The sequence below is a fragment of the Eulemur rufifrons genome, chromosome 7 (assembly GCF_041146395.1).
Source record: "Eulemur rufifrons isolate Redbay chromosome 7, OSU_ERuf_1, whole genome shotgun sequence".
In the NCBI taxonomy this organism is placed as follows: Eukaryota; Metazoa; Chordata; class Mammalia; order Primates; family Lemuridae; genus Eulemur; species Eulemur rufifrons.
The window spans coordinates 140,230,611-140,341,377 of NC_090989.1; the positions used below are offsets into that span (position 1 = coordinate 140,230,611).

General features: G+C 44.3%; 2 protein-coding genes across 2 annotated transcripts; both read left to right on the top strand.

Annotated features, from left to right (window-relative positions):
- Positions 1–894: 894 nt before the first annotated feature.
- TRIM71 (tripartite motif containing 71) lies at positions 895–69,055 on the top strand. Its single transcript, XM_069473369.1, has 4 exons — positions 895–1,746; positions 48,109–48,276; positions 62,537–62,671; positions 67,604–69,055. Exons 1-4 carry the CDS (start codon positions 895–897, stop codon positions 69,053–69,055), a joined length of 2,607 nt encoding a protein of 868 aa, XP_069329470.1.
- A 33,464-nt stretch (positions 69,056–102,519) lies between these two features.
- On the top strand, positions 102,520–104,207 carry CCR4 (C-C motif chemokine receptor 4). Its single transcript, XM_069473370.1, has one exon. It carries the CDS (start codon positions 102,573–102,575, stop codon positions 103,650–103,652), a length of 1,080 nt encoding a protein of 359 aa, XP_069329471.1. The 5' UTR covers positions 102,520–102,572; the 3' UTR covers positions 103,653–104,207.
- Positions 104,208–110,767: the final 6,560 nt, after the last annotated feature.

Consider the following 110,767-nt stretch of genomic DNA (forward strand, 5'->3'; position numbering starts at 1 on the left):
CAGCGCGGCTAAGCCGGACGGGAAGGAGCGTGCGGGAGGCGCCCAGGCCCAGCGAGGCGGGGGCACGAGGGCCCCGGGCCGCGTGGGGCGCGCGTGCGTGTTAAGCGCGGGCAGCCGCGGCCCGGCTGGGCGGGCGCGCGGGAGACTCGAGGCGCGTGAGACGCGCGTGCGTACTGCACGCGTGCGGCCGCGGCTGGGCCACCACGAGCTGCAGCTGCTGCAGGGCCGACCGCCCTGCAGGGGAGGCCGCGCCTGGCCGTGCGCAAGCCCCCAAGCACAGCACGCCGGGCCACCCAGGAGCCCCTGGCCGCCGCGTCATGCGGCGGGGCGGCAGGCGTCGCGCGGGGGGACACTGGCTTGGCGACGCGCCGCTCCCGCCTTTACTACTTTGGGGCACCTTCCCCTCCCAAAAAGAGACTAAATCCATTTAAAGAAAAGCAACGCACCAAATACTCGTCGAACCAAATTTTGCTCTCTCCTGGACTGGGATTGCACAGCGGACTCTCCTTTTGGGGACTCCTTGGCTATCGCGAAGCGAAGCCCCAGCTGCTCCAGGGAGTCTTCTGACCTCCCTGCCCTCGTTCGCCCCTCGCGAGTCTGGACTTGTTCCGGCGTTCCCTCTTCGGAAGGCACGCGGGCCCCAAGTCCTCCGGGAGGAATCTGTGTAGCCGCTGGATAGTGGCATTTAATGCCTGCAGTGTCAGGGGTGGCAGTGCTCGAGCCGGACGTGGCGAGGCCAAGCGGGCAGCGTTGCTCTGGTGCCGGCTCCCGGATTGCAGGCCTAATCGATGCATTTTTCTGAGTGAGTCGGCTCCCCCACCCACCTCGTCCGCTCTCTCCTCCTCCTCCTCCTCTTCCTCTCTGGTCTCCTCCCTCCCCCGGGCTGGGTTGCAAATGGCTTCGTTCCCCGAGACCGACTTCCAGATCTGCCTGTTGTGCAAGGAGATGTGCGGCTCGCCGGCGCCGCTTTCCTCCAACTCGTCCGCGTCGTCCTCCTCCTCGCAGACGTCCACGTCGTCGGGGGGCGGCGGCGGGGCCCCTGGGGCGGCGGCGCGCCGCCTGCACGTCCTGCCCTGCCTGCACGCCTTCTGCCGCCCCTGTCTGGAAGCGCACCGGCTGCCGGCCGCCGGTGGCGGCGCGCCGGGAGAGCCGCTCAAGCTGCGCTGCCCGGTGTGCGACCAGAAAGTAGTACTAGCCGAGGCGGCGGGCATGGACGCGCTGCCTTCGTCCGCCTTCCTGCTCAGCAACCTGCTTGACGCCGTGGTGGCCACCGCCGACGAGCCGCCGCCCAAGAACGGGCGCGCCGGCGCTCCGGCAGGCGCGGGCGGCCACAGCAACCACCGGCACCACGCTCACCACGCACACCCGCGCGCGTCCGCCTCCGCGCCGCCGCTGCCTCAGGCGCCGCAGCCGCCCGCGCCTTCCCGCTCGGCACCCGGTGGCCCCGCGGCCTCCCCGTCTGCGCTGCTGCTGCGCCGGCCTCACGGCTGCAGTTCGTGCGATGAGGGCAACGCGGCCTCTTCGCGCTGCCTCGACTGCCAGGAGCACCTGTGCGACAACTGCGTCCGCGCGCACCAGCGCGTGCGCCTCACCAAGGACCACTACATCGAGCGCGGCCCGCCGGGTCCCGCCGCCGCGGCAGCGGCGCAGCAGCTCGGGCTCGGGCCGCCTTTCCCCGGCCCGCCCTTCTCCATCCTCTCTGTGTTTCCCGAGCGCCTCGGCTTCTGCCAGCACCACGACGACGAGGTGAGTGCGTGGTGTTGGGGGCGTGTGTTCGTGTTCGCCGGATAACCGCATGTGTGTGTTCGAGAATGGCCTCTTGGCCGGTCCCAACCAAAGTAAGGAGACGGGCCCTCTCCTTTCCGGACTTTCTTTGTATTTCCTTTGGCTACGTGGCAGTCGTTGCTACCAAGTAGATCATGACCCGGGAAGTGTGTGCAACTAGAAGTCGTAGCTTCTGTGTGCGTGCCGCGAGGGCCCCCCAAAATTCCCACTGCGTGGGGTCCGCCCTTTTCTATATATTTCACTTTTCAGTGTGGCAAGCCGCGGCAATCGTTGTCTCCAATTAGGCATGAGCTGGGAAGAAATAGGTGTGTGTGTAGACGTGGCCTCCTTGTGCGGGCACGCCAGAGGCCTCCCAGCACGCTGAGAGGGCGCTCCTTTATTTTCTCATTTTTATTTGTAAATTTCGTAGATTGTTGCTTTTAAATGGGGCATGAGCCCGGAAAGAGATGGTTGTGTTGGTTGGTGGGCGTTTGGACTGTGTGCTCCTGTGTAGACCTGGTTTCCACGTGTGCAGTTGTGAGGAAAAGACTGATTTTTTTGTTGTTGTTTGGACAGCGTGGCAGTCGTTGCCTCCTTGTGTTGGGCAAGAGAGTGGGCGTCTGTGGGTCTGTGAGGGCCAAGTGGCCCCCGGTCTTAAGCCTTTGTCTGCTCCGCGGCAGTTTCCCGTACTGTGTAAAAAGCGTGTTCTGGTCCCTGAGCTCTCTTGTGTAGAATCTCCGCTCGGATTTGTGGGCCCATGGTTGTAGCCGAGATAGGGGCGGAATTAGGGGGCGACCTTGCCTTCACCCGGCTGGAAGTCTCCGGGGCCGCTCCCGCCGGCTCCGGCTTCAATCCCTCTAGGAACCGGTTTCCCTGGTTAGGAGGTATCCCCACCCAGCTCTACCTGGGGCGCCACTGCCCTTGGACAAAACCGGAGCAGCCACACGCGGCTTTTTCGTGGGGGTGCGCAGGGTCTTAGGGCTGCACCGCAGCGTTTGGGCTTGGTTTCGCTCTTTGGGCTGTCGATAAAACCTTGCTTACTTTTCACACCTTACCTGTTCCTCCTTTCTACTTTGGTGTTAGACGAGTACTTTCTACCTGCCCGAACCCATTGGAGATCCGGGCCAAAGGTTTTGAGGAGCGGGGTTCTGCCGAGGGGGCCGGTAATTTCAGCGACCTACCTGTAGATCTGTGAGAATTGGTGTGTGTGGTCGCTACAGTCTTGCCTTGGAGGGAGAGCTGGGGACAGCAAGGGCTTTAAAAATTCTAGTGGGAATTGCTGCCTGCCTGAGTAGGAGCGGGCGAGAAAGGCTAAGGTGAGCACAGCGCCGCAGCTTTTTCCACTCCTAACCTGTTATTTGGGGAGGAGGGCGGAGCTATTGCCTGATGGCCTGAAACAGGCTTCTCCTATTGGAAAAAAGTTGAAATCCTAATCTACTTGTGGGCACCTCCTTTTTAAAGGTTCCTTCTAGGTATTAAGCTAGGGGAAGTTATCCTTTTCCTTCGTTTTTAAGGTTTGAATCGACTTAGCTTATAGTTTTAACACATTCATAAATGTTTCTAGTATGTTCTTTCATCACTTTTAAAAAAATGATCGAGGTAAATACTGACCCAAATCCCAGGAATGGAAAAATGGAGCCAATTCACTTGCAGATTGGGATCACTTGGAGGGTGAGCTGAGGGAGTTGAAGGGGAGATGGCTTCTGGAAACATCCAGTGGCGTTGAGTTTAAATGTCAGTTTTTATCTATATTTCCAGTTAAAGATCACCTACATTTTATTTGGGCTAAAACAGTGGATGTTCAGTTGCCAGATGTGCAAAAGGTTTATTCACTTTTTAAACTGCATGGGCGAGCCTGAGGTGAGAAGTGAAGCTCCCCTGCACCTGGGAGGTACCCAGATGTCCTTAAAGTTCACCTTTTAGCACGTGCAGTGCTAGGGCAAGCGTTAAGATAGTACGTTATTAAAATAAATATCCCTTTAAAAAAACCATTTGCTTAGTTTTGAGCAAGATTCTGCTTCCTCCATTTAGGTTTTCCTTTAAAAAAAGAAAACTTGGAAACTAAGAGTTTGACTGCTTTATTGGTTCCTGGATTTAGAATGCTAGAAAATTTGAGTTTAAACCAATGCTCCGAGTAGAAGACTAAAGTGGTGGAGTTTATATAAGAGGTCCCCTCCACAGCCTAAATTCTTCCCTTCCTTTGAAGGAAGTGATCATTATTAACAGTTTCAGAATATACTGTTTCTTTAAAAAGGGCTGGGAAGGAGCCACGACTTGAGGGCGCTTTGGAGGATGATAGGCTGACCCCTGTCTTGATTGTGACACATAGAATGTCTAAATCCATTTATCTTACTGTATGTGCAGTCTACCTCAATTTTTAAGATGTGCTCCTTAACTGAGTTGCTTCTTGTGTGAACAGACTTCATTAAATAATTTGGGGTGCCTTTTCCTTACAGTAACTGATGCCACCTGACCTTGGGAAAGGAGGCTGGGGACGTCTGTCTTTTTCCTTGTCATTTTAGGGGGCGGGGGACAGTGGTAGGGTCTTGCCCGCTGATACTGCTTTCCTCAAACATCCCCCCAGAAATGACTCCTGGGAATTAGCAAGTGAGGTGTCTTGTCTGGGCAGTTGGTTTAAAACATCATGATAACTTGGAGACCTGAAAGGAGGGAGTTGAGTTTTCCAACAAAATGGTGAGATTTGTTCGCCGCCATTCTTATTTCGTATTTGGCCCATTTAAACATAGTTTGGGGGTTTTACCAGTTGTGTTACCTTGATAGTTAAAAAGGCCTGCAGGCGAGGTGGTGCCGGGGCTGCGTATCCGGGGACTGCGCTCACTATGCCTGCGGCGGTCCCGGGAGAGTGGGCGGAGGCAGAGCCCCTTAGGCCCTGCGCTGCAGCCCGGCCAGCCCCGGCCAGCCCCGAGCCCGCCGCGGCCCTGGGAACGCAGCCCGGTACGCGGCTGCTCTTCTCCCCGCCGGCACTGGCGGCGGGTGCTCTTGGCCGCTCAGGTCAGGGAGGGAAGGGTCTTCGCGTTTCGGAGGAAGAGCTTAGGGACTTGTGTGTGAGTTGCTCACGAGTTGCCTTTTAATGTTTTTTGGTTTGTTTTTGGCACGTAGGATGTGAGCCTTTGCTGCCTTGGAGGCGACACTGGGAGCAGAAATTCAGAGTTGTGTGTGCCCTGTCTAAGAGCTGGGTGTCAAGATGCTGTGAAACGTGTCGAGGTACCCAGGAAAGGCTCACATCACGAGCAGTGAGGGGCTAGCGGTGAGGGGCTGAGGGGCTAGCGGGGGTGACACTGTTGGCCATCTTGAGCCAAGGAAACGTAGTTGTAGCCCACCCCCCGACCCAGGATGGCAATATTGTTCCCAGTTAGACATGCCAAGGGGCAGGATTTTTCTGAGTCTCTTGGATGGAAAAAGGGGTGCAGGTGCTGATATAATTTATACAGTTGCTGCGTTGGGCTTTAAAATGCTTCCTGGAAAAATAAGTTCTAGAATTCCAGCCTGATTTGACCCTGAATATTGAGCACTCCTGGGACTGTCTCCTTGCAGGAAACCTAAAGTGGCCTCAGACATTGAGTAAGGCAGTTTGCTGCCTAAAATAATTAGTTGTGTGAATTTCTGTCTTGTATCTCATAATGACTAAGTCACAGAATGGGCATCAAACCTGTATTCAGCATCAGTATATTTTATTCTACGTTATAAGTCTAAACTTTTCCAGCCATGTGTATACTTTGTGTATGTTCAAGATTATATGCATGTTCTTTTGAAAATTATAAAAATCCATCCCTAAATGCTTTTTAAAAACATAATACAAATTTATTTGTCACTTGTGCTACATTATCCAAAATAGTTTTTTCCTTTTAAAGGAATGAAATATTACAGATGTAGCTGAAGATCCACTTTCCTACCCTTTTCTTCATCCATCTTGTAGAAGTGGCCAGATGTAACTTACGTTGGTTAAATTTTTGATAAACTTTGAATTTTCACCAAAAAATGAGATTTTAATTGGAATGCCATTGATTCGTAGGTTAATTTCAAAAGGCTTTGGGGCGGGGAGGAAAAGGGGAGAAAATGAATAAGAAATGGTATTTTAGTATTTGTTACGCACCTTTCATCATTCTATATATATTACTAGGTGCATGTGTCCTCTCAGTGCGTAAATCTCACCTGTTGGCCAGAATACCAAACTTTACATACTTGGAAGTAATTACAGAGATTGCTGCCTTGAATCCAGTTCAGCAGGTAGATGTTTATAGATTGAGGTCTGTTGAATTAAGAAAATGCTTGATAAAAATATATGAGAAAGAAATGTTCATTACTGATATCTGAATTTCTTAGTCTTTGAATATAATCTGTGATCTTTTAAAAAGTCATGCTGGAGCTATTTCCATTAAAGTGCATGGGAATGGACTTTATCAACACGGGCCCTGGGAAGTGGACCCTGGCTAGTTGGGCAAGCCTGTGCTGATGAGGTTGCCTTGAAGGCATAACCTGTCATAAACTGTACTAGTTAGTAGGCTAGTACAGTTGTAGTATCAGCACTGTCTGGGGAAACTTCTGTGACCATCTGAAGTTTAAAGAAGAAAAGGTAAGCCACACTGGCTTTAGGATTGCATAGACTTGATATTGTCCTTGAGATTTTTATTTCCAATTCTAGGAATATATATTTTAGAAAACAGTGACGATATTTTGGGGAAAAAATGGGCACTTTCTTGCAGACTTACAGTTCTTCATTTGACATTACTATACATTCTTTATCTTGACACATTTTCAAAGTTAAATGGTTGTACTTGGAATAGAGAAATCTTGAAAGTTTGATGAGTGAGTAAAATTGCCTTTTTCCACCCCAGTTCTCCCTTCCATTGTAGCTACTTTACGAATACTACTTTTAGAGAGTCCTTTTCAGATTTCAGTAGGCTAAAATGTCTAGTTTCCTAAAGTACTACTTAAAATGGATGCAACTTTCTCTTCACGTGTAAAATTTTGAGTTCATGTTTGTTTAGCTTTTTGTCTTTCCATTTAAAACCCCCCTCATAACTGTGCATATATAGTAAGGGAGTTGGCTCTTACGGAAGCTATACATGAAGAGGTGAAATGGCTAAAATATGTTTGTTATTAAAGTTGTTTGCCAGGGTAAAAAGTGTTCATAAATTTTCCTGGTTCAAGAGAAATTTTCATTTATTTATAGTACCATGGTATTATCAGGTAATTCTGTAGATCTAAAATTTAACCCTTTTGAATTATTTCTGGTGCTAAAAGTCACATGGTTTGCTTAATCTTGCCACTTCTCCATCCAATTCTTCACACTGGGCAAGGTTTATTTTAGCTGTATTCATTCTTAGCAAATAAAGGACCATTTTGTTGTCAGTTCTTCATGACACTTAAGCAAAGGGTTGAGATGAAGTCTACCATGCAGCAGTTTCAAAGTAGTGCTCTCTCCCCTCCCCCACCCATAACACTGACAAAGAGGTAAAGGCCTGCTGGCTCACTGAGGCTGTTTTTGCCATCTCCGTTTATTTGGAAGAGAGCAACAGAAAGGTATTGGTAAAGAATTACAGTTGCCTAAATGAAGCAAGATGCCACCCATTGAAGCCCACTCCATTCTCGCTTTTTTTTTTTTAACCTTTCAAGCATTGTGACTTGCAAGGGGAAGCTTGATCCATCTTTCCTCTTAGCTGATGTGACCTCCTGCTTGTTTGATACTAAATTATTCCTCTCCCTTTGAGGTTTTGTCTGTACTCACAAACCGTGTTGACTGAAACCGGATTGACTTTTGATTGACAAGATTCTGACTTAACAGAAAAATTGGGAGGTATGGGGAGCCCTAGTGCTGGCTGTTTACATTTGAAACTGTTTGACTTAAACCATATACCAAAGTAATTCTTTACCTCTCAGTGCCATCTCTTGCTTTCCTCATGCTGTAGTTAAATAGTTTGCTGAGGATTGGCTTCGAAGGCAGGGTGGAATGAAATGGGATGATTCCAGCCAACTCATGGGTTTCATCTGCCCCCTAAACCTAGCTGAATTTTTGAGAGCTCCCTATTAGATTTTGACTAATAACAGTTATTTTTTTTTTTTTTTTTTTTTCTCCCTTCCAGACAGGGTATCGCTCTGTTGCCCAGGCTGGAGTGCCATGGCATCATCATAGCTTACTGCAACCTCCAACTCCCGGCCTCAAGCAGTCCTACCACCTTGGCCTCCAAAAGTGATAGGATTACAGGTGTGAGCCTACATACCTGGCCAACAGTTATCCTTTTTTTTTTTTTTTTTTAATATATTTTTTAGATGGGGGGGGGTCTCGCTCTTGGTCAGGCTAGTCTCGAACTCCTGACCTCGAGTGATGCTCTGCAACAGTTATCCTTAATGTAGATTTCCTACTAACCCAAAACAGGTCCTAACCTGAGCATCAATTCCTATCAAATCAGTTTCTTTCCACAAACAAATCTATGGAATGATCTAAGTTTAATCATCAATTGTCACAAAAATTTGGCAGACAGTAGTCTTTAGCAATAAGGTTATTGCTTTCAGTGATTATGTTAGCAAATTGAAATTGTGATTATTGGGAAAGGGGGGCTTTGTCATGAGGAAGGGCACAGTTCTTGATTGTGATCATTTATCTGTAATGGCTTCTGCAGAATGGCATATTTTGTCAACATTAATGGAGTTTGAATGAAGCAGAGTAGTGCACACAAAAGAGAATGAAATGGGTGAAGGTCAGTTGTGTAGACTGAGGAGATGCCCTTTGGCTCTGACACTCTGAGTTCTGGGGGCCCTTGAGTGGACTTTGGAACCCGAGCCCCTGAGAATGAGGGCTTTGTGCCTTTGTAAACATCTGTCGTTGTTACTTCTGGAATGTATGCTAGCCATTGCTTTTTAGCTTTAATCTTTTGCAGCTAAAATTTTGTTTTTCTTGAAATGCCAATGGATTTTGGGAAATTATTTCATACTCTTTTAGGACTAATTGGGATAATTATAAAAATAATTGTATTGAAATAATTGTGTTGGGATAATTGTAAAAATAGTTGTACCTATTGATAAATTTTTAGCAATAGTTCGAAAAATGTAAGACTTCAGTTACCAGGTCTTATGATAAAGGTGTTTGCTTTTAATTAATTGGCTTTATTTGAGCACTGTGGTGTTCTAGGTTTAGATTCTGCTCCACCATAGTTTTCTTGTCTGTAAAATGAAGTTAACTCTTTGCAATGTTGTAAGAATTAGAGCTAACGTATTAGAGTGTCATAGCACAGTACCCCCCAAAGTGAAGGCAATTGTAAGCGTTCAGCATAACTTTTTTTTTTTTTTTTTTTGAGACAGAGTCTCACTCTGTTGCCCGGGCTAGAGTGCCGTGGCATCAGCCTAGCTCACAGCAACCTCAAACTCCTGGGCTCAAGCAATCCTTCTGCCTCAGCCTCCCGAGTAGCTGGGACTGCAGGCATGCGCCACCATGCCCGGCTGATTTTTCTGTATATGTTTTTAGCTGTCCATGTAATTTCTTTCTATTTTTAGTAGAGACAGGGTCTCACTCTTGCTCAGGCTGGTCTCAAACTCCTGACCTTGAGCGATCCTCCTGCCTCTGCCTCCCAGAGTGCTAGGATTACAGGCGTGAGCCACCGGCCTGAACTATCCTTCCCCCTCCCAAAATGTGTATTTGGGGGGCGGGGGTGGAAGAAAGCTAATTTTCAGCATGAGAAATTGGGGCTGAGCTGATACTTAAATGGAAAGCTATGTAGTGATTCTTTCAGGTGATATAAAGTGAACAGGAGAAAAATGCATAAACCTTGTTTCATTTTAGAAAAACTGGAACTCAGCTTTAACTTTGGTTGTAGGGCTTCCCATGCCTTGGAGAAGATGGAGTGCAAGTGTATTTAGTGGTTATAGCAATACCTTCAGCTTTTTTATTTTTAGACTTAATGCCAGTTTTCCTGTTTACAGTTTATATGATGTTTTTGAAAACCGCTAATCTTTAAAGCTAAGATTGGTGGGGGAAGGGGAGAGGGGAGGGACGGCGGCATTTCAAGGAAGCAGATCAACTTGCTCAGTGGAACAATCTAATTCCTGCAACTGGAAGAATGTAGGTAGTAAGCATTAGTTTCATGGTATTATCGGGTATATGTGTGTATGCCTTGGAGGAGGCATCTGAAGAAGAATCTTAAATTATCACAAGAAGGGCCTTAAATCATCATAGAAAAAGTTGCTATGTTACAGATGGGCAGACTGAGGCCTGGGATAATGAAATGACTTGACTGAAAACTGTTCTGACTCTTCTAGTCAGAACCACTCTTTCACACTGCTGTTTATGGATGAATATTATTTGCCAAGTTTATTTTTTTGAGGTTAATCCTTTAAAATCTGATGTTTAATATTAAATGTTTCTAAGTTATTAGGGAGAAAATTAAATAACTAAATGGGGCATGATCTCTTGGCCAAAAAAATGAGGGTGACCATCATTGCTGCAGCTGCTTCTCATTCCAAAATTAATTTAATGGGAAGTATTACCAGAACAATAATTTAGCAAGGGTGAAAGCCTTGTGTTGTTTAATTTCGTGAAATGATACCTAAGTCTCATAGGAGATCTCTACACTATGAGGAAGAGATGCTTCCTCTGCCAGCCAGCTTACAACATGTGCATGTGCCACTCCAGGTGGCAGGGAATGGAGACCGCCTCCTAGCCCCAACACCTCAGAGCAGTTACTTTGACATTAGTGGAGTGGGGGCTTTTATACTAAGTCTGGCCTCTGCTGGTATCAGTGGATTTAAGGCCAATTCTAGCCTCTGCCTGCTTGTCCACTCAGCAAGTTAATGCAAGTTGGGTTTGACCCTCAGAAGATGCCCATGCTCTACTTTCATTCCTTCCTCAGAAACAAAGGAGCCCTCTTAGTTTTCAAGCTAAAGAATGTCCCCCCTCCCCATGTTGACTTTTGATGGACTTTTCTCCTACCCAATATAGACAGGAGGAAATTTTGGAGATGAAAAGGGAATAGTAGCTTGAAAAATGTTTGCAGCTTTTCAGTGTGGACAAGAGCATGAGCTGTAGGGTAAGAACTGAATTGGTTTTAAGTCTTAGTGTTTCCCTACAGCCTGTGATTTTGGACAAGTTACTTAACTGACTTGATTTTTGACCCTTAAGATGGGAATGATAGGGGTGGCTACATCTTCAAGATTTATTTATGGGGAGCTCTAATTTACATAAAATTGCTTTGAAAGAGCTAGAAAAATTTGTTTTAATGCACACATGTATAATTGCATGTAAATATCCTGAAAAATATTTGGCTTCACCTGTTCCTGCAAGTCACAGCCAAACAGTTGAAATTCCTTTTCATGAAATAAAATATGTTGCTTATCTTCCTTAAAATATTTCCTGGTTGATGGATAAGTGATAGTTGATATGGGCAGTTCCTCATTGCTGACAGGACTTGATGTATTAAGATTTGTCATCAAAATGTTTGGATGCCTATTTTCTGTTCCATATGAATTGTGCTCCATGCTAACCATGCCTAAGAGCACTGTGCATCCTGTTCCCTACTTGAGCCTGGTGGTTTGTCGGGGAATATAAAACTGAGAAGGAAAAGGTGACGGGGAAGGGAGGATTCTCAACTTCCTATATAGGTGTTTTATGTGCACTCTTATTTAAATTACTGGATGAAATTTAAATGCTAAAGTTCATGGCATCTGTTTAGGTTCAGATGGAATGAATTTGGGGCTGAATGAAGAATTGAAGATGAACCTTGGAGAATGGTAGAATTTAGATAAATGTTAATAAATAGAGGGTTTCTACAGAACCCTCTGGAGGAGGTGTGTAATAATATAGAGTTTTTACGTAATTTTTTTCTAATCCTTTCAACATCCCTAAGGAAGGTGTTAGGGTTCCCTCCTTTTTTCCCCTTTGTAGAGGGTGGATTATTGATACATAGAGGAAATAGCTGGTGTATCAGTGAGGAGCCAGAGCCACATCGATTACTTTAACAGAGAATTGAATAATGTAAAGAATTGTCGACTGGTATTAAGTTGTTAACTAGGTAGCAGAATGGCAAGAGGAGAAATCCAGGAAGTAGCAGCTACCACCTTACATCAGAGAGAACAAAAAGGAAGAGATTTGAGTTACTGATACTTGGAAGGGTTCGTATGGGCCTGACACCTGACGAGTAGGCTGTTCAGCTTGTGCTTGTACATTTGTACCTGGGATGTGTATGGGGGTGTTGGGAGGAGGATGAAGCTGGTTCTGCTAGCATTAGAAAACTGCAAACTGGTTCTGTTACTGGAATAAACCAGTGGTGTTGGGGTAAAGAAGTTTGTTGATAACATGACCCAGGAAGCAGACGAGAGAGAAAATCCTTTCTCCCTCTAGTATATACCCTAGGAGCCTAACAGGGACCTAGCTAGCAAAGCAGAGATGTGGTGTGCTTAGTCCCAGCTGCCCCCATCACACAGGAGAGGACAGGAGAGGCTGGGTTTGGGGCTGAGAGACAGTAATAAACCAGTAAGCATCATAGCTGTGACGATGGCATTCCAGTTAGGGCATTTGCTCTGGCAGTACCACCTGACTTGATTCCACTTGAAACTTCTCAGGAAAACATAGAGGGTACCTCAGAATAATGAGAAGCAGAACATGTCCAAGGTTAGCGTGTCCCAGAAGTGTGGTAAGACTCTACTTAAACCAGCTTGCTCCAACCCTGTACCTTGCTGCTGACTCCTGCAAGCAGCCTGCGCCGGCCACTCCTGTGTCCTCCAGCTCTTACCAAGAGAGACTGCTATTTTTGTTCCCAAACTTGTCTATGTCGTTGTATTTGTTGATTATAATTACACAGTTTAAGTCAAGATGAACTATGAGTGCAGAAAATTATAATTTCTATAAAGCTGACCTGACTTTCTGTGAAAACTGATTTGAGAAGTAGGAGGCCCTGGGGAGACAGAGAGCAGAATAGCCCCAGACCCAGGACCTTACCGAGTTCACACAACCAATTTGGGATGAGGCGATTCCCAGCCTTCCCCATGGCCTTGGTCTGGCCCAGGTGGAGGTTGCCCTTATTGCACAGGGGGGCACCTGTGGGTGGCTGCTTGGGGACACTGTGGGAGCTCCCTGGTGTAACCAGTGCATCATGGGTATAATCTTGAGAGTGAGATGGGGAGGCTCCGTGCAGGCTGCAGGAAGGAGCTCCCTTTCCCTGCCTCCCCTCCCTCTGCTCACTCTTACAGGGTGGGCAGCAACATCGTCCCCTCAATGCTTTGTGCTGCATGACCTTAGGTCCAGAGGGGAGGCCCTGCCTCTACTAGCCTGGTGATTTCCTATTTTGAGTTTTCTTGGTTTTTGTTTATTAGGTATAATTCGCATATAGTAAAATTTACCTTTTTTTTGAGACAGGGTCTCACTCTGTTGTCGAGGCTGTTGCAATCATAGCTCACTGCAACCTCCAACTCATGGGCTCACGTGATTCTCCTGCCTCAGTCTCCCCAGTAGCTGAAAGTGCAGGTGTGCACACCCAGCTAATTTTTGTATTTTTTTTTTTTTTTTTGTAGAGATGGGGTCTTGCTCTTGCTCAGGCTGGTCTCCTTCCACCCCGGCCTCCCAGAGTGCTAGGATTATAAGCACGAGCCACCTCACCGGGCTGTGAATATTTATTTCAATGCCTGGAATGTGTGGAGTGTGGGTCAGTCTCCTGCTGGAGTCCCCATTTTATCCAGCATGTATGTCAGTAAGCTTGTGTGACACTGAGCCTCAGTTTCCTCATCACTCCATAGGGAATGGTAACATTTGCATTAGACTGCCTAGGACTGAGTTTTTTGTTTGAGAATCAAATGAAATATTTTATGAGGAAAACTGCAGTGTGGTGCCCTGTATAAAATAAAAGTAAAGAAATTTATGTAGAAATTTAGTGTGAAGAGACAGAATTGGGGGCAGTGCTGCGTGGGGCCAATGGGAGCACCTACTAGCCCACCCCCACCCCTGCCCTTTATTTTTAATAATTTTCAGAAAAAAAATACATTTTTACTTCCTTTGTTTTTTGTTCTTAGCTTGATAGGAGCCTTCAAAGATTTAGGGGGAACAGTCTAAGAGGAAATTTTACTTTTCCAATTTAATTTGGTTTCCAAAACTCATGCATGCAAATAAAAAGAAAAACCAAAGCTCTGTGTTTAGCTATGGACTGACCCAAATATTTGGAGCTGTAGGGGACTCTAAGTGCTACCACTTTTTTTTTTTTTTTTGAGACAGAATCTCACTCCGTTGCCCAGGCTAGAGTGAGTGGCCTGGCGTCAGCCTAGCTCACAGCAACCTCAAACTCCTGAGCTCAAGGGATCCTTCTGTCTCAGCCTCCTGAGTAGCTGGGACTACAGGCATGCACCACCATGCCCGGCTAATTTTTTCTATATATATATTTTTAGCTGTCCATATAATTTTTTTCTATTTTTAGTAGAGATGGGGTCTCGCTCTTGCTCAGGCTGGTCTCGAACTCTTGAGCTCAAACGATCCGCCCACCTCGGCCTCCCAGAGTGCTAGGATTACAGGCGTGAGCCACCGCGCCCGGCCAGTGCTACCACTTTTAAACTGAAGTTTGGTAGGTGAGAAGGGATGATTGTGTTTGTTTATGATGATAAGTGGAAACCAATTTATGAAGGGACAACAAAATTCTCTCATAGCAGGAGATAGTAAATTCTATTTTTTAAATTTTATTTATTTATTTAATTAAAGGATTCCGTTCCATTGTAAGTAGTTAATTCTAGATGATGTTTGGGACTTGCCACAACAGCTACAAATTTCATAATCTTATTATTTATCCTTAAGTCTGTTGTGCAATTGCCTTGATATCTTAAAGCTGAAGTTGTTAGCTGTCTTCATCTGCAGCATCTTTGCTTTAATATTGGTTTATTTGCTAAGTAACTTGTCTGTTAATTGTTATGTAACAAATGTTAATAGCATACAAAGACATGGTAGTAAAAGGCATTAATTATATCTGAGCTTCTCAGACTGTAGAAATTTTACGTATAGTACAGCCAGTTTTAAAGTTGGAAAGCAAACATTTCCTTCTCTCGAAGGGAGGGATGGTGTTCACATTTGATGTTTTGAACATTCATATGGTCTGGGGTTTTACTGCATTATCTGAGCACAGAATTTGTCTGAGTTTAATGATCCTCTTGCCTTTTTTTTTGAGACAGAATCTTGCTCTATTGCCTGGGCTAGAGTGCCATGGCGTCAGCCTGGCTCACAGGAACCTCAGACTCCTGGGCTTAAACAATCCTCCTGCCTCAGCCTCATGAGTAGCTGGGACTATAGCCCCATAGGCACACCCAGCTAATTTCTTCTATTTGTAATAGAGATGGGGTCTTGCTCTTATTGCTTAGGCTGGTGCTCTTGCCTTTTTAATGATACTCAGTGCCTTTTTGTCCTGGTCCCATAGAATTTATTTTTCAAGATTTTTTGTTTGCTTGCTTGTTGGGATGTAAAATCACTTCTCTTTCCCATTTAAAAAAAGGCATGAAAGGCAACAAATAAATGGGAATTTAAGTCATGTGCAAGATCAAATAAAGAAGATGAGAAGGAGGTGACGTTGGACTGTTGACACTCTGTGGTGTGAAATTTATTTTGCCTTTCGCTCCTTTGGGCTGTGTCTAATTTGGCCATTGCCAGCAGTGCACATCCTTGTGCCCCCTATAGAGGGTAGGTCCTCTCCCCCAACTCCCCAGTGCAGGGATTGCCAGGACACTGCAGAGGCACATTTGAAATGTTAGCAGATCCCAGCACTTTGCTCCTGGGAGCTGCCTCCCACCACCCACATTTCCTCCCTCTCCTGCCTTCCCTATTGCCATCAATCTAATGGGAGAGAAAATGGCTTGTTCTGATTACTATGAGGCCAGTGTGAGCTTTTTTCTTTCGGTTTCCTCCCTGAATCACCTGCTCAGGTTCCTTGGCCAGTTTCTTGGGTTTTAGAAAAATCATTTTGGATAAATACCGATTACGAGCTGTGTGTTGTAAAGGATTTCTCTGAGGCGTGGCTTGCCTCAATTTTGTTTAACGTGGTGTATGTTTTAAATTTTAGTGTGATAGTTTTCTACTTTCCCTACATTGTGTATCTCTAGTCCCACCTTAGACTATATTCTTGGTATATCCCATGAAGTGGGAACTAGTTTTATTTAGAAAAGATGATGAGCCTAATGTTCTGACTCTGTTAGTGAACGGCCCCTTTTCCTCCTTCGTACCTCAGATTTCAGGGACACAGTTCTGAATATAGCTGTTGGCTGTGGGTGCAGAGCAGATATACCAAGGCTCTTCACCTGCGAGTGCCAGCTGGCTTCAAGTTTAATGTATCAGTTGAGTGTTCATGCTTTGGTGGCCATATACCAGTATTATAATTGGTAGCTATTAAGGAAATAGTCTCTGCAGATGTTCAGATATTCACAGCAGATGAGTGTCTAGGCCTTGTTAAAAACCACTCATTGCTTCAGCATGTATGGCGCCATTGCCTACGATGTACCTATTCCTGGCCTGGGCTCCATCTATACAATCTGTCATCATACAGGTGCCTTTTTCCCTCTCAATTTATATCTTTATTGATATATAGTAAAGATAATTCTTTACTTACAGAAGAATTAAGCAGTCATTGTAACACAGCCAAACTCTAAGTAGCTAAAAAAAAATAACTCGCCAATTCCACTTCCTAGACGGAACCACTGTCAACAATTTGGATTATTTCCTATGCAACACCACCTTTATGACTGTTTTCTATATTTTAATGATGCACACACTGACGTAAAGTTGTTTTGAAATATATATTACATTGTGTACTGTATAGTTCTGCAATTTGCTTTGCATTTTAAAATCTGATAATGGGTCTGGCACATCCTTGCATGACAGAGTGTACAGCTCCTTTTACTCATTCTGTATCTTTATTGAGGTATAGTTTAGACTCCATGAAATGCATTCATTTACGTAAAACGTCAAGTAAAATACATTTTGATGTACTTTGACAAACTGTTACATCTGTGTTACCACCACCTCAATCAAGAGAGAACATTTCTGCCACCCCAGAAATTTCCTTTGCTGTCTTACCTTTAAGTACAAATCTCTGGAGAATTTGGCCTGCTGTGCTGGTCTTGGGTCTCTGAAGGGTTTATGGGAATTAGAGCCATACGGAAGATTCTCTAATGATGGAAAGGTACAATACCTGATGTCCATCCTGGCTTATTGTCGATGTGAGGATAGCTGTAAAATGACCTAAAATCTTTACCTCTAAGGCATTTAGCCTCTGAGGAGGCCCAGATTCTATCTCTTTTTCTCTCTTATAACTTTTGCCAGTGCAGGGCCACTATGCAAATGGCCAGGGCACATTGTTTTCCAGTTAGGCCTGCTGGGAGATAGATGTCAGTGAGCATCTGCCTCTGCCTGGCTCTCTCTCCAGGTCTTTGTGGACACAAAGAAATAGAACAGAGCTTGCCTTCTGGGGTCCCTTATATCACTGTAAAGGGAAATAGAATTACTGGGCAGTTGGGGTACCCTGGCCGATGATGTATATACTACAGTACTTGATTGTTTTTGATTAGGTACTATATGTTATGTTTTTTAGAAAAATCAAGCACTTGGGGAACATGCAGTGTAGCAGTGAAATCCTAATGGCAAATGTCAATTTCTGTGTATTCTTCCAGAGTTGTTAGGTATAAGGGGCTGAAGCTCTCTTGTCCTTGGAGGAAGGCTACTTATTTTCTGTAGGGACTAGTGAGCACTTCTGAGAAAATTCATAGCTTTTCAGGTCTGCCTAGTCAATTGAAAGTGACACATTGGTTTCCATTCCTGAAGGGTCCTCTTTTCAGAAAAATGTTAGGTTTTGAGCTGCTTAATGGGAAATTTAAATTTACAAAAAACACTTCATTTGGGGGGGGGTGAGAATGGAGTTTTCTTGCCATGGAGGAGTTACTGTAAATGCATTCAGCACTGCTTTTCACTAGATGATGAGGTCCTAGGACATGATCTTACCAAGGGAGGGACAGCTGACCCCCAAGCTCTAGAACTTTACAGTAGACTTTAGGCCATTTCCTTCGTGTAGAATTGTTAAGTCTTCAGTATAGAAAGTCTAGTTGATTATATAGCTTTGTTGTGTATGGGGGTGGGGGGTCCCCTTACCACCTGACACTATCAGGATTCAGAGTTGGTTTCTCCACTTTCTCTCGTGTCTCATTCTTTTCTCATATGTGATCTCTGGACCCCAGTAAGACCTCAGTCTATTGGGAAATAGAGGGTTGCTGGGCTGGAGCAGGGTTAAGGGTTGGACACCCTGGAGGGCATGAATGTGGGGGTGGCACCCAGGCAGAGGGAAGAGAAGCTGCTAGTGGCGGTCCCAGAAGAAAGACCTTGGGAGCTTTAGAGGACCTGTGCATTTGAAAAACTGGGAAGCACTTTGCTGAGAACTCCACTGGTGATTAGAAGTATATCTACAAAGCAAATGTTCAACCAGTGTTTACAGAGTTAATTCAAACTGGCTCCAGGGATCTGTTGGGCCCCATTTAAAACCGGCCACCTCTGCCCTCAGAGCAAGAGAGAACCTTGCAGTTGTGTAAGTCTGCCCCAAACTTCTTTCCCAGGCTTCTGAAAGCCCAAGTGGCTCATCTCCCTTTCAAGCTGTCTGAAGATCTCCCCATTCTATTGTCAATAAGGGTGCATGAGCCAGAGGGAGGGAGAAAAGTTTGCATTTACTAGTTCCCATTCCCCGCCTCTCCCCTTCCAAAGGTCCTTTTTGCTGGGGATCCCAGATTGGAATCTCCCTGGAATCATCTATGTTGATGCAGGAACTATTTTGAACAAGCCAACAAACACCACATTCTGTGCTTTGAAGGACAGTAAAATGTTTGCATTGGTTACAGTAAAAGCCAGTACGTAGCATGAATACAAAGAAGACCCTCCAGATAAAGTTAATGATTAAATTCACCGGTTTTGACCGGTTTCCTATAGCGATTGCTCGCTCTCAAACTTCACTCCACATTTTGAGACAAAGCCCCCAAATTGCCTTCCACGTTCCAGTTTTAGGCTCTGCACTAGAGTCTTTCCTTGGGTCTTCTCCATTCCTAGGATGTGGAGAGAAGTGGGCTTTCTTAGGGCCCCTTGCTGGGGGTGCTTTTTTCTGTTCAGTCTTATTTGGATATCACCCCCAACCCACATGCTTGGGGCAGCAGGAATTCCTCCCTGGGCTCTTTGTTCAGGGGGAATGGCTGCCTCCTGGAATGTTGATCGCCTTGGCCAGAGTGGCTAGCACCGTTAAAGCCCTGTTTCTCTGCAGCTTAGGGAGCTCCCTGGGCTCAGATGGGGGTGGTAAAAGACGTGTGCCTGGCCATGACTGGGCTGAACTAAGTGAGCCAGCTTTTATCTTACCCACAGACTAAAGACCCCTTCCCTCACTTTAAAAAAAGGGGGGGGGGATGTTGGTAATGAGTTTAGTGCTACCCACCCCCCTTTTGGGCTTAACATGGCTCCTCTGCCCATGAAAATTTAAAAGTTCAGGTTATCCTTTCTCAAGAGGTTCGTGGGGTTTCACCTAACTTGGACCTCAGAACTTAAATCAGAAAGGTTCCTAATCAGTGCTGTCAGATTTAGCCTCCTCCCCACAAAAGATAATTTGAGTTTCATATGAACAGTAAATAATGTTTTTAGTGTAAGTATGTCCCATGCAATATCTAGGACTTACTTATAGTAAAAAGTTACTGCCTGAAATTTATTGTTGTTGTTATTTATTTACTTTTAAGCGACAGCTCTGTCACCCAGGCTGGAATGCAGTGGTGTCATCTTAGCTCACTGCAGCCTTGAACTCCTGGGCTCAAGTGATCCTCCTGCCTCATCCTCCCCAGTAGCTAGGACTACAAGTACATGCCACCACACCTGACTAATTTAAAAAATTTTTTTTGTATCGATGGGTCTTGCTGTGTTGCCCAGGCTGGTCTAAAACTCCTGGCCTCAAGGGCTCCTCCCAAAGTGCTAGGATTACTGTGAGCCACTGCTCCCAGGCTTGAAATTTAAATTTAATTGGGTGTCCTGCATTTTATATGGTAACCCTACTTTATATGGTAACAGCTTTTGGGAAGGGCTGCAATTCCCAACCTGAAAGGCTTGTGAGGAGAGAAGCCTTTTCAAGATCCACCTGCCCCCTATTCTGCATTTAGGTCCCCCAAGTACCTGTAGCAGTTGCTTCATAGGAGACAAAAGTTTGTCAAAAGTTTGTTAATAATACCTGAAACAGGGTCCTTCTGAACCCCATTACTACAGGTTCTGGCAAAGAAGGGAACCTTAGCTAAGGATGGTGGTGGTGGTTGCTATGGCTGCTTGGGAACTGAATGCCAGCCCAAGAGAGGGAGATCCAATGCTGCCACCCCCCCCCCACCATGGTAGTCCTAGTTGCCGTCCCTTGGGCCTCTGTTTATGAGGATGGCATCACAATAATGAGGCACCTCCTGCCACCACCATTCCTGTCTCTAAGGTTTTGGGCAGTAGGATCGAGAGAGTAGTTACAGGGTTTCTTCTGGAAGAGGATTTTTTAGGGTGCAGTTCTTGAACTCTATGCATCTGGGAGCAAGTCTCCACCTGCTTTTCTCTAGCACTAGCGTGAGAAAGAAAGAGTGCACCTGTGTGATTTCAGCAGGGATTTCTGTAGCCCAGAAGGGAGCAGAGTAGGGAAGCTCCCAGTACAGGTCACAATTTTCTGCCTGTTCTGGTTGAAAATTTGGGACTGCTTAGGAGGGGAATTTTTGCAGGTGTCACGACTGTGTCTGTGAATTTGCTGCCAGGAAAAATGTTGGCTCTCTTGAAAACTGTTTTATAAAATATGACAATTGCTCATTTTCCTTTGACTGCCAGGAAGCTCAGAGCCAAACTGCAGAAAGTCCCATTGTCATATGCTTCTTTACTCCTTGCTTGCCTCAAGCTTCTGCTTGTTACTGTTTTTCTTTGTAAGCTGTTTTTCTTAGATTTAGGAAAGAGTTGCTGAAATAAATTTCAGTAAAGATTGAGGATGAGGGGGTTGTAAGTTGCCCAGAATGGACAGTTTTTGATACAGCAGATCTAACTTAGTATGTAAAAGAATTAAGCCATTGTACCAGTGGAGCACTTGTCAAACACTTCACGTAATCCCCATGTATTCTGTCCCTTCCTGGACAGAGTCCAAACCCGTGCCAAGGGGTGGGTGCAGAGACTTGCTAGAATGTGCCTCACGGAGAAGCTGGGGAGGTGAGGACTGCAAAGCCCTCATCTGTAAAAATCAAAGTGATTTGAGAAACCCCAGGGTTATTCATGTCCCCCTGTACAGGCCTTAGCCAGGTGTAGGCTCTTCTGATCCACATCTCCCCACCCCCTCCCAGGAACCCTCTATTTTGCAATTTGGTACAACTTGAAACCCCTTCTTGAGAGGTGGGAGGAAGTGGTTAATCCCTACTTCCTTCCCTGGGAGTTTTATGGGCCTCTGGGAGCCTGCCTTCCTCTGGCCTTAATGGCCATAAATGACCCTCTCTCAGGGCAGGGCCAGGCCCCTATGAGTCTTTGCCTGGACTCTAGGCAGTTAGATGCTTAATAAATGCTTTTTGATGGTGATGCCCTTGGTCTTCTGTAACTAGGGGCAGGGGTGGGAAGGTTTGTAGGATTATCGGGGTGTTGGCTAGAGCCTCTCCAGCTGGCCAGGCAAGGAGCTGGGTTTGACTGAATTTGTCAAGTCCGGTCTTTGTTGAGGAATGCGGGAGGGGCATGGCCTCACCCTCCAAGGGAGCCCTCTACTTCCTGCTGCTTTCAGGCCCGCAGATCTGCCCTGTGCGGTAGCAGGGGGTGGAAGGAATGTGAAGGTAATCGTAATTGAGGGCTGAGTGGTTTTTGCACCTCCGAGGACACCTCCCTGCTCTGTTTCCTTTGTTTCATTCACCAGGATTTTAAGGCAGCAGTAATTCCTCAGTAAGCTTAATTTTTGGTGAAAAAAAGCATTTGAGATTGCCCAGCTCTTGGGACAGGCTTACCCAGTGGCCTTCAAGTAAGGGATACTGGGATCTGTCACAGTGGAATGGATGGCCTGGTTGTACTCAACACATTTAATCTTGATTAGTGGGCAGGGAGCTCTGGGAAGGAAATCTTCTGTGCAGGCATCACCTCTCCTTCTAGCTAGTCCCCCTCCCTTTCCCTGCCATCTAATCCCTGTGCCTCCCATTCTGCAGGGTTTTAATTAACTGTGTTTAATCTTCCCCGGGAAGCAGGCTTAATGCCCGCCTGCGTGCTTATCCCGTTACCCGCTGGGTTTTCTGTTCCAGCCCAGCCAAGGACAAGTAACATTCTGGAGGAGTCTTCGCCCAAGGGCCATTAGCTGAGGGAACCTCCCTGAACTCCTTTCCTGTCTTGCTGCTTTCTGGGAAGGTGCTGAGCAGACCCAGAGAGCAGCCAGGGTGTGGGCAAGGGTTAATCTGGCCCCTGCCCACCCGCCCTGCCTTTGTGGAGGAGCTGCCTAAATCCCTCTGGAGTTAATGTTATGCAAATATCTGCAGATAATGCACCTTTTCTGATTACTTACGGACTCAAGATGCCTTAATGTGATATAAAGACTTTTAAGATTTGTTTAAGTCCTAAAAACTATTAGAGGAGAAGTATTGAAGTATTTTACAAGAAAAGCATTTTTAGTGACTACCCACTATGTGCTTTACTCAGGTTTTCTCATTTCATTCTGGGTTATTTTGTGAGGTGGTTTAAATCAGGCCTTCCCTGTTTAACCTGATGTGGGAGTTGGTCAGCCCTGGGGCTCCCTGATTCTCTAAAACTGGGGTGGGGCCCAAAATTTGTATTTTTACCAAGCACCTCAAGGGATTCTAATGCCGGTGGTTTGAGAGTGAGATTTAAATGTTGCCCTAGGAGAAACGGTACACTGTTTTTGTTTTTTGAATTGGCACTTTACCCAATTGTCAGTCTTAAAGTCGCTATAGTTTTAAGTGATTTCACCTGAGTTGTTAGACCTGTTTATTATCAGGTTTATTATCAGATGCCCAGGTTTAAGCAGCCCTGGATAACAATGACGGTTTAACTTGTTACTGGTGTTTCTTCAAGCCATAATAACATTTCTGGAATATTGAATCTACCTGTGTCCCGCTTCCCCCACTCCACCCAGCCACCTTTGAAAAGAGGGTCAGTGGGGACATATTTCTAAGAAGTCACTCCCCACACCTGAAGTTCCCCAATCTTAATGACATTGGGATGAAAATCCAATTTAGACAGGTTAAGGAAGACATTGAGTTTTTGGCCTGAATTTGAATGGAACTCCCTAAAGCTGTTTTCATGCAGGACTCTCAGCCTTCACACAAAGGCAGCTAGAACTAGGTTAGCTGCTCTGGGCGTGAGGCTGCGCACCTGAGGGGCTTGCCAGGTCTTCACGTCTGGCTTCGCCCACAGTTGGCATCTCTCTCCTCTCTCTAAATAGAGCTGAATGGGAGCCACCTGGAGTCCTTCCAGGTACCTGTCTTTAGGGCACGGGGCCCACGGCACCTGCTCATGCACCAGGGGGCTCTGGGAGGTTGCAGGAGGCCCCCAGGCAGCCAAGCAGCTCCTGAGAGAGAGGAAAGGTGTCCATCCTTCTGCTGAGCCAGGGGAGATGAAGCCCTGACACCTTCTCCCCAAGTCTTCCTTTTATTTGAAGATTGTATTAAAATAGCTGGTGTTGTGCTATGGAGTAATTTCAAGACAAAGATGAAAGGTTGAGCTTGTGGCTATGTCTCCCGGAGACAAGCCAGGACTTGCCATTCACTCCCAGGATCAATTGGGTAGAAATGGGGGGATTGCATGACTCAGACCCTGATACAGGACTGGACCCACAAAAACCTTGCAAAGATCAAAGATGTAGGAGCCAAGGCAAAAAGGATGCAAGCTGCTTACAACTTTTGGGATGTCCCTCATCTGTCTGAGCAGCTCCTGCACCATGCCAGGGACAGCCGTGTGGCCACCCTGCTTGGCAGTCCTTTCTCCCCTCCTTCCACACTCTAGCCAGTTTGCAGGAAGCCTGGAGTTTGAAGTTACTCATCTGTACAAACCTTTCTTTAAGGAAGTGCAGTGGGCACTAGGTAACTGAACATTATATGAAATTATAAGCCAGTTGTGTGCATTCTGGATTAATAACAATAACATGCCCAACCCTGTGAGAGAATAAAGGACCTTGGGATCTTTTGTGAGGTTTCTGGGTCAAATTTCATACCAGCCACGTGACCTCGGTGAAACTTCAGTTTGGACCATTTCTAAAAAGGAGGCAGAGACTGTGACTTATTAGAGTTTGCATCTATTTATTTATTTACTTATGTTTTTAGGTGGGAAAGTAAATTGGTAAACCATGTCCTTGGTTGCGGGGACAGGGTCTCACTTTGTTGCCCAGGCTGGAGTGCAGTGACAATTCATAGATGTGATCATAGCTCACTACAGCCTCCCAACTCCTGGGCTCAAGTGATCCTCCTGCCTTAGCCTCCCAGTGCTAGGATTATATGCGTGAGCCACCATGCCTGGCTGTCAAAAAATTTTTAAATTTTTATCTTTAATGGACAAATAATAGTTGCACAAGTAATAATTCTGGGATGATTATATCAAGTTAATTAACATCTATCACCTCAGATAGGTTTATAGTGTGAGCATTTAAAATGTATTCTTTTACAACACATTATTATTAACTGTGGTCACCATGATGTATAGCAAATCTTGAAATCTTAGTCCCAGTGTCTAACTGAAACTTTGTGCTCTTTAATCAATATCTTCCCTTGTACCACCCCACCACTCTGCTTCTATGAGTTCAACTTTTTAAAAATTTCACGTATAAGTGAGATCATGTATTTGTCTCTCTGTACCTGGCTTATTTCACTTAGCATAATGTCTTCCAGGTTCATCCAAGTTGCAAATGATGAGATGTCCTTCTTTTTAAAGGCTGGATAGTATTCTACTGTGTATATGTACCCCACGTTTTCTATATCTGTTTGTCCACTGGTGGACACTTACTTGGGTTGAATCCCTATATTGCCTCTTTTGAATAATGCTGCAGTGAACATGGGAGGACAGATATCTCTTCGACATACTGATTTCAGTTCTCTTGGATATATGCTCAGAAGTGGTATTACTGGATCATATGGTAATTCTACTTTTAGTCTTTGAGGAACCTCCATACTGTTCTCCATGGGGGCTGTACTAATTTAAGGTTATGTGTTTTTGTTTTTTTTTATTTTACACAGCTAATTGGACTGAAGGGGTTATGGGTTTTAAATGTATTGACATAGGGATGTATCCAGCCCAGTGCCTGCCTGACTTACTGTGTCTGTACATTTGGCAAGTATACACTGAGTATCTCTTGTGAGCTCAGCTCTGTGCTCAGTTAAATACAGCCCCTTCCTCATGTGACATATAAACATGCTGACAACCAACCGGAGATTCCCGGGGTCTGCCCCCTCCCACGTTTGCCTCTGAGCCTTGGCTCTGCTGGCTCTCAATATAGGGCTCTGGTTGTTTTTTTTTTTTTTTTTATAGTTGTGATAGAACATGTTTTAGAAGTAATGTGTTTGGGAGTCAAGTTGGCCCTCCCTATCTGTGAGCTGTACCAACTGCAGATGGAAAATATTTAGGGAAAAATCAATAAAAATAATACAAATAAAAATTATAACTACTTTGTATTACTTATTAATATAAGTAATTTAGAAATGATTTAAAGTATATATGGGCGCATATGTGTAGGTTATATGCAAGTGCTATGCCATTTTATATAAGCAATCCTCAGATTTTGTTATCCGAGGGGGGTCCTGGAGCCAATCCTCCGCAAATACCGAGTGTCAACTCTACTTCATACAAGAGTGGCAAAGAGCCACATAATACCCTGACCTCGTGAGTTAATCTCTCTTTGCCTTAGATTCCTTATTTGTTAAACAGGGGTAATGATAGGCACATACCTGTCTGATGTACTTACACCCACAATGAAATGCACAGATCTGAATATGCGGTGAGTTTCGACAGTTGTATACCCCAGGGTAGGGTGCATTTCTTTCTGCCCTCTTGGTTCTACAGGTCAGAGGAATCCTGCCGAGGGAGTTCTGCAAGGTCTGGCTCATAAACTCTTTCTTATCTTGTCTGCAGAAGTCAGCTGGTCTTCTCCCTTTTGTCCCTGATAACCACTCCTTCTCTTCTGTGGAGGGCTGGGGGCCTGACTCATCAGGGCCGGCAGCTGTTGTGGAATGGCCCCTCCAAAGAAGGGTAGTTTGCCTAATTCTTTTACTGCCTGTTTATTTCATTTATAAATATTGCTGCTTTTTCTTTCTTTTGGGAAATGAGGCTTAAAAATATACCTAGTTTTATCCATGAGCAGGGGCCTGAGGTTACTTTCCCCTTGCTCCAGCCAGTTTTTTTGTTTTTGTTTCTTACTTTGAGACAGGGTCTCATTCTGTTGCCTGGGCTGGAGTGCAGTGGTGTCATCAGGGCTCACTGCAACCTCGGACTGCTGGGATTACAGGTGTGAGCCACTGCTCTGTGCCTCTTCATTTTTGCCCTTCAGACTCCAGTCCTGGCCAGCTGGACGGGCCTGGGAGCAAAAGTGAGGTTGACTCAGTGGAGTCTGGGACTAGCGGGATCTCCTTGGTCAGCTAGGACCAGCTGGGACTCAGTCACAGGAAAACCCAGAAAGCTGAGCTTCATGTGTCGGCATCACAGAGCAATGGAGACTCCTGGGCTTCTGGGCCCTATCTAACACCTCACTCAACTCCCAACCCCCAGTCAGCTCCCTGTGGCCTTGAGGTTGGGAAGGGGTTGCTATTTAAATTTTTTTTCAAGCACTCTCTTATTTTAGTAAATGGGAAAATATGATCCTGGCCCTGGGCAATCAGGGGGACTTAAGCTGGTGGGAATACGTGGACAGGGGACTTAAGGGCATGATAACTGCAACTTAAATTCAGTAAACCACGCTGGGACATGGGCCTCAGTGTGGATTAATAAAGTCAGAAGGAAAGGGCTTCTGTTGGGCTGCCTCTTTTTTTTGAGACAGAGTCTCACTCTGTTGCCCCGGCTAAAGTGAGTGCCGTGGCGTCAGCCTAGCTCACAGCAACCTCAAACTCCTGGGCTCAAGCGATCCTCCTGCCTCAGCCTCCCGAGTAGCTGGGACTACAGGCGTGCACCACCATGCCCGGCTAATTTTTTCTATATATATATATTTTTTAGCTGTCCATATAATTTCTTTCTATTTTTAGTAGAGATGGGGTCTCGCTCTTGCTCAGGCTGGTCTCGAACTCCTGAGCTCAAACAATCCGCCCACCTCGGCCTCCCAGAGTGCTAGGATTACAGGCGTGAGCCACCGCGCCCGGCCTCAGGCAGCCTCTTAACAGTTAGATATCCTTTCATGGTGAAGGAGGGGGGGCGTCTGGTCCATTTTCCTGCCTCAGATTATAAACCCTGGCATTGCAGTTTCCCCCAGAACTACTTTTTAAACAGTATGGTTAGAGGAAGGAGCCTCGATAGGGCCTGGAGTTCTAATCCTTATTTCTAAATTAACCTGTGGCTGGCTGTTTTACCTGGTACATGGGCCTCCTTCCTTTCTACTTTTCTGTCTGGTGGGGGTGGAGTTGGGCACACTGGCTGTGGGTTCTTGGCTTTTTTGTTTTTCAAATAGAGACCCCTTTGAGAATCTGACACCTGTGCGCTTTGTCTCCAGAAAGAAGTGCACACTCACAGTTTTGCACACAAACTGAGGGGCTGTCAGGCCCTAAGGTCACTGTAACAAATTGTGCACACAACTTGAATGTGGCTCAGTGTTCTAGGGTCTGTCTTCAGTGTCTTTCAAAGCAAGATAGTCATCTGTTATCATGTATTTCCCAAAATGGAACAAAACCCCACCCAGTCTGGATGGTTTCGGAAATTTAGCCCCTGTGGCCCCGAGGCCCCTGGTGGTGAAACCTTCCAGCCTCACTGTTTTTCCTGTGCTTCCTTTGGGGGTGAGGAGGTAATGGGGTAGAAGGGTGTTGAGGCAGTTCAGAGCTGGTTTAAAATGTCAACCCTGTGGCAGATCTGGGGTTTTGTATAAGAGAATGTGGTACTTAGAGGGGCAAATTTGCATCATCAGTTGGGAAATACAGATTTGTGTGTGTGATTCTCTAAAAGCAAGCATTAGAGAGGGTGAAAAGCTAAGAGGAAATGTTTCCCAGGGCATTTTTGCAAGGCATTTCCCTTCCCCCTCCTCTTATGTTTGACCTATTTATGTACTTTCAGAGTGTTGATGTCATAGCATTTCAAAGGGATATTGTATGTCTTGACTGGTAACTTCTTTTAAATAGGCCCCAAATATTCCCTCCTCCATTCTGATCGGCCTGGTTCCCGCCAGGAATGGAAATTGTCATAGGATGTCTTAGTCATCCTGATGACTAGAGTCATTCTCTCTCCTACTTAATTCTGGACCCTCTTTTGCAACAACTGGAATGTAATCGGCAAAGTAAAAATAACCTCTAAGGAAAACTAGCTTGTGTAGACCAGCATTTTTTTTCTTAAAACACAAGTTTTAAGAAGAAATACTGGGTCTACGTTGGGGAGAAAACCCTGCTAAGCAGAGTATCTTTTGACCTACTTGTTAGTGAGGGTTTTGTAGGGGAACCATTCCCTGCCCCATCCGCCTGTTTCTCTTGTGGGATTAATCATTTCCTTTTGACCTTGTGCTCTGCCCCTAACATGTTGCATTGATCAGATCCGAAATCTCAAGTCATTCTCCACCCCCACCACCCACCCCCTTCTAATTAGAAATCCTGAGGTGAGGGCGGGGGAGGGGTTTAAATAGAGCAGCTATTCTTTATCAAAATACACAAAATGAAAAACAAATTATCATTATTTTTAACAGCAACCCTCTCTACGTTACGGTGGGTTTTTTTGATGATTTTTGGTCAATTGGGCCTTTTTAGAAAGCTCCCTTTCTCAAAATGTGACTATGGAAGTGTCACTAGTTCAACTTGTGTATTTTATTTTAGTTTTTGATTTTGATTTTTTAGCCAGTCAAATTTAGCAGTGGAGGGCTGTATACCAACTTCAATGACACTAATGTTAGTAAGTTCTGATAACCCACTACCATCGGACCAGCCAGCGTGTGCATTTTAAAGCCTTGTGTTTCTTCAGAGGAATGGGGAAAAGTTTATTCTTTTTGATAAGCTTAAGTCCTCAGTTCTCTCCCCACTCTCACTTTTTAGAAAATTTCTAAGGAGATAGTGAAATTTGAATTTTTGAGCTACAGTTAGCAAAAGAACTGAATATAGTTCGGAATAGAGCTAAATACAGTTAACAAATGGCTGAGCCAATAAGGAGAATATGCTCAATCAACTTAGATTGACTTTGGTATACCGTCCTGCTCCTCAGCTGAATCCACTCAGGTAAACAGCAAGTTGCGTGTGATGTCTCACTGCTGTCCACACCTTTTCTTTTTGTTAGTAATGGTGACAGGAGAGCCTACAACTGTGAGAGGGGTGGAGCAGTTCTCTGTGTGACATTAATCTTAGAAAACTTTAATTATATGGAACTGAACAGTTTCAGGGTGGCAAAATAGGTGTCTGAAGAGTGCATCAAAATTGCAAAAAAGGGAGAGAAAGAAAGGAAAGCCGATTTTATCATCCAGGCACAAGAACAGCTCTCTCTTTTGGTTGGAGGGCGGGGAAGGAATTTTCTGTTCGCTTCCCGCTAGCAAGCAGTTACTCAGTGGGAGAGAGTGTGCCTGGAACCCTCTTGCTGGAGCAGCCCGAGGGATCCTGTGGGAACAAAGGCTCTGTATTGGCCCTGCCGCCATCTTGGAGCTGGCTATTGAATGATGGGCCCTCAGCCTTGGACTACATTGATCAGATTCCCTGGGGGTTGCCTTTTGGATGGTGGGGCCATGAGTGAAATTGGGGACAGGGACAGTGTCATGGCCTAAGCAGGAGGCTCTGGGGGGCACATCCTGGAGAAAGACTTTGAGGGCTGTGTTCCCTCTTTCTGACCAGAGGGAGAGTCGGGGTTGGGAGGCAGATAAATAAATGGGTTATTCCAGTTTCTGTCCAAATCTGCCACTGGGTTTATGCCTGAGGAGGTTGGCAGTGATTTGTGGTCTTAGGAGCGTAGATGAGTGGTTTCAATAAATGCAGTGTGATAGGAGAGTGGGCCCTCAGAGATGAGAGAAGGGCCCAAAGCCAGATGAATGTTTGGCCAGAGAGGTTTCATCATAATGGGCTTAGTTTAGGGAGCTATGAGAATGTGCTATTAAAGTCAGGCATGTTCAACCATGAGGAATTTATTCTTAACCTGTAGGCAATAGGGAGCCATTGAGGGTTGTGAGTTTGGAAGTTATGAAAAATGAAACAACTGGATTTAGCAGTGGTTGATGGCACACAGCTAGAAATGCCACAGGATCACACAACCCCAACTAGGTAAATGAAGTTTTTAAAAAAGGCATCAGGGAAGGGAATGTTAATTTAGTAGAGGCAGCAAAGCCTATTAGCTTCTACATTCACCCTGGAGCCATTTTCTAGTTGTGTCCTTGGGCAAATTATTTACACTGTCCATGCTCTAGTTTCTTCTTCTGTAAAATGAGGGTGATAATAGTATAGTAGCCACCTCATAGGGTTGTGGTTAGGATTAAATGAGTTAATATGTTATAAAGCACCTGGCATAGGGCTTGACCCTAGTAAGTACTTCTCAGAGTGCTTGCCTTATTGAATTCCTTCTGGGTTTGACAGAGCTTGGGTAATGAACCTCGGAGAGCCCTGTGCTTTCTTTAAGCCCCCTGTATATACTCTATGAGGAAACATAGAAAATATAAAAAAATAAGCTGCTAGTTATCCTAACCCAGCGATAACTAATAACAATTTGGTATATATCATTCTAGCTTTTATGGCTTAAAAAACAAAAGACATCCCTCAGTCCCCCAATTGAAATCATACTGAAAATACTTGTATTCTGTGCTTTTATATTATGTTAATATCTGGTATTACTTATTATAAACAGTAATTAAATGTGTAGCTTTGTCTTGGCAAATATCTAGGAATATGAAGAGAATGGCAAAAATTATCTGCAATTTTATCAAATTCTAAGCAACTACATAAGTACACCTTAGTTTGGTATGGGGTAAAAAATACATAATTATATTATTCTATGACCTATAAACACATGCAAGTACCCCTCATGATAGGTTTGGTTATCAAGGAATATTTGTACTTATTTTTTTTTTTCCACAGATAGTAGCATACTTTATATATTACGCTGTTCCTTGTTTTTTTCTATATCTTGGAGATCATTCCATGGGTCCAGAGCATCTCATTCTTTTTAGTGGTTGCCCAGTAATCAATTTATTTAACAATTACTAACTAGTCCCCTATTGATGGACATTTAGTTTGCTTCCGATCTCAAACATGGTGCCATAAATCATCTATATTTTTAAGGAAGTGTTTTATTCCTAGCCAGATGGCCTGAACATACAAAGATAAATCTTGTAGCTTGTAAGGGTTCTTGTTTACTGGAGAAGGGATGCCCTATCTGTTTTTTTTTCCTGAGGAGAAATGGAGGTTAAAAGTTTTTACTGAGCTCATATTGGGCCAGTGGTGAGAAATAAGAGGTGTAGCTCTGGACCTACGACAGGCTTGTCAGATCTGGAGTTTGGTTTTGGTGAAAGTGTGTGGGAGAGTCTCCCGGAGGGAGACCCCGCAGAAGGAAGTCTTGGTGTTGGCCTCTTTGGAGACATACTAGGCATTTACTTTCCCATCTTAATAGTTTTGTTCTCTACCACATCCTCATAGATATTTCTGGAGAGGCACGTGGTTCATAGATAAAGATACAGAAAGATATTTCTAGACATTGCTGAGGCTGTTGAGGCTCTGAGAGGTTGTGATCACCTCTTGGGTTTTGGGAACCTGAATTTTTCTCTGGCTGTCTGTGGCTACTGCCTGATCACCAAGGACCATGGTGATCGATCTGTCTCTCTCTCTCTCTCTCCCTCCCTCCCCCTCCCTTCCTCTCTCCCCCTCCCTCCCTTCCTCTCCCCCACTCTCTCCTCCCTCCTGCTGCCCCTACCTCCCTTTGAATGGGATACATGAATCAAATTTTGATGAAATTAGCTGTGGGCAGAGCTAGGAAGGAACCCTGAGTATCCTAGGCCTTACTCAAGGAGGAAATAAGGCATTATCTGGCTGAGGATATTTAGCCATCAGTTCTGGTTCCCAGAAAGCTCTGTTTTATGTTCTTTAATGGGTAAAAATGGTGTTTTATCAATTGTTTCTTATGATTCTGTAGAGAGAATGGACTCAGTCAAATGAGGCTTCTGCCCTGCTTATTGGTTGGGCCTTGAAGGTCTAAGTTGTCTTACTTGCCTGTGTAGTGGTCCGGCAGATGCTTTCAGCTAAGATGCCTGGATCTTCTCCATGGCTTGGACTTCTCAGAGCGTGGCTGCTGCGTTCTGATCTGAGACGGAGTGTTCCCAGCACACGAAAGCTGTCCCACTTGGAAGTTGCAAAGCACGATTCCTTCCATGTTCGACCAAGGCATGTTGCAAGGCCAGCCCAGATTCAAGGGGAGAGTAAATGGAGTCCATGTTTTGATGGGAGGAGTAGCAAAAAAAAAAAAAATAAGGCAGCCATCTTCAGTTGACCACAAATGGCTTTTCTAGGAAAAGTACATAAATTCACCCAGATGCCATCTGTCAATGTTAGAAACTGGATTTCCTTAACATAGCCTAAATTTTTATTCACAAGAACTGTTAACTGTGAGACATTTTTCTATCAAATCCCCTACCCTATCTCTTTCCTCTTACCCCTTCACTTGTGTGTTTTGTTTTGCCTTTTGAGGTGGAGATGTGAACGGGGCAAGTGCGCAAGGTGGTTAAATAAGATCTAACAGGTGCCCAGAACTTCCAACAATTCACTCTAGAGATTTGCTATGGACCTGCTGATAGAGCAATGAAGCATTGTCTATTTGCTGGCCACAATTTTATTCTGGTGGGATAGTGCTAACCACCCACTTAAGTAGTTATTGTGTAAACCATTTTCCCTTTCATTCTGTTTGTTCAGATATCTATCCAGGGTCTGTGTGCCCCAGCCTTTGCAGTACTGGGTCGACTCCTTTCCTGCACTCAACCTGGGTGGAAAATAGGCGAGTATATGGTACAAGATATTTTAAGAGAGGCACACACCATAGCCACATAACGTATTTTATAGTTGATTGTTGTAATTGTTCTATTTTGTTATTGTTAATCTCTTACTGTGCCTAAGTTGTTAATTTATCATAGGTATGTATAGGGAAAACAGTATATATATGGGTTTGGTACTATCTGTGGTTCCAGGCATCCACTGGAAGTGGGATAAGGGGAGACTACTGTTCCTAAATTCTAGTGAGCAGACAGACACGAACAAGCAGTGAGATACACACTTTCAGGGAGTGAAAACTGAGCCGGGTATGGGAAAGGAAGTGAGGGGGAAGTGGGGAAAAAAGTGTCTCTGAAGAAGTGATATGGCTACATGAATGAGGAGCCGGCCCTTTAGGTATGGGGCAGCTGCAGCAGGCAGGCTTCCCAGGCAGAGGGAACAGAAGGGAGTCCCAGATGGCCCAGCCAAACGCTGCAGGCAGACTGGCCTTCTGGAGCGAAATGGGGAGCCACTGGAGGGGTGTGAAGGAGGGGTGTGGTGTGGTCTGTCTCTGACCTTTTAAAAGGCTTGCTTCTCTCTGGCTGCTGCATGGGGAAGAGACTGTAGGGCAGCAGGGAGACCGGAGTCCTGGGCCTGCTGGTGTGTGGAAAATGGTGGCTTGCTCAGGAATGTCTGTGGGAGAAAGAGTGTATTCCCCAGAGGGACTTACTTGTCCCAAAGGGAAGGTTTAGATTCAAAGATAGTAGTTTTGAAAAACACAGCAGGGAGCCCCCAGCTAAGAGGGAAAGAGGGTGAATGATCTCACCTAGTACAAGCTGAAGTATGAGTCAGGTGGGGAGGGGAGGAGCACCCCACCTCCAGCATAGTGCTAATTAACTTCTGAATTGTTTCTAAAGCAACCTGAGACAACACACAGCACAAAGAAAGAGATGCCCAAAGGTGGGGTAGCTGGCATCTCCTACAGGCCCCATCCTGAGCAGGGCCTAGAGTTCAACATTAGTGCAGACTTGGGCAGGCAGAGCAAAAAGTTACCTTGCTTTTCCCCCTAATAGTCTTCCTTATCTAGAACTTTCTCCCCAGACATTCCTATTTGCACTTTTAAGACTAGACTTCCCCTCTTCCAGGAAGTCTTCTGAGATTACACTCCAGGCCCAGTGTCATCTTTTTCTACCCCAACCCTGTAATTGTGGGCCATACTCAGTTGGCCCTTCTGTAGGACTGTAACCACCTTGAGGGTGAAGACATCATAGTCCAAGCTCGGGGCAATAATGACATGTGCATGTACTAGAATTTATGTTAAAAACATGACATCTGTTGGGGGGGTGAAAGGCTGTTCTGACTAGATGTGAGTAGAAGGGCAGAGTCACTGGCCTCGTGGGCAGGCACTGTGGCTCGCAGAAGAAGCCGGGACATGTACAGGTCAGGTTGTCATTCAGGTCAGTCGTACTTTTACCCAATCTTATTTATGGAACCTCTCAACATTCTTTTCAGTGGGCAAACAAAGTAACCTTGGAGGACTCTGGCAGGAGTGCCTTCACAGCTGGCTCCCTATCCTCTCCCGGGAACACAGTTTGACTTGACTGGCCTTGCCACTTACCAGACTGGAACCCTTACAGGCCGGCCACCACCCCGCTCCTTTCTGTCGGGATCCTTTGTGCCATCAGCATTTGGATTTCATGGGCTTGCTCTTAGTATGAATTCTTCACCACCACCCGTGACAGTAAGTGTATTGTCCCCATTTTATGGGTGGAAGCAGGGAGCCAACTTATCCAAAAGAGTTGGAGAAGGACCAATATGTGAACCCAGGTTTTCTGACTCCTCAACACAAGATGGCCCTAAGTTGTGCCCTGGCCTCCTTGCATGTCTAGATGATTGAAACAGTCATTGTAATCTCTGTCCCCTCAAGGTGACCCAGCTACCACACACATTCCTGCTCAGAAGCTTGCGCTGGACCCACCATTTCCTCCATTTTATTCCCTGTTCTTCCCCTACACTTTGGCCAGGAACTGTGGGCATCTTTGCTCAAGCTGTTCTTTTAACAGGATTTATAAATCTTTTTTTTTTTTTTTTTTTTTTTTTGAGACAGAGTCTCGTTCTGTTGCCCGGGCTAGAGTGAGTGCCGTGGCATCAGCCTAGCTCACAGCAACCTCAAACGCCTGGGTTCAAGCGATCCTCCTGCCTCAGCCTCCTGAGTAGCTGGGACTACAGGCATGTGCCACCATGCCCGGCTAGTTTTTTCTATATATATTTTTAGTTGGCCAGATAATTTCTTTCTATTTTTAGTAGAGACAGGGTCTCGTCCTTGCTCAGGCTGGTCTCGAACTCCTGACCTCGAGCGATCCACCCGCCTCGGCCTCCCAGAGTGCTAGGATTACAGGCGTGAGCCACCACACCTGGCCAGGATTTATAAATATTATACCTCAGTCCTCCTAGGTCTGTCCCATTCTCTCTAGAAAGCCATTTAGGACTTACCTGCTAAACCCCAAGAGCATACTGCTGGACTGTTGAAGTTCTGGCTGAAAGGGGGAGTCATTTTGTACAACTTTCCTGGCCATTTTTAAGTATTTTTGCCTACCTGGCCTCATGTACAGTTGACCCTTGAACAATGTAGGGGTTAGGGGCACCACCCCTATGCAATCAAATTCATGTATAACTTCTGACTCCCCAGAACTTAGCTACTCATAGCCTACTGTTGACCAGAAGCCTTGCCAATAACAAATGGGCGATAAACACACTTTGCATGTTATAGGTATTGTATACTGTATTCTTACAGTCAGGTAAGCTAGAGAAAAAGAAATGTTAAGCAAACCATAAAGACGTTCTAGAAGATAGTGCCAAAGGTCTTCCTTGTTGTCTTCACATTGAGTAGGAGGGGAGGAAAAGGAGGGGTTGGTCTTGCTGTCTCAGGGGTGGCAGAGGCAGAAAAAAATCCACCTGTAAGTGACCCTGGAGATTCAAACCCATGTTGTTCAAAAGTAAACTGTATTTTGGTTAATTCCCCATTTGTCTTTCTGATCCTCTCAAGTGGGCGTGACGTGCAGTATATTTTCCAAACCAGGCCATTTTTGAGAGTGAAAGGAGGTGCTGTTAATAATTATGCCTAGACAGTACAAGCGAACTACACTTCCCCAGACTGACCAACCAAGACCTTTAAACGACTGGACGCTTCTCCAGTTGTTTTTTTTAAATCTCCCAGGGCTGTTAGCTGATAGCGTTAAATCCGATGTAAATAGTTAAAAATTAGCAGTGAAGACAGCGTACTTGGTAAGGTATTGTGACCTCAGAAACTCAGGCTCAGAAACTACAGCTTGAAGTACAGACCAAGTTATAGGAGCTATCTCTAAAGCAGATGAAGTTGAAGGCCCAGGAGGGAAATGCCTGGAGGGCCAGGAGGCCCAGCTGAGACGCCTCTTGGAAGAGTTTCAGATGCAGGGGGTGAATATTGTAGAAAGACTAGGGAAAAGCCACGTGGAACCAGAACCAGTTCAGCACCAGATAGTACTACTTAGGTTGCTCCTCCCTTTATCTCACCTTTTTCTTATTTAGGTGAGAGCCAAAATAAAGGTGACTTGTCCACCAACACAGGGCCAGATGGAGCAAGGCAGGAATTTCAGGATCCACATAAAGACCAATTTAAGGACTATTCTCCTTTATTTTCCTCCTGACACCTTAGATCACATAACTGATACCGTCTGATTGTTTCACCAGCTCAGTGTGAATTTTCTTTTTCCCATCCTGGCAGGTCTGGCTTCTCGCATCTTTTTGAAGTTTATACTTGGGTATCTGATGAGGGTTTGTGTGTGGGATAGGGGAAAGGTTCTGTCCCTTACTACCTTTATAGGACAGAAGTTTGGGGGTTCTGATTCCCTTGCCTGCTGTGTTGGGGCAGTGGCTTGCCCATTCCCACGTTCTGTTGAAGAGTACACAGGTAGTTTGAAGAGGTGCTTCCCCTTGAACAACGAGCTTCATTTTTTGGAATGAGGTAGGATTTCTGAGAAAGTCCATATCTGAGACTTGTTCCAAAGAGGGGTTTGATTCCAGCAGTTTTACCTACAATGTCCCCAGATGTTGATCTTTTTTTTAATCTAATTGTATGTTATCAGTTTGTTGGCATCTCCCTCACAGGCCTGGGTGTTGGGGTTCCCTGACTTTCCAGGGGGCATTTCACTCGATCCTTGCTTAAATCCTGCTGTAATTGCTGCTTCTTTATAGAGCAGCTGTTGAAGAGCTGTGCACACTGGTGGGAAGAAGGATGGTGAACTCCAAGAGACTAGGGCTTTGTTTCTGGCCTTAGCAGGGCCCCATGACGCTTCCTGGTTTGGCAGCTGAATTGATCCTTTGCAGTTGGGCTTATTTATCCCCGGGTGATTCCAGCACAGGTTGGGCCCTTCTTCCCCAGGTCACACCACTTAAGGCTGGAATCCAGCTTCTCTGCGCACGCGCGCGCGCGCGCGCGCGCGCGCACACACACACACACACACACACACACACACCCCCTGCTTCTTTTCCCTGTTTTGGAACAGTTTCTCTGGTTTGCCTAGACTCCTTGTCCTAGCCCCCCTCCCCCCCCTTTTTGAGGTGTGTTTCTTCTCTTCACACCCTTCTTTAAAAAGACTTATAAGTGTTCACTGTTGTTAATCTGAAATATGTTACCTTTTATGTCTTATTTCAGTTGCCCTGTTCTTCCCATTGCTCAGCCTAGATCCCCTAGGTCATCGATGGTTAGTAAGAGAAGGTCACCATTGTCCTCTACACGTCAGACATTAGGGGGTGGGTAGGAGGAGTCACACCTGCCCATATCATAGAACCGGCCCTTGGGCCCATATTTTTCAGGTTACTCCCTGCATGGGGGTGATGGAGAGGTGGCTTCCATCTCAGGGAGGCTCTTTAAAGCAGGTGGCCTAGCCTGGGCTCTGCTGCACAGCTGGCCTGTTGCCCCTTTGGCTTTTATGGTGGTGTCCACAGGGTTAGGTTTCCTATTGTTGGAGTGGGGGTGTTAAATTGACTTCCTAACAAAATGCTAACTTGAAAAGGGCTTAAGACTAAGACCATTCTTTTGCCCCCAGCTTTTGCACAAGAGATTTTGGTTTTGCTCATGCTCATTTTGCCTCTTACTCACACAGGAAGCTGTTGAGAAGGCTCTGGTTATTCCTGGGATGGTCGGGTAGAAAGAGGAGGTGCTGTAATTTTAAGAGTATGTCTGGCTTCTCTCCCATCTTTAATGCCCTCTGTGATAGGGGCAGTTTCGGAGAGTGCCACAGAAGAGCCTAGGCTTGGGATTTGGAGACAAATCCCCATTATTTCACAGACACACCCCAGCACCCACCAAAAGCCCCACCCCCAGGTCTGGGCACTTCCTGGCATTAGGAGAATTCACAGAGGCCATGTGTATGCCATCTACTGCTTCCTGGGATTAGTCCTTTCCCAATATAAAATAATATCTGCCTGTGAACAACTCTAGATTAAAACAGAATTTCTACAGCAGTAAATATTTAGTTAACCACGTGATTTTGGAGGCATTGCTTGGGAAAGTGACCAGCTCTTAGCATTGTCAGTGAATGTGACAGTATGACCATGGACCCTCAGGAAGACTAGGATTGGACCTTTTCACCCCAAAACCCCTGATCCACTAACCCTAATCAAGACAGAAGGCAACTGAGTAATGTAGGATTCCAACTACATACAATGATCGAACTTGCTTGGATGGGGAGAGGGGAAAAATTTTATTATGTTGTGTTTAGGGTAGAAGATTGTGGCTAGTATATTTACAGACTGTTTTGTTACTAGTTTATTCTCACCTGAGTTTTTATTTCTGCTTCTCAGGAAAGCTTTTCCCCGGTGGTGAGTGCCTTTGCTTGCTTAAAAAAATCTACCTGTCTGCAGAGTCTTGGCTACACAGGCAATTGAAACCTGCTTGACTTCTTTAGGGAGTGAAAGGGTGTCAGGTGTACAATGTTGCCCACTGTTTAAGAGGCAAGGACTGAGTTACATGGCCACCTACAGAGTCCGGCCATTTAAAAAAAAAAAAAAAAAAGCCCAGAAGCACCACTGACTCTGGTCTGGAACACAAGAGATTGAAACCGTACCTTACTTTTGCAACCTTGGAAGCAACGGGAAAACTGTGCATCTATGTTAAAAATCTGTCTTCTTGTGTCTGGTTTAAAAATCTATAATTTACGTGGGCAGTGATCTCAGTGTTGGAACAAATCTCTTTTATTTGCTGCTGGAAGCTGCATGGGCCACTCATTAGTGCATCAGAGGTCAGATGCATGCCGGGGTGGCAGCTGGGACACTAATGATTTCATACGGCTTTGTATGACCGCTGGCTGCCTGTGGTGCTGTAAATCGGGCTCAGGGTTCTAATTTTTTCAAAACCTCCAGGGAGTTAGTGGACGCTTGTCTCTTGTGAGATAGAACTTAAGATAATATTTATAGTGGAGGGCAAAGGAAAAATAATAGCTAATGGGAACATTGTGGAAAGAATGGTAGCGATCTATTAGAAGTAAATTATGTGGGGCCATTGGAGTTAACTCATTTATGGGCTCCACGAGTATTTATTAGGTCCTTAGCTATGAAGAGTGCTACACCGTGGCTGGGCTCCAAGCCTCACCCCGTCAACATGTAGGTTGCCAGGGGAATGGTTCCTTCCTTCCTCACTTGGAGAGGGGTGTATAGTAAGTGTACATTTTGAGTTTTGATAATTATATGCGCTTGTGTAACCATCCCTCCCATCAAGATAACAGAATATCTCCCTCACTCCAGAAGGATTCCCTCAGGATCCCTCCAGTTCACCCCTGTTCTCACCTGCAACTACTGTTTTGATTTTTTTCTTCCACCTTAGACGAGCTTTTCCTTCATATGAATGGAATTATGCAATATATTCTGAGTCTGGCTTTTTCCCACCAAGCAAAATGCTTTTAAGGTTGTTCTGTGTAGGTGTTTGAATTAGTAATTCTCAGCAATTCATTTCTTTTTTATTGCTGCAAAACTCTGTTGGGTGGATATACCTGTGGTATGTTTATATGTTGACATGAAAGTTTTTAAACACCCAAGTTGTATTTAAGTAAACAAATTTATTTATTAAAAACTATGTTTGGAAGGCAGTAATCCAAAACACAATTCTGGCATGTCCAAAAAAGTCACTCTGTTATCTATCATGAAGTGTAACTTGGATCTGTTGGAGATACCCCAAGCACAGGTGCGGCATTTGCTGCCCCCAAGAAAAGATGCTATTTTACAGTGGGTCGGCGTTAATGCCCTGAAGAGTGTGAGAGAGACTGCAGCCCTGGGCAGGGGGCCTCCAGCTGAAGGCACCAGCCTAAAATCCAGGAGGGAGCTGAGTAGTGCAGAGGGCTGAGGGAGCTGTAGCAGGCTGGGTTCCCCAGAGGCAGAGTTTGGAGAACATGTTGTTTACTTGAGAGGCAGGATGCAGAGTTTGTTGCCTGCTGCCACCCAGGCTTCAGGTTGGCAGAGGATGGATGGATGGTCTGGGCAAAGGAGATGGGATGAACAGAGGCATAGCTACATCCCCCCCACCCCCCAGTTGCCATGTGCCCTGTCCCACACTTGGTATTTTGTGACATCATGATTATACTTTTCTTTTCTTTTCTTTTCTTTTTTTTTTTTTTTGAGACAGAGTCTCACTCTGTTGCCCAGGCTAGAGTGAGTGCCGTGGCGTCAGCCTAGCTCACAGCAACCTCAAACTCCTGAGCTCAAGCGATCCTCCTGTCTCAGCCTCCCGAGTAGCTGGGACTACAGGCATGCACCACCATGCCCGGCTAATTTTTTCTATATATATTTTTAGCTGTCCATATAATTTCTTTCTATTTTTAGTAGAGATGGGGTCTCGCTCTTGCTCAGGCTGGTCTCGAACTCCTGAGCTCAAACGATCCGCCCACCTCGGCCTCCCAGAGTGCTAGGATTACAGGCGTGAGCCACCGCGCCCGGCCATACTTTTAAAAATTGTGTGTCTGTGTTCTTTTCTTTTTGTGACTTCACAGAGGCCTGGAGAAATGCTGGCTTTAGCTCCGTGTGAGAGGTGCTGTCTTCTGCTGGCCATTTTCCCTACCTCAAATCCCCGTGTCTCCCCCCATCCTGACCTCTGCCCTTCACGGCTCACACGGGGCATTTCTCCTGCCCTGTAAGATGAACCTAGCTCCCCGAACAGGGTCAGAATCCCAGCAGACTGCACACATGAGTTATACCACCCTTTCTCCAGTCACAGTTACTGCCGCACGCTCAGCTTAGAAGGGAGCAGGACACGGTCGTGGAACTATTTTGACTGTGACTCTGGCTAGAGCTGGTTGTTGTGCTGCCTGTGGTGGTGTTCTTAGCTGGGTTTTCATCTTCCTTCAAAGAGTCAGTGCTGGAGGGAAATAATTTTCTCCCAGGATGAACTTTTCATGCCTTTAATAATTCTGACAGTCCTGTGAGCCCAAAATTGGGTTGTTCTGTCTTTTTATCAAATAAGCAAGTAAGCTCGGCCAAACTCAGGCATTCAACTCTGTCAGTGGAACTTACTCATCTAATTATCTGTGCCTTTTAATTTGATTTCAGTTTTAAAATGTAACCCTTCCATTTTTGTATACGTTAATATTAAAAGCTGCGTGCACAGGAGAAAACATCCGTTGGTGTGCTACAGGGAGGGCCCTTGCAGGGAAAGAAACGATATGTGCCCGGGCTCTGAGACCTGGACAGGACGGCGTTGCGGCTTGTAAAGTAGGAGCTGATGGCGCTGCACCAGTTCACAAAGGGCCTGTGTGATTGTGGGACCCGGCCCCACAAGCAGGGGAGCAGGTGATTGGCAGGAAAAGGAACTAGCAGGGCTTGAGTATGCCTGTGGCATGGGCCGTGGGAGGGGCTGGGCCTTGGTGTGGTGGGTGGCTGGTGTTGGGGAGGGCGTAACAGCCACTGTTGGGGCACAGTGGTCAGTGGACAGTGAAGATTTTTCTCCTAAAAAGTAGGGAGGAAGAAATCCTGCTGTGGTTTTTGGAGTCTCTCAGAAGCCTCAAGTGAACAAGTGTTAACATGATACTTTATGATCATCAAACTATGCTGCTCCCTTGGCACCAGCAACTGAATTGGGGCCAGATTAAGAGATAGCGGCATCCCTCTCTGATCTGAAACGTTCCTTTTCAAACTTGCCATCCGTGGAGCCTAAAAACTTAGAACAGAGCTGAGCAGATGGCTCTGACCCTACTTCGAGCTGTTCTTGGACATCCTCATTCCAACCCCCACAGGTCTTGGCCCAGCCAGCTGGCCAGACAGACAGTATTGTGTGTGTAAATTTCTTACCTTAGCCCTTGGGGTCAAATGTGCCTCAGCATTCATAATTTTTTATTTTAGGAAGGCAGTATTCTACGTGTATATAACGTATAATACAAACACAAGAGATTGTGCCAAACGCAAGGAGGTGGGGGGAGCGGGGCTGCCTGATGCGGAAACTTCTAGGGGTTGATGGTGGAAGGGGGCCCAGGCGATGTAAAGGAAGACAGGTGTTAAGAAGGAAACACTTGAGGACCCTAGAGGCCCCTTAAAAAACCCACAATCCCCTTTATATTCATGAAAATCAGTAAGTAATGAACATTAATGTTCATTATTTTCTGCAGTGAAATATAAAAATTCACTAAATGATATATAGATAAAAATCATAAATCATTTTCGTGCCAGTTTTAAAATTTGAGAAAAATCGCACATTTATTCTGTACAGCATAGTGTTTTGAAATATGGATACGTTGTAGAATGGGTATATTGAGCTAGTTAACATGCTTATTCACACACTTATTTTTTTGTGGTGAAAACACTTAAAATGTATTCTTAATGATTTTCACAAATATAATACATTTTTATTAACTGCAGATACTTTGTTGTACACCAGTTATGGGTTTGCTGCCAAATAGCTTATGTAAAAACTTGGTTTCCAGAGCTTTTTTTTGTTTTTTGGATTTTGGAATTGCAGAAAGGGGATTGTGGGTTTTTAATGGGGACTCTGGGATCATCAGGTGTTTTTTATTCTTAACACCCCTCTTCCTTTACATTGCCTGGGACCCCTTCCACCATCAACCTCTAGAGGCACCCCTGTCAGACAGACCTGGCCCCATCCCCGCCCCCGCATTTGGGACAGTCTCTTTAGCCATCTCTTACCGAGGCTGCAAAACATGACAAGGCTTTCTTTCCTTGGGCCACTACTCTTCTCTGGCCCCTTTTTCACTTCCTCGGCATCCACCAAAACCTTCCAACCAGGCAGAAGTGGATCTTAACTCCAGTCCTGGCTGTGAACTCTGCCCACACTGTCTCACCTGGCACCCCCCTGCTGGCCCTTTGTGTTTGGTCCTGTTGAGAACAGAAACTGGCACTTGACTACCTTTGCCCTTCACCCGGATGGAGGTTGACCCAGCTCCAAAATTTAGGATTTGGGAACCCTTAATTATCCATGCTTGCAAGTAGATCTCCCCCCATTAACCATTACCATCAAGTGATAGAGCAATTGAATATATTACCAAATTGAAAAATTTGGGGTTTGTACAAAGAACAAGGATATTCACTGTGGCATTGCTTGTGATTTTTCAAAAGTCAGGAAACAGTTTTACAATTTTATTAGCATGTACTGATGAAATAAGTTGTGGTACCTTCACACAGCAACATACCATACAACCACTCAGAAAACCAGGCACCTCTGCAGAACATTCTCCAAGTTCATAAAGTTAGTGAAAATTTTTTTGTCTTTAAAAATTCAAGTATGCAAAGAATATAACATACCTTTGGATGGTTACATGAAGTAGAAACAATTGCGGAGACACTGAGGATATATTTAAGAACTACTTGCGCTTTTATTTCTGTGTTTGAGCAATGCATGTGTGTTACCTAGCTAAGTAAAAAATGTTTTGGACACCCCCGCCCCTATCTACCAAAAAGGGATAATGTGCGTGAACTCAGTCCTTATTCCTTTCTTCTGCCAAGCTGTAGGGCAGCACGTGGCCAGAGCTGCAGGAGGGGCTCTGCTGACGGTTTGCACTGCAGGTTTTAGGGCATTCAAGTCAAGCTTGATTTTACTATTACTTAATAGACTTCATTTCATGGCTAGATTTTATGCTTGGAACTCGGTTTACCATTTTTTGAAGTAGTCCTCTGTTGCCCCATGTGGGAGCCTGCAGAGTAGCACACACAGGTAAGGCTTCTGGGCCCTGAGCTGCTTCCAGAATGGGCTGTCGCCTCCCCTTTATTTCTGTAGTGGGAAACTGAGAAACCCTCTTGGGTGGGCGGAGACCCCCTTCTGTCCAGGCTGCAGTGTTCAGCCTTGGTTTGTGTGGGAGGCCAAGTAAATGTCTTCAGTCATGTTAAAGGATGTCGAACTAATCTAAAAAAATTAATTTATAGCAGTTGATATATTTTAGTTGAGGCATTTTGATGAACTTTAAATGGTGACCCAGGCCTCCTTTCATCCTTTCAGTTTACATTCTTAAGACACTGAGGATAGTTGTATTTTAAACCTGAAACTCATTCTTTTCAGATGTGCCACGCTCTAACAAGAGTCCCTTGGTGTGTGCGTTCATTGTCTGACCACAGGTAGTATAAAAACTAGATTTCAGGAGCACGCACACACACACACACACACACACACACGCACACACGCACACCCCACACACTTGTTCGCAAACAAAGCATTTTATTTAAACACTGGCTAGGGCAAACGTGCCTACTTTGTATTTTTATTTATTTATTTTTCCTCTAACCTCCCCCTTCCCCCAATTCCTTTCCTGCTGGGCCCACATTCCTAGGTCTTTGTCTCTGCTTGGTATTTTAGAAATTTTGGGAGAGGAAGGCAGTGGGTGGGACGTTCTGGAAGCTGGGGGCAGGGAAGAGGGTGGTCACTTGCAGGGTCAGAGGTCAAGCCTGCTCCATTTAGCTGGGGCAGCCAGATTGTCGCCAGCCCCGAGGGGGCGTGTCCATGCATCTGCCCGGGAAGCCCCAACCAGGCCCTGGAATTCCTGCCGCCAGAGGACCTCTTCTCCCCAATCCCTCCCCCCCATCCCAGGAGCCACAGTTCATTGGCTGCTCCCACATTTCTAGCCATTGAGCCACCCTCTATACCACTCCCATTTATTCTTTAAAAATAATCTAGCTGCTCTCTCCCAGAGAATTGCATCCATTCACATCCTTACCTATCGATCATGTTTCAGCAGCTCTAAAATTGTTTATCCATCTTAGAAATTGCAGGGAGATGAGATGTAGAGCTTCTAAATGAAGTGTGAAATCCTTCCCAAAATTTTCCTCCAACTTTTAGCTGGAAGGCTTATAAACATTGGTCTCATTTTACAGATTTTGGACAATGCATTTAAAAAAAAATTCATAGTTTATTAACTACAAGTACATTGAGGATATTTGATATTCTTTTACTCACCCATAGCTTTTTATTATCAACTGTCTCCTGCACCCCCACCTGTGTCATTTCAAGCAGCCTGGAACTTCGAAAGCACTGGCTCCTCTGAATCCACAGTTCTGGCTACTCAGAGCTGCGCTGATCCAGTGTGAAATGATGCCAGGCAGGGATTGCGTCCAGGCACCTCTTTCACCTGTTTATCTGCTTTCTCGAGGCTGGCCATGGGAGGGCTCTGGGGTCAGGGGCTCCAGGCACTCTGCCCTTCTCTGCTGCCACTTGTTGTGACCAGGATTTGTTTTCTGGCCACTGCATCTGCAGAATCCCTTTGAACCTCTCATTCACAGTGGGATCTCCTACACCCAACATCAGCCAGGCTCTGTATTTTAAGATTAACAAATCTAAGACTAAGAAAAATTATCTTAATTCCTGCAACTGTACAACTGAAGCCTGGGGTCAGCTTCCTGGCTCAGCCCAGAATTTCCCTGAAGCCCTTTGGTTTCTGTTGTCAAGTCTCTAAAGATACGCTTCTGGGATTTCAGGGGTGGAAGGGGTCTCCTGAGACACCTAGTCAGACCACTTGTGTTTCACAGATGAGACTGAAGCCCAGGCAGGTCAAGAGAGGTGACTGGATAGAGGGTCCCACAGCTAGGTAGCAGCAGGCTCAGGTTAACAGCCTGAGGTTCCTTCCCACTTCCTGGCCATGGAGATGAGAACAAGCTACAAGCTAGTTGGTAATATTTGTGTGAGCCCACAGACTGAAGGAAGCAGGGATCTCCAACCAGTCCACACAGCTGTCCTCAGAAGAAGAAAAGAAAAGATACGTATTTTCAGGTTAGGGTTAGCAGTTTGGTAAAATGGGGGAGGCCACAAAGGGTCAGAGGCATGTTTTATTGAAATTTAAAAGGAACCTTTGGATGGAAGGCTTTCACACTTCACATTAGCATAGGAGCGACCCCTTTATTCCCATTACGCATGGAGAGAGCTAGGGGAAGGAATGTGGTTGAAACTAACTGGTAGAGTTGCTTTAGCACCACATCTTAAAAAAAAGAGAGATTGTCCAGGAATTTTTCCTGAATTTATCCAGCTTCGTATCTTTTGGTTAGAATTTAGACTTGAGATTTAATCTATTAGAAGGATTAGATCATCTCTAAAAGGTGGATGTGCTTAAAAAGCAATTGGCCTTTAAAAAAAAAAAAAGGCAAATTACCACCACCTGGTCCCAGTCTACCACCATTGCTGAAAAGTACTCCAGTGATCAAAATTGCCGGTAAAGCTACAAACCTCATCACATTTCCCTTGTATAAAGTAGGATTCATAAAACCTGCTATAACAGAACTTTTTTTTTTTTAAACAAAATTAAGAATACAATATATCCTAAATCTTCTCTTTTTTCCTGTTTCCGAATCTGAAAGTTTCCAGAGAAGCAGCTTAACCCGTGCTAAATCACACGTCCCTATTAACTCAGTTAATTAACCCTGAGTGGAGCAACCTCTTTGCTTGACTGAACCATTTAGGCAAGCATTTTCTATTGGGCATGCTTCATACCAAGACTTTGGTTGGTTAATAAAATGAAAACTTTGGAGAAAGAGAGAAGCAGAATTCTCCCTCCGCTTGCCCCTACACCTCTGTGTGTGTGGCTCTCTGGCCCTCAGGGCCCCCTCCAGGCCTCCCTCTTTGTCTTCTGCAACAGTCTGTCCTGCATCTAGGCTAGAATGAGCTCCTGTTCAGTTCCACATAGATATCTTGAGTCTTGCACCCTGGACCTCCACAATACCTAGCAAAGCTCTGGAGGATGAGGTAGCCAGGCCTGTGTTGAAACCAGCTCTTCACAAGGTTCCCTGCTGTGTCCTTGCCGACTGTGTGGCCCTGAGCACCTCACAACCTCCTGTCCTGTCTTCTGGAGATTCAGTACGTTGCTGTGTATGTGAAAGATTCCTCCTTGCCCACTGCTTCCCTGCCAGTTGCGTGTTAGTAGCTCTCTCTCACACCCAGGTGTACCAGAGGCAAATTTAAGCTCTCCTCTTGAAAGCAATCCAGCAAACATTTACAGAGAGTGGCGCTAAGTGCCCTGCTCCGCAGGGAGATACACAGTAATGAGACTGGCCCAGTTTCTGTGCCAAGGAGCCTTCTCTCTTGAGAGCTCCTTACTTATCAGCAGGTGAAGGCTGTGCCAACCCTTCTCTCTCCCCCTCCCAGCGTGCTGGCTCCAGGGAAGTGTATAACATCACATAAAGCCGTTCTGTCAGCTCTGGCTGCCTCCCTGGTTCACCTCCTTGGAGTAACTTGGCAGGAAGAAGAAAGGCTAGAAGCTGGCTGGCCTTACCACCAGGTTTTTGCCTTCGTTCCAGAAGCTTAGAGCCCATAGTTTACTTGAGTGTCTGGGAGAAGAACCATACTTTGCACTAATCTCCTTGATGAGGAGGATGGCCACAAGCCATGGGGCGAGGGCGATTTTTACTGGCTCTTAACCTTGCTTCACACATCTAGGCTGGAGTGGCAAAAGAAACTTCTCTGGCGTATTCTTTCATTCAGGCCACCAATCTCAGACCAGGGAACCCAGTCTCATAACTTTTCTGGATAATTGACCTAAGATACAGGATCTTTGCTTTGAAGCATCTCAGTTATGGTTCTGAATGAGACTAGAGGGGGATGTGGCAGTTGGTTATTTTTTTCCTCTTGATTTGGGGAGAGGGAGTGAGATGGGCAAGTGGGTATTTCTGGTTGCGTTTGCAGTTAGTACACCGCTGCCCAAGGGGGGGGGGTGCTTGCTTGTTGGGAAGGGGGTGGTTCAGCATCTGGGATCCAGGGCACCACTGTTGCTGTCTTCCCTCTTCTTCCATCCTGCATCTCTCATGTATGCCTGTCCCCTCTCTGGTCCCCAGGTGCTGCACCTATACTGTGACACTTGCTCTGTGCCCATCTGCCGCGAATGCACGATGGGCCGGCACGGGGGCCACAGCTTCATCTACCTCCAGGAGGCGCTGCAGGACTCGAGGGCACTCACCATTCAACTCCTGGCTGACGCCCAGCAGGGCCGACAAGCAATCCAGGTGAGCCCTTCACCGACTCCCACACAACACCTTTCCCCCTTTCTGTCAGATGGCACGTGTAGATGACTGGGCAGATTCCAGTGGAGTGCGTGGGTGCTGGGGTGGAGGGGAGGTATGGGATAGTGATTCAGATGAGCTCGTGTAACATCCATGCAACAATCCCTAGAGGGGTTCTAGTGATCTTGTGAAGATGGCAGGAATGTGGCCAAAGTTCCTGGCTGGATTCTCAAGTACCTCGCCTGGGCGTTTTTCATCATACCATCATACCACCTGCGTGTTTCCCGTCCAGCCCCCTTCCCAAATCCAGGTAGATGCTGACACTTTCTAGCCAGGACTGCAGAAAGACTGGGCACTTAATGCGTTTTAGACAGAGACCTTTGCCATACAGATTTGCCTATTTATAAGTGAGCACAGGGAATTTTATGTGAGGTTCAAGAGTCTTGAACTCTTTCTTGGCTGAAGCAGCCCTGGTAATTTTAACGTTTGTCTCTGTTGAATTCCCCTCACTTTGGGGAGGGGCACGTGTAACTTTGAGAGGTGGCAAAATTCTCTTACATAGTCACATGCCTGAATTGCTTTTAAATCTTGTCTGATCCAGATGACAAAGTTTTGGGAAATGAGAAAATTATGACATGTTTTCCCTGTGTCGTAGGACAGGTTTGAAAGTTAGGAAAAGTTACCAAGCCTTCAGCAGAAACTATTGTTTACCTTCTAGAGTATTTAAGTGAATTGTTTTAAATATAAGGTCTTATTTGAAAGTGTTAAAAGAATTGAGCCGCGTGCCCTAAAGAAGGAGGTGGATTTGACTGAGTAAGTTTCTTGGTAGCAAACATGTTCCTCTCTGTGCATGATATTGAAGTAGTCTGTTCTGATGAGTCAGACTTTTCTGGTGTTCAAGTCATAAAGTTGAAAGTTTGAAAATCTGTATTTTTGCAGTGACTAATCCTGTCATACTCTTACACACCAGAGTTAATCAGTTTTTCTCTAAAATGCCCTCCGGGTGCCTCTGAGTGCTGTGGAAGTTCTCTTCTCAGCCTCTCCACCCGTTGAGTCAGTGCCTTTATGTTGCTGCGAATGAAGTGGCTTGTCTTCTGTTTTATGCCACGATAGTTAGGACCCTGACAAATGCCTTCCCCTACTGGTGTCTGCTAGACACTGGTACCCAGCCTCCACTGAGGCATCATCTGGGAACTTAACCCCCCTAGACTGTGGTATGATCTCATTAACTCCTTGCTTGCTGTCCTTGGAGATTGAGAACACTTGAAGCATTGTTGGGAGAATTGCTGGTGCTCTCTGTCCTTTGTGGGATCAGCCACTCTGGAAGAAAAGTGAGTCGTCCAGATTACCTGGAGGCTTAAGGAGATCTTCCAACAAATCATGAGTGGTTTAAATGGTGAAATCCCACAGAAGTGGAAATTTGAACTTTCTGTGGAGAGAAAAGGGAGTAGAGGGATAGACGATTTTTGTCTGCCGTGCCCAGCTTTCCAAACTAAACAGAGTTGGCTGAGAGTCTGCTGTGTGAGCAGTGAAAAGAACCTAGGCATAGACCCAAGGGGTGAAGTTCAAATATTAGTTGACAATTTGTGCCTGACATTAATCCAAATACTAGGTAATGGGCACTTTGAGTGGAGGTAGCAGGCAGGTACTTGGGATTAGATGGGCTGGTTAATCTATGTGGCCACACCCAGGTGCACTTCATAGATTGTGAATTCCTAGAAAGTCCTGTGTAATACAGGGTGTGGATTTATTTAGCACCCTTTCTTGGCTCTGGGTTGCAGTTCTTGAAAACCTACATTTAGGCAGTGATGTGAAAATTGGGATATGATGGACACCTATTTCTTTCTGAAGGTTCTTATCAGATCTTCAGTGTATTGTCCATTTCTAGAAGAACCAACCATCTGGGAATTTGGAGACCCTCAAGAAAAACAGAGCGTTGTTCACCAAGAAGTCCTTGGGTATGAGTGGAAAATATAGGTCCATTTTCCCTCTAAGATGACAGTACATGCCTTTGGGACAGTGAGGGGAAGGCAAATAAAGGTTGAGGACAAGCTAGCTTTGCTCAAAACCCATTTGCTGAAAAGCCAGTTCGTTCCCTGCATAAACCACAGACACAAGTTCTGTCCCCAAGGTCAGGAGACTGGTGTAACCCAGTTTTCAGTGTGCACAGAGTTTGCACATAGGTTGCTAGTAGGAATCAGGTTAATCAGAGTTATGTGCCATTGAAACAGATTGAGTGAGAGTGGGGAGGGGCCAGCACATGTCCCACAAATATTTGACTGAGCTCTGTTGTGCTAAGGGAGAGTACTGTGCTGAGAGCCCCAGGGGGTGCACACTTAGTTGTGTGCTGGGTAGACTACCTGTCTCAGTCATTTTCAAAAGTCATTTGAGGGCCGGGCGCGGTGGCTCAGCATGTAATACTAGCACTCTGGGAGGCCGAGGCAGGAGGATCATTTGAACTCAGGAGTTCGAGACCAGCATGAGCAAGAGCGAGACCCCATCTCTATTAAACATAGAAAGAAATTAGCTGGACAACTAAGAATATGTAGAAAAAAATTTGCCAGGCATGGTAACGCATGCCTGTAGTCCCAGCTACTCGGGAGGCTGAGGCAGAAGGATTGCTTGAGCCCAGGAGTTTGAGGTTGCTGTGAGCTAGGCTGACGCCACGGCACTCTAGCCGGGGCAACAGAGTGAGACTCTGTCTCAAAAAACAAACAAACAAACAAACAAACACACACACACCAAGTCATTTGATGTGGAAACAACCCAAGTGCCTATCAGTACATGAGTGGATTAATAAAATGAGGTATATGTATACCATGGAGGTTCTACTCAGCCACAAAAAACAATGGCGATCTAGCACCTCTTGTATTATCCTGGATAGAGCTGAAGCCGATTCTACTAAGTAAAGTATCACAAGAATGGAAAAACAAGCACCACATGTACTCACCATCAAATTGGTATTAACTGATCAACACTTACGTGCACATATAGTAATCATGTTCATCAGGTGTCAGGCAGATGAGAGGGGGAAGGAAGGGTTGGGGCATTGGTATATACACACCTAATGGGTGCGGTGTGCACCGTATGGGGGATGGACACACTTGAAGCTCTGACCTGGGTGAGGAAAAGGCAATATATGTAACCTAAACATTTGTACCCCTGTAATGTGCTGAAATAATTAAAAAAAAAAAAAAGAAAGAAAGAAAGAAAAAGAAAAAAAATCATTTGAAAAGTACATCTGGAAGACATCGGAAAAAGTAGCCACTACACAACAGGGTAGTGGTGGGGTTTTTTTTGTTTGTTTGTTTGTTTTTTTTGGTGAGACAGTGCCGTGGCATCAGGCTAGCTCACAGCAACCTCAAACTCCTGGGCTCAAGTGATCCTCCTGCCTCAGCCTCCCAGAGTGCTAGGATTACAGGCGTGAGCCACCACATAAAGAAATACTTAGAACATAAAGAATATAAAGACTTAGTTTTATAAAAAATACTTAGATTTGTGTATAAATATACAAGTGTCTTATCCTTTCTTGGTCACTGAGCAGTGGAAAGATGGGTCATACTGATTTGGGTATGTAGTGCTCTCAAGCACTTGATTCTTTCATGCAGTTGGTTAACATGTTAGTGGACAGCCTACTCACGTAATTTTTATGCTGTCACTTAATAGTGTTTATATTGAAGGGTACAACCGACATGGCATAAAGACTGTTCTCCATTCTTAATGTGAACATCGGAAAAGGAAGGAATACAGTTAGTTAACATGCGGGGGGGGGAACTCTTAAATATAATTTGGGCCTTTATGTATTTTATAGAAAATCATTTAATCTGCTTAAGCCAAAATACAGAATAATTCTGGTTATAGGGCAAGAAGAGATTCTGATTTCTTTTACAGGTATCATTTAAGTAACAAGTTTGATTTGGAAGTCATTGGTCTAAGAATCTGTCCTAGGTTTGTTCATTTGCTCTTAATAGTATGAACATATTAAGTGGGTTATTCAGGAGTTTTAAAAATCTGCTTGTTTGGGCTGGATGCGATAGCTCATACCTATAATCCTAGCACTCTGGGAGGCCAAGGCGGGAGGATTGCTTGAGGTCAGGAGTTTGAGACCAGCCTGAGCAAGAGAGAGAGAGACACTGTCTCTACTAAAAATAGAAAAAATTAACTGTGCGTCATGGTATGTGCCTGTAGTCCCAACTACTGGAGAGGCTGAGGCAGGAGGATTGCTTGAGCCCAGGAGTTTGAGGTTGCTTTGAGCTAGGCTGATGCCACGGCACTCCAGCCCTGGCAACAGAGCAAGACTCTGTCTCCAAAAAAGAAAACCCCCCAAAACCCTGCTTATTTGTATCGGCAGAATTGCAGATTTAAGAAACAGAGTAAATATCTTGGAAATAAGCTTTATTTTGGTAATAATTTAATAGGAGTTACCTCAAGTTAGGGGTGATGAAGTAGGGGGAAAGAATAGATTTAAAGTATCATAGGAAACACCAAGATAAAACCTAGCCAGGTTAAAGCATTACATGGAGTGGGGGAAGTATTAATAAAATACCTAAGTCATGAAAGTACTCTAAACTTAGTGTGGTACAAGAAACTTTTGCCTATTAAAAGGAAAACATCAAAATCACAGCTTGGTAAGAGGGGAAAAAAGGGAAAACAAACTTCAAGGAAATGTAAGAAAATACCTTACAAAAAGTAAATACGGAAATATATTCAACCTGACTAGTAATCCAATTAAAATGACACCAGAATACTATATTGGCTAAATAACTGGGTGTGTACTCCATGCTTATGCTTTATTGGGGGTAGAACATGCTTTTGAAAATATTCAGACCTTTAAAGGTGGAGGTAGTTAATTCTTCCTTTGGGAATCTCTGCTGAGGCAGTATCCTGCATTTTGGAGGTATTCATTGCACCCTTACGAATGGTGAACGGTAGGAGTAATGATTTTGTAGCCACTTAGATTTATATAGGCGTGACTCAGGTTGTGATTTCAGTTCCACACAACTGAAATAAAACATAAAACCAATCATCCAAGTTTTTTGGTTTCTCAGTGCATATAAAAGTTATGTTTATACTATACTATAGTCCAGTAAGTGTGTGATAGCATTATGTCTCAAAAGTGTACAGACCTTAATTAAAAACTACTTTATTGCTAACAAAATGCTACTGATCGTCTAAGCCTTCAGTGAGTTGTAATCTTTTTGCTGGTGGAGGTTCTTGTGATGGGGATGGCTACTGACTTACCAAGAGGGTGGTGGTTACTGGAGGTTTCGGGGGGGCTGTGACAACTTCTTAAAATAAGATAGCTATAAAGTTTGCCACATCAATTGGCCCTTACTTTCACAGAATATTCATCTGTAGCATTTAACCCATGGTATAACTTTCTTTCAAATTGGAGTCAGGGCTGGGTGTGATGCCTCTTGCCTTTGATCTCAGCACTTTGGGAAGCTGAGGTGGAAGGATCCCTTGAGGCCAGGAGTTGGAGACCTCTTAAAAAAAAGGGGAGGGGGAACTAGCTGGGTGTAGTGGTTTATGCCTGTAGTCCTAGCTACTCCGGAGACTGAAGCTAGAGGGTCAGTTGTGCCCCAGGGGTTTGAAGTTACAGAAGAGCTATGGTTGCACCACTGCACTCTAGCCTGTTCAACAGAGCAAGACCTTGTCTCAAAAAAATAAAAAGATTGGAGTCAGTCCTCTCAAACGCTACTGGTATTCGAGTGATCAACTAGGTTTATGTAATATTCTAAATCCTTTGTTATCATTTCAACAGTGTTCACAATATCTTCACCATGAGTAGATCCCATCTCAAGAAACCACTTTCTTTGCTTGTCCAGAAGAAGCAGCTCCTCATCTGTTAAAGTTTTATCATGAGATTGCCGCAATTCAGGCTCTACTTCTAATTCTCCTATTTCCACTATATCTGCAGTGACTTCTCCCCTGAAAGTCTTGAACCCCTTAAAGTTGCCCGTGAGGGTTGGGACCTTCTTTCAAACTCTGTTAATGTTGACAATTTGATCCCTCCCGTGAATCATGAATGTTCTTAGTGGTATTTAAAATGGTGAATCCTTTCCAGAAGGTTTTCGATTTACTCTGCCAGGATCCATCGGAGTACTCACTATGTATGTATGGCAACTGTAGCCTTACAAAGTGAATTTCTCAAATAGTAAGACTTGAAAATCAGAATTACTCCTTGATCCCTGGGCTGCAGAATAGATGTTGTGTTAATCTCCTTGTACGTCTCCATCAGAGGTCTTGGGTGACCAGGTGCATTGTCAATGAGCAGTAATATTTTGAAAGGAATCTTTTTTTTTTCTGAGCAGTAGGTCTCAACAGTGGGCTGAAAGTATTCAGTAAACCACACTGTAAGTAGATGTGCTGTCTGTCACAGCACAGGTAGGTTTAGCATAATTCTTAAGTACCCTAAGGTTTTCAGAATGGTTCAGTGATTATTGGCTTCCACTTAAAGTCACCAGCTGCATTAGCCCAGCCTGTCCTTTGAAGCTTTAAAGCCAGGTGTTGACTTCTCTTTAGCTATGAAAGTCCTACATGGCATCTTCTTCCATATAAAGCTGTTGCATCTGTACTGAGTATCTGTTTAGTGTAGCCATCTTCACCATCTTCATCTAGCTAATTCTTAGCTAGATCTCTTAGATGACTTGCTGCAGCTTCTCCATCAGTACTTACTGCTTCACTTTGCACTCTTATGGAAATGGCTTTTTTCTTAAACCTCATGAGTCAGCTCTGCCAGCTTCAAATTTTTCTTCTGCAGCTTCTTTACCTCCTTCAGCCTTCATAGAAGTAAAGAGAATTAGGGCCTTGCTCTGGATTAAGCTTTGGCTTAAGGGAATGTTGTGGCTGGTTTGATCTTCTGTCCAGACCACTAAAACTCTGCATATCAGCAATAAGGCTGTTTCACTTTCTTATCATTAGTGTGCTCACTGGAGTAGTACTTTCAATTTCCTTCAAGAACTTTCTCTGTACATTCACACTTGGTTAACTGTTTGGTGCAAGAAGCCTAGCTTTCCGCCTGTCTCGCCTTTTGACATGCCTTCCTCACTAAGCTTAATCATTTCTAGCTTTTGATTTAAAGTGAGAGACATGGGACTCCTCTTTTCACTTGAACACTTAGAGGCCATTGAAAGATTATTAATTGGCCGAATTTCAACATTGTTGTGCCTCAGGGAACAGGGAGGCCCTGAGGAGAGGGAGTGAAGTGGAGGAACAGCCAGTTGGCAGAGCTGTCAGAACACACACAACATTTATCTGTAGATTTCCTTATACTCTCATGGTAATCCCTCCGTCCCTCCCTACTCCCATGTTCCCAAGCAACCACTCATCTGCTATCTGCCACAGATTACGGTTTTGTTTTGTTTTAATGCATTTAGCAATGAGTAACAGGCTGTCTCTCTGCTCCCCAAAACTAGTGGCTTAAATACTTAAAATTTTAATTTCTCCTACTCAAATTTCCCAGAAGTCTTGGATAATATTAATACTTTTGCTTATACTTCGTGGACCCAAACCCAGCCTTATGACCACATCAACTGCAAGGCAGTTTTTAATCCAGTCTCACTATAGCCTTCAATAAGATGGAGCTTCTGTTACTGTTCATCTAATGTTAGTTGTAGTTCGGCAGTAGTAATACAAGCGAAATGGATGTTGTAGACAACCAGCTATAGCTATTTTTGCCCTGCTCTTCCTCATTTCCTTTATTGGACCTGTCTTCCCAATTTAAAAGTAAACACTATTAGCACGCTTCATGTTAAAGCAAGAATAATAGATATTATTCCAGTTTACATTAAAAAATTGTATAAATGGAAGGAAACATTTTTTCCCGCTATTGCAGATGTGGGATGGAAGAACAAAGTTTAGTTGCTTTGCCAAAAATCCCAGATCTCAAGATCTCCACAGATCTTCCCCTTTCAGCAGTACGAATTGGTGGCACTTGTTTATTTAGCTTCTACTCTGTTCCAGGCACTGAATTCCATGCTTTATGTGTACGTAGCAGTCCTTTGAAGTGTAGGTGTCATTCTTTCCATTACCTGAAAGAAACTTTGCTTCAAAGAGATCAAGTAATGTGCCAGAGATTACACTGACTGTAAGTAGAGGATTTGCAGTTTGAATTCAAAACTGATGGTCAATTCTCATCCAGGAGGCTTGCGTGCTCACATATTTCTCTCTCTCTCTCTCTCTCTCTCTCTCTCTCTCCCCCCCCCCCTTCCTTCTTCCCTTCCCCCCTCCCCCCAAATGTTATGGGGAAAATCATGGTTGAATTACTTTAATGCACAGTGAGCTAATTAAAAATTCTCCCATGCTGTCTTAACTTGGATTCTGTGCAAATGACTGAATGGGAAGTGTAGTGTCAGGAAACCATGTAGAATATGGGTGGATCAGGCTTCAGGTATCCAGGGACTGAGACCTTGGGGCTCTGCCTTTCTCTCTCCAGGGTAACCTCATTTTGCTACTGAACCCGGGCTTTGTCCGTGCAGTGGAGAGAAAAGGGTGGACATAAATGGAGCACTCTTTGGGCTGGCCTGTTTCAGCAAGCCATCCTCAGAGAAAGAGTTAGTTCCTTTTTCTTCCCCTTTCCGTTTAGGGTGGGGGTGTAAGGTAGGCTGGAACATCCATATGTAAATTCCCAGGGAAGGGCTCTTGATTGGTCTAGCTTCCTTTATTTCCCCTCATTGGGCATAGTCTGGGGTCCAGAGACACTATGACTAGTAGCTCTTAGGACCAAATGAATGAGCAAGAACACACCCCAAAAGTAAAGGTTACTGGCCAGACCAAATCTGCAGGTAGATTAAGTCCTTATAAACTTTATACTCCTTTAAATGAATATTAGTGACATTTTTTACAATACAACTGGACTCAGTCCTGCTTGGATTGTGTGGTTTAGTTTCCATTTACCAGTTTTTGTTTAGAAAAGACTTTTTCAGTAACTCCATATTCCTTTCCTTCAGCCAGTGGCATCTCTCGGTTAGTTTCCTCTCTGTGATTGGAGGTAACATACACTTCCTAGAGATGCAGCAGTTTTGCCTTTCTCAGGGCACTCTGGACCCCAGATCACACCGGTGGTCAGGTTTCTGTGCTGGTACCCAGGAGGGTTGCAATTCCTGGCCCCTCTCCTATAATAAATCAGCAGCCCCATACATACTGCATGCTGCATGTAGTTTCTGTATTAACCTCCCTAGCGAGGCCCTTTTGCTTGGACACCTCATTTTCCTCCAGCCTGATGTCCTCATCCACTTATTTTTCAAGATCAGTTTGTGTGTTGCCTGTGAGCTTCTAATACATTGCTTGATGGAAAGGGTATACATAGCATAAAGGTACATTTCCACATTTAATATCTTTTTAATCTCATATTAAATTATACTTGTCAGATGTACCATTGACTATGAATCAGAGTTCGTAAGTTATGATTCTAAAAAACTTACAACTTCTCTTAAGATTCTTAGTTCTAGAAAGAGACCCAGACATACATCCTTGTTTTAGATAGTCCTGTAAAGAGAATCTACCCTGGTGAATCAGCCACAGCCAAAGAAAGCATGGAAAATGCCGGTAGCACCTCATAAATGCTTTGGGGGCATTTAAAGGGCAGCGACTCATTTTCTTTTTAGGACATTATATTGTGTTTATTTGGCCTCTTTTCCTGGAGATATAAAATTTTGGTCATTTGTGTAATTAGAGGGTGTCTTAGGTATACTAATTCCTTTGGGACAGTGATGAACAGAATCTACATAAGAAAGCTAATTTCTGCATTTCATCACATTCAACATGCCATTGACTATAAGATGTACATCTATCTTACATGCAACTGAGAAAGGAGAAAAAACCCGCTGATGACTTTAAGGTGAATCATAGTTTCAGAGATACTAGGTGTGATAAAAATTACATTTTAGAGTGGGCCATGGTAGTGGCCCTGTAGCTGATACGGTGGCCTACAAGTGTATGGGTGATGCTCGCATTCTCTATTATCTCTGACCAGACCGTGGGGCACTTGAACTACCACGAGAAATACCATGTGACAGCACCGGTCTCCATGCAGACATCACTAATAGACATCTGCACCCTTTCCCTTGAAACCCAGATTTGGCCGTACTGAGTGGCTATCCCTCAAAATAGTTGGCTGAGGCCGGGCGCGGTGGCTCACGCCTGTAATCCTAGCACTCTGGGAGGCCGAGGTGGGTGGATCGCTCAAGGTCAGGAGTTTGAGACCAGCCTGAGCGAGACCCCGTCTCTACTAAAAATAGAAAGACATTATATGGACAACTAAAAATCTATATAGAAAAAATTAGCCGGGCATGGTGGCGCATGCCTGTAGTCCCAGCTACTCGGGAGGCTGAGGCAGTAGGATCGCTTAAGCCGAGGAGTCTGAGGTTGCTGTGAGCTAAGCTGACGCCACGGCACTCACTCTAGCCTGGGCAACAAAGTGAGACTCTGTCTCAACAACAACAAAAAAAAAAATAGTTGGCTGGCGTGCACTGATTCTCCAGATTAAGACTCACAACTTGCAAATGTTTGATTGGATCTGTTAACATCTAAAAGATGATTAAATTTTTTCTTGGGCACCATGCTTGTTGGGTGATTTCTTTGTTCTTGTTGGGAAGTGTGCATTTCTCTTTTGGAAGTTTACCCAGCCCTTGTACCCACTGTTATGTCCCCCAGCCCATCTGCCTCCTATCTCCTTCTAATGCCCTTTGGAGATTGGGAACTAGTTCAGCAAGTCCTGGCCTGCACAGCTTGGAACACAGGGCTTGACTGGATTGTGTACAGTTTGATGCGGAAAGACCGTTTTGCCTCTCCTCATAGAGTAGGGTTTTTATGACTCTCATCCCAAGGAATGATAGTATATGGATGCTTGATGACTACTCAAATTGCCATAAAAGCTTTGAATCACTTCTACCTGTTTGCAAAATGGAAGAAACAGTTCTTATTGTAGAACAAGAGTTCTAAACAAGGGTCCTTCAGGGACCTGACAGGAAGGTCCGGGAGGAGACTGGGGGAGAGGTGATTTCGGCAGTAAACTCACTCCTATGCAAAGGGAGTGGTCCTTGCTTTCTTCTGCCAGTCCTTGCTCTTGTAGGAATATAAGTCTGCTGTTTTTACATCTTCTGGATTTTTTTTTTTTTTTTTTGAGACAGAGTCTCGCTTTGTTGCCCGGGCTAGAGTGAGTGCCGTGGCCTCAGCCTAGCTCACAGCAACCTCAAACTCCTGGGCTTAAGCGATCCTACCGCCTCAGCCTCCCGAGTAGCTGGGACTATAGGCATGCGCCACCATGCCCGGCTAATTTTTTCTATATATATTTTAGTTGGCCAGATAATTTGTTTCTATTTTTTTTAGTAGAGACGGGGTCTCACTCTTGCTCAGGCTGGTCTTGAACTCCTGACCTTGAGCGATCCACCCGCCTCGGCCTCCCAGAGTACTAGGATTACAGGCGTGAGCCACCGCGCCCGGCCAATCTTCTGGATTTTTTTTAATGAAAAAATTAGTTTGGTAAGTAGTAATGACATTAATATAAATAGAAAGCAGTTTGCCACTTCTGCTTTCTGTTGAGGAAGTGTTAAGAAATTTTATAGACATTGGCTTGTTTGCCTCAGTCAAATATTGACTTGGACACCAGCTAATTAATAACACATACAAAAACAAGGCGAGCCAGATATTAAGTTCTCTCAGCTCTAACCCACCTTTCCCACCTTTTCACACCCTCGCCATGTGGTGCTGGGGCTGTGATGCTTCAAACCACATATCTAGGGAAGGGACTTCTATTTTGCATCTAATTCTTAAAAAATGGCCGTTTTTTTTTCCACCCTGGCATTAGAAGTTGGTTCCAATTTCCAGATTTTGCCACTCTCAGAATTACCTGGGTATGAGCTCACCTCCTTACTTCTGGATTCTTGTAACCACAGCTTTTTTTCCTTTTTTGCTCCCAGCCGAAGCTGAGTTTGTTGCTGCTGCAGTTCTGTCTACCTCTGGTCTTCCCTGTGCTCTTTGCCCCAGCGGTTCTCCCGTACCTGTTTAACCATTTCCCTGTGTTACATTCTCTCTGTTTAAATGTCTAGTGAGATTTCTCGCTCTTTTTTTTTCCCTTGAATGAATCCTGACCAGCAACCTGAGATGCTCAAAATTTATCAACCCCATCAACACTTGTTTGATTGTTCATTCTAATTTTTTGTCTTTTAGGTACTTTGGATAAAGTGTCTGCTTCAGTTTGTTGGCTTCTGTATTGGTTTCTTAGGCCTGCTACAACAACTTGCCGCAAAAGGCTTTTAAAACAAAAGGCACTTATTCATAATCTCACAGATCTGCAGGATGGGAGTCCAAGGTCAAGGTTTCGGCAGGACCATGCTGTTTCTGAAGGCTGTCAGGACGAGTCTTTCCCTTCCTCATCCGAGCTTCTGGTGGCTGCCACCAGTCCTCGGCTTGTACCCGTATCACTCCCACACTCCCACGGTCGGCCTTCAGCATGACATGGTTCCCTGTCTCCGTCCCCTCTACCCCCTGTATCTGTGTCTTCACGTGACCTTCTGTGGACACCAGTTATTGGATTTTAGGATTTGACCTAATCTAGTGTGGCCTCATCTTATCTAATTATATCCTATTTCCAGAGGTCACATTCTGAGGTTTACAGCTCAGGTGACTGAAGTACCATGGACTATGTACTTAGCCCCCACCTTGTTTGATATGTAATAGCACTTGGGACAGAACTGTAAAGATGTAGCAGAAATACTCCGGAAAGGTGCTTCCAGCTTCAGGAAAGGAGTGGCATCTGAGCTCAGTTTTGAAATTTAGGGCGAATTTGGAAGAGAAGGCATTCCTGGCCATGGACAGTCTGTGAGCCACCCAGATCCAGCCAGTGCCAGCTGTGGTCAGCTCTGGGCATCCTTAGGTCTCACAGGAATTGGGACGGAGACTGCAGTTAGGCAGTCAACCATTTGAGCCATGGTTGTTTTGGGGGCTGCGCTGTGAGTGTGGCTTGCATGATGCCATGGATATTTCAAACGTCATACGACAATTTCAAAACAAATAAGGTAGGAAGTGTGAATAGGCCTGGGCATGTGATCTGACTTCTTTTATGACAGATGCTGTGTGGGCTTGGGGGAGATGACTTTTGTTCCAGGTGCCTGTCAGCTGAGAGCTGTTAATCACAACAATGTTTCGCTCTGTGCCAGGTGCTTGCTCAGCTCTTCTCGTGTATCGCTCTGCATTCCCCTCACATTTACCCTTTCCTGAGGTTGGGGAGGACCAAGAACTTGTCCAGGGCTTTAAAATTAGTAGGAGGTGCAGCCAGAATTTGAATCCAGGTAACCCAACTCCAAAGATGGCTGAGCAGTCTGGCTTGCCTGGTTTGTCCCAGTTTTAGTGCTGGAAGTCCCACATCCCAGCAACCCTGCAGTCCAGGGCACACTATAGCCGGTGGGTCACCCTAACTGATTCCTAAGCCCAGGTCAGGCTCCAAAACCTTCGTGCTTCCCAAGGACCCTCCTGATTGGGTCACCTGTTCTAAAACCTGTTGAACCATCAACAGTGGGTTCGGAATCCCTGATTTAATACCTCAGTATCTCAAAGAAATCCTTGTGGCTTTTTAAGACGCAGCATGTAATATTAATGAATACACCATGCCTTCTGTCCAGATTAATTTTTCATGAACAATAATACGTCTGATTAAACTGGCTGCTGATTCACAAGGCTGGTGGTTCGGGGTGGGGTGTATGGTGGCGTGTAGATGGTCTCTGACCACAGGGCACGGTTTCTTGGGTAGATCACATGTTCCCAGTGTGCACTTGGCATTGGTTCTGGCTGCAGTGAGCCGTGTTGCTAGTGACTTGACAAGAACAGGGTGGATTGGCCACTGGCCTTTGTACACCCTCACACGACGGGTGTGCCAGCTCGGGGAGTTTTCCCCAGGCAGGGAGAGAGGCCAGAAAGTCTGGGAACGTTGCTCGTGTGACCAGAGTTGTACATTTTACATTCGATCCTCATTTCCAGTTTTCGGCTGTCACCCAACTACACTGGTTTCTCTGTCAGAGTATCTCTTAATAGTCCTGACATTCACTGTGTAGGTGCCATTTCTCGTACAAAGGAGCCCAGCTCTTGCCAGCAACTCCTTCACTTACACATCAGTCTCCCGCTAAGTGCCTGCTTTCTTTCCAAGGAAGGAGGCCAAGTGGTCTGGGGACCCAGGGTGTTGGCTTTTCAGGGCTGATAGAAACAGCTTTAGATGTGTAAGGAGTGACATCCTTCTAATGCCTCAGGGTTGTTTTTGGTTTTCCAGCTGAGCATCGAGCAAGCCCAGTCAGTGGCAGAACAGGTGGAGATGAAGGCAAAGGTCGTACAGTCGGAGGTCAAAGCCGTGACTGCAAGGCACAGGAAGGCCCTGGAGGAGCGCGAGTGCGAGCTGCTGTGGAAGGTAACGGGGAGGGCATCCCCTGCCCCGGGCCTGCCCCCGCCCAGACTGAGCCCATGTTTTTTTTTCTGTGAATCCCATCAGAACTCTGAGCATTTTAATTGCAGATCTGGGACCCAAGCTCTAAGTTTAGAACACTTGGTAATTTTCCAGAAAGCTTGTTGGTGGAAAAATGCAGGGGTCTCTGGAACATTCTGGGTGCTGTCTGTGAAGTGAAGTTAAATAACAAGAAGGCCTTTCAGAAGTAGTCTGGTAACCAAGGCTGGAACCAGCCTCAGGTTTTAAACTGCATCCACTGAAAACGAGGCAGAAAGAAGAGAGTACAATCACAACTGTTGTTAAGCAAGGCGGGCTGGTAGGAAACATCCTTATTTTTGGTGTCCTGGCTGGTTGCACTTTCTGACCTCTTGTGGAAAACCAGTTTTCCCCTTGGGAGGGCAGTGAGTGTGTGTCCTTTCTTCCTGTTGGAGCAGGAAAGAGTGCTGAGCACACTGGTGTGCAGTTTAGATAAAAATCAGCTGGACAGACCATTCGCCCCACCCAAGTCAGCATCTCAACTGTTCCTTTTCAGATTTTACATCCCTACTCAGGAAGGGGGAGAGTTATGCCTATGAACGGGCCGGTACTCCACACCAGTTCTGTAACTATAATTACACAAAAATAAGACTGTATAGCTGATTTAAAAGGGTATGCTTGTGTGTGTGTGTGCTCTGCTCTTGATCTCCAAACTATATGACAGTATGGATGGCTTCTAAGTTTCTGAAAGTGACCCTTGCTAACAACTATGCCCCAAAACATTCTACAAAGCTACAGTGGATTTTGCATTTTATTTTCCATTTAGTTAACCTCACAACTAGCTGCTGTCTGCCTCTTCTGACCACTCAAGGAATATCGCTGAATTGCTTTTTGATAAGAAGAGTTCTGGAGGTTGTTAGTCCAAAGATTTAATTCAGCACATATTTGTGGAGTACCTTTGTGGCCATGACATAGTTTTCAGACACTCAGATGTCCCCTCGGGTCTGCCAGTGTTATGCCACCCACGGATGTTAATTATAATCGAAGGGGCCCACGTCTTGCAACCTGAGAGCTTTGTAGTGAACTCTGCCACAGACTCTTCTGGATTTCCTGATGAAAAAGGCCTTTGTGTGGGGGAGTTTCTGCAGCTCTCACCTCAGTTACCCTCCCTCCTGCGAGGCTGACTCACTGTCCCCTCTCTAAAGGCAATTCTTTCAGAAGAAATAAAGTTTTACTCTTAGAAGAGGCATGTTTGGAAGAAGAGTCAATCATGTCTTCATGTAATAAACTGTTTGTACTTGCCTAAAAACCCATTCTCAGATCATTCCAAATCATCTTGCTTATTCTATAGTTACACCTCAGTCTTTGTCTTTACTTTTTGCTGTGGAACTTTGCCCCAAATCCTGTGTGAGTCCCCATCTCTTTGACTAATTACTGATTTTTCTGCTCCTTCCCAGCAAAGCCTTCCTGCTTGTCTCTGGGCATCTCTTTGTTAAATGTTTGTTTTCTTGCATCTCTAGTTATTGAACATGAAAACACATGAGTATAAGGATTAAGGCAACAGAGTTTTATATATCTGGACGCACCTCGTCATTCTTCTAAATTTCCACTGGAAATTTTCTTATAGATTCCAACACTTCATGGTGTTGGCTGCAGCTGGCTAGCTCAGGTCAGAACCAAAGGTGGAGGTTTGGCCCAAAGGACAAAGCTGCTTTTCTCTCTCCCCACACGGGCCCCTCTGTACACATACCCTGGTTCTAGCGTGAACAGATGAAAAAGCATGAATGGGTCAAAATCACATCACTGCCCCACCCCCGGATGGGTCAGGCTAAGATCCAGGCCTCCCAACAGTGGCCCCTTATCTGTGGAGCACTCAGATCTGTAGAGCACTCAGAAGTCATGGTCTCCTGCAAAACAGTGTGAACTTCACTGTTTTTGGTGAATTGGGTAACTTAATTTTTTTCATTGCTTAGAATTAAGGGACTTATATTTACCTTTTTATTTAAAAAATTTTTTATTGAGGTGAAATATGCATATATAATTTACCATCTTTACCATTTTTAAGTGTACAGATCAGTGGTAATACGTACATTTATATTCTTTTTTTCCTCCTCCCCCCTCCCTTCACCTTCCCCAGCTGACCAATCTAGTCTCTGTTTTCATGAGATTTATTTATTTATTTATTTACTCCCACATATGAGTGAGAACATGCAATATTTGTCTTTGTGTGCTTGGCTTATTTCATATAACATAATGGCCTCCAGTTCCATCCATGGTGCTGCAAACGATAGGATTTTATTCTTTTTTATGGCTAATATTCCATAGTGTGTGATACACACACACACAACATTTTCTTTGTACGTTCTTCCACTGACGGGCACTTAGGTCGATTCCATAATTTGACTATTGTGAATAGTGCTGCAGTGAACACGGGGGTGTTGTGTGCCTTCTTTTGAGAAATGTCTCCAGATCTTTTGCCCATTTTTTTTTTAATAATAATTGGGTTTGTTTTATGGTGATTTGTTTTGTTTGTTTTGTTTTGTTTTGTTTTTTTTCTGTTGAGTTGCTTGAGCTCCTTATATATTCTGGTTATTAAGCCCCTGTGAGATGGATAGTTTGTAAATATGTTCTTCCATTCTGTGGCTTGTCTCTTAACTTTGTTGATTGTTTCCTTTGCTGTGCAGAAGCTTTTTAGCTTGATGTAATTAGGAGACTTTCAAAGAATGGAGAAATTAGTGTTTTATTGGTCAGACAAAATTGCATATTTCTAAATAGTGTGACTCGAGAACCTCAGAAACAGGAATTATTTTCACAGGTCAGAATTCATGTTCATATATTATAACGTTTTAAATTTTTGATGGTTCCTTTGGAAAAAATACAGGCAAATTTTTACCCGAAACTTGATACCTTCAAATTTAGAGTATGGGGCTTTTCAGGTTCTCAGTTGAGTTTCTAAAATCTGTTCTTAAAATATAGAAGTAAAAAAAAACTATGGGAGTGGGGTTTTTGTGATCTTGAATTAGGTCTCTCATCAAATCTCCTTACAGTCTCCACACAATCTTTCTCTGTGTGTGTGTGTGTGTGTGTGTGTGTGTGATAGAGAGAGAGAATCTTTGAAGATTTCAGGCTCCAAGTATACCTGCAATCAAAATTCCGTCGTTTAATATTAATATATACAACCGTTATGTACCCGTGATTAAAAATGAAAAAAAAAAAAAAAAAATTAAAATTCAGTCTTTTGAGGGTACCAGACTAGCCTTCCCATCCATTGGGAAGTCTGTTGGTTCTGCCGCTAGTATCCTCTGTGCCACCTTTCTCTCCCCCTTCCCAGCCATTTTTGTTGTTTAAGCGATGACCCTCCCACACCTGAGTGATCTGTGATCTCTGTGTCCTCATTTGTCTCCTTCCAATACATGTCCACAAAATTAATTGTTTAAGAACATGTCACTCCCCCATTTTTTGAAATACCAGTCAAATGCCCCAGTTAGGATCTTTGTGTTTTCTATTTCCTCTGCTTGGGTAGCTCTCCTTTTAAGCCTTTTGCTGGTCTCAACTTTTAGGTCTAAACTGGTGAAAGAAACTATCCCTGACCACCCCGTGTCTCAATTAGGTCTCTCTGGTCCCTGTCTTTCACATGCTATTTCTACTTTTTAACAGCTAGCACTGTCTGACATTATCTTATTTCTTTGCTTGCTTGCTTCATGATAATCTGCTTTTCTAAAATACAACTCTGTGATGGCGAGGACCATATTTTCTTTTTTGAAAAGACGGGGTCTGGCTCTGTCCCCCAGACTAGACTACAGTGTCATCGTCATCATAGCTCACCGCAACCTCCGATTGCTGGGCTCAAGCAATCCTCTTGCCTCAACCTCCCTAGTAGCTGTCACTATAGGCAGCCACCACCGTGCCTGGCCTATTTTTAAATTTTTTGTAGAGACAGGGTCTTGTTGTGTTACTGGGCTGGTCTCAGACTCCTGGGCTCAAGCGATCCTGCCACCGTTGCCTCCCAAAGTGCTGGGATTACAGGTGTGAGTCAGACATCTAGCCCCTAGGACCATATCTTGTTTGGTCACTGGAGTACTTCCAATCCCTGGCTCAGAGTAGGTGCTTGATAAACATTTGTCAGATGGCTGCTGTTTAGAGACCAGTCTGGAGTGCAGTGGCTGTTCACTGCATTATTATAGCGTAGTTCACTACAGCCTTGAACTCCTAGGTTCAAGCGTTCCTCCTGAGTAGCTGGCACTACAAGGTGTGCACCACTGCACCAGCTGCATGGCTGTTTTTAAGTCTTATTTTTCTTCATAACTTACGGACAAGTTGCCATAATAATCATAACTTGATATATCCTTTATCCAGATTCACTGATTATTTATATTTTACCTCATTTGCTTTATTGTTCTATATGTACATGTATGTACATATAATATGTATGTATGTATGTATGTGATTTGATAGTAAGTTGGTGTGTTGAAGACACGCCTTTACCCCTAAATATTGTTATTTCTGTGAACAAGGACTTCCTCTTGCATAATCATAGTATAATTATCAAAATGAGGAAGTTTAATCTTGATACAACACTGGTATCTAATCCTTGGTCTATAGACAAGCTTCAGCAATTGTCCCAACAGTGATCTCAACAGCCATTTTCCCCCAAGTGCAGGATCCAGTCCAGGATCGCTCACTGTATTTAGTTGTCATCGTCTCTTTAAGTAGTCATCTTCTGTAACCCAGAACAGTTCCTTGGCCTTTTTTGATTCTGCCATTTTTAAAGAATGCCGGCCAGTTGTATCTTACAGAATGTCCCTCATTATGGGTTTAGTCTGAGACTGCCTCATGCATTGTTGTGGGTGACATGAATTGTTTTCTGTGCTGGTTCTAAGCTTCTGTGTCTGTCTCTCTCTCCTCTCACCTTCCCTCCAGGTAGAGAAGATCCGCCAGGTGAAAGCCAAGTCTCTGTATCTGCAGGTAGAGAAGCTGCGGCAAAACCTCAACAAGCTCGAGAGCACCATCAGTGCCGTCCAGCAGGTCCTGGAGGAGGGCAGGGCGCTGGACATCCTGCTGGCCCGAGACCGGATGCTGGCCCAGGTGCAGGAGCTGAAGACTGTGCGGAGTCTCCTGCAGCCCCAGGAAGATGACCGAGTCATGTTCACACCCCCTGACCAGGCCCTGTACCTCGCCATTAAGTCCTTTGGCTTCGTTAGTAGTGGGGCCTTTGCACCACTCACCAAGGCCACAGGTGATGGCCTCAAGCGGGCCCTCCAGGGTAAGGTGGCCTCTTTCACTGTCATCGGCTATGACCACGATGGTGAGCCCCGCCTCTCTGGGGGTGACCTAATGTCAGCAGTGGTCCTGGGCCCCGATGGCAACCTGTTTGGTGCAGAGGTGAGCGATCAGCAGAACGGTACTTACGTGGTGAGCTACCGGCCCCAGCTGGAGGGCGAGCACCTGGTGTCAGTGACATTGTGCAACCAGCACATTGAGAACAGCCCCTTCAAGGTGGTGGTCAAGTCAGGCCGCAGCTACGTGGGCATTGGGCTGCCGGGCCTGAGCTTCGGCAGCGAGGGTGACGGTGACGGCAAGCTCTGCCGCCCCTGGGGCGTGAGCGTAGACAAGGAGGGCTACATCATTGTTGCTGACCGCAGCAACAACCGCATCCAGGTGTTTAAGCCCTGCGGTGCCTTCAACCACAAATTCGGCACCCTGGGCTCGCGGCCTGGGCAGTTTGACCGACCGGCTGGGGTGGCCTGTGACGCTTCACGCAGGATTGTGGTGGCCGACAAGGACAATCATCGCATCCAGATCTTCACCTTTGAGGGCCAGTTCCTCCTCAAGTTTGGTGAGAAGGGAACCAAGAACGGGCAGTTCAACTACCCATGGGATGTGGCGGTGAACTCCGAGGGCAAGATCCTGGTCTCGGACACGCGGAACCACCGGATCCAGCTGTTTGGGCCTGACGGGCTCTTCCTAAATAAGTATGGCTTCGAGGGGGCTCTCTGGAAGCACTTTGACTCCCCACGGGGTGTAGCCTTCAACCACGAGGGCCACTTGGTGGTCACCGACTTCAACAACCACCGGCTCCTGGTCATTCACCCCGACTGCCAGTCGGCTCGCTTCCTGGGCTCAGAGGGCACCAGCAACGGGCAGTTCTTGCGCCCACAAGGTGTGGCTGTGGACCAGGAAGGGCGCATCATTGTGGCCGATTCCAGGAACCACCGGGTACAAATGTTTGAGTCCAACGGCAGCTTCCTGTGCAAGTTTGGCGCCCAAGGCAGCGGCTTTGGGCAGATGGACCGCCCCTCCGGCATCGCCATCACCCCTGATGGAATGATCGTCGTGGTGGACTTTGGCAACAATCGAATCCTCGTCTTCTAATCGCATTTTCTAGATTTCTGTGTTTGGGGTGTGCATGTGTGCGTGTCTCTTTCTCTCTCTTTCTCTCTCTGTTTTTGAATTTCAAAGAAGAAACAGTCTCAGGGAAGTTTTTTTCTTTTCTTTTTTTTTTAAGAGAACAAGAAACGTACAACATTGCTTATAGTCCTACCTCATCTTTATTTTTTTACAGATGAATGTACTTATCTTTTCTGCAGGGATTGAGCCTGTGAAGTGATGATTTCTATCTACCTCATAAATCTTTTACATTTCCTTCTCCAACAGGCCCTCTTCTCCTCCTCCTCTTCCTCCTCCTCCTCCTCCTCCTCCTCCTCCTCCTCCTCCTCCTCTCGGTGGAGTTCACATCTCCCTCTTCCCCGCGCGGGGCACGATATGCACAAGCCTAGCATCTTTACGGCTGGGAGGGCACTGGATGCGTGTGGTGGGGTGTATTCTGTAGATTGAGCCAAGGAAACACGAAAACTACTAAGTAAAAAACCAAAAAACTATAAAACATGGAAAAAATAAGATGTAAAATTCATAATTATAGAGTATCTGTGTTCTTGAGAATACTGTGTTTATGTGGGGTTAGATTGTGTTGTTTTGATCTTTTGGGGAAAACTTTTTTTTCTTTCTTTTTTTTTTTTTTTAAATGCTGCAACAGAGGACTTTCCTCTGTTCGTTTATACCTCAGTGTGTTTAACATCCTCTTCAGCATCTTTTCTTAATCCTAGAAGTTGTGGCTGTGGCTTGCTAGCCAAGAAAAGCAGACCATTCATATTTTAGGGCATAAAATCTTTGTTTCTTTGAAGGGAGTGGGTGTGTGTGTGTGTTTTTGTTTTAAAGCCATCTTGCACCCAAGTAGTAAAGCTAAAAATGACTTACCACCTCCCCAAGAACCTTTTATTTTCACACTTTGATTTCTAAAAAATAGATGTAGCTAGCTCAGGATTTTTGATGGAAAAGTATTCTCAAGCATTAAGTATTCTTACTTTGCCGTTGGTGATGGAGTTAAATGGAAGGAAGAATATTAACCTCATTCTCAGAGAGAGGGTTTTCTGACGTGGGCTGACGTGTGGACATGAGTGTGGGTGGGCACGTGTGTGCTGAGGGTGTGAGTAAAGAGCACACGGAAGCAAGGCACCCCTAACTAGGGACTCTGCAGGAGGGGCCGGGTCAGTCCCTCACCCAAGACTGAATGTTCTGTGGAGCTAGGAGTTTCTTTTCATAAAAAGAGTGGATAAAGGAATGAACTTTTATTTTACAAGCACAATTTTTTCCTGCTTTGGAAGTTCAGGGAAATGGATTGTTTGAACGTCAAATTAAGAGGAACAGCCCATTCCCACACCCTCTGCCTGGGTCACTTTTACAGAATTGTTTGCACCCGAGCCACACTGTAGGACCTCCTGGTTAACGTGAACTTTCCCCCCAAGGCCTTTGAATGTAACAGATCTGTAAACCAAATTGCCCCAGCCTGAAATGTAGGATGTGATATCTTCAACCTGCAACTCCGTACCAAAGAATGAAAATTTAAGCGAGGCTCCCACTGCAGAACCGTGGGATGGAATCTATGTCACTTTACAGGATTGATTAGTTGCAAGCTGGACTTGAGTACAAAACTTTGTGCTTCTGGGCATTGTCTGTCTTCCCTGTGGAAGCAGGTGTAGCTGGTGCCCTATTTGTCAGGACCCACATCGGTTCCCGCATTTCCCCAGATACTTAGAACCAAATTCCAGAGTAAGGCTCCTCAGGGAAAAGAGGTGCTCTCAACCGTTGATGGTTTACAGGGGAGACCTCTTGTTTAATTAGAAAAGACTAATGGATCGATTTCTGCTCCTGTATTTAAGACAAAGTTCCGTTGCAAAACAGTTGTAGTTTTAAATGAACAGAATAAATTGACAAACAGAGCAATTTGCTTTTGTCATCCCAATAGAAAAGGTGATGATGAGGACAGTGTGACAAGTCAATCAAATTGCTTTTCCCATCTACCTCTTTTGGACATTTAATTGACTACGTCAAGCTACCCTGTCTCTTCCTATTGCTTTAATTCTGGGGTTTCTATGTGACCAAAATGGGGGAAAATTTTTCGTCTCACAAAGGAGAACTGCATACAGTAAAAGATCCGAAGGTTGAAAAGTAGCTTCAAACTGCTGTCTCAGCTGCTGCATTACAGGGTGGGAAGACATTAAGAAATCTTATTTGATAGAAGCTCCTTTTCTTTTATTGAAGAATCTAATAGTGAATCCTTCCCCAATGCCTATTCAATTGCCTTTTTGCTGTTAAGGTCTTTGACTGGTAAAGAGTTAATATAATTAAACATTTTTACTGTTTTTTTTATTTTGGAGGAACTTGGTGCTGATCTTCCTCCCTTCTCCCCACCTGCCCAACAAATCACCCTTTAAATACCAAAGACAACTGGTTTTAAATGCTTGAAAAATTTTTTACCAAGGAAATGGATCTTGATAAAAAATATTCTCAGAAACGTAGCTCATGATTGTGTCTGGAATAAGTTATTTCAATTAGTCACTGCCTTTTAAAAAATTCTCCATTTTCGTAATTATCTTCACTCTCCTCTTTTCCTTCCCAATTTGCTCATGTGTAGTAATATTTTGAGAAGTTGTTTTGGTGAGTAGCAGTAACTATAAAGCTACTATTTAACATTTTACCGTGGATTGGGTTGCAGAGCCAGGGCTTCCACTCCATGACTGAAATTATTAGGTCTTAATTAATAGACTGACACATTTGCAGGCTTAGAGCAAATCGAGTCATCCCCAGAAATGAGTGTGCGAGTGGGAGATACTGCCTCTGTGTGCTCAATGGTGAGGCGTCTCCTTGCCTTCTGTACCCAGAATGGTGCATGAGTGGCCTTTGAGAAGCACGGTCACATTTGGGAAGCTTTTGTTTTTGAAACATTGGCCATTTGTGGCTGCCCACGATTGACTCCTGACCCACAGGGATTGGTGCGAAGCACTTTGGAGAGTGTTACTGTATGATGTGGAGTGTTCCAAATCAAAGATGATAAAAGCCAACATTTGGTGCTCTCTGGTGTGAGGCCCTTAGAAGTACATGTATTTAAATGCACATCTCCTGCCCACTATGAGGTGATGCTGAGGTAGCTAGAAATTGGGTCAGAGGGGAGTCTTCAACATGGTGAGAAAGGTCCTGGGTATTGTGAGGGAGGAGAATAAAATGTTTCTAGAGATCAAATGTGATACTTAGACAACAGTCCCTTTGTGGGTCTGATCTGGTCAGGGGGCAAGGATGGCATGTGGTGGGATGTAAGGTCCGTTTATGTCTGGAGATGCCCATTGGATTTGGATATATAGGTTTGGGTATTGATATGCTTAAAGGAAATCTAAATAACCCATAGGCAAAAAAAAAAAAAAACACTTTTGGTTGACACCGATTTAACTTTTCAAAAATGTTACTTTTGGTCATGAGAATCAGTCCTGTCTCAGAACCTGTGCTCTGTGTGGCTAGCAGGTGGCACTTGAGTTGACTTGGAGCCCAGTGGCTTGCGCCATACCCCAAGTGCACTGATCCTCAGTGCCCTTTTAAGTCTAACTTACTTGGGGAAACACGTAACAAGGGTACCACATACAGAATCTAAATTATGTGTTGGGCCAAAAGAGTTGCCAGAAGCAAGGCACTTTGTGTTGGAGTTGTAAGAGAAATAACTTGAGATTGGCTCAGTCTGATTTACTCTAGTTAAGCCAAAGCTTAATTATTTGAGGAGGAAAGTCTTTTAGGCTTGAAGCAGCAGAATACTGTTTGTACATGTGTTATCTTCCTCTCTGGAAGATTCTAAGATTGCTGTGTTCCGGTAGATAGTGAAAGATATGCCAAAGTTTTAGGCTTGTTTTTTTTTGTTTGTTTGTTTTTATTTTTTTAAATCCAATGGTGCCAAAAAGTATTTAGGGTATATTTAAGGTATATTTAAAACATCACTCTTAATGAGTTTCCAACAGTCTGGGGCTGTATAAAAGTCAGACTCTTGTACTCACAGAGCCGGGGTCACCTGAGCTCTGTGGCTTTCTCTGGCTTCCTGCAGGCCGGGGGCACAGGACACACAGCGCCCCACACCACACTGACTGCTTCTGTTGAGTTTCTACCTCACTTTTGGCGAAAGTCATCTACCTCGTGTTAGCATCTGACAGGTATAGAAAAGTATAGTATTAATCCAGTGGGGAGTGGTGGGAGCAGGAAGCTACCTCTAGAAGAAATGTTATCATAGATCAAGAACTGATTTCTCCCATGAGAAGTGTTTGATGGACCTCAAAAGAGAAACATCAGGCAAATGTAGTCATAAATCCAAGTAGTTCTTTCCAATCTGGCTTTCCCCCACAAAAAAAGAATGATGCATGCCATTGTCACGTCGTTCAGTATTAGGAAACTACTGGTTAATCTGACCTATTGGAGGATTTAATTACAAATAAAGACCTTTAGGTCTTTTTCTCTTCAAGAGAAAAATATTTTATCCGTATTTTGAATGTCTGCAAACAATACCCTTTTAAGAGCCATTCCAAAGGTCAAGTTGTTGGGAACCTCAAATTTTTGAAGGGAATGAGAATCCTTTTGACTTCATGATTGTATTTATAGCCTTTTGGACTCAGCAGAATTTTCCCCACCATGATGTTGCAACAATCACTGTTTTTACTGAGCAGTGACTGGTGGAGTTATGTGTTGCTCTTTTGTGTTGTGTTTTAATTTTCTTTTCTACCAAAGGTAACATGTTGACGGGTTTTTTTTTTTCCTTGTTTGTTAAATACTTGATAAAGTTGAGAAGCACATTACCAAGATATACTGTACTGATCTCCCACCCCTCTACCCTAGTTAATTTTTGGTTTGATTGGAAGAGAGGAGGGTCCTAAGACCACTGTAGTTATGATTTGGGCTTAAAAATGTCATGGTGAAGAAATACCTCAGTGATATCTATTTTTAAAACTGATCTTACGGGTTAACAAGCCAGCCTGGTGGGATGTTTTCCATCATCATTTAACCAATAATGGTTCTAAAAGTTTTGTGTATCCACATGGTCTTAGACCTCCTTTTAATGATTGTATTAACTTACAAGCTCAGGTAGTATTTTTCTTAAGGCTCTATCTCAGAGCACACTGACTGAATGTTGACGTGTGTAGCAAAGTGTTTACTTTCTTTAAATAACCAGCTCTGTAATAGTTGTTTTTGTTTCTAGCAGTCTGTGTAGTTGTCTTTCTTCAAAGAAAAAATTTTCACGTTTCTGGGGTTTTCTTGTTTTTAAGGTGGTAAGATTTCTCTTTTTCTTTTCTCCTAAAATCAATGCAGGTGAGGGTGGGTGGGTAAGGGATGTTGGTTTTAACTAGCATGTTAGGTATACTTGGGTGGGTGGGAGGGTTGTTAGTATTTTTTTATGAATCTTGCTTAATACTGTCCATTAGCTCTCATGCCTGGTCAGCAAAATGATTTAATTTTTAACTGTAGAATATTGACTCAGTTGAGTCTTTTTTTTTTTTTTTTTTTGGAAAAGTAAATGCAAAATTGGGGGAGTTAACGTGAGCATGTTGCCTTATATTAAAATGACTAAGTTAAACCTCTTATTTTTATTTGTCCAAGGTAAAAATGATATAAGGAATGTGCACTACCAGAATAACTCCCCTGGCTGCAGGAACCATGCTGCAGCCCATCTGGGGTGCTGACGGTATCTTGCCACGTTTTAAATGGGCATTGCCATGGTAGTGTGAATCCCATCAATTCAGTGGATGGGTGGGGAAATGAAGATTTTCCCCCAAACCTTTAGGCAAAAGTGGGTTTTTGTTTTTGTTTTTGTTTTTTTCTCTCTCTCTTTTGGCTTTCACTTTTAAATCTTAAATGTTAATATTGCAGGCCGCAGGCATGACAGGCAATGAGCAGGTGAAGAACCAATGGAAAAGTGTTCAAAAACTCCTGTGTTAGCTAACAGGCTTCTGAATGTATCGCTGTGGTCCACAGAGAAGGCTGGAGAAAGTAGCAAGGAGATGCTGTATCAGCTACTACAGCCTTAAAACAAAGTTGGTGTCTCTTTGGACTTTAAAATTGTTCCTATGCAGCTTATTTTATTTTTGTTTAATCAAATAAACGAGAGGGTTTTTCCATGGATATAGTGTGTCTGTGTAATCCTTTAACCCCAAATAAATAAGGGTGTGTGCACTGTGTTTGAAAGGGGAGTCCATGGTGTAGAGAGCCCTGGGGGCTGTACTTTGTTTGGCTGGTGGGCCAAATTGGGCCTGTTCTGTGTGGCAGTTTCTAAAGGTGAACGGCAGCATTTTAAAACAGGAAATGTTAAAGAACCTAGAAGTTTTAAAATCTGGACTTCTAGGTTCTTGAGGAAATTTCAGATGTGTAAGCCCCAGGTCTCCCCTTCTCCCAAGGAGCAGAGGAGCAAGTGCATGACTTCCCAGTCGCCACTGCCCCGCACCCCTCCCTGTCCTGGCAGGTGCGGGCCTCATAACCTCTGCCTGGGTGGGGGGACCAGGGAACCATTTGGGTCTAAACAGTGTCCCCAGGGGAAGTGAGCAGCTGACCCACCTGGCTTCTTTGGGGCGGGGGAGAACCACAGATGCTAGGTGGATAAAGACTGCTCTTTTGAGCCCACGTGTTCACAATTTGTCTTGAGACTTCATCATTTTTCACTGGAGTTAAACTTTCCCCAGCTTTGCTCCCCTGTTTTCTGCCTAATCACACAGCCTCAGGTTTGACCTTTGAATGGAGAGTGGCTAACCAGAGACAACCAGCACACTGGTTTCCACTTTTTTCCTAACATTTTTTCCTGCCTGCTGTCCCTTTCCTGCAGTGATAAGAATTTACAGAAGTTCTAATGGTGGTAGGTCTTCTACCCACAGTTCAGGAACCACCTTTTAAGGTGCAGAGCATCAGTGCCTGACATGGGGACTTCTCTCCTTTCCTCCACTTAACCCCATGTTGGCACTGGGCACTTAGGATGGTGTTTGCCAGGTTGGTACCCTCAGCTTCGGAATGTAGCACACCCATCCCGAATAGAAGTTTTCCATAAAACTCAAGAGTGTAACTTAACGGACTGAGTCCTTTCTCCATTCTTCCCTCCTCCCATGCTCCACTTTTTCCAGTCCCCTCATCTCATTCCTCTTTTTCCCCTAGCCGGGCACAATGGGAGACTTTTTGTTAGATATAAAAATTAGATGGGTACACTTTTCTTTTTTCTTTTTAAAGGAAAGGATTCTTTTCTGCTTAATCCTCTGTAAAAAGCCCCAGGAGAAGCTGGTAAGATGAGGTAGGACCCATTTCTGAGGGAAGTGTAGGGTAGGAAAGCTACAGAAAAAATACAAACCTGCTCCTGAGCACCCCCTGATTCCTGCAGCCTCCTCAGACAGGGTGAGTTGTGAGCTTAGAAGGGGTCAAACTTTCTAAGGATGACTAGACTCCTTCGTAGCAGGCCACTGGCCTGCCCTTCTTAAAAGTTAACAGCCATAATAAAAAATACAATAGTATTGGCAAGGATGTGGAGAAATTGGAACCCTCGTGCATTGCTGGTGGGATTGTAAAATGGTGTAAACACTTGAACACAATTTGACAGTTCATCGTAGCGTTAAATGTAGGACCCAGCAATGCCACTTAGGTATATATGCAGAAGAATTGAAGACCTCTCCACACTGGAACTAATACATGGATGTTCAGAGCAACATAACTTAATCAAAAAGTGGAAACAACCCAAATGTCACTCAACTGGTCACTGGATAAACAAGGGGAAAGAAATATCCTTACAGTGGACTATTCAGCCGTAAAAAGGAATGAAGTATTCGTATATATTGTGACATGGATGAACCTTAAAAATGTGGAAGAAGCCAGACACATCTGATTGACATACAAGAAATGTCGGAATAGGCAAATATGCAGAGATAGAGGGGAGTCAGTGGTTGCCAGGGAGGTAAGGTGGCATTAGGAGTGGCTGCTCTGGAGTTTCTCCTGGGGACGATAAGAATTCTCTGGAATTGGATAGTGGTGATGGTTCCACAACTTGGCGAGTATACTGAAAAGTCACTAAACTTCACAATTAAATGGGTGAATTTTATGGTATATGAATTATCTCTATGAAAAGGTACAGTCAACAAATCAAAAAATTGACACATCTGCATTAAAAAATGTTCAGTGAAAAGGTCCGATTTTCCTTTTCTGGCCCCCTTGTGTTGGGAGCTCCATGCGACTAGTTGGAACAGCAGGTGTCAGCAGCAGGTACAGTTGAACAACACGGGTTTGAACCACTCGGGTCCACTTATACATGGATCTTTTCCAATAGATACAGTGGGCCCTCCATATTGGTGGGTTCCATCCACATCCTGGAACTAATTCCCCATGGGTCCTAAGGAACATCCTGGGTTTCATTGTCAGGGTGAACTTTTCCAGATCTCTGCCTGCCCCCTCCCCCCCCCACCATGGGCATGGCAATATTATAGTGGCAGGAAGCGTGATCAGCCTGGATTTGGGAGTGAGGCTGACACAGTGTGCCCAGCCAACCAGGAATGCACATGTGATCAAAATAAATACAGTGCTGGGTTTTGGGTTTTTTTTTCTCTTTTTAAGAGACAAGATCTCAGGTTGGTGAGGTGGCTCACGCCTGTAGTCCTAGCACTCTGGGAGGCCAAGGCAGGAGGATTGCTTGAGGTCTGGAGTTCAAGACCAGGCTGAGTAAGAATAAGACCCCATCTCTACAAAGAATGGAAAAAATTAGCCAGGTGTGGTGGCGCACCTGTACTCCCAGCTACTCTGGAGGCTGAGGCAGGAGGATCGCTTGAACCCAGGAATTTGAGGTTGCAGTGAGCTATGATGACACCACTGCACTCTAGCCTGGGTGACAGAGTGAGACTTTTCTCCAAAAAAAAAGTAACCAATTATAGTCTTATCATCTAGCCATTTTCCGTGTTGATCTTTTTTTCCTCTCCCCAGATAAACCGACTTTTTTTTAAAGGTAGAGTTATGACTTATGTTTACTCTTGGTTCTCCATACTTAGCCTAGTGCCAGAATAAAGGCTCTCCTGGAAGAAATGAGCCTTTTTGTGAGAAGGAAGAAGGTATATGGAGTTTGGGGCTGGGTTTGGGAGCTGATATTGTATGCATCATTTGACAAATGTGAACATGACTTTTTAAGTCAAAAGTCACATGGGCATGTGAATACCCAATTTGGGTATTCCCACTTGCCTGGTGGGTTCTGTGATGTGAATGTAAGTCTCTGCTCAACCAAGCCCGTGGGGCCTGCTAGGACAGGTTGCCCAACAACCACTTTGTTTTCTTGGGTGGAGTAATTTCCTTGTGTTTTTCTCAAAAGATGTCAACTTTGATTTTAGTGATTGAGGCTGATTTTGGCAACTTTGATGGCCAAGCATTCCCAACATGTTTTAAAATGGCTGTCATATAGAAGATCTAGAATTCTGCTTCTGGTAATACTGCAAACGGCTAAAGTCAGAGTATTTTCTCTGGGCAGAGTTAACTGGCATTAGTCTGAAAATTTTAACACTTTATGTTCTAGGCAGGGAGAGACCCTAATTGCATGGGGACATTTCGACAGTATAGACCACCTTCTCCCAGATGAGTTACTGGGTATGTGTGTGGGGCTGGCACTGGAATGAGTGCTGAGTAAGAATAGGGTAGGGTGGAGTAGTGACTTAAATGCAGTCTCTAATCTGGACTGAGAGAGCTCCTCTTGAGGTTTGGGAACTCGCCTTCGGAATGTGCCCACAACTTTAAGGTCTGTGATGGGAACGAGAAGAGAAGGAGTGAGGGATCCACCCAGAATACACTGTTTCACGCCCCTCATGCAGGGAGGACTGGGCAGGTGCCAGCATGTCGAGGTTCCCAGGCAATTCCAGCAGAATCTCTGAAAAGCAAGCTCTGTCATAATTCCAGCACCACCCATTATTGCTACACTCTCCACACAACATCACCTCCCCGAAAAGATCTCCCTCCAGGACATTGTTCCCGAAGCAAGACAGACCAAGATGCAGGCAGGAGCCCACCTCCGAGGAATAGAAAGGTCTGTTGGAGACAGGAATGGCCCAGCGTGTGCCTTTTGTGGGTGGGGTGGTTTGCCCAGTTGGGGCACAGGCCAAGTACCACTCTCTACTTTTGAAGAGCCCTTCCTTACTCATGTGGGTTCTTTTCTGCCTTAATTATTTTCATTCTTGATCGTGTCAGAGAATCGTGTGTGTGTGTGTGTGTGTGTGTGTGTACATGACTGTGAACCTAAAAGGTCATTTTCATATCTGTCAGTTCTCCAGGAAATCTCTGCCACCACCAAACCCAACATGCCCTCAGACTGAACCATCTTCTCTCCTCCCACCAACTGGCTCCCTTTGCACCCTCCCCTGCCTGCCAGGGGTACCTCCATTGTCTCACTCCCAGACCAAATGCTTTGGCAATGCCATTTTGTTTATTCGTTAGTTCATTCAACATTCAGGTAAGTATTCAAATATTTGTTGAATATTTTTTTTCCTTTCTCATTTTGTATCAGCATTTATCATTAACTTAAGCTATCTTTTTTTTTTTTTTTTAGATATGAAGGGGTGGAGGTTTGTGAGGAAGGGTGCTCAGTTGCCTTGTTTGTTTTTGTTGAGACAGAGTCTCACTCTGTAGCCCTGGGTAGAGTGCAGTGGCGTCATTGTAGCTCACTACAACGTCAAACTCCTAGCCTCAAGCCATCCTTCTGCCTCAGCCTCCCAGGTAGCTGGGACTACACAGGCACACACCACAACAACTGGCTGGGGTTTTCTTTTTTTCCTTTTTGGTAGAGATTGGGTCTCACTCTTGCTCAGGCTGGTCTCAAACTCCTGACCTCAAGCAAGCCTGGACTCCCAGAGTGCTAGGATTATAGGCATGAGCTACCGCGCCCAGCCAGGTTATCTTGTTTATTGATTTGTTTGTCATATTGTCCCTTTTCCTCTTTTGTTGAGCTCATTCACTGCTGTATTTGCATTGCCTAAAACAGTGTCCAGTACAGAATAAACTCCCAATACATATTTGAAAAATAAATGAACAAATCTGTGTAAGGTATTTAGAATTTAGTAAGCAATACAAATTTAACTAGTTATGCTTTTGTTTTTTTTTTTTTTTAGAGACAAGGTCTTGCTCTGCTGCCCAGGCTTGAGTGCAGTGGCTACTCACAGGTGTGATCATAGCTCATTGCAGCCTCCAACTCCTGAGCTCAAGTGATCCTCCTGCCTCGGCTTCTGGAGTAGCTGGGACTATGGGCACGCGCCACTGCACTGGGCTTAATTATGCTTTCTGCTTCATCTTCCATCACTTCTCTCTCTATGCATCATCTGTTCTAGAACAAATATTTCTTGAATGCCTCTGTGTGCCAGACGCTGTTCGAGATGCTAGGGATACCACAGTGAACAACACCAACAACACTCCCTGTTCTCACAGAGCTCACATATTGTGTTCCCTGTTTCCAGCCTCTCACCGGATCATGTCATCTCTCCTGAAATGACCCCATCATTGGCTCCTTCCTCTTTATTTCCAGGCTCACCACGCTTCTCCCTCTGTGTGTACATTGTCACAACTCCCTCTCTCTCTGCTGCCCCTGGTCTCCTGGCCCCACCTTCCTCCTGCTGCGCCTTTCCTCCTGGGTTGTGTCACCGCACTGCAGACTTGGGCTTGAATCCCCGTGGGTCACTCACCAGCTGAGGGGATTTGGGTAAGAGACATAAAGCCGGAGTCTGTTTCCTTATCCATGTCATCAGGATGTGTAGCAGACACTACCCTTCCTCCACCACGTCCTCTGAGATCCCCTTCCCATTCCCGGCCACTCCTAACAGCCGGCACGGGTGTCTTTCCCTTGGCGCTCCCTGCGCTCAGCCGTGGTGGATCACCTCTCCGCTAGCTGTCTCATGCACGCTCTTATCCTCTGGAGCCTGCAAAGTACACGTTATCAGCCTTTCTTAGATTTGGGCTGGGTTCCCTAGAAGCAGACCATGACACGAGGATTTCTGGGAAAGTGTTTTATCACAAAAAACTTCCCAGAAAAAAACAGCGAGGAAGTAGAGACATAGGAAAAGGAGGAGGCCAGGCAAGGGTGCAGTACCAGGAACAGGCCTGGGATGGGGAGGTGGGGGGGTGCAAACACCTAGCCAACAGGTACGGTGAACGCTATTCAGGTGATGGGCACACTTGTAACTGGGATTCAAACATTACAAAAGTGAACCAAGTAACAAAAACATTTGCGCCCGCTTAATATTTTGAAAAATAAAAAAGGGTGAGAAACCGGACGCAGGCCCAGAGGGGAGACTGGGAATAGGCGGGAGGAGCGCAAGCTGGGAAGCCTGAGGGGAAAGCGTGTTGGTGGGGCTCCGGAAGGCTTAGAGACGGGGGAGCCGGACGTGGCAGAGTTAGAAGATTCTGCCTCTAATTCACAGGTTCAGTGACTTGCCTAGATCGGAGAGAGGTCCAAGCACAGGGGCGTCTGATTCCAGCCTGTGCTCCTGACCTTTCTATATCTAGGTTCCAGGGAATCAACGGGGAGCTTCTCTCTCTTCTTGCCCAGAGTTTGTCATCCTTCCCTCAGGAGAGACCCCCGTGGGCCCTGGCCTAGAAATCCCAGGCTCCAGAGGCCCCTAATTCAGGCCCTGCTGCCTCCTCACCATGTCTGAAGCTGTCTCTACTTTGGGCTCACGTTTCTTATCTTCTTAGCAAACCAAGGGACTTTGGGCAGGTCACCAAGCTTTGCCCCGTCTTGCCTCACGGACCTGTGGTAGAGTCCAAACAATGCAACATGTGAGAAGTGTTCTAAAAATGCCACATGCCAGGAGCGTTGCTATTCATTCTGCTGCACAGCACATCACGTCAGGAAGAGCGGGAAGGAGAGGCCCTGCCCAGAGACGGTTGCAAAATCCTGGCATCACCATTTACTAGTGGAGTGATCTTGGCCGGTTGTTTCACTTCTCTCAATCTCAGTTTCCTGACCTTAAAAACTGGGGATTAAATAGCTGCCATGCAGGGTCATGGTGAGAACTGGGTAAAATAACGGATGGAAAGGGCCAGAGTGTCTGGCCCTCTGTAAAGCCTTGGAGGAGGGGCGTGGGCGTGCCGATGGCGGCTCCCTGTGGTGGGAAAAGGTATTGTCTTGCACAAGGTGATGTTAATGCGACAACAGCCTCTCTAGTAGGTGGTCTGAAATTTGCTTACATTCGGGAGGCATCTTGTAAGGACAAACAGGGGATCTAGCTCACCACTGACCCCTAGTGGCTGCATCACAGTTGAGAAGGGCTCACTCACTGGTATCTTGAGTTGTGAAAATAGACTCTTAGTGTCCTGGAGTTGATGGTACCTTGTGTCATCCAGTCATCAAAGAAAATATACAGAGAGCAAACAGGCACAAGCATATGAAAATATAGTCAACATCGTATGTTATCAGAGAAATGCAAATTAAAATAACAATGAGATTCACTACAAACCTAATAAGAATAACTCTAGTAATATAATAATATAATTCTGATAAGAATGACTAAAATCCAGAACACTAACAACACCAAAACCTGGTGAAGATGTAGAGTGACAGGAACACTCATTTATTGCTAGTAAGAATATAAAATGATAGAGTGTCTTTGGAAGACAGTTTGTCAATTTCTTGTAGAACTAAACAGCCGGGCACCGTGGTGAGTGCCTATAGCCCCAACTAGTGGGAAGCTGAGGTGGGAGGGTTGCTTGAGGCCAGGAGTTCGAGGCTGTGGTGTGGTATGATCACGCCTGTGAATACCCACTGCACTCCAGCCTGGGAGACACAGTGACACCATCTCTATTAAAAAAATTAATTAAGTGTTTTTTAAGAGACCTTGTCTCTTAAACAGAGCAAGACCCTGTCTCTTAAAAAATAAAATTTATAAAGAAAATGTCCTAAAATTGTGGTAATGATTGTACCACTCTGTGAATATACTAAAAACCACTAAATTGTATAGTTTTTTAATTTTTTTTTTTGAGACAGGGTCTTGCTCTGTTCCCCAGACTAGAGTATAGTAGCATCTTCATAGCTCACTGCAACCTCAAAAATCCTGCCCTCAAGTGATCCTCCTGACTCAGCCTCCCAAAGTGCAGGGATTACTAGTATGAGCCACCACACCCGGCCCAATTTTAGAACATTTTCATCACCCCAAAAAGAAACCCCATACCTGTTAGTAGTCACTCACTATTTTCCCACCTTCCTCTGCCCCAGGCCCATTCATCCATTAATCTACTTTGTCTCAATAGATTTACCTATCTGGGCATCTCATATAACTGGGATAATAGCCAATCTTTTTTGACTGGCTTCTTTACTTACCACAATGTTTTCAAGATTTATCAAGTAACATGTAGCAGTACTTCATTCCTTTTTTATAGCTGAATACTATTCCATTATATGGATATACCGCATTTTGTTTATCCATTCATCAGTTGATGGAGATTTACATTGTTTTCACCTTTTAGTTATTACGAATAATGCTTCTTGTGTACAAGTTTTTGTGTGGACAAAAGTTTCTATTTCTCCTTGGGTGTATACCTAGGAGTGGAATTGCTGGGTCATATAGTAACTCTGTAACTGTTTAACCATTTTACATTCCCACTCGTGATTCGTGAGGGTTCCAGTTTCTCCACATCCTTGCCAACCTTTGTTATAATCTGTGGTTGTTTTTTTGTTTTTTTTTTGTTTTTTTGAGGCAGAGTACCATTCTGTCAACCTGGCTAGAGTGCCATGGCGTCAGCCTAGCTCACAGCAACCTCAAACTCCTGGCCTCAAGCAATCCTACTGCCTCAGCCTCCCGAGTAGCTGGGACTACAGGCATGCGCCACCATGCCCGGCTAATTTTTTCTATATATTTTTAGTTGTCCAGCTAATTTCTTTCTATTTTTTAGTAGAGACGGGGTCTCGCTCTTGCTCAGGCTGGTCTCGAATTCCTGAGCTCAAACAATCCGCTCGCCTCGGCCTCCCAGAGTGCTAGGATTACAGGGGTGAGCCACCGCGCCCAGCCTAATCTGTGGTTTTGATTATAGATCTCCTACTGGGTGTAAAGTTGCATATCACTGTGGTTTTGATTTACATTTCCCTGATGGCTAATAGCGTTGAACATCTTTTTGTGTGCTCATTAGCTGTTTGTATCTCTTCTCCGAGGAGATGTCTATTCACATCATTCCTGCAATTTAAATTTGGTTATTTGGTTGCGTGGTAAGAATTTTTATATATTCTGGATACAAATCCCTTATCAGAATTGCTAATATTTTCTCCCATACTGTGTGTTTTAACTTTTTTGATAGTATCCCTGGAAGCACAAATGTTTTTAATTTTTTAGGAAATTCAATTTACCTTTTTTATTTTTGTTGCTTTTGCTTTTGTGAAATATCTAAGAATGCTTTGCCTAATGCAAGGTTATGAAGATTTACTGTTATATTTTTTAGCATAAAATTTTCTCATCCATGATTTGCCTCTTTAATCTTGATTATGTTTCTGTTTTCTTTTAGAAGTTACTTTGATGTATTTTACTATTTTATTCCTGGAAACGATATTTTGGAGACTTCTTCCTTTAGTTTCTGTGGGAATATTTTTGAAAATTTTTTAAATTTTCTTTTCTTTTTCTTTTTTTTTTTTTTTTTGAGACAGAGTCTCACTCTGTTGCCCCGGGCTAGAGTGCCGTGGCATCAGCCTAGCTCACAGCAACCTCAAACTCCTGGGCTCAAGCGATCCTTCTGCCTCAGCCTCCCGAGTAGCTGGGACTACATGCATGCGCCACCATGCCTGGCTAATTTTTCTATGTATATATATTTTTAGCTGTCCATATAATTTCTTTCTATTTTTAGTAGAGACGGGTCTCACTCTTGCTCAGGCTGATCTCAAACTCCTGAGCTCACACAATCCACCTGCCTCAGCCTCCCAGAGTGCTAGGATTACAGGCGTGAGCCACTGTGCCTGGCCTTGTTTTTTAAATTTTCTGTGATACATTTTACATTTTATTCCACTGAATGATATTTTGGAGCATTTTGCCAAATTTCAGGAGATATTTTCCTTGAAATTTTAAATTTCTAAATATGTCTGATTCTTTTACATATCTTCATTTAATTGTATTATAACATGAGAACATGAATGCTGTAGGCTAAATGTTTGTGTCCCCCCGCCCGCAAATTCATGTGTTGAATCATAACCCCAATGTGATGGTATTTGGAGGTGGAGCCTTCGGGAGGTGATTAGGCCATGAAGATTGAACTGTCGTGAATGGCACTTTTATGAATGCCCTTATAAGAGAGGCACAGGGCTGGGCGCAGTGGCTCATGCCTACAGTCTCAGCACTTCGGGAGGCTGAGGCAGGAGGACTGCTTGAGCCCATGAGTTTGAGACCAGCCTGGGAAACATAGCAAGACCCTGTCTCTACAAATTTCTTTTTTAAAAAATTAGCCTGGTATGGTGACATGTGCCTGTATTCTGAGCTACTTGGGAGGCTGAGGTGGGAGGATCGCTTGAGTCCAGGAGTTTGAGGTTGCAATGAACTATCATGACACCACAGCACTCCAGCCTGGTTGACAGAGTGAGACTCTGTGTCAAATAATAATAATGATATTTAAAAGAGACACAGAGAGCTCCCTTTCTCCTCTGCCATGTGAGAACACAGCAAGAAGATGGCCATCATCATCAGGAAGTGGGCCCTCGTCAGACACTGGGTCTGACAGTGCTGTGATCTTGGACTTCTCAGCCTCCAGAACTGAGATATACATTTCTGATGTTTATAAGCTACTCAGTCTATGGTGTTTTTGTTATAGCAGCCAGAACAGACTAAGAGTGAGTTTTGTGATATAGATCTTTATGCCAAAATATGTGGTCAGTTTTTACAAATCTGGATGCACGCTCAAAAGTAGAGGTATCATCTTATTGATGGTTTTAGGGAGCCATCTTGTGTCTATTAGATCAAGTTGATTATCTGTACTGTTCAGATCTATATCCTATCATTTATTTATCTGTCCACTACTGAGAGAAGTCTTTACCATTATGATATTATATTTGAAAGTTTATCCTTATAATGCTGTCAATTTTTCCCTGTAATTTTTGATTATTTTATTTGTGCTTTTCCTCTTTTGGCAGGTAGGGTCAGTCTGTCCATTTAGAGTTTACCCTTAAACCTTACATGTACGAAATTAACTTAAAGTCCATCAAATGATGTTAGAACACTTAAAACACTCTGATCACCCTCTCTCCCATTTTTCATGTTATTGATCAGTGTTTTCATTATACCTCATTTTTACTTACCCTCCAAATTAGACAATATAATTTTTGTTTTATTTATAATTTTTATTTAATATTAATCACGTATTTGTCAATATTTCACTCAGTTGTTGCATCTCCTATTTGCTTTCAGGGATTCTTCATGATACTTACTATGAAAATTTGTTGTCTTATCAAATATAATTCAAAACTTTTTATCTGTAAAGTCCAAAAAATGTATTAACTGGAGGTCTTAAGACAATATACACAAGGTGAGTGAGTTTCAATAGTTTTGAATTTTCTACCTGTTAAACTATTTTACAATGTACTGTTAGAAATGTAATAAAAATTAAAAAGGACCAAGCAGTAGCCTGGGGCGGGGCGGGGGCAGGGAGAGTGAGAGAGAGAGAGAGAGAGAGCACTTTTTAAAAATCTAGGTCTGATTATTTTTGTAAACTTGTCGGTTTTACAGTAATACAATTGCTAGGAAATCTAGAACCGTTTTTTTTTTTTTTCTTTTTTGCCGTTAAAAATACAAGACTTTATTTTTTAGAGCAGTTTTAGGTTCATAGCAAAATTTGAGAGGAAGATACAGAGATTTCTTTTATTTTTTATTTTTTTATTTTTTGGAGACAGAGTCTCACTCTTTTTTGCCCTGGCTAGAGTGCCGTGGCATCACCCTAGCTCACAATAACCTCAAACTCCTGGGCTCAGCAATCCTTCTGCCTCAGCCTCCCAAATCACTGGGATTACCAGCATGCATCACCATGCCTGGCTGATTTTTTCTGTATATTTTTAGTTGTCCAGCTAATTTCTTTCTATTTTTTTAGTAGAGACGGGGTTTCGCTCTTGCTCAGGCTGGTCTCGAACTCCTAAGCTCAAACAATCTGCCTGCCTCGGCCTCCCAGAGTGCTTCTTGACCCTTTTGTAATCACACAGCTTAAAATACAAATACATTGTGCAGCTATACAAAATTATCTTCTTTCTTTTTATACTATAAACTTTTTTTATTTTAAAGCTAAAAAAATTTTAGCTGGTCTCGAACTCCTGACCTCGAGCTATCCTCCCGCCTCAGCCTCCCAGAGTGCTAGAATTACAGGCGTGAGTCACCGCACCTGGCCTATATATATATATGTATTCTTAAATTTGATAACGTAGCTTAACTGACACTTTTGACCAATCAGTCCCATTTTCCAATTACATGTAAGAGTGCTCCTTTATCAGCCTCGATAGTTGATCACAACACCCCTTCTTTTTATCTTTCTTAAATAAACCAAGATACTGAAATAAATATATCTTGGGACTGCTAACAATGTGTACATGTTTCATAAAGTAAATAAGCCCAGTTCCAAAAAAGGTAAGAGGAAGCAGGGCTTTATCATCAGGACATACTGTTCTGCTGCAGGATACATTTTAATACATGAGCTTGTTACAGCAGCTCATTGTGTAGGTGTGTTACTCATGCAATCATTTTTGCACCCAAAATTATATATATACACAGGTGTGTGTGCATGTGTGTGCACACACACAGATACACACACACACATTCTTCTTTGATAACAGGCTCACAGTATCATTTCATGTTGTTTTATTATGCAAAGTTTAAATATTTTCTGAAAAGAGCAAAAGTCCATTTTTTCTACATGACATTTTAAAAGTGCCATTGAAATATATGAAAATGTTTTATGATAAAGATACATTTTATTTATATTAGGTATCACTTCTGATCTTGGAAGGTTCTCAAATATCAGGGCATGAGAGAACCACAGTGGCAATGCGAATATAAGGTAAACGCTCAGCCTGGTGTATTTCATCTCCCTCTGCACGCTGACACCTGGCACTTAGGGAGGCTTAGCACGTTGCAGCCCTTAACCCCGTGGTGCTGATATTTAAGCAGGGTGTGGGACTGAGTGTTGATGGGGGAGTGTCGGGGGAAATGGCAGGACTGGAGGAGGCTGGGGGAGAGGGAGGAGGGGAGGAAAAGGATATCTTCTCCTCAGATGGGAGGGAGAGACAGTGTCTGACACCTGAGGACACTGAGGAGGGAGTGACCCTAAGGGGCTGGCCCAGGGTTTCTTCCATCACTTCTAAACAGGCTCATTTTTCTTTGTTGAAAGCCCTGAGTTCCGCAGTTCAGGGCCCCACTACTTGGCTCATCATGGTGCATTATTTTCTGACAGGTTTTTCTTCCTCTCTTTTTACTCTAGACCAAAAAAAAAAAGATGGTAGCAACAGACCACGGTGCACCTCCGCAGTCTGTCGGCCAGTCACCGTGGCCACCTCCTGTCTCCACAGGTCCCACCCAGGGATTCTCAGAGCTGCAGGAATAAGATCTCTTTCCAACTCCCTTCCTGAGGTGACTCCTCATGTCACCTTCTTGAGGGCTGTGGTAGCTATTTCTCTGTGGTAAAAATGCCTGTGATATTCTTTCCTCTGCTATCCTTTCATATATAAGATGGCAGTATAAAAATTGTTTATATTCTTTAAATATACAAACCTGTGTTTGTATTAATATATTTAGTGTTTCCAATTTTGTTTAACAGAGAAAAGTTGGAATCTTGGGTTCAGGAGGAAGCAAGAGTCTCAGCTGGGGGTTGGGGGGGTAGGGACCGGAAAGTCAAAAGAGGGAATTGGTTACTCCAGAGACAGGGTTTGGTGGTTTGTATGTGTTTGGGGTAGGTTTGGGTGTGGGGGGTGGTGCAGAGAATATATCCTAAAGAACTGTAACCTTGGGTGATGGAACATTTTGGTATTAGCAAGTATGGAGGAGATTGCTCTCCTTTGGGCTTTAACTTGTTAATCCATTAATAAAACCAGATTAATATAATCTATCTATCTATCTATCTATATATATATATATATATTTTTTTTTTTTTTGAGACACAGTGTCGCTTTGTTGCCCGGGCTAGAGTGAGTGCCGTGGCCTCAGCCTAGCTCACAGCAACCTCAAACTCCTGGGCTTAAGTGATCCTACTGCCTCAGCCTCCCGAGTAGCTGGGACTACAGGCATGCGCCACCATGCCTGGCTAATTTTTTCTATATATATTTTAGTTGGCCAGATAATTTCTTTCTATTTTTTTAGTAGAGACAAGGTTTTGCTCTTGCTCAGGCTGGTCTTGAACTCCTGACCTCAAGCAATCCTCCCACCTCGGCCTCCCAGAGTGCTAGGATTATAGGCATGAGCCACCGTGCCCGGCGGGTAATCTACTTATATTTTTATGTCAGTTTCCCACAGGGCTAAAAAAAAAAAAAAAAAGCTAATTTCACTCATGGAGCCTCAGTCTAGGCAGTGGGACATTATTTGGAGCTCTTAAAAAAAATAATAAAAAAAGGTAGTCCATCTGACTCTGGAATCATCACTGAAGTCCATTCCTGGATATTTTTTTGTGTTTCTATTGTTCTATTCCTGCACCAATACCACCAGTACCACCCAGGTTGGGTTTTTTGATTGTTGTTTAGTTGTAGGAATTCTTTTTTATATTTTTTTATTTCAGCATATTACAGGGGTACAAATGTTTAGTTTACTTACATTGTCTTCACCCTACCTGGGTCAGAGCTTCAAGCATGTCCATTCCCCAGACTGTGTGCAGTGCACCTATTAGGTGCAAATATACCCATGCTCTCCTCCCACTCCCACCTGCCTGACACCCAATGAATGTTACTATTATATGTGCACATAAGTGTTGATCAATTCATACCAATTTGATGGTGAGTACATGTGGTGCTTGTTTTTCCATTCTTGTGATACTTCTTCACAGCTAAGGAAACTATCACGAGAGAAGTGATACTTCACTTAGTAGAATGGGCTCCAGCTTGATACAGCATAATACAAGAGGTGCTAGATCACCATTGTTTTTTGTGGCTGAGTAGAACTCCATGGTATACATACACCACATTTTATTAATTCATTCATGTATTGATGGGCACTTGGGTTGTTTCCACATCTTTGCATTTGTGAATTGTGCTGCTATAAACATTCTAGTGCAGATGTCTTTTTTTTTTTTTTTTTTTGAGACAGAATCTGGCTCTGTTGCCTGGGCTAGAGTGCCGTGGCGTCAGCCTAGCTCACAGCAACCTCAAACTCCTGGGCTCAAAGAAATCCTTCTGCCTCAGCCTCCCAAGTAGCTGGGACTACAAGTATGTGCCACCATGCCTGGCTAAGTTTTTTCTATATATATGTTTTTAGTTGTCCAGATAATTTCTTTCTATTTTTAGTAGAGACGGGGTCTTGCTCTTGCTTAGGATGGTCTTGAACTCCTGACCTCAAGCGATCCTCCCACCTCGACCTCCCAGAGTGATAGGATTACAGGCGTGAGCCATGGTGCCCGACCCAGATGTCTTTTTTATAGAATGTCTTTTTTTCCTTTAGATAGATGCCCAGTAATAGGATTGCCGGATCAAATGGTAGGTAGTTCTACTTTTATCTCTTTGAGGTAAAAAGAGAGAGCCCTATTACTTTCCATAGAGGTTGTACTAGTTTGCAGTCCCACCAGCAGTGTATGAGTGTTCCTATCTCTCTGCATCCATGCCAACATTTATTGTTTGGGGACTTTTTGATAAAAGCCATTCTCACTGGAGTTAAGTGATATCTCATTGTGGTTTTGATTTGCATTTCGGTGATGAGTAGAGATGTTGAACATTTTTTCATATGTTTGTTGGCCATTAGTCTGTCTTCTTTTGAAAAGTTTCTGTTTATGTCCTTTGCCCACTTTTAATGGGGTTGTTTGATTTTTTCTTGCTGATTTTCCTGAGTTCTATACAGATTCTACTTGTCAGCCCTTTATCTGGTGTGTAGCATGTGAATATTTTCTCCCGTTCTGTAAGTTGTCTGTTTGCTCTCGTGATAGTTTCCTTGGCTGTGCAGAAGCTTTTTAATTTGATCAGGTCCCACTTATTTATTTTTGTTGTTGCTGTGATTGCCTTTGGGGTCTTCTTCATAAATTCTTTCCCTAGGCCAATGTCTATAATTACAGAGTTTTTCCAACATTTTGTTCTAGAATTCTTATGGTTTCATGCCTTAGGTTAAAGTCTGTTATCCACTGTGAGTAGATTTTTGTGAGAGGTGATAGGTGTGGGTCCTGTTTCAGTCTTCTATATGTAGCTATTCAGTTTTCCCAGCACCATTTATTGAATAAGGATCCATAAGCCGATCGATGAGCATGGTATGGTTTTCCACATGTTTACGTCCTCTGCTATTTCCTTCCTCAGTGTTTCATAATTCTCCCTGTAGAGGTCTTTCACCTCCTTAGGTAAATATTTTCCTAGATATTTTATTCTCTTTGTTGCTATTGTGAAGGGTATTGAGTCTTAGATTTGGTTCTCAGTTTGACTGTTGTTGGTGTATAGGAATGCTACTGATTTGTGTACATTGATTTTGTAAGCTGAGATTTTGCTGAATTTGTTTATCAATTCCAGTAGTCTCATGGCAGAATCTTTGGGGTGTTCTAGATATAAGATCCTATCGTCAGCAAAGAGCAATAGTTTGACCTCTTCTGCCCCATTTGGATGCCCTTGATTTCCTTCTCTTGTCTGATTGCTCTGGCTAGGACTTCCAGCACTATGTTGAATAGAAGTGGTGACAGAGGGCAACCTTGTCTGGTTCCAGTTCTAAGTGGGAACGCTCTCAATTTTTCCTGTTCAGTATGATGTTAGGTGCAGGTTTGTCATACATGGCTTTAATCATTTGTAGGTAAGTCCCATCTATGCCTATTTTGTGAAGTGTTCTTATCATACAAGGGTGCTGAATTTTGTCAAATGCTTTTTCTGCATCTATTGAGAGGATCATACGGTCTTTGTTTTTACTTCTATTTATGTGGTGAATTACATTTATAGATTTGCGTATATGTTGAACCATCCCTGCATCTCTGGGATGAAGCCCACTTGGTCATGATGGATTTTTTTGATAAGTACCTGAACTCAGTTTGCTAGGATTTTGAGAATTTTTGCATCTATATTCATAAGGAATATTGGTCTGTAGTTTTTTTTGTTGAGTCCTTTCCTAGTTTTGTTATCAAGATGATATTGGCTTCATATAATGTGTTGGGGAGGATTCCTTCCTTCTCGATGTTATGGAATAATTTCTGCAGGATAAGCACCAATTCTTCTTTGTAAGTCTGGTAAAATTTGGGTGTGAAACCATCTGGCCCGGGACTTTTCTTTTAAGGAAGGTTTTGTTTTGCTGCTTCAATTTCGGTACTTGATATTGGTCTGTTCAGGAATTCTATTTCTTCCTGATTGAGCCTAGGGAGGCTGTGTGTTTCTAAGAATTTGCCCATTTCCTCCATGTTTTGAAGTTTATATGCATGGAGATTTTTATAGTATTCATAGATGATATTTTGTACTTCTGTGGTATCAGTTGTAATTTCTCCTTTTTCATTCCTAACTCACCTTATTTGAGTCCTTTCTTTTCTGCTTCTGGTTAATGTAGCAAGAGGTGTGTCAATTTTGTTTATTTTTTCAAAGAACCAACTTTTGTTTTGTTAATCTTCCACATATATATTTTGTATATTAACTCTTTGTTGGATATATGATTTGCAAATATTTTCTCCCACTCTCTTGGTTGTCTTTTCACTCTGTTAATGGTGTCGTTTGATGCCCAGAAGTTTTAAATTTTAATGTAGTCTAATTAATCTATTTTTACTTTTGTTATCTGTACATTTGTTACAAGAAATCCCTGCCAAATTCATTGTCATGAAGCTTTTCCCCTATATTTTCTTCTAAGAATTTTATAGTTTTAGCTCTTATATTTAGATCTTTGACCTATTTGAGTTTATTTTTGTATATGGTATAAGGTGAGGGTCCAATGTTATTCTTTTGCCTGTGAATATCCAGTTTTTCCAGCACCATTTATTGAAAAGACTGTCCTTTCCCTATTGAATGATCTTGGTACCTTTCTCAAAAATAATTTGACCATGATCCCCGGAGAATATACTAGGTGACACCATTACTATACAGTGGGAATGGGGACAAAGTAAAAGTAATGCAGGAAAAAAAAGTACTTTGACCATATATATGAGGGTTTACTTCTGGGCTCTCTATACCATTTCATGGAATAAATTCCATATATAAGTGCACTATTTGTCTTTTTGCACCTGGCTTATTTCACTTAATGTAATATCCTCTAGGTTCATCTAGGTCATTACAAATGACAGGTTGTTTTTCTTATTCAATGCTTTTTCTGTGGCATATGGCTTTTCTTTCTTATTCTGTAAATGTGGTGATTTACATTCATAGATTCTCTAATATTAAACAAACTTGGCATTTCTGCAATGAACTAACTTGGTCATTATGTATTTTTTCAACTATAGTAAATTTGGTTTGTTAACATGTTGTGTAAGATATTTGCATCAGGCCGGGTGCGGTGGCTCACGCCTGTAATCCTAGCACTCTGGGAGGCCGAGGTGGGCGGATCGTTTGAGCTCAGGAGTTCGAGACCAGCCTGAGCAAGAGCGAGACCCCATCTCTACTAAAAATAGAAAGAAATTATATGGACAGCTAAAAATATATATAGAAAAAATTAGCCGGGCATGGTGGTGCATGCCTGTAGTCCCAGCTACTCGGGAGGCTGAGACAGGAGGATTGCTTGAGCCCAGGAGTTTGAGGTTGCTGTGAGCTAGGCTGACGCCATGGCACTCACTCTAGCCTGGGCAACAGAGTGAGACTCTGTCTCAACAAAAAAAAAGATATTTGCATCAATAAATCATGAGTGAAATTGAGCAATTTTTCCCCATGCTTTCTGTCTGATTTGGTTATCAAGGTTATACTACACTAACTTCATCAAATGAGTTTAGAGTATTTTCTTTTTGTATTTCTGTAGAAAAGAAGATTCATGAGATTCGAATTATACAATAGTCCCCCCTTATGTGTAGTTTCCCTTTCTGTGCTTTCAGTTGCCCAGCGACAACCTTGGTTTGAAAATATTACACTGAAAATTCCAGAAATAAACAATTCATAAGTTTTAAATAGCATGCCATTCTGAGGGGCATGATGAAATCTCCAGCTATCCTGCATGGGACATGAATCACTGCTTTGTCCAGCTGTTTACACTATGCACCCATTAGTCACTGTTTTAACAGAAGAAAAAACATAGTACTATGTAGGGTTCGGTACTATCTGAGGTCTGAGGCATTCACTGAGGGTCTTGGAACATATCCCCCAAGGATAAGGGGGAACTAATGTATGCACCTTGGTAGAATTTGTCTGTAAAACCATCTTTTGCTAGTTTGTTTTTGTGCAAAGCATTTAAACTACTGAGTAAAATTTTAAAATGGTAACGTTAGGTTTTATACTTCTTTTTTAGCCAATTTTGGCAAAATATATTTTTCTAGGAATTTATTCATTGTATTTAGGTTTTAAAATTTACTGTGATAAAGTTGCCCACAATATTCCTTATTATTTTTCAATCTCTACCAGGGGTGGGCAACCTGTGCCTCAAGGCCACGTGTGGCCCTCTAGATCCCCAAGGGTGGCCCCTCGACCAAATCCAAACTTCACAGAAAAAATCCCTTTATTAAAATGATTATTTTTCGTTTTTTTCTTTACCTATCTTCCTAGAGGTTTGTCAATTTCATTAGTTTTCAAATACTTTAATGGGCCTATTTTACTTTCAATTTCTGTTTAATTTCTACCCTTATATTTAATATTTTCTTCCTTATACCCTCTTTGGGTTTATTCTACTATTCTCTTTTCTACTGTTTTGTTTTCTTTTTCTAAATTTATTTTTAATTTTTTTTCTTTGCAATTTTTCTAGCCACCTACTGATTCCTTTTTCTAGTTGAACACTTAATATTAAATTTTAGCCTTTCTTCTCTTCTAATATAAACATTTAAGTTCTAAATTATTTTCTAAAGGCCAATTTAGCTGTCCACCACACCACTGATAAGTGATATTTTATTATCATTCATTTATAAATGTTTTCTATTTTCTATTATAATGTCCTTTTGACATCCAGGTTACATGAAAATGTGTTGTCTGATTTCCAAATGTGTAAGGATTTTTAGTTATCTTTGAAAAAAACTATAATTTCATTGTTTGCAATCTCCTATTTCCTTACCAAGGTTTTATCTGTTTAGTTAGACATCCTCCCCTGTACCTATAGTTGTGTTTTTTTGTTTTTTTTTTTTTGAGACAGAGTCTCACTCTGTTGCCCGGGCTAGAGTAAGTGCCGTGGCGTCAGCCTAGCTCACAGCAACCTCAAACTCCTGGGCTCAAGAGATCCTCCTGCCTCAGCCTCCTGAGTAGCTGGGACGACAGGCATGTGCCACCATGCCCGGCTAATTTTTTCCATATATACTTTTGGTTGGCCAGATAATTTCTTTCTATTTTTAGTAGAGACGGAGTCTCACTCTTGCTCAGGCTGATCTCGAACTCCTGACCTCGAGCGATCCACCCGCCTCGGCCTCCCAGAGTGCTGAGATTACAGGCGTGAGCCACCAGTGCCGGCCTGTTTTTTTTTTGTTGTTGTTGTTGTTGTTTTTTTATGCTATCTTGACCCAGTTTTGAGGCCCTGGCTGGAGGCCAGTCAGTTCCCCTTTTTAAGCAGCTAAATTCACACCCTAATCACTTCCCTTATCAGGCCCTTGTACTCTGGGGCCACTATGCATTAGCCCGAGTAGACCTGGAGCCAGGTACAAGACACTAGGGACAGCCCCTCTGCTCTGAACGCACAAAATTATTCGGATTGGCCAGTGGACAGAAAGCCCTTGAAACCTAACTAACCTCATGAGCTTGCCATACATAACCTGTCCCTAAAGCTCCAGCTTATTGTTACCTTGTACCTCGGTACAACCCCTGTGTGGCCCTGCCTGGCAGGCTTCTCTCATTTCGAGCTGTAAACTGGTTTGACACAAAACCTTGAATGCTTAAGCACCACAGCTCTGCAGCTGAGTCGTATGGTGCTCCTGTGAAGGTTTTGGGAGTTTACGGCTTCTGGTTTTAGATACGCTGGTCCCTATGGTTTGGTGTGGTATTTGTGACCTAGGGAATGGACCTTGATGTCTTTGGCGTTGAAATAAGATTTTGTACACTAGGGGGCGCTGTAGTCTCGTGTTACAGCTTCTTTCTTGGCGGCCCGTGCTGTGCTGTGCTATGTGCCGCCAGGGTTTGGGGTAGGTTTTGCACTGTCTTTTTTGCTGGTCTGCTCCTCTCTGCTCAGGTTTCAGAAATTAAGCCCAATGCAACATGGTGTCCGTGAAAATGTCAGGAATGTGCGTGTAGCCTCGACTGTGTCTGTGTTGCCTTTAGCACACCACATCCACTCTCTGGGTTTCTATTTCTCCATCTATGAAATCTATGAAATGGGCATTACTAAAAAATTGATCCTCTTTTGAGAGGGTGAGATCTTTTTTGGGGGGGGGGGGATGTTTAGTTTTGAAACCCTTACAGAAAAGAAACCTATTTGGTGTTTATCCAGGACAGTAATGTTGTTACTTTGCCAACCTGAAGACTAACTTTCTCCAGGGCAGTAGTAACCTCTGCAACTTGGAAACCTGAAACTTATTTTTAACATGAACAGTGGTTTGGAAATTGAATGTGGCCTACCACATCTAAATTAAAATATTTCCTGGGGTCAGGCACAGTGGCTCACACCTGTAATCCTAGCGCTTTGGTAGGCTGAGGCCGGAGGATTGCTTGAGGCCAGGAGTTCAAGACCAGCCTGAGCAACATAGCGAGACCCAGTTTCTACAAAAAGTAGAAAAATTATCTGGGTGTGGTGGCCTATGCCTATAGTCCCAGCTACTTAGGAGGCTGAGCCAGGAGGATAGTTTAAGCCCAGGAGTTTGATGTTGCAGTGAGCTATGATGACACCACTGCACTCTAGCCCAGGCAACTGACCAAAATCCTGTCTCCATAAAAAAAAAGAAAAAAAATTCTTGGGATCCCAGTAATGGCTAAGGGCAACATGCCAGGCTCAGCTATTTCAAGAAAGGAAGCTATTCTTACGTAACCCTACTAATTTTCACTGCTAGGGCCACCGTTGAACACCTCTATGTACCAGGCACTGTGCTAAGTGCTTTACAAACATTAGCTCCTTTAATTCTCTCACATCCTCATGTATTATCACTTACTTTTTTAGATAAAAAAATTGAGGTTCACACAGTTAGTAAGTGGTGACACTGAGAGACAAACCCAGACCAAAGCAAGTGCTCTCAGCCAACACAGACACGGGCTCACACTCACACTTCCTCATTCATGGAACCGGGATGCTTGTCACGTGGCCGGGTTCAGTCAAGGAACACTAAGTGGCTTTCAAGGGATCATCTACAGACCCACATTGACCAACGATCACTTATGATGATTTGCACCTCTAGATGGCATATGTTCTAGAACTTTAACACCCCCGTCCCAGTCTGGAGTCTGCGAGATTTAGGCAATGCATTCAGATGAGCTTGCCCGGGGCCTGCCAGGGCATGTGCATTCACACCCTTCACACTGTGCCCCCCAGCTCTCTAACTTGCCCCTCTAAGTCTATTATTCCATGGTAGAACCTTCTTCAGGCTCTGTGTTTCTGAAAATACAGCCATTTTATAAATTACCCTGCATAATGGGCATAGATTAGTTGGTCAAATACATCTAGAACATTTTCATTGCAAATCTGTCTTCCAGAGGCTGAAGATGATATTAGCACTGGAAAGCCCCGGGCAAGCACTGCAGTAAGGAACTGTGTCTCACCTGCACCCCGCCCAGCGTGCCTCAACTTATCTGATCACGGGTCCCCATTTTTCTTTTGCAGAATTTCTATTAATATGAACCTGCTTCCACAGCTCACACGCTGGGAACGCTGCTCTAGCTCAGTGTTTATCAACCTCAGCACTGTTGACATTCTGCACCTGATAACTCCTTTTTGTTGAAGGCTGTCCTGTGGATTGTAGACTTTTAGCAGCATTCCTGGCCTCTGCCCATGACAAGCCAGTAATAACCCACCACCCCACACTAGAATGTTCCCAGATGTTGCTGTATGTCCACTGAGGGCAGAGCACCCCAGTTGAGGACCACTTCTCTAACTCATGCATTCGCAATTGAGGCTGTATTGCCCCCAAGGAGGCAAAAATTGGTTATTGGAGGGAGAAAAATATTCTTACTCTTTTTATGTGTAAAGCATGGATATACATTTGCTGTGTAAACAGATACATAGTATGTCTGTGGTGTTGAAATTTTATGAGGTGGTTTTTTTTTTTTTTTGAGACAGAGTCTCACTCTGTTGCCCGGGCTAGAGTGAGTGCCGTGGCGTCAGCCTAGCTCACAGCAACCTCAAACTCCAGGGCTCAAGTGATCCTCCTGCCTCAGCCTCCCGCCGAGTAGCTGGGACTATAGGCATGCGCCACCATTGCCCGGCTAATTTTTTCTATATATTTTTAGTTGTTCAGCTAATTTCTTTCTTTTTTTTTTTTTTTTTAGTAGAGATGGGGTCTCGCTCTTGCTCAGGCTGGTCTTGAACTCCTGAGCTCAAACTATCCACCCGCCTCGGCTTCCCAGAGTGCTAGGATTACAGGCGTGAGCCACTGCGCCCGGCCTTATGAGGTGTTAAAAAAAAAAAATCTCAAAAGACTCCTTGAGGGGAGAGTGATCACGAAAAGAAGGGTTGACTAATACTGTTCTAGCACAATTTTTTAGTTCCTATTTACTCAAATTCCTCCGCAAGCATGAGGCCGATCCGAGTGCAGTGGTGTTTACAACTAATTGATCACAACCAGTTCCAGATTCCTTTGTTCCTTCTCCACTCCCACTGCTTCGCATGACTAGCCTTAAAAGTAAAATACAATAAAAAAGAATGACACTTGTGTCTCCGTGAAGCTGAACCAAAGAGCTAAGCAACAGCAGACACATGGGGGAAAACATCTGGCAGCTTGCAAAAGGCTGAGGGTACAAGAGACTTAGGGCTCATGGCAGCCCCTCGGCTCTGACTGCGACTTAAACCCAAAGACCCAGATCACTGTCAGTGAGGCTCCACAATTTCCAAGGAGAATGGGTTAGGGTGAGAGGTCTTCCTGTTGCAAAAGAGCTTCAAGTTGCATTGTCATGTCACTTTACATAAGATTGAGGACATATTAATTAGTGAATCAAAGAACGTGGTTGGCTGACACCATCCAAGTCGCTCACAGACACAAACATTGAGACAAATTTTCTCTTCTCTATTCTCGAATGGCCTTTCTCTTGAGTATCTCGGGCCTCCCTTCTCACTCTGGCCTGCTCAGAGCCCACTTGTTTGGAGAACATAGCACATCTTGCCACTGCCCATCCATGTAGTGGTCATTGCTACCACATGTAGCCAGTCAAAAGGAAATATTTTTTTTCTTTTTTTTTTTGAGACAGAGTCTCACTCTGTTGCCCGGGCTAGAGTGCTATGGCGTCAGCCTAGCTCACAGCAACCTCAAACTCCTGGGCTCAAGCGATCCTCCTGCCTCAGCCTCCCGAGTAGCTGGGACTACAGGCATGTGCCACTATGCCTGGCTAATTTTTTTTTCTATATATATTTTTAGCTGTCCAGATCATTTCTTTCTATTTTTAATAGAGACGGGGTCTCGCTCTTGCTCAGGCTGGTCTTGAACTCCTGAGCTCAAACTATCCGCCCGCCTCGGCCTCCCAGAGTGCTAGGATTACAGGCGTGAGCCACCACGCCCGACCAAAAGGGAATCTTTTTTAAGTTGAAAAGCCAACAAATAAAATTTTAAAAATTAGAAAATTTCTCTTTAAAAACTGACTTCATTTTTTTTTTTTTTTTTTTCTCAATCTAGCAAAAGCAAACCTTCCCGGCTTTCAGTTTTGGGAAATGAATGAGTAAGAGTCACTCATTATCTGCTTCCTACTTCTGTCAAAAAACCCCACTTGAACTCAGCACAGATGGGTGCAAGAGAGAGCCGGTGCTCACAGGAAGCCACACACCCTTCAAAGGCACCTGTCCTTCTTAGCACTGTGCTTCTTGATCAAGCCTGGCACTGCCTCACCGACCTTCCTCAGCACCGTTTTCAGAGGAGCAAGGTAAGCAGGGAGGGGGGCGTTCCTGGGGACTCAGTTTGCACACTGGCTTCCCAGGCTGTGTGTGGACGTGGGGACGCCTGAGCGCTGGCCAGCCACTGCCCAGCCCGGACACTGCAGTCCCGCACCAGTCTGGGGCTCACAGTTGACACCTGTCTTATAGCCCACAACACCCTCGACCTGTCTGTCCCCACACCTGCCGAGCCTCATCTGCTAGGCGTTCACATCTGTAGGGCTCTCCCTGCACACATCAGCCTAAGTCCACGTGCCCCAAACCAACATAATTTTCATCAAAAATACACACTTTTCTGCCTCTCCCTTCTAGCACGACTCCCGGGCCAAGAAACACCACACACATAAGGCCTCCTAAGAATAATTCCAGACGTTTACCAGCTATGCTTCTTGTTTGTTTGTTCTCCTGATAATCTTCTAACTCCTCAGCCTCGTTTAGTCTTTGAATTTTCGCTGGTCACACGGTGGAGAGAGACTAGAACTATTATGCGTTGCACAGTGTTTGGAGACCCCGTGCTACAACAGGTCTTCAGCACCCATTTGTAGGAATAAGTCAAAAATCTCTCTCTTGAGAAACACACAGTTCGGGTGTTTGGGCATGTGGTGGGGAGCGTGCGGGGAGAGAGTGGATATAAATGACTGAACACCGTGAAAAGGGTTTCGGTAAGGACTGCTGGGATGCCACAAGAACATCGAGAAGGAAGCAAAGGGGTGGCCTGGAGTCAGAGAGCCGTTCGTCCCTGCATTGCTCGGATACACATGTGAGCCTGTGATTAACTTTAAGAAGGGTTTAACCTCTTCATCTGCCAATGATTTTTAAAATTTGTTTATATATATATATATATATATTTTTTTTTTTTTTTTTTTTTTTTAAGAGACAGGGTCTTGCTCTGTCACCCAGGTGGGAGTTCAGTGGTACAGCCATAGCTCATTGGAACCTCGAACTCCTGGGCTCAAGGGAGCCTCCCACCTCGGCCTCCCAAGGTGCTGGGACTGCAGGCGTGCGCTGCCGTGCCCGGCCATCTGCCAATTAAGAAAGGAAATAAAGGTAGTTGGTGGAGGTGGAGATTTTATTTCTGGCTATGCTGTGCCTTTTCCAGATTCATTAGGCTCCTTCCCACTCCGATAGGATTGTGTGCGTAGAATTGATTTTTATATCCAGTTTGATGAAAAGACCAAAAGGCTTTTTCAATTTTCCCAGCTGATTATTGCAACTTTCCGAAAGGCACTGAAAGCACATTTGCTGTATTAGCGTCAGATTGGCCCCGGAGCACCAGCCACCTGGAAGGCCAGGCCCGTCCCCACCTGAGAGGGTGCTCTCGAGCAGACGCCGCACGTGGCAGGTCTGGCTGCAGCCGGCTTGCGCCAGTGCCCAAGAACCGACTGGCACATAGCAATTCTGTGAGGCAGTTGGTAGCTGGAGATTGGCCGTGTTGGGACAGTTTACGCCACAGAAACCAGCCAACGCTATAAATCAGAGCTTTGATTTGCCTGCCTCAGAGATCTGATTTACCAGCACATCACTGGGACTTGGGGCTCAAAGAGCAAGTTCTACACACAGCTGTGTGGTCTTCAGAAGTCACTTAACCTCTCTGAATCTTTCATGAGTCATCTACAACAAGATGCTGGCTTGCCTTAGAGAACAAGATTTTTGTTGGGTGTTGGGTAGGGACAGGAGCATGGGGACGGGGCTAAATGCACAATGCTGGTGAACATGCTTTGAAAAATATGAAGTGCAAAGCATGCAGGAGATATTGCAATTTTTATATAAAGGCAAGTGGCAAACCCAGTTTCATTCTAACTGAATGAGATTACCTAAGCAGTTATTGAATTTTTGGAGTTATAATCTGAAGGGAAAATGTGTAGATTTTTAATCTCTCTCTTTTTTTAATGTCAGAAAGGCCCTGGGTGCAGTACTGTTGGGAATATCAACTGATTTTGTCATCCCTGAAAGTGATTTCAGTAAGCCCAAATGACAAAATGTCTTTTAGAAACATCCTTGAAAAGGAGGTTTTACTGTCCTCACTTTACAAACGAGAGAACTGAAGCTCCCAGCAGAGGGGTAAGAAAATTATCAAGTGGCAGGGCTGGAATTTGAAACAAATCTGTCTGACTCCATAGGCCAGGATTATTTCATTTGGGGCCCAAAGAGCAAGGGCCCCGTGAGGAATCGAGCCCTTTGTCTTGCTAAGGGTGTATAATAATCCGAGGCAAGACAGTATGCAGCATAGCACTGTTATGATTTATTTTTGTTCTTACAGAAATCTTGTCTGCTCTCCCCCTGCTCTTCTGATTGGGCCCAGACCTGCCTTGAAGAGGCTGCAGGGTTAAAAAATGGACCCCACGCATGTAGCCGACACCACGCTGGATGAAAGTATATACAGCAATTACTACCTCTATGAAAGTATCCCCAAGCCTTGCACCAAAGAAGGCATCAAGGCATTTGGGGAGCTCTTCCTGCCTCCCCTGTACTCCTTGGTCTTTCTGTTTGGTCTGCTTGGAAACTCCGTGGTGGTTCTGGTCCTGCTCAAATACAAGCGGCTCAAGTCCATGACCGACGTGTACCTGCTCAACCTTGCCATCTCGGATCTGCTCTTCGTGTTTTCCCTCCCTTTCTGGGGCTACTATGCTGCAGACCAATGGGTTTTTGGACTAGGTCTGTGCAAGATTATTTCCTGGATGTACTTGGTGGGCTTTTACAGTGGCATATTCTTCATCATGCTCATGAGCATCGACAGGTACCTGGCAATTGTGCATGCGGTGTTTTCCCTGAGAGCGAGGACCTTGACTTATGGGGTCATTACCAGCGTGGCTACGTGGTCAGTGGCTGTGTTTGCCTCCCTTCCTGGCCTTCTGTTCAGCACTTGTTATACGGAGCGCAACCACACCTACTGCAAAACCAAGTACTCTGTCAACTCCACGACGTGGAAGGTTCTAAGCTCCCTGGAGATCAACATTCTGGGACTGGCGATCCCCTTGGGGGTCATGCTGTTTTGCTACTCCACAATCATCAGGACCTTGCAGCACTGTAAGAACGAGAAGAAGAACCGGGCGGTGAAGATGATCTTTGCCGTGGTGGTTCTCTTCCTCGGGTTCTGGACGCCTTACAACATAGTGCTCTTCCTGGAGACCCTGGTGGAGCTGGAAGTCCTTCAGGACTGCACCTTTGAAAGATACCTGGACTATGCCATCCAGGCCACAGAAACCCTGGCTTTTGTCCACTGCTGCCTTAATCCAGTCATCTACTTCTTTCTTGGGGAGAAATTTCGCAAGTACATCGTACAGCTCTTCAAAACCTGCAGGGGCCCTTTTGTGCTCTGCCAGTACTGTGGGCTCCTCCAAATTTACCCTGCCGACACCCCCAGCTCATCTTACACGCAGTCCACTGTGGATCACGATCACGATGCTCTGTAAAAAAGGAAAATGCAAAGCGCAGAGTCAATGAGCTTCCCACATGCAGAGCTTACTTAAAATTGTGTTTTAGTAAGAGATTCCCGAGCCAGTGTCGGGAGGAAGGCGTACTCACCCTGCAGTCAGCTTTTCCTCTCCCAGTGGACAAGTTCAGCCTGGCGAGGGTCATCTGGACCGAGGCGTCCTTGCTTGCACAGGCTTGCCTGCAGGGATAAGTCAACCAGAGGAGAATTCTGAGCGGTGTCTCAATGAGTATGTAGATAATATTGCAAGAGAAAGACCATTCCCTTCTAACCTGAACTGATGGGCTTCTCCAGAGGGAATCGCAGAGCATTGACTGACAGAGAAAATCGCTACCTTCTGCTGTGAAACATGGTCCCTGTAATTAATTTCTAGCTTTTGTAGAACAACATAGAAAATTTTTATGTGCTGTTCTAGTGTTTTTCTAATATATCTGGGGCATGTTCTATTCCATGGAGTCAGACATATGCAGAAACAATCAGTCAAATCATGAGTCTAGATCTTGATTCTTTTATTGTAAAGGTTTATTTGTTTATTTCAATTTTGTTTTTTTTGAAACAGAGTCTTGCTCTGTTGCCCAGGCTAGAGTGCTGTGGTGTCAGCCTAGCTCACAGCAACCTCAAACTCCTGGGCTCAAGCGATCTTCCTTCCTCAGCCTCCTGAGTAGCTGGGACTATATAGGTGTGCGCCACCACGCCCGGCTAATTTTTTCTATTTTTAGTTGTCTGGCTAATTTCTTTTTCTTTTTAGTAGAGACAAGGTCTCATTCTTGCTCAGGTTGGTCTCAAACTCCTGAGCTCAAGCGATCCTCCCTCCTCAGCCTCCCAGAGTGCTAGGATTACAGGCGTGATCCACTGCGCCCGGCCTGTAAAGGTTTATTTGTTAATTGAAGCCAGTTGTTTTTGTGCTGATTACAAGGGTAAGGATATGAAGGCATTAGCATGATCTGATTTCCAAACATGAAATACAAGGCATTCAAAATGAAAACATACTTGTGGAAATTCAAGCACAGTTTTATTTGTTTGTGGACTTTTTTGTTTTGAGACAGGGTCTCTGTCACCCAGGCTAGAGTGCAGGGGCTGAGCATAGCAAACCTTAAACTCTGAGGCACAAGTGATCCTCCTGCCTCAGCCTCCCAAGTAGCTGGGACTACAGGTGTGCACCACCACACATGGCTAATTTTTCTATTTTTTGTAGAGACGGTGTCTCACTCAGGCTGATCTCGATCTCCTGGACTCAAGAAATCCTCCCACCTCAGCCTCCCAGGGTGCTAGGATTACAGGCATGAGCTACTGTGCCCAGTCCTATTTTTTTTTAAATTATAACAGATGAATATTCAACTTTAAAAAATAATACATAGGCCAAGAATACATTTATTTGGAATATTTTGCTTGTTTATAAACAGTGCCTTCAATATAAAAAATAAGGAGGATTAATAAAGTATGACATTTCCTTCTTAATCATTTTGAAGTGCATGCCATCAATTGAGGTAAGACTAATCAACTAAAAGTTATTGCTGATGTAGCATAAAAAATAGCTGTTAAACAATTATGAAATTCTGAAAAGTATCATCTCTCTTTTAAAACATCGGCCCTGGTTTTTAACTTTTGGGTGACTCATAATCTTGGTCAGTCATTTCTTACAAGTTATTTTAAGCATTTAATAAATCATTTTATACCATTAAGGTAAATTGCTATCCTTACAGCTGTAATTAGAATTAAGCAAAGACTCCAACAAAATCTGGGAGACCTCTAATCCCTCCCCAAACAAAAACCTATCTTGCAAGCTATTCACTGAGTTAACCAGTTTCAAATGCTTCTGTTATGTTTACACGTTGTTGCATGCTCTACGTTTATAAAGAATGCATTTCCAGAAAATTTACTTTTAGAAAAGCAGTTTTGAAAGGGAAAGTTGATGTTGCCTTTATAGAAAACAAAATAAACTTGTATATAGCCCCACAAAGCCTTTTTTCCTGATCACGTTTGTGTTTGTTCTGACGTGGGTGAGACTCAGAGCTGCCGGTGTGCCGTGGCTCCGTCACGTGTTGCAGATGTTGAGATCTCCACTCGGGGTGGGGAAAGGAGTTGCCGTCTGTAATAATGCACTTGGGGACGAGAGTGGGTAAGACGTTAGGCGTGGGCCAAGTTCCTAGGCAGTGTTTCCCTAGAAAACCTCTGCGAGGTGTGCTAGGATCTGCCAAATCCTAGCTCTGCATTCCTTTGTGAGCCTGAGCACATTACTTTGCTCTCTTAGCCTCAGTTTCCTCATCTGTAAACCGGAATATACTTCAGAGTGCTTAAAAAAAAAAAAAAAACGATAAATGCAAAGCACCTGTGTTCCTAGGTCGGGGATAAAGGGCCGGTTTTGGATCTGCCCAATCAGGCACTGCCTCCCTTTTCCTGGTCGAGCTTATGATTTTATTCATTTAATCACAGTGAGACAGAAACCTTAGGGCACCAAAAAGACAAAGGCTGGCCGAAGGGGTTTTAGTGTCCTCTCATCTCCCATCACATTCTACTAAGCAGTGAGGAGGTGCGGTGCATACGGCTTCCATCTTTCTGCCTGAGGACAGGGCCTTTCGTGGCCTCGAGTTGCTCAGAGCTCCCCTTGTTCCAAAGTTGGGGCGGGTATTCCCTTAGGACAAGCATTTAGAACCTCTGCTGACCTCCAAACATAACCCTCTCAGAATGCGGAAAACAAATAAGTTTGGAAAACAAAGTTTCTTCCCATTCTGTGACGGAACTATAGAAAGCAAGCCAGCATGAGTTCCACACACAGGTGGGTTTAGCTGTACATTTTCAGACATTAGACTCATCCTTTCCTTGTTGCAACACGCTTGGCTTCCGGGGAACACAGACTCAGTGTAATTTGCTTAAGAACAATAGAAATGGGTTTGCTTTTGGGGTGATGTCAATGTTTTGGAACTAGATAGAGGTGGTGGCTGCACAACATTGTGAAATGTACTAAATTCCACTGAATTGCACATTTAAAAATGGTTAAATTTATATTATGTGAATTTTACCACCACTACAATGAAAAGAGTAATTGGAACTAGCCCAGCCAATATCTAGATGTCCCTCAGTAGGCACTCAAATTCTATGGAATAAATAAATTAATTTCATCTGCCTCCCGTGAGCAGGAGCAATACAGGGTGAAGCCAAAGGCTCTTCAGACCTTCAGGAAGATTTTTTGCAAGAAACTCTCATAACAATTTGGCACTATTTGATGCAATCAATTCCTATGTGTTGAGTGCCTATTTTGTACCAAGCAGAGTGCTAGGTTATGGAGAGGGTAAAAGGATAAAGTAGTAAGTTCTGCACTGGTGGAATTTACAATCTGATAAGGGAAAACACAAACCAAGATTAACAATGAAGCAAGACAAATATGATAATAGAGTCACAAAAGAGATTATTTGGGACTCCAGAGGAAAAAGAAATTGATTCAATTTCAAATTTCCGTAATACGATTAGCTTTCAAAGGAGACCTTGTGGGAGAAGCATGATTTTGATGGAAGGAAGGGAAGAAGGACTTTCTAGGCTGAAGAAGAAGCGTATGAAAAGGCGAGGTGGTGTCAAGAGAGCACTGTATGTTCAGGGAGCAGGGAGTAGGGTTTTTGGTAGTTCCAGGGAATCCCTGGGAGTAGGGGCGTGCAGCGAAGTAGGGAAAGATGAGACCAAAGAAAAATTACGAAGGGTCGGCTGCCAGCCTCCACTGGGCTTCAGGAGACTATGGGGGTGCTGTGGGGCGCTGTCCACACACCTGCCTGCTCAGGGCTGAAGCATCCCCTCTACCAGCTGCAGTTATCCCAGGTGTTGGCAGCTGACGGCTCTCAGCTGACCTCCCTTCAGGAATCGTCCTCCCTGGGGGCAGCTCATAGTCAGTGACTGGATAATGAGGGATCCAAGCACTTGCCCCCTTGCTGAGATTTGGGACCACTCTGAAGGGCCATTGCTGCTCCAGAGCTCCTGGAAGGTTAGCTGAGGCCTCTGTTGCAACTGCATTGCAGTTCACCTTTTCCTACTGCCCAATCCTGCTGCCTTCAAGCCCTTACAGGTGTCCCTATTTAAATCTCTTGCATGCTAATCTCAGAGTCTCACAGTCTTGTTTCCAGGAATCCCAATCTAAAATAACAGGGGCTTTCTGGTCACACTGGACACAAGTGAGCACCTAATATAAATGGAAACCGACCCAGGTGTGGGAAAATGAGGCACAGTCTTCACATCAGGGATGTCCTTTATTCACTGCGCTCTGACCATCAGCCCCACCCAACTCTTGGCTCCCACCCCCTCCTTTAGTTGGTCTCTCTTTGGCCCCCATAATTTACCTGCCTCAGGCCCTGAGGCATCTTCCCTTACACCACTTTATTGCTGTTATTGTCATAGCCCCGCTGTACCCTTGGTTGTGCCACAACCACCTGACATCCTAGATCCTGTACTGGTCAGTTGACTGTCCACTCTGTCTCCAGCCTTTCTCTGCTCAAATGAACCAGACAAAAGCTCTACCCCCCACCTTTTTTTTTTGAGACAGGGTCCCTCGCTCTGTTCCCAGCTCTGGCTGGAGTGTGGTGGCACGATCATAGCTCACTGTAGCCTTGAACTGCTGGGCTGAAGTGGTCCTCTGGTGTACCTGGGATTATAGGCTATGTTTGTGGTCATAATACTTTATTCCTTAAAAGCTTACAATGGCTCCAAATTCCCCTTTCAGAGAATCAGAAAGCCACCAAGTTGGCCAGGTGCGGTGGCTCATACCTGTAATCCTAGCACTCTGAGAGGCCAAGGAGGGAAGATGGCTTGAGCTCAGGAGTTTGAGACCAGCCTGAGCAAGAGTAAGACCCCATCTCTAATAAAAAGAGAAAAAATTAGCCAGGTGTGATGGTGCACACCTGTCGTCCCAGCTACTCGGCAAGTGGAGGCAGGAGGATTGCTTGAGCCCAGGAGTTTGGGGTTGCTGTGAGCTAGATTGACCCCACAGCAATCTACCCAGGGCAACAGAGTGATACTCTGTCTCAAAAAAAAAAAATCCACCAAGTGCCTCTATATATATTGAAACTCATTTCAGCCTCTTCTTAAAGTAATTAAGGTTGATTATATTACTCCAAGAAATTGAGGTTCAGGGGAAACAATATTCTAATCATGAATTAGATTAACTTCACCAAAAATATCCACTACCTAATTGCCTACTAAAATGCCTAGCACAAAGCAGTTGCTCAATTATTTTTTTACTGAATGAGTAAATTTCCCTATCTCTTAATCAAGTACTATACACTGGCCATTCAAGTTTCTATTTAACTATGCAAAGTTCACTGGTTCTATCTCTAAAATCCCCACTGTATTTCTAATAAAACTTTTTGTCACTGAGTCCAAAGATCAAATTGTTCCAGAAACAGTGGTGGGCTTTGGGTCAAAAATTACTTCATTAAGACTTTTAGTTTGAACACAACTGCAAATTTGTATTTTCACCTTCTCCGGGAAATTGGAAAACAACAGCAAGAAGAATGAATTAAAAACACCACAAACTCCATTTTAATTAAATTTGGAGAGAGAGATACTTTTCACACTCTGAAATATATGTAAGGTCTGCCCAGAGCCGCTGAGATCAGGCGGAAACTATGGGGGAGAGGTGACAAGAAGGCAGGGAGAGGCTTGGCAGGACAGACATGAGAAGCGCCAAAGACATTTCCCGAGGGGAAGGCGCACAGAGTGGTGTGTGACAGAGATGATCAGGACTGGGGTCAGAAGTCCTCCCAGCTCCAGCTGGAGTCAGAGAAGTAGAGGAGGCAGGTTTGCCAAATTTCCAATTTGCAGAAGCAGTCTGTCTCTGGGGCAGGAGAAGAGGGCCACTGGGCTGTGAAAACAGCCGGCCTGGAAAACTACCAGCACCGCCTCCCCCAGACATACCCATATTAAACAATTCAAAGACAAACACTAAGAAAAATAACATGATTGACTGTAATCAAGATAGAAATACTATAGAAATATGATATGACAAAATATATCTATCTCTGCTCAAAATGCTTAATGGGGCACTCCATAGACATTCTAGCTAAAAACAGGAGAGAAGAACGCTTGCTGTCACTGCTTCTCCCATCCAAATACTAACCAGGCCCAACCCTGCTTTGTTTCTGAGACCAGATGAGATCAGGCGCGTTCAGGGTGGCACGGCCATAGACTGTTATCACCACTTCTATGTGACATCGCACTAGAGTTACTCACTCTGTGCTATTAGGGGAATAAAGTAGAGGTATAGAAATCGGAACAGAAGAACATCCTACAAAACACCTGGCCAGTACCCTCCAAAACTGTGAAGTCATCAAAAAAGGAAAGGCTGAGAAGTGTCACAGCCAAGAAGAGCCTAAGGAGACAGGACAACTAAACGTGATTAGTTCTAATACAAAAAAAGGACATAAGCTAGAAACTAAGGAAATTTGAATAAAGAATGGACATTAGTGGCCGGGCGCAGTGGCTCACACCTGTAAGCCTAGCACTCTGGGAGGCCAAGGCAGGAGGATAGCTTGAGCTCAGGAGTTCAAGACCAGCCTGAGCAAGAGTGAGACCCCGTCTCTACTAAAAATAGAAAAATTAGCTGGGTGTGGTGGTGTGCACCTGTAGTCCCAGCTACTCGGGAGGCTGAGGGAGGAGGATTGCTTGAGCCCAGGAGTTTGAGGTTGCTGTGAGCTAGGCTGACGCCACGGCACTCACTCTAGCCTGGGCAACAGAGTGAGACTCTGTCTCAAAATAAATAAATAAATAATAAATAAATAAAAGTTCATGTAAAAATGAACAACAAAAAAAGAATAGCCAGGACCATTCTGAAAAAAAGAGCAATGAGGACATACATATTATAAATTAATGTGTATGTCAAATTAACTAACTAATTAAAATATATGGTAATCATGCAGAAATTCGAGTGGAACAGAATGGAAAATTTAGTATTAGATCAAAATACACATGGAAATTCAGCACATATTAAAGATGGCATCTTACATCAAAGAGGGGAGACAATGAACAATTTATTCAGACGAGGGCCAAGTGGATTGTCATCTGGGGGAAAAAACTAAGCTTGATTCCTATGTCACACTGCACAAGGTTAAATTCCAA

What these genes read in the sequence shown, in the direction of transcription:
- CCR4 (XM_069473370.1), top strand. Translation starts at nt 102,573, where the DNA reads ATGGACCCCACGCATGTAGCCGACACCACGCTGGATGAAAGTATATAC.
- TRIM71 (XM_069473369.1), top strand. Translation starts at nt 895, where the DNA reads ATGGCTTCGTTCCCCGAGACCGACTTCCAGATCTGCCTGTTGTGCAAG. An exon ending in GCCAGCACCACGACGACGAG is followed by an intron (nt 1,747 to 48,108) that starts GTGAGTGCGTGG and finishes TCTGGTCCCCAG; the next exon opens with GTGCTGCACCTATACTGTGA. An exon ending in AGTGCGAGCTGCTGTGGAAG is followed by an intron (nt 62,672 to 67,603) that starts GTAACGGGGAGG and finishes CCTTCCCTCCAG; the next exon opens with GTAGAGAAGATCCGCCAGGT.